This window comes from Hyposmocoma kahamanoa, unplaced genomic scaffold, assembly GCF_003589595.1.
Source record: "Hyposmocoma kahamanoa isolate Upper Pololo Valley unplaced genomic scaffold, ASM358959v1 93, whole genome shotgun sequence".
NCBI lineage: Eukaryota > Metazoa > Arthropoda > Insecta > Lepidoptera > Cosmopterigidae > Hyposmocoma > Hyposmocoma kahamanoa.
Genome location: NW_020654810.1, coordinates 15,157,575 through 15,286,778, shown reverse-complemented (window position 1 = coordinate 15,286,778; position 129,204 = coordinate 15,157,575). Strand labels below are relative to the sequence as shown.

The following is a 129,204-nucleotide window of genomic DNA, read 5'->3' as shown; positions in this document are numbered from 1 at the left end:
TCGTATAATTAGAAACACTACAAACGGTCCTTGACATTATGTAAGAAACTTCACCGCAATCGTTTTTATTTTGAAATCAAACAATAAATAGGACAACAATAGGTTATACTTATAATAGGTTATAATAGGTTCAACGATTTATTATTTATTAGAAAAACTATAAACCCCACTACACAAGTGCAGTTTCAATATTACATTACGGACAAACACTTAAATCAGTTTTAAGGTATAAACAATAATGGACAACTAATTAGAAACAACAACAAAAAAGTGTAAAAAAACAACATTTTTTTTATTATTAACAATTAGTATTTTTATTTATGAACTACTATCCACAGCCTACCAATATTTATAATTAATATTTAGTAGCGTATCCCTTATTTTCAATACCAGCTCTGCAACGACGTGACATTGATTCAATCAATGTCATACATTTTTCTAGGGGGATTGAATTCCATGCTTCAACAAATGCTTCATATAATTCGTTTTGACTGGTGTTACGTTTGTTTGAGACTTTCTTCTTAACAATATACCACAGATTTTCTATCGGGTTTAAATCCGGACTATTTGCTGGCCAGTCTAAAAAGGATATATGCTGTTCGCTAAGGCCGTGTGTTTAGGATCATTGTCATGCTGAAAGATCCAGGTTACAGGCAAATGATCATCCGAGTAGGGAATCATTGTGTCCTCTAAGATATTTTTGTACTGCCATTGATCCATTGTACCGATTTGTACCTTCAATCTTCCGAACGGGACCAACTCTACATCCGGAAAAACACCCCCAAACTTTAATGTTTCCGCCACCGTGCTTGACTAAGCTCCTTGAGTATTTATAATTAAAAGCACTGTTTACAGCTAACATAGCGCTTTCCATCTGAATTTACCATGTTTATTTTCGTTTCATTCAAATGAAACTTTTTCAAAAAAATGAAATTTCAAAAATAAAACTTTTTTCCAGTCTCGTACCGTTCAATTAACATATTTTTTGTAGAGTAAAACATGTATTAACTAAGGCGGAAGCATATTAAATAAATGTAATAAGTGCAGTAATTCCGCATATAAATCGATGTTATCAAACATGGAAGTGACGTGCAAGCGATAACATATAAAACATTATTAGGATTTATCGATTAAGTTGAGTACGACAGTCGTTGGAGTCTATTCTATAGTCACTGCTCCCAGTCGATATGTTGTGATGATAACCTCATTAAATATTTAGTTATTTACTTCATATGTAATTTTCCACTACAAACAAAACGTATTCAATGCAAAAATTTGCCAATTTTACGAGCACCTAGATAACATGACTTCAACTCCAATATAATAGTATTACGCCAAAGTATTGAAAATTGCGAGGACGTACAACAAATTATACGTTACGATTCTTAACAAGTGGTACATCATTATCGCACGGATAAAACCTATATCATACCGACAATCTTCAGCTGTATGCCTGCCTGTTAAACCTATCTTGTTTATTAGGAAAACATTACGGGTTTCTTCTGTATCTAGTGATGGGAATTCTTTATCTAAACAAACTTGACATTCCTCCACGCGCTTGCAAAAACCGTCGCCGGCAGAGATTGATTGATACGAGCTACACTTAGAATTTATTCAATAATTTATAAGCTGTTATATGGTCGAGAAATGTCGTGTTCAGTAGTCGGTTGTTAGCCGCTGACGTATTAGCATAATCGACCTTTATGAGAAGCCGCCGAGCCTGGCGCCTTGTCGCGCCGATCATATTAGATAGAACACGGGAAATTACACAGCTCGTTGAGATACATGCCAATATACAATTATTTCCAACGTAATTATACCTACTGGTTTGCTGTAGGACATTTACAGAACGCATTTTCATAATACCTGGTACGTGCAATAATTTTGTCACTGGTTGTTTCTCTGTGACGCATTCTATTAGACGTATGTTATGTTGCATAAGGATTTAGTACTAGTGGAACTGGAAGGTCCTACCATATTTCTGTTATTGGTGGAACAACTTTAGCAAGGAAATATTGTAAAATCATGAAAAATATGTTTTGTTTTGTAATCTAGACTTAGCAAATGAGAATGCAAAAGGCTCGGTCCACATAATTTATTGTAAAAAGAGGAAAAGAAGATGCTGGACCAAATAAGATGATATAAAGAAATACAATTAATATAAAACACTCCCTATACAGAACTAAACACAATACACAATAGTCAGTCCAAAAGAGCCTGTATCGCACACGAATCCACTAATACTGTCGTAACTCAATGTTGTGGAATTGTGAAAACACGATTTGAAAGCAATAAAAAGAAATAACGAATGAAACCAGTATTTTTTTGTATTTAAAAATGGACATTTAAGTATTATATATTATAAATAAAAATAATCACATTATGCGTAATAAGATCTATTTACTATTTTTTAATTTCAAATTGTGTTTTTTTATATAATATCAAGTGACGGGACGAACAAGTCGTGCGTTTGATAGTAAGCTACACGCCTGTCCATAACAGTTACAGAGCCACTCAGAGCTTTAAATCGCAAAGATTTGAGGGGCACTACCACTGCGCCCGTCACCCTGAGACGTAAATTGACAAGTCTCATGTGCCTGTCTCAATTTCACCATCACCCTTACCCCTCAAAACTGGAACACAGTAATATTGGTATTACTGCTAGGCAGCAGATATAGGTAAGGTGGCAGTACTTCCCTGGAGGAACTCTTTCACGAGGAACTACTACGTGTTTTCTCAATTCCGCAATTTTGAGTTAGGACAGTGTTTGGTTTCATGTGCGATATATCTATATTATTTTGATGGTAAACGACGTGAAGCTTAGGAATACGAACGATTCAAAATTTTTGAAGTAGGTACCAGGAACAAGTAAAGAGGGTGACAAAAATGTGGGATGTCGATGGAGGAGGCAGTTACACAAAAATGTTCGATTGATCGAATATGTTTCTGTAGGCGTTCTATTTAAAAAAAGGCTTTTTTCCTAAAGTAGCTAGTCCGACCTTTTTGTTACGACTGTATAGCTTATTGCAATATATATATATACATAACTAATTCACCCAAACGTTCCATAACTTGACAACATTGAAAAGAACCTACGTAATAGAAATGGCGACATTCTGTACTCCACTCCAACGCTTCTTTTTACATTTTCATACATCGATAAAATTAAATTCTGCAGCAACTTTTAAGTTCTTTGTATTTCCTGCTGCGTATTATGTGTCGTTGTTTTTGTAGTTATTGCTTTTGTTCTGTAGAATACAAGATAAAGGCTAACTTATACTTCATATACAATGTTCAAAACAAGAGGTGGCGATTATCTAAAACTAATTTTAACTAAGAACGGAATTATGTAGAATATCAAAGGTTCCCAGCAAATATAATTTCTTGAACGAGTGATCAATCCGAGTAAAGCTGATTATTATGGTGCGATTATCACTTTATAGTTAATCACATTGGTCGATAATGTCAGATAATGATCTGTGTCGTACAAGCAGGCGTCAAGCGTGGATAGTGAAACCGCAACCTTTGTTTGTGCACAAAGGCTACACACACTGCTATGATCTTAATAACTTCGACTTATAAAAATATTGCAGGGAACCAATTTATTCGTTATGATTTATAAATAAATATTATTATTATTATTATTATCTTGGCTTGTGCAACAAATGTTTTGCTAAGGTACATAATACCTATGGTCGTGGAGAGTGCACTAAGTGACTTAATGCTTAGAAAGAATATTTCTGTGCAGTGCAATACTTGCTTAAGCAAAGTAATACATTCTGAAATTATATTTTTCTTATTCTTTTCTATTCCATTGGATCGTAGCTCCGTATTGTAATTAATATAATCGCAATATAATATAGTTCTGTGAATACTTAGGTCCTGGAAATAAGTTTTTCTTGTTTAATTAATAGAAACTGGTTTACGGGATATGAATATAAAAAGAAATAATGTAGTCTTAAAAAATACGCCTAATTATCGTGCGAGTTACTCACTGTTTTGTATTTGATTTTGTTTACAATACATATGTCTTTAATAATAGATCAATAAACAAATATGTAATAATTTAGTGGCCCAGCTATCGTAACAAATGTGCTTTTGATAAGAAGGGAGACAAAACAAGTATGCCTATTGAAGTGTGTGGTCTTGATATCTAAGTAGCGCATTGCGGACGTTGCATGCAGCGGTTTGTGGCGTTAGCTGGCGGCATCGGCAGGTTGGTGTATGGGAGGCTGCCGTCGGGAACTCGTCGTAGCGGCGGAGTGGCGCACGCGCGGGGCAGAGCGCTCGCGACCGGCGCACCACACCACCGCACCGGACCGGCCACGACTCCGACCATTCGCCACTCAGTGCACGCGCTGCCTTGCCGCCGCCAGTCTGCGCGGCCCTCCGCGATTCCACGCGCCAACACGCCCGATAACCCTCCGATACATGACAACAAACTTTAACATTCCATTAATTAACTCAACTTTTACCAGTTTCCAATGTGCTTTCGCAAATCGTAGGACTTTACTGTAAAGTGCTTGGTTTTGTAACTTAACCATTTTCCAAGTGCATCTAAAAAGTGACGTTAATTTGTTTGTTAGTGCTGGAGATTATTTGCGATCTGAATTTTAAGGTATGTTTGCAATTTTATTTCATGGAAGCTATCCGTATTTCTTTTAACCATATTAACTTAAGTTAGAAAGTTGAACACTAATAAGTACGAGACAAGTTAAAGCTACATAGTTAAACGCACTATGTGATGTTGATGTAACCTCACTATACGTCAACTTAAGTAAATAAAATACAGATTCGTACAGTACATTTGCATGTCTCCACTTAATATAAGTAACTAAAGTAAAAAAATGTGTTTTCCTTATTTAAGTATTTTTTTTATTAACAATGCAAACCGATTTCAATAGATTTTAAGCAAAATCAGTAAAAGAAGACTAATACTAATTTTAGAAATAGCTTACACGCAAGAATTGGTATTTACATTTAAATTCGTAGTACAAATATCGTTGAATGTAAATTACTTTACAGACGGAGGTACCAAAACCAGTAAATGATGTGGTAAGCCTAATACGATATTCATCTACTAAATATACGAGATACCTACCTACGACACAGCATATTGCTTTAATTTCAATCGCATAAATTTAGAAAGTTACAATATATCACACGTATCTATAACTTGATAAAAAAAACTATTACACCTACCTGTTTTTTTATTATATTCAAATAAAAAATAACAAGATTTCATTCAAGACCCTTAAGTTACTTACTTTTACGGTACTTTAATAGGTATATATTATATGGTAAGAAATTTGTATAAATTCTGGTTTACTTATTGTTATTAGATATTAATTTTATTGCGGAGGTACTTATTCAAACATTTGTTCTTTGAAAGAAATATAACTTCACCTATTTGCAATTGATTTCCAGTCTTATACTTAATTATGACCAATGATAAGATACTATGACACTACATTTTTATACAAGCTTTACAATAATATACAAGTCATCCATTATAAGAAATCAAACCATAAAGAACACTAAACAGATTTTATACTTTGTATAAGTAGGTTATTAATATTTTATTGCATAAAGTTTTATGGACTTAATCATTCACAGCGAAATTTATTTTTGGCAGATTTTACCCCGTCCTACTTTGTAGGAAACATTCACAACACGCCTACGCCACAATCTGGAGACATTTTATGTGTTGGTAACACAAACTGTACTATTCCGATGTTTTTAAGTCAATTGTCATGTAAGTCAGTGACCGTCAATCGACGAATGATGAGTTGTGTTTAATCAATTTGACGTTTCAAGTGTAATTTGCTTATTTATAAAAATGAAATAATTTAAATTATTGAATTTTGGAACAACATTAGTATTCCACAAGAAGGGAAACAAAATATACGTTTATAGTCCTGCAAAGCGTTTTAAATTTATATTACCAAAAAAGTTGAAATTTACCATAGTTGCACACCGAGGTTTGTGAACCTTCTTGGTTCACAAACCTCGGCGAAGATGTGAAGTTCCCAACCCGCATGGGGTCAGCGTGACGAACTACGGCCTAAACTAACGCCTGAGAGGAGACCCGCGCCCAACAGTGGGACGCATAAACTATTATACGCGTAAATTTTCTTAATTAATTACAACTTTACACGGCATTACAACTGTTAACTGAAATCCATTAGAAATAATTTCTATATTACAAACAATTTAAATGAAAAAAAAATAGGGTGTACAGGGTATTTATTCTCTGGATTTTAAAGACTATTTTTAATTGATTAGGTAATCAAATATGACATATTGGGTATATCTTAGTCACTATTTTATTTCCTTTTCTTACGCGTAATTAACTGTATTTTATACAAAGTTTCTTCAATAAAATTGCTAATGTTTAGTAAGAGGGAGTCGTAAAATCGTCTACTAGACTCCCGGTGACAGTCTGTTTCATCGTTTTCAGCGAAAGCGCATGAGTCAGAAATCATTCAAGCGGCAGGCGGACACGGCCCTTGCTATACTCACAACCCAATTTATAGCTAAGGGAACTGCGGATGTTTTTAATCTTCTCGGAATTTCCTGCTAGGATTTTGCGACGCATAGTTTACGCCAGTGTCATATCAATGTTCAAATACATGCTGTGTATTCCGCAAATAAGAGTTTCCTATTAAAAATTGTTCAATTAAAATTAAAACCAATAGTTGATATGCGACAGTAGAGCTACATTTACTCATCTACCAGCTTAGTACCTAGCTCGTTTTTTAGTAACTTTTCTTTATAATATCAAGTGACGGGACGAACAAGTCTTGCGCCTTTTGTTAAATGATATGTCTGTCCATAACAGTCCTAGTGCCACTCAGGGCTTTAAATCTTAAAGATCCGAGGGACACTGCCACTACGCTTGTCACATGAGACATAAGTTGACAAGCCCCATAATGTGTCGATCATTTATTTTGAAGGGTAAGCCTTTAAAACCGGAACGCAGTAATGCTCACATTACTGCTTGGCGGCAGAAATAAATAATGTGGCAGTACTATGGTACTTACTAATAGTTACAACCTATTGGAGAGACGGTCAAGCTGAAAAGGTCATACACCTCTGTGACGTTAATGAACAATCCTTATGTGTTTAATTTTCATTATATCTTTTCAACGGTGAGGAGACAGACAGCTTGTTGAATCCCGCCCCTATTGTAGTATAATTCGATTAACCAAAGCTAATTAGTAAACATGGCTGCGTTTATTCGTAAATGTGGCTTGACAACATCAGGTAGAGATATTTAATTAACACTGTGTTAACCTAAGATAACCTTTAAGCTGCGAGATAAAGAGTGGCGAGAACTAAGCAGTAATTTCACTGAAAGTGTGTTTCTCACGGATAACAGTCGGCTAATTAATCGTCGCGCCTGCACAGCGGGCACGGCACTGTTCCCGTCGCGTTCACCGCAATTAGTACTCCTGAGATATATTTACGAGTATTGTATCTTGCAAAAGTCTGCTGATCCTAGTAAACTTAGGAACATTACTTTTGTTCTTAGCTGACTTGCAATTACTTGCGATAATAACCTCAAGAATATCCACGTTATTCATCTACGCAGAGTTCAAATAATAAAAAAACAATTGTTATAGCGTTAATGTAAATATCCTCTTATTTCACAATAAAATGTAACAACTACTAGTCCGTACATGTCAGTGGTGAATAATATCTTTGACGTATGCCTAATGGGTACAAACATTGCGTCATTGACCAACTTCCCACTTTGAGGTATTTTAAGTTTTATGACAATCTGATAATAGATTTTCTATAAACATTTATATAAATAATTTAAATGGGTGAGATTCCGGGTGCTGAAAATTATTTAGCAGCATAACACAGCGAAATACGGATCCAAATCAAAACAAGTATCTATAATAACTGATAAGAGGCCATCGAAGACTGTAAATTAGTCATTGTTAAAATTTAGTTCAAATATCTGTAAGAATGATAACAAATATTGATATCGATCACCGATCTTCCGACTCATCGATTTATGTGTCAAAAGAATGTCTTTGAGACTGAATTACGTCACAATAGTATTGTTACAATGAATTATTGTGCATCATATATCACTAATCTATAAAAAAAAAAATTATCAGATGCTCACGGTAACACGGTGTGGTATAGATTGTTTTTCTTCTATATATCTTAATTACCTTTTGATTATCGCATACCAAGAGTATAACTCATGAACTTCGATGACATCATTTAAGTTAACATTCTTTTGAAAAAAAGTTAGTGATAGATTAGCCTTTCGAGGTACGTTTACATCTATTTACTTTTGTCTTATTTCCGTTCAATTAATCATAATTTTTTCTTATATTCTTCAATACCTATTTTTAATTATAGACTCAACAAGATATGGCTTACTTCGATCACGCTCTGTTTTTATGCATAATTATTAATTAAACATAACTCCTTTCTTTATTATTGCAGGAAAAAACACACAAATTACATTTAATAAAAGGAAAACACAAACAAAAGGTTCTGATTATTTCTAAAAAAAGTTATTTCCTGCATACTTTATTTACAGAACACAATAAGTAAAATGGTCTATATAATAGAAAAACAAAATCATAAATAACGTTAAATTATTATAAAGTATATAAATACTTAGATAAATATGTGTATTTATCTAAGTATTTATTAATTTAAATGTGTTTCATAATATAATAAATATCTGAGATATGGATGGAATAGTGGATAAATAATGCTCCTCAACTCTCATTTTGAAAATAGTTAACGATTTACTTCCGTGAACAGTAATAGGAAGTGCGTTCCAAAGTCTGACCACATGTGACCGAAAAGTGAAGGGGTGAGAATAGAAACTGGAATTGAAGGATGGAACAGATAACTGGGACTTAACAAGATAGCGACGGGGCATATCTTGGAACCTGAGAAAGCTGAAACGCTGTTCAGATCTTATTCCTTTTTTTAAATTTCCGGAATAAGTATTTAAGAAACCATATGAATAATTTATTCGTTCGTTAAACAACTTTTTAATAAATTTATTGTATTGTAAACACATATGATAAAAACTACTACATTGTTTTTTTTTTTCATTGTTTACGACTATATTTGAAATAGGATTATTATTATCTTATGCAATTAAGTTATAAACGTTACTTTGCTAGTTTCTTTGAAATAATCAAGTATATCTAATGGATTAAACAACTTTTGACAAATTTTAGGTACCAAATTTTTTATTTAAGGTCCTACCACATTTGAAGTTGCTCAAATTCACTAAAACTGTCATTCGATCTCAGTAATTAAAATACGTCTAAATTGGAATACGTTTGAATAATTATAGTTCATTCAATTTTGTTTTTTATTTTCTTTTTTATGATACCGATGGACCGGATGAACAAGTTGTACACTTGGTGGTAAGCGACACGCCTGTCCATAATAGTTGCAGTGCCATTCAGAGTTTTTCAATCACAAAGATTTGGGGGCACTGCCCATACGCTCGTCACCCTGAGATATAAGTTGACAAGTCCCGTGTGCTTGTAATTTCACCAGTACACTTGCCTTTCAAAACCGGAACGCAGTAATGCTCTCATTACTGCTTGACTTCCCCAGACGAACTCTTTCCCGAGGAGCTCTTCTGCTACTTAATTAAATTAAGTTTATGATAATAGTACATAACACAACATATAATATATAATACGCGGTGTCCATTTACAATGATCCAAAAACAAGTTTAAATAACAGTAACGGTAGTCATTATCAATTTTGGTTTTTAGTGCACGTGATATTAATATCTAAAGATATGAAACAATGTTGGATTAAGTGTAGACAATTACTGAGGCATACGGTAGTATTTAAGGACGTCAGTAAATTCTGGTAGTAATTTTTTTCATAAGGAATTTTTATAAGAATATTTATTTTCGTGTATGTATTGTTTATTTTGAATAGACCGTTACGATGTCATTTACCTAAAACAAAGTTTTGGACTACGATAAATGGATCATCCTGCATTATATATTACTTTGTATTACATGTACTACGTAATTAACAACTCATCGTTACGAGTATTTACAATTGAAACGTATATACATAGAAAGAAACGAGTTATAATTAATCATTAATAATTAAACGAAGCAAAATGATTCAGTTTATTAAATTAAGATTGAATGAGCTCGTGACCCCTCCTTATCAACCTCAGCTCAATCCGTGTTTTTACTAAGTTGTGCAACAATGCTTACGAAATATTTATTTAAACTAAGCCAAGCTAGCCCTTATTCTTCCAAATCTGCATTGTAAACAAACAATTTGGTACACCTAAGAAGATAATTTAAATCGATTTACCAATGCAGAAGCAACAGAATGCTTTTCTTGTTTATATTTTAAATACTAGATAGATTTCTGGATTTTAAACAGTATAGCAAATTTATACCGCTGATCAAGTTTACGAGTGAATGTCTTATTTTAATATAGAAATTACTTTTTTAAACAAAAATACTAACGTTTTATTTCTTAATTGTAGTAAATAAAACACAGTTAGGACTAAGAATATGGATCCCATGCAGAATTTTTTTACAAAAACCAATAAACAACAGAGAGAAACCACGTATGGAACAAATAAAAATTAATTATTCTCGCTAAACATATAATTTGGCTCTTGTTTTCATATCACACCTTTATCGAACATGTTAAAAATTTTATCAAAACGAGAGAGGTAGGTTTTTTAATGTTTTTTTTTTTTATAATTTTGTTCACATTAATGCAATATTGTGTTCACGTAATTTATAAATTAACGTTTTTTTATAAATAGCTTATAATATAACGATATTAGCTGTATTAGATATTTTTAAATTGATGTTGAAAAAGAATACACAGTAATATGGACACTTTAAGGAAGAAAAGGTGTAAAAGCCTATTTACAAATTTTGCAAAGTCACACATATTATATGTTTTGCTTGATTTTTTACAGCAATTTTTACTTAAAAATTTAGTTTTTCATGAAAAATATTTCCTCGATCAAACAGATGACCGACGATTTGACGACCTCCGTGATCGTGTGGCTTGTACACCGATTTTTATGATGTCGCCATCTCTGAGGTCCCGGGTTCGATCCCCGGTTGAGTCAAGACGAATAAGAAAACTAATTTTTCTACATTGTCTTCGGGTCTGAGTGATTGTGATACCTTACTTGTTTTCGATTTCCATAACATAAGGGCTGTTGGGATCAAAGCAACGTATGTGATGATGAAAAAATGATGGAAAGCTTGAAAATTTAACCTAATCATCAATAACTCGTTGAGATCAAATCGGCTTTTGCGCCTCTTGTACCCCAAAATATCGATATGGTAATATGGCATTTTATTTTGAGGCCATCAACATTAAAAGAACCTTTGTCCTGCGAAAACGTGCTCTTAGGGTAATAACAAACTGGGCGCCAGATTGTCTCTGAGAAATAATTTTAAATGAATTTTAACATTACTACACTAGCGTCACAATACATTTATGAAAATGTAATAGGTTATATTTTTTTTTAATATTAAATACATTACAATTGAGATGAGGATTAAAAATAAACTTGTTCCTGATTTCACAAATTTCATTTTCACAAGCGCTTCTATTATAATATTACGGAAGTTATTCAAAATTTGTTATTTACGTGATTTAAAATTATCGTCAAACAAAAGCTTCGTTACTTATTATACAGCTCCTGCGTACTTGGATGACAAAAATCCATGGTAGTTGCTAGATAAGCTCATTCAAGTTGTTAATATCTGTAATTTTTTAAATAAATATTATAAATGATAAATGTGAATGAGAAATGAGTAAATATTTAATCACTATTGATTAAATATTTACTTATAAAGAGAAACCCTAGAGCTTTTTACTCGTTCTTGGCGTGGAAACTGCCTTACGAATGAAACGTGTGTAATCAATGTAATGACTTCATTTGTAATTTGCTTATCAAATAAAAAAAATATTTAAATTTGAACACATTTTTACAGTCATCTCATAAAATTATAATCAAACAGTATCTGTATATAAAATTTACTAAAAAAATTAATTATATTATATTATTTTCATTGAATATCATGATTGTATTACTACGATATTCATATGTTTTTCTGTAAAAATACTATTATTTTGTTATATTACTGATACAAAGATAGAGGTTCTCAATTCGACTGCATATATATTTTTTGTATGTATATTACGTGATAACTCTGAAAATTTGTGTACCGATTATGATGATTCTTTTATTGTTGGAAAGAAGGTACCTTAGTAGTGGTTCCATTTAACTTTCAAGAAAATATTCCACCTCTCAGGGTGGCAAACTAGGGGATGAATGAGTTTTGGTCGGTTTTTTTAGTACTCTCTACTGAAATTATTGGATATTTTTATCAGTAATATAAATAAGAATGTTATTTCTAAATTACTGAGAATCACCAACTATAAAACTAATTTCAGAGAGGCAGTGAACAGCCTGATATCACAATCCTAGCTTTTTTTTTATGTTACCAAGCGATGGGATGAACGCGTCAAGCAACACGCCTGTCCATAACAATTGCAGTGCCACTCAGAGCCTTAAATTTCCAAGATCTGAGGGGCACCATCACAGCGCCCGTCACCCTGAGACATAAGTTAACAAGTCCCATGCGCCTGTAATTTTATCAGCACCCTTCCAAACCGGAACGCAGTAATAATAGGTAAGGTGGCAGTACTTCCCGAGACGAACGTTTTTACAAGGAGCTCTACGGGTACTAAATTATTATTATAATATTTCATATACTATTGGCGATCAGAATTCATTGTTTGTGAAAATATAATGAGTCCAAGTTATTAGTCTACTTATTTCGAAGCACGTGGTGAAAACTCAGTGGTTAAGAGGAAAGGCGAGACGCATGTGCGCAGTCGGTCGGTTACGAGCGCCATTGGCGACAATCAGGCTGCGTGGGCACTATCGCCGGCAGCGAGGTCGCCACTCGCCCCGCTATCTACTGCTAGAGACAAACTGCTCGAATTTTATCTATACGTTTTAATATATTCAACACTATCCAGTTTATATATTTTAAGTATTATTATGTAAAACCAGGTGAATTATTAAAAGTCAAGGAACAAAGTTGTTGTTTATGATGTTAGTATAGTCTTGCATAGTTGTTAGTAGGTTTTCAAAAATAACCCTGTAGGTACCTATATGAAAATCCCCAACTCTTCTTCCCCAACTCAGATTTATACTTAAATCGAGTCGAGTGCCTGAAAATGCATTTAGTTTTCTACTTCGCAACATTGCCTTTGTTTACCCATTATTGGCTGTTTCCATTTGTATATTTAATTTATATCGCACAACTAGGCGGTTCATTGCTTGTTATCTATTAATAATTCATCGTGTATCATTACCCTTTTGTTCCTAACTACGTCTGTTTCCATGCACCTTGATTTATTGCGTTTTGTGTGCAGTAAGTAGGTAATATTATCATGCGCAATGCTCTGTTTATTTTAATGCTGAATTATTGTATTGTGTTAAATTGTGCCAAATATATCTTTGCATGAATTAGTACATACACAAGTGGCAATGTATCAAAATACGCACTATAGATACCCAATGTGTACATTATGTATGTATCTTATGTTATTACATATTACGAATTTTGCGGTAGCAGTAGAGCTCCTTCTATAAGAGTTCGTCCAGGTAAGTTCTGCCATGCTAATAAAAATGAAAGTAAATTAATTTACTACTCCGCAAACCCAGTGGAGGTTAAAAATCATGCAAAATAGATGCACTTGTGTTAATTTTAATGTTCGTTTTAATTTTAACATGCATGAATAAAAATATTCAACACAAGCGCAGCTATTTTGCATGGCTTAAGCTCCACTGGGTTCGCGGAGTAACAAATTCATTTACTTCCATTTTTATTAAATAATAAATTACCAAAATGTGTGACAAAGTTACCGACTAATATCCACTTGCACTAAACTTAAGGACCTATGTTTTAAACCAATGCTTGCAATGTAAAAGACAGAAATAAATAAATTAATAAGACACTCTAAGCATTGGTTATTACACTAGATTTTTTGTGCATTTGTGGATTTGCCTTGAAATCAAATAAACAACTACTTAAAATGTTTGAATGCAATTTACTTTGACCCAAATGTTTGCGCACCTTACATTTACATTATTTACATAATTATTTTGTTAACGTTGCTAATTGTTTGAACACGAATTGTCTTAAATAATTACTTGAGCAGAAACTCAGGTAAAAGTTGATCGCTGTAGGCGTAGACAGGTGAGTGGGCGTGGCGAGCATTCAACACCCCGCTTCGTCGCTCCCCGCTCCACTTCCACCACCACCCCTTTATTTATTAGCCAATACCTATATTAAGACTTACTTTGCCTTGGACTCCAACGCTTTCGTACTCACTATGTGACATTCCCATTCTATTAAGTTCCTACATCCATGATTTCGTTAAGAAAGAAGGTCTATAATATTAACTTTAGAACTAAGTCCCAACTCATGGTACCACGATTTCTTTTAACTAAGGCAAACAATTATTTTATGGGGAACCGTTTTTACAATAAGATTCCGAAGTATATACATCTTAAGATTTTTATTTCCTGTGCTTAAAAGTTGCGTTGAAAATATTTACATATAATATTTGAATTGAAAAGTCATATTACAAAATTTATGACTTAGGTGCGTATACCTACGTGTTAGACACTATGTGGTCTGTGGTGTTAGATAAAGATTCCACACAAATTTGATTCAAAGTTTATTCCATAGCATTTAAAAAGAGTAACCCCTAGAGTTTCTTGGTCGTTCTTGTCAGAGAAGTGAGCACAGCTTAGAGGATTGGTTTCCATAGTCTAAGGAGCACAGTGAATGAGCTGTAGCTTAGAAAATGACGTTTAACAAGTGTAAATTGATTTTCCCTACGGAATAAATGATTTTTTTACTTTGACTTTACACCAACGTAAATTATACACATATTATTAAACAATAGATATTCTAATTTTCAGCTATTCACGTAAACATTAAACTCTGCCTTTAGTTGGACATAAGTCTAACACTCGTAACTATTTATGAACAAACACAAGCATCGTATTTATGAAAATTCTTCACTAAGATTGAATTGAGTGAAATTTTTACTTAAGTGGACTGGGTGGTGTTTGATATTTTATGAACATTTTTTCGCTCGCTCTTATCCAAGGTCAATCTCAAGTTTCATTTGAGAGGTTATTTGAAGAGATTTTTTTACTTTGAAGCCAGCCAATGACTTGAAGGTAGCCAAAGACAGTATTTGTTTCTTCAACAAATAAAATCGGGAATTTTCACAATTATTTTGTAGTCTGTGGACTTTTATTTGTGACAGTTAGCAAACAATCAATTAATTACCTTTGCTTTTCCTCAGCGAAAAAAATTTGAAAATCATAAAACCGTTATATCTTATTTGTTATTATAACTTTCTGTTATTGATTTTTATATTTGCTTATAAATACTTATTCATTCATTAATATGGCTGAAACGAAAAGATGGTTTATTCAAGTTTTCAGAGAGAAATATTCAAGGAACTTGTCATGAAGAAGAAATACTTTATATTACTTTCCTACTTAATGAGAAGAATTCGCATCAAATTTTCATACCTACCTGTATCGGCTGAAAAACTGTTCATCGTCCAGTACTTCCAAGATATTGCCAGGGTCCCTCAGATACCTTTTAGGTGCTCTTACACCACGGTAATCATCTTCGTTTTTCAGATAATGAGCCATAAAGGTCCCAAACTTGTCCCTTTTTAAAATAGTTTATACTAAAAAATGGTAGGTAAATACGTGATAAAAAATATATCAGAGCAACTCAAGAAAAAACGCAAACAACACAGTGATAAAAATGTTTTCAAGTCAGACTTAAGACATTTTTTATACAAGTGCAACTTAACTCGATACTGAGACCGAGTTAATATTGAGCTAAGACATAAAAATCGTTCATACATACCAATTATTGACTTGAGTCGTACTTGATACTATTTTATGCTTACGTTGGACTTATCTTTGTTCATAAATACGGGTGTAAGACAAATATGTACTAGACACGTAATATCTACGGTGTTGCATAGTTTGCTTACCGTTCGAGCGAAACGGCCGCGGCCAGGCGGTAGGCATCTTTCTCCATGTTTGCGGAGCCTTAATGGACATGTTGTGTCGGGCTGTTAATTTAATTAGCTTGTGCCAGACGGGGCGGCTCGTCAACGGTGCTCATTGTTTTCACGCCACAATGAAATCTTTAATGTTTTCCGTTAGACATAATAAATAAAACATAAGGCGGTCACGAATTGGTATATTTATGCTTTGCATATGACATTACTACATGATTGAGGAGTAATTTTAAAATAATTTATAATAAGAACATATTACTGTGGTAGTTTAATGGTTTGAATTACTGCCTCTCGAGCAGAGGCCCGTAGGTTAGAATCCGGGCTCGCAACTAAGAGTTTTTCGGAATTTATGCGCCAAATTTAACTTTAAATTTACCATAAGCTTTTCGATGAAGGAAAACATCGTGATGAAACCAGCACGTCGAAGAAGGTTCACAACCCTCGGAAAACGTGTAAAGCCCCCAACCCTACTATACATATCGACTCATCCGTATTACAAAGACCTATTCTGTGCAAGACTATTTGTTTTCAGGACATAGTACATTTCGTTCGTTCTTCTTCGCTGTGGATGTCAGATCGATTTTATATTTCCGAAACGAAAAAAGATATACAAATTCTCAAAACACCTTTACATAGGCCTTAATTTGAATATCGAAATTGTTTTCGTAACGTATTTATTCTCTTTTCGCTATATAATCAATCCGACTATTCTTCGGATGAGTATTTATAATAAGAACTTATAATATTGTACCTAGTAGGTACTAGTAACCTACAATATTTTGTATTCATACAGTTACTTAAAAAGGGTTACAACCTTCGGAAAACGTGTGCAGTCTCCAACCCGCATTGGGCCAGCGTGGTGTTCTAAGGCCGAAACACTCACCTGAGAGGAGATCCGTGCCCAGCAGTGGGACGTATATGTATATATGTAGGTTAATGATGTAGGAACATATTAATTTCACATATCAATTTAAAACAATTTACATTGTTATGAGTGTAAATTGAGATGCCTTTCTTAAATATCGGTAATCCAAAAAAGGATAAACCGGTTCGCGCTAAGCACCATCTAAATTTATCTCAGCAAACAAAAGATAATTACAGATTCACCTTCAATATTTGCTGAAGATAAATCGCACCACAATGGCAGACGATATTCGCAACATTTGCTTTTTAACTCTACACGCCGTATACTATAAGAATTGTACATAAATACCTTATATCTTATATTTTATAGGTGTTCCTTACTAAAAAAATACTGTCTGTACTCTTAAAAAATACTGTCTACTTAGGAAAGCCTTGCGGGAAGCCTTAGGGAAGTCTAATTTCGAGAATTGCATTTTTGGTTTTACTATACAAGTTTCTTGGGTCTACTCCTGTTCTCCGGCCGACATCTTTCCGAAACAATTACGGTCAAATAAGTAACACTCGACCAAATTTAAAATGGTCGAGTATTACTTATTTCACAGCAATTTTATTGTTCCGGACGGATGTCGGGCAGAGAACGGTAATGGACCCCCTGCTCATTTGCGGTAATTGCTTAGAAAATACATACAGTAGTGCTTCGTAGATCCTCAATAAGTTGACATGTGACTGGCACGCCTTTCCTTTCAACAGACGTACCCGGTATCTAGCTCCGTACCGATCATCGAAGTTACTAAGAAAAAACCTGATCTTGTTTCGTTCAGAGTACAGTTAGCCGCGGAGCATTAAGTAATCGGAGCTGAGAGCGACGAGATAAAGTTGCGCACGCGTGAAATATATCCGAGCGTTTTTATTGCGACCGCGTTCCACTCCCGGACTAGTATGTGTTGTCTCTGCGACGAAGAAATTCTGTCGACGAGTGGTTTGCCTCACGACGACCTTGCCGCGCACACGCAACCTCCGCGCCCGCCGCCGCGCCGCAACCACTTGCCTCCGCTCCTCTGTTGCTGCCGCGTCGTGAAAGTAAGTAACGCTACACGTTGCGTTGCTGTCCACTTCAGTCTCACTACCAGCTCTTTTCATATTCGTCAAGGAGCCTGTGGATCTATCATTGCTTTAACAGTAAAGTTTTCCAAATTGAAAACAAGTCTAGCTGCGGTAATATAATCAGTAGGTAAAATGCATCAGATTAATTACTTAAATGTAGGTACCTACACTTTCAATCATTGTTTGCTGATCAAGTTTTGCAATACTTAGTATATGTTACAAAAAGTACAAACACATTCAATTCGGACGAATGCTTACCCGGGCTTCCGGGATCTTGAGTGCCACAGTGGCCTCTCGTCTTTTATTCGCGAAACCTGCACATTGCTCATGTTCGGTAGTTGGTGGAATTTGTTGCGATACGGGTCAGTTTTGTTACTCTTGCGGAGGGTTCGGTGGTGTTCAGCATGAAGCAAGTTATTGTAACTTCGTCGAATTTTCTGGTTCGTTTTTATCAAATTAATACTTCTTGATTTTTGCCAAAATTAATTTCAATACCTGGTGAAGTTAGAAATACTGCCCTCCTTATTATAACTAACGCAACCGACATTTTTAACGAAACTGAATTATGAACATATCTGGAGTCAGTGAAACGAGATCTACAACCCCCTCTAATAGGGTTTTTTATTTCTTATTTAGTTTCAATATTATTTATTAGCAAAATTAACGGAGTTTACATTTTTTTGTTAATAATAAAACTAGGTCCCAAAATTTCGAAAATTACCGAAATATGCGTTGAGTTATGACAAGGACTGCAGAATGCCCAGTCTCATATTATTTCATAGAACATATATATTATATACATAATCAATAACGTAGCAGGTGACGAAGATTGTCGTCAGTAACAGTGAATAATTTGCTAATAACATTTTTTGTGTAGTTTTTATATCACCATAGTTTTTGCGGGTGCTATTGTCTGATGGACATTTTCTCGATTAACAACGGGCTGATTGACACGTTAGACAAAAAACAAAACAATACTGGTAGCGGGTGCGGCTACCGTCGGGCGGTGGCCCAGACGCAGGCGCAATTGCGACTCGTATCATGGAGCCTCAATTTTTCCAAACGATTATTTGATTTTTTAACAATAACAAATATGCATCGTGGCATTCCCTGCGTGTTTGTCCCACGATATTCTAATACATGACAAATGGACACCCAATAAATGTGGAAAGCAGTGTTGCGTTTTGTGTTCAACAAAAGGAAGACGTGAAGCAATCCAATTAGGTTTTTAACTAGTACATAGATATCGTTGGTTTTTATAGGATTTTTTACAGTGTACCTAAACAGATGTTTTACTGAGGAGGATCTCAAACCGGAACTAGCATAATTGACAATATCGACAGACGAGTTCGCTGCCGGTGCCCCGTCTCCGTATTAGCGCATTTAATTTGAACCACTTTTTGCTCAACTCGGTTATTATTAATAAATAAATGTTATGTTCGAGTACTGGAGGTCAATGTTCGAAAGGAATGCCGTAGTAAAATGCGTTAAGGACGCCAGTTCGGCATCTATCAACTGTATAAACGGTGTTCTGCTCTGTTCATAGTCTAATTATGCGAAGCTGGTCATAGAATCCTAATTAAATTCGAATCACAGAATATCTATTCTATGATTCATATCACGTAACTAATTCTGTTAAAACTACTGTTTTATAAAAATATATTCAAATAGTTACAATTCACCTAATAGTTTTTTCTAACTACTAATTGTAATGAAGAATAATAAAGAACTGATTATTTGTTCATGTCACAGGCAAATCCACGCCTTTAGTAATAGAAATGTAAGCATTTAGTTGACGAAACTTTCTGTAACAATAATATAAAATTCTATCATGCTCAAAGGTGTTGTTTGTCGCGTGTTGTTCATTTACGAATTTTTTTTATTACTTACTACTCATCGTTGCAACAAAGTTGTTATTATTCGGATAGGATATGAGCATTTCGCTTAGGTAAAGTAGATATGAATTTCGAATGTGTATATACAATAGTCATTAAGCAATTGCAGGTTTTAAGTATTAACTACTCAGTTGCAATGAGATTACTATATTTAAAAGCCGGTGCAAGCGCCTCCACTCAATGCTGTTTAGCATAGAATGACTAGCTGTCATTACGAGACTTGTAGCAGGTGGCACTTCTGACAGAAGTGGCAAAGACAATGTTGTAATCTACAACTAACAACAGCTCACTACAGGCTTGATCTAAGTTAAGACCAAATGTACCTACCTTTTTCTACGTACGTGTTTAGTTTCACTTACTTAACAATGCGTTACTTTATTTTTAGCCATCAAAGGACTTTGGATCTTCATTCGATATCGTTAGTAACACTAATCAAATAATTGCACTTCCTAAATCAGTAGACGGTAACACCAAGATCACGATGAGATATCATCGATTTAATACCTAATTTAAAAAATAAGTACTTCACTTTTAAATATATATCTTTTTAAATGTAATGTACGCTGTCTATAATAATGTGTAGGATACTTAAAGCAGATTTAGTGAAATGACAAAGCAAATTGGATGTAATAAATCTCTAGTATTTAACACATATGGTTATATGATTTAACCATGAAGGTGATATAAGTATGGTTGAGAGGCGTCGCAGTCGCGTGCGCGCTATGCATTTCCCAAAAGACCTGTTATTCTGGCATCCTGCTCTATCGATCACCAGCCTGTATCTGGGTCGGCTCTGCAAAAACTTGCAATAAATATATTACCTACTTATCACTTGATAATTCAGATTCTAACGACTCGCAACGTCACATTCACTCGTAACTCGAATGCTAAGAGATTTTTTGCTCGTCGAAATTGAATAATTAAAGATTTATTATAGATTTGGTATGCAAAATAGGAGTTAGTTTTTTTATAATATCAAGTGATGGGACGAACATGTCGTGCGCCTGATGGTAAGCTACACGCCTGTCCATAACAGTTGCAGTGCCATTCCAAGCTTTAAATCGCAAAGATCTGAGGGGCACTCCCACTGCGTCCGTCACCCTGAGACGTAAGTTGACAAGTCCCATGTGCCTGTAATTTCACCAGCACCCTTCACAACGGAACACAGTAATGCTCACATTACTGCTAGGCGGCAGAAATGAGTAAGGTGGCAGTACTTTCCTGGACAAACTCTTTCACGAGGTGCTCTACTGCTATTTTTTTTTATTTATGCGATACGTGTGAAAGTTTTGAGAGATTCTGAGTTTTCATAATTTACACATAGTGAGTTTTTTGTTAACTGCTAATGAAAGAATATATTTCTTCGAGTAATACAATCACATTAGCAAATTTCGATATTAAACACATGCGTCAAAACATTGGTATCATCTTCAAAACACGAGCAAGAGGGCTGCAGCTGAAAGGGTGGAAAAGTGAAAAAGCCTATCGTACATATATTTATTCACGGCATGTCAGTGTACTCACCGATTTCTCAATTGTGGCCCGATTTTGAAGATTATTTTTTTGTTTGAAAAGGTATACTTTCGAGGTGGTCTTTGATGCCGACGAGGCTGTTACGGGTGCATGTCGAATATCACAAATTATTAATTATTTTCCGCAAATAAGTCGACTTTTTACTTCACATAATATATTGTAATCAACAAATCACCGTCACTATGACAACCAGAAAAAAGTATAAAATGTACAAAGGAGTCCGTAACAGTCCCATTGTCACCAAGAAGCCAGAATCTTATGAGGAGATCCCAGGATAATCGAAAAAAACCGATAAGTACACTTTTGACGTCGGTTTTTTCAATAAAAAAATTACAATTATCTTAAAAACTTTCCGAAGAAGTATTCTCTCTAAGTATTAATTTAATATTATAGTAAGTGATCATGAATAATTTAATCAGTAGAATCTAAACAACGTACATGTTGCTTTTGTTACAGGTGTTGCGCACGTGTGGCGTGGCGCGAGTGTGTGATGCTCGAGACGCGCAGCGGCGGGCGCCGGCGCCGCGAGTAGCCGCGATCATGCGGGGGCCGCGCACCGCGCTCGCCGCCGCCGCTTGCCTCGCATTCATCGTCTTGCTGGCCCAACATTCCTCTGCTTCTTCAGATATCATCAGTGAGTGATCCTGATAAAAAGTTGTAAACGAATATGCAATTTATACCAATTAACTCATATCGCATAGCTGGTCCCTAATTATAATTTTATTAAAGACGTAATATCCACCCAATACACCACCATACTTTTATGAATCAGGCACAGTGCGCGTAAAATATAGCTATGTGACTTTGTAATCTGTTCAAAACGAAAGAGTAAGCTTTACACGCGCGTCTATCTCGATATTTATAATAATAATAATAATTATTAATTTATTTCAGACATTCCCAATTCATAATATTTGTTAGTAAAAGTACTTAAAAACTAATGTCAGAATTGACCTACAAAAATTTATAAAATTCAACAAATATGAAAAATAAATTAAAATAATAAAATCAAAATTCAAAACTATAAAATCATCTGCGTCAAAAAGCATCATTAAATCAAAATTAAAATACAATAAAAAATTTTAAATTTAAAAAACTCTTCTAGTCAGCATAAGAATGGTTACAAAATGAAATTAAAGTATAAAAAAAATTATATTTTAAATTAGTTCTGAATAATTTATAATAATTTTGTTGTACATAATAGGCGAACTAAGGGTATAAGTAGGACATGTTAGGGCGCGTTCTCCTTATGTCGTAACATTTTATTCATCGTTGGACGCCTGACGCGTCTAGTCTATTCCCATATCACGACTAATTGTCGTGACTGTGTCGTGGACGGTTATTTTATCGTTGAACGACAGTCGCGTCTAGCGACAGAATCGTATAAAGTGCGATTATCTGTCGTCACACTTTTATCGTAACCTTTTATTTATCGAACGACGACTGTCGTTCTAGCTTTTCTTATATTATCATGACAGTCCGTCGTTGTAACGTCAAAAAAGTCGTGAACTGCAATTAATCATGTTGTACTATATATGACTATTTGTCGTCGCGACGTAATGGGAACGCGCCCTTAGTTTATGAAGTTTGTTCATTACCTACATTGGACGTGGAAGACATCACTTTCATCCGTGAAGTTCCACGCAGCAAACCAAGCTCCAACCTCGTACCGGTTGCACAAGCTGCGCTTGGCGACAATTCTTCAGTTGCGAAACTGTCCGGGCCAGTTCCCACGTAGATCACTCGCCCGAGTGCGTTCGCGCGGCTCTCGAGAATGCATTGCCCATTAGCATGCGTGTCTAATAATAATATATCTATCCGTATTGCGTATATTTCCATACAGATGTCACGATTTGGTAGAGTTTTGACAATTTTCAGATTTGCTCACATATTTCGGTCTTAGTACCATCAGTAACAACTATTTCCGTCATGTAACACTTAAATTGACTTTAATCATATAATTAGACAAAATTTTAAAAGATTTTAATTAGCAGTAGTTTTTAGTAGCAGTAGAGCTCTTCTAGAGTTCGCCACCTACCTACCTGTGTTCCGGTTTTGAAGGGTAAAGGTGCTGGTGAAATTACAGGCACATGGGAGTTGTCAACTTATGTCTCAGGGTGGCGGGTGCAGTGGCAGTACCCCTCAGATCTTTGCGATTTAAAGCTCTGAGTGGCACTGCAACAGTCATAGACAGGCGTGTAGCTCACCATCAGGCGCACGACTTGTTCGTCCCGTCATTTGAAATTATATACTAAAAAAAATTTGGTTCGTTATTACACTCTCGCATTTAGCGTACCACTACGGTCACTATATTTTATGGACTTATAATTACTATTATAAACCTTGTCGCAATAGAATAGAGAATGTGAAACTACAGTGCTCTTAACTTCAAATGGCTACAACTATAATCTGCTATTAGTATCAAAACAAATCATTACATGGCTACACATGTACGGTGTACTGTACACAAATAAGGAAGCAATTACAAGCCATTAAGAGTTCATAATCATGTGCATAAGGGCACATGTTCCGTCAGTCCTTATGCGCGGTTGAAGCAACTTTCTAAAAATTATCCTCATCTAGTTGGTCATTAATGAAATGACCGATAAACGTAGAGCCAATAACTACTTTGTGGACATTCGCGTTTACCTTTAATACACCAAAATGCCGCAATCAAGTGCGCATATAGTCATAAAGTACCGTATATTTTCGTGAGTTGCGTAATGTCTTGTCATTTACTGAAATAATGTAATTTAGTCGTTAATTATACATTATATTGGCTTTCGACTTGTAGCGAGGCGTGAAGAGGCATCTTGTAGGCATGCAGGGTGGAGGTGGCTAGGGCAGTGATTGTATCAACACTGCACTAGGTTCCTTCGCGTTTGGATTCCATTTTTCATTTCACATCAGATGGAATGGAGTCATCTGCCTGTCATATATATAAAAAAAGAGGGAAAACGTGTCTCATGCAGGGTACAAGTTCTCTGGTCAATGAGATTTATATTAATAGCGGACAATTTTGATACTAATATGTGATTTGAAAACTGTATTATGACTTAAAGGAGCACTTATGGCCCATTACCGCTTGGGGGCAGAAATAGGTAAGGCGGCAGAACTTCCCTTGACGAACTCTTTCATAACGAACTCTACTGCTACTAAAATATCTTTTCTCTAGGTAGACACGCACCCAGAAATGGAACGTATTTGAATTTATTTTTCCATTCAAGATGCGTTGTATAAATAAGAGATGGTAACAAGATAATACCAGTACAGAGTACTGAAAACCTTAAAAGTTCGTGGAATTACATCTAAGTATTTGCCAAGTTTGATTGAACTAGGTTACCGGAAAGTGCGCGAAACCGGATTCATCCCCTACTACCCTTAGAGTTGGAATATTTTCTTCAATTATATGGGACCAATACTGAGATACTCACTTTCTAACAAAAAGGAATCATCAAAATCGGTTCACATACATGCATGCAAAAAAAATCAGCTGCATTGAGAACCTCCTCCTTTTTTTGAAGTCGGTTAAAAGTATCAAATTGATCGCCAGAAGAGAAACTAACTACGTCTGTAATTCAAAAATGTCTTGTTTATTGACTCAAAGTAAAGTTGGTAGGTATCTAATGAAAGAAATAGCAGGACCGGAATTACGAATTAGGTGGATATTGTGAGAAAATGACATGGAGGAAAATGCGCAATGGAATGAGCGGCTTTTGCAAAATCCTTAGACATACAGTGGATTTGTATACAGCCGGATCTATTAATTCCGTAATAAGAAGCTTAATATGATGTTATAAAGACATTTAAAAATAGAGACCGGTCTTCGAAATTCCGCATTAGAATAACTTCTTAACGTTTGTTTGCAAATATAGTACATTTTATTAATAAATAAAGTACCTAGTATAAAGAACATTTCAGTCGGTTCCGTTGTACTTTTTCTATTAATTATAAAGAACGCTTTCTTCTGTACTGCACAATTACTTACCAATCTACTTAAAATATCACCATGAAATCAAAGTATAACAGGCTCCTGATCAGAGTTGCACGGCTGACTGATAAATCAAGGACCATGGGACCTATAAAGGGCCTGAAACGTTGGTTTGTTCGACTAAACAATAGATAGATCCAAAAAAAATAGTTTAATTTCCTACTTGTAACAATCGCGCAAACCTAAGAACTCAAAGAAACTACAAAATAATATTTCTGAAACGAAACAAGTTCAAAGTCAAAAGTTACATTGACATTGGTCAGTTCAAATAGCTTATCTCCAGTGGGTAGGTGTTATCTGCTCTTAATGCAAAAGGTAAAGGCCGGACGTGACAGAACTAACGAACTAATTGCGTGATTTGTTCGTGACACACGTTCCGTCTACTGCTCTGGCTACTATTATATTGAATAATAAGTAAAGTGTGCGCTACCCTGGTGTGTTAATGTCTTTTTATATAGCCTAGCGCATATTGACTGGTATGGTTTTTCTTATTTCAGTTTGTTACTTGGCTGTAAGTAACGACGCCTTTACGCTTAAATGTATTGTGTTGTTTATATTTTCTACCTTTTAATATAGCTAAATAATCTGAAAACTTTGAAAAATAAAGAAAAAATGCTAAAAAAATAAAAAATGAAACAATAAAATATTGAAGAGAAAAATAATGGCAACTGAACAAGGTGCGTTGCGCGACTTACAGCTTATACATTGTTTTCAGAACTGAGTCTAGTCTTTATAAAAAAATTTTGTTATGTCTGAGACCGTTAGTTACTAAACATTTATACTGCAATATTGCGATAGTTATCATAATACCAATATTTTGCTGGAACGCAACGTCGTTTGAAATTAATGTAATTTTTTTTTATAATGTCAAATGACGTGATGAAGAAGTCGTGTGCCTGGTGGTAAGCTATATGCCAGTTCATAACAGTTGCAGTGCCACCTTAAATCGCTAAGATCTGAGCGGCACTGCCACTGCACCTGTCACCCTGAGACATACACACGCCGTAAAGTTACCTGCTTATCGATATTGTACCGGATATATCACGGAGAGTGTGCGAGGGAGTTACACGAATTAATTCCGCCTTCCCCTTTCCATCATAGGGGGACCAGACAGGCTGGGGTGCCACCCTTATGTTGTGGATATTACAAGGATTCGCACCAAGCGTTTCGCTTCCACATTTATATGGCGAACGGCTATGGAGTGGAATTCCCTGCCTGCAGACTTGTTCCCTGAACGTTATAACTTGGACCTTTTCAAGGCGAGAGTTTATTTAGGTTTGCGTGCCCCATCGTCGACTACATGGTCACTTTCCATCAGGTGAGATGGAAGTCAAATGTGCACTTATTTTTTAATAATAAAAAAAAAATTCGTTGACAATGTTCCAATGTTGACAATGTGACAATGTGACAATGTGACCATGTACCTGTAATTTCACCAGCACCCTTACCTTTCAAAACCGGAACGCAGTAATGCTCACATTACTGCTTGGAGACAGAAATAAGTAAGGTATTTCCCTGGAGGAACTCTTTCACAAGGAGCTGTACTGCTACTAAAGCTTTCAGAAATGCATGTCTTATTAAATGACATGTGTAATTTAAAATATATATTTGCCTTATAGTTTTTTATATAAATCCATTTGTTAATAAACACATAATATCTTACGAGCACACGAATATGAAAATTATATAACCAAAAATAAAATAGATGCTTAAAGGTTGATTTATTGGATAATTCTAACAATATAAATTCTCTAATTTAATAATTTAAAATTCCACTTAGGAATTATTTATAAATTCGTTTACCTTGAGGTGCCCGTTGCTATGATGATAAAAGTCGATATAGCAAATTTGGCATGGTTTACATTGAACTGATTGTTGCATTATTGACAAATTCCAAATATAGTAAAATAAATAGCAAGGAATAAATTTTATAGTGTACATGGAGTTAATTAAGAATACTTGTAATTAATCTGACTTTAAGTAAATATACATAAGTATTTAGTTTTATTACTAGGCAAACAGCGTCGAGGAATGTGTTCGTATACGTTTTGGAGAGGAACAAACATTACTTACCAAAATATTTATGATGACGATTAATGCATGGAGTGTTGTTTTGTCAGAATATTTCTAATTTAATTTACGAAACTTAGAACAACAATGTTAACAATTTGGTAGATAATAAAATAAATAATGCGTATTTATCGTAGCACATATCTTTAAAAAGTAACCTGCGTGATGAGTCCAGCTGATCGTAAAAAATACAACAAACGCATGGTGGTAAATGAACTACTAAAATCCATTTGGCGCGTAAAATCGCGTGTCACACGTGTCATCGGAACTGTCTGATCGTAACGTAGCTTACAGAATCAGAATTTATGAGAGTATACGGTTACAAATAATAAAAACATCAAGCAGTTTAAGATTAGTAAGACCGGTACTGCGGCGCCCGTAAAGAATGCGGATATTTGATGTTAAATCAATTTGAACACATTGTTACTTCAAAACGGTATTATTATGTAGGTTTTGTAGGACAGCGCTATGGTTTAATTATTATCTATTTTTATATAAATAAAGGTTAGATTCCCAATAACGAGTAAGTTAAGGATTGTATGAATAGATAATTGACAAAAGTCACAATGCAAGCACCCTCAGTTAGTTCTCAACAGTAACTATTTGTCTTACTGTCATACATGTAATTTATGTGTATCATGTTACATTTAATCGGTATGGTGACAATATGAAAGGAATTAAGAGATTTGGATGGCACACCATCGAACCGCGAAACACATTTTGGCATCAAAATAGAACAAAAAGAATGCGGATTCTCGCCTGGTGTGATCTAGAGCTTACTGTGGCGTAGAAATGAGTAAACAAATAACATCGCGCTGTGTAGAGGACAGTACGACCGGTGCCAGAGTGGTGGCACCCAAAATGTCTGCACAAAAAGAATGCGGATCCGCGCCGCTAAATCAAGGTAAATGATCAGCCCGTGTCGTCTCTGAACTGACCATTTATAACGTAACGTAATCACAATTTATGATTCTAGTATGACGCTGTCCCTTGTATCGTGTATACGTGTTTCGTCACCTTTGTTTTATTATCTTAATATTGTATTCACGGAAAGTCTTCTAAAGGAAAATGTACCTATATATAAATTCGTGGAATTCAGTATTATGTATCTCTAATTTATGGATGGTTTTTCCACAGATCTCATTTGTGTCTATAACTTTTAAATATTCACTTCATACTCAAGAGAATATTTGCAACAATATGCGATATTTTGTTGATAATTTCAAGATTATCAACTGATTATCGATTTAGAGAAGCAGTAGAGCTCCTTGTGAATGAGTTTATCCAGGGAAGTATTGCCACCTTGGATATTTCTACTGCGAAGCAATAATGTGAGCATTACTGCGTTCCAGTTTTAAAGGATAAGGGTGTTGGTGAAATTACGGGTACATGAGACTTGTCAGCTATGACTCAGTGTGACGGGAGCAGTGGCAGCCCCCTTGGATCTTTGTAATCTCAAGCACAGAGTGGCACTGGAGCTGCAATGGAGAGGCGTATCGCTTACCACCAGGCGCATGACTTGTTCGTCGAGTCACTTGGCATAAAATAGATATGAGTGCCGATAATAGACCAACCGGCGGCGGCACGTCGACGAAAAAGTGTCGGCGGTGGCGGCGTTTCGGCGGCGCGAGCGCGACCCTAAAACGAATTTGTATAACGGTATTTGTTTATTGTTACAAAAACCGTTATTCAAATACTTTTTCAAAGGGAAAAATAAAATAATATATTTTCTATAGCAATAAAATGTTTATCAGTTCAATTAGGCGCTCCGATCGTACGCACGCGCACTCGCACGCACGCTTTCATATTGTGTATGCGTAGTGAAAATGGCGACGTCAGAAATTGATAAATTAATTTTTTAAACAAGACATCTTTAAATATAAAGTTACTAACTAACTTTTGTCGCCCATCTATGCCATCTCTTCTGAGGCCGGACGGCACGTTGGACTGGCAGAAGACAAGGCAAATCTTTTTGCCTCACTCTTTGCAAAGAGTTCGCGTCTGGATCTCGTTTTACCTCCAAAAAGAGGTACTTAGAACTCTGCGGAATCTAGACGTTAATAAAGCTAGCGGGCCAGATGGAATTTCAGCACTAGTCCTACGTAACGGTGCGCCTGAGTTGTCTCTTGTTCTCACACGCCTACGCTTGTACCGCGTCTCACTTGAGACTGCTGTAGTTCCCAGGTCGTGGAAGCTTACAAAACGTGCAACCTGTGCCGAAAAAGGGAAGCAGAGCTGAGTCTGTCAACTATAGACCTATCTCAGTCACTTCCATACTCTGCAAGACTATGGAACGTGTGCTCAACAACCGTCTCCTGTCGTATCTTGAAGACAACGACCTCGTCAGTGATCGCCAGTACGTATTCCGACGAGGGCGATCAACTGGGTATATTCTTGAGTATGCCTGTCACATATGGAGCGAGGCTATAGAAAAGTAAGGTGAAGCATTTGCAGTGTCTTTGGATATTTCTAAAGCCTTTGACAGGGTCTGCCACGCAAGCCTTTTAAGTAAGCTTCCCTTTGGGCTTTCAGTGGGAAGCCTTTGCAATTGGATCTGGGATTTCTTGAGCGAACGGTCGATTCGATTGGTCTTAGAAGCCTACTCTTCCGAACATATGGCGATAGATTCCTCAGGGTTCCCTACTGTCTACAACTCTCTTTCTGCTGCATATCAATGATATGTTAATTCCAGGTACCTTCGCGTATGCTGATGACAACACAGTTGTAGAAAGGTACTTGACCAATGCAAGGGTCAGTGGAAAGAAAATCCAGTCTTTATTTATATATTTATTTATTTATTAAGTACTACCACATCATATATATTACAACATTTCAACATTCAACATACGGAATTACATCTGATATATATGACAATTATGGTGTACATAGCATTTATAATAGAAGGGTTACTAAAACAACTTATATTAACTTAATTTAAATTAACGTTATCAATACCTACTGCTCGAATTTGAATAATTTTGAAATTTTATTGACAAAAATATTTATCCTGTCGTGGTACACATCTCGATTTTACTGTTAATCGTATTGTACTCGTTGAAAATCCTAGTCAAAGGGGATTGAAGGCCAAGAATGGTTTCACAAGAGGGAGTATAGAACATTTTTGTTATTGCGTTTCTAGGATATTTATACGGGACACTCAGAGAAATGCATTCGTGTAAATCACAACATTGAACCAGTCCATTAATGAGCCTGTGCAGGAAACACAAGTCCAACAAAAGCCTTCGATCACGCAAAGTAACCATGTTGAATTTTTGTAAACGCTGTTCATACGGTTGCCTGTGAGAGAATCCGCTGGAACAGAAAGCCAAATGTCTGGTGAACGCTCGCTGTATGCTCTCCACGCGTTGCGAGTGCACTGCATAAAATGGACTCCATGTGACACTTGCGTATTCGAGATGGCTGCGTACAAAAGCATTGTATAACAGGATCTTGGTTTGTATTTGTTTAAAACTTAAGGAGTTTCGTTTGAGAAATCCAAGCATCTGGGCAGCCTTAGTTACTACTTTGTCTATATGTGAAGTAAAAGTTAGTTTACTGTCTATTAAAACTCCCAAATCTCGGATTTCCTCAACCTCGCCCAATGCGACGCCACCAATCTCGTACGTAGAAGCAAGCGGTTTTTTCTTTCGGGCATATTTTATGTGGAAGCATTTTTTGACGTTGAGAGTCATGCAATTGGAGTGACACCAGTATACAATTTCATTTAAATCGTTTTCTATTAGAGCAACATCAGCGGACGATTTGACAATGCTGTAGATTTTTAGATAATCTGCGTAAAGAGACTTCCGGCAATGTTTAATGCGAGTAGTAATGTCATTAATAAATATCAAAAACAGGATCGGACCCAAATGGGACCCTTGAGGGACCCCAGACTCATAACCATTGACAACAACACTCTGACGTCGCTCTTGCAGGTAAGATTTGAACCACTGAAGCAGCGAACTCTCAAATCCGTAATTGCTAAGTTTTTGTAAGAGCAGGCTACGGTTGACCTTGTCAAACGCGCTACTAAAGTCTGTATATATGGCCTCGACTTGAGATCCACCATCGACTTCCCCGCATAAGTCTAATATAAATGACACTAGATTCGTCTGTGTAGAGTAACCTTTCCTAAAACCGTGTTGATGGTCTGATATACTATTTTTATTTTGTTATAATAGGATGTAAAACAGCTTGGAATAACTTTGAAAAACTGGAAAGTATCGAAATAGGGCGATAGTTTTTGACATTACTCTGATCCCCTTTTTTATACACGGGTACGATTCGGGAATTCTTCCATACTTCAGGATATTTTCCCTCCCGCAATGAACGATTGAATATCATTGTCAGGGGTTGAGTCAAAACTGAACCACAGCGTTTTACGAATAGTGGTGGAATTGTATATGGACCCGCTCCTTTCAACGGGTCGATTTTTTAAATTTTGTTTAAAACATCACGTTCGTGCAGAGTTACATTATTTATTATATTATATAAGATTGATACTGAAAGTTAGTCACTATCTCCCACGCTTATATCCAACAATTACGCTTTACAAGGACTGTAAAGTTTTAACAGTCCGGCAATTATTTATATTGCATGTCATTTTATTTAAGCATTCTAAACTATTTTTTGATCCTCCTTTTAATAACAAAAGAAGAAAACATACCGTCTGCCCAATAGTGACCTTTCGAACAAAATTCGCTGGTAAATTTTTGTGCTTTCTGGGAAGCTACTTATATAATAAGCTAAATAATGTACTGGCCTTTTACCCTCTTACTAGACATGAGTGTAAGAATAAAATAACAAATTATTTACTCAGTCTCGATTATCAGACTACAGAAGATCTTCTATATTGATTTATAATTTATGTACTCCGCGCGCATGCACACACACACACACACACACACGCACACGCACGCGCACGCACACGCGCACGCGCACGCGCACGCGCACGCGCACGCGCACGCGCACGCGCACGCGCACACGCACACGCACACACACACGCACACACATCCTGGGAGTATGCAATTACATGCACATCTCTGTTTTATTGTTTCATCTTTTAATATTATTATTATTATTCATTTTTCTTTTTTTAAGTGTCATATTAGCTTATTCTTTAATTTTACTGGTTGTACTTACGTCACTAAATTATAAATTATAATCATTTTATTAGTATTATTATATTATCATTTTCTGCAATAGTTACAATGATTGTAAAAATTGATGTTTGTAATTTATTTACATTGCAACTGCTTTTTCAAACACGGTTTTATCAGGTTGGGTGAGAGCCTGGAGATCTGTCACACAGGTTAGTTCCTAGTATAGACTCCAGTCTCTTGCAAAGGTACCCTATTATTTAAGCATTTTCATGTAAATTACATTGTAAAAACTTTGTACCCTTGTAAGAGTAAATAAAGGTTATTATTATTATTATTGATTTACTTGAATGGCAATCAGGGGCAATTTTGTGTCGTATGAGAAGAAAAATCATTACTAAAGACTGAACGAAAGTGTCGAGCAAACAAGTTGGCAATATTTGGACCAGAATTAACAATCACATCGTCCATTTGCATTTTCGCAGGAATCGTCGAGTGCCCACCACGTTTATTTTTTATAAAACTCCAGAATATTTTTGGATTTTTGGGAATATTACATTCTATTTTGTTTTTATATTGACTATAGCATTTATCAGTGAGCTTATGACAACGAGAGCAAAGCATTTGATATTCAATTTCATCGCGAGGGTTTCCGAATTTAAGATACCTTATACGCGTTCTATCCTTTTCCGCTAAGAGTTTAGTAAGAGAGTTACTAAACCAAATAGGGGAATTTGGCTTGGTGGACCTGTATTTCGGCACATACTTACCAATGACAACGTTGAAAACAGTGTATAATTCTGATACCATATCGTCAACATTTTTACAATGAGGTAGTCTTGTGTGCCAGTCCACATTTCTAAGATCTCGTATTATTGAATTATAATCAGCTTTATAATAGTTATTTTTATCATTAATTTTTAGACGGAGATAATTAACATTAGAATACACAATTCGTAGCAGTAGACTTAAATGATTATTATATATTTTGGATAGATTACTTAAAGGAACAGTCACCGATGCTTCTGGCAATCTACAGAGTATTAAGTCAAAAAATCTACCATCACTATTACTGATACAATTAGTTTGATACAAGTTATTAACTGTCAGAAAGTCCACTAGGGAGTACCCCAAAGCTGTATTATAATTAGATGGAACCATGTTGGTACTATTGTTCCAGTTAATGAACCAGAGATTAAAATCACCCAGGATTATAAGGTCATCGGTTTGGTGTATTATACTATCAACACTTTCCAAAAATCGAAACGATGTTTCTAATTTTACTGGAGGTGGTAAGTATACGACGCAGATTGCCAGTTTTCTCTCCGTTTTACCAACAGATATTTGAAGTGTTATCCACAAGGTTTCCACGTCAATTTCCCAGTTCTGTACTCGTACCGAAGGTATGTCCCTTTGAGCTGACTCTGACTTTTCGTGATATATCCATACCGATAGCTGACTGTCTCCAGCTACTTGGAATGGACCTGTCGTCCAGTTTGTACTTCGGCAGATACATTGAATCCATGGCCAAACATGCAGCAAGGAAGCTTGGGATCTTTCCAGGGTGAGGCGTTACTTCACACCGGGACAGTTGCTTCAGCTCTACGAAGTACAAGTCCGGTCGTGCATGGAGTACTGCTGCCACCTTTAGGATGGCTCTGCTACATATAAACTGGCCCCCTTGGATTCAATTGACAACTGTGCCGAGAAGCTTATAGGTGACTCGGAATTAGTGGAGGCGAAGCTGCAGAGCCTTGAACACCGATTACGATTAAATTATACGATTTAATTCCGCTTTCCCCTTTCCATCACCGGGGGTCTAGGCGTAGTCTTGGGTTCCACTTCTATGTTGTGGATATTCCAAAGATTCGCACGAAGCGTTACGCTTCCACATTTATATGGCGAACGGTTATGGAGCGGAATTCCCTGCCTGCAGACTTGGTCCCTAAACTTTATAACTTGGGCCTTTTCAAGGCGAAAGTGAACAGTCATTATTTAGGTGTGCATGCTCCATCGTCGGTCTCATCGTCACTTTCCATCAGGTGACGTGGAGGTCAAATGCGAACTTACATTTTATAAAAAAAACAAGTCTTATCTTAGAAAACTCATTTTCTGGCGTCGCCATTTTCACATACTCAATACGGAAGCGTGCGCGTGCGTACGATCGGAGCGCCTGATCGAATTGAACGGCGCGCCGATTGTATTTATCGGCGGCGCGCCGGGCGGCGCTTGTATCTATCATAAAAATAGTAATAGTTTCGAGAGTTTTACATAATATGCCAATAGAATGCAGTTCAGTGCACCAGGACAGATAGATAGGTCGATATTTTCCCACGCATATTGGCACTAACCGCAAACACCTCCGCGCGGCCAGCGCCTTACAGCTGCGTGCGTGTAGGCACCGAGCGCGTAAAGTAAATTCTCGCCCTTGATCCAAATTCATCTGTCCGTCTTAGTTTCTTTAAATTAAAACTAATAATTCAGATCAAATAACAATAAAAGTAAAGAATAGTGGCATTCAATATTCATGCGACTTGTCCCCGACATTGGACATTAAGTTATTTGCAAGTTAGTTGGAATATTTCCATAAACCTTTACAGTACGTATTACGCTCTAGCTCAAGTTGTACCGTTCAATATGGTAGGGTACAACGGCCTTTCATTAGAGGAAACCCATGTGCAGCGCAGTGACGAAAATGGATGACGCAACACAGGATTGATTTGTATTTAATGGGCATGTTTAAAAGGACAGTTTAGCGAGCACGCTGCGTACAAATGTAGTTTGGCCTTATTTAAGATACTAAAATTAATGTCAATAAACTTTATAGGTACGATGGTGTACATTGTAATTCTACACAAAATTACACTTCTCATAAATACCAATAATCATAAAAATACACTTTTTAATACGTATTAGTGACCAATGAGCCTAGTTAAAATAATCAATTAAATTCAAATATCGAATTATCCAGACCTTATTTATCGAGTTCTTAGGTTTTCGCGATTATTACATATAAGAAATGAAACTACTTTTCCGCATTTAAAACGCGTATATTTGTTTGTTCAAACCAACCAACGTTTCGTTTCGAACTACCGTATTTCTTTGAATGAATTTCAGTAATTTTGCTCGCAAGTACTTCAATGCGAGTAGGTACTATCTCGTATTCTAGGTCGATAGAGACAGCAACAAAATCATATGACACATGTGGCCACGCGGCCTGGTAAATCATACATCTGAAAGTAGTTTTATGAAAATGCTTTTGTATTTGTAACGAATAGAGAGCTTGGTTTCAACTGTACACTATTCCGTAAGTATTCAGCCACGCGTGTTACATTTTCATTGGCGTTACAATGTTACGTTGTCGTTTCAGGCGGGCACCGCGCGCCGTGCTCCAACGAGGGCGAACCGGTCAGTCTTCAGGACGCCAAGCTGGATCAGATCTGGAAAAGCTGCTTCCGCTGTATTTGTAAGGTAAGATAGACGAATAAAGTATGTATAACACACTTATATACTGCGTATATAAGTTTGTTGAATTGAGTACAGTAAGTAAAAAACTTTTGATTGTGAGAAGATATAAAATTGATAACGATGATAATCTATTGAAAGTACAAGTAAGACTAAGATCTTTGCGCGTTAAAGCTCTGAGTGGCACTGTAACTGTTATGTATAGGCGTGTCGCTTACCACCAGGCGCACAACTTGTTCGTTGCGTCACTTAGTGTTTTAAACAATGCTTAAATATTTATTTTAGTCTAACACTGAATAATGGCAAGGTATTTTAATTACATTTAACGTTATTATTATTATTAGAGTGGCTTCTTTCCGGGCATATGCAACCCCTCACTGACTCATCACTGCGACCATCAACTAATCTATCTATTGTGCCACTAATTACAGTTCAAAATCAAGTCCGACATTAAAGAACTGAAGGACTTTCCTGGCTCCGTGAGATTTTTATTGATAATTATTGTAATAATAATAACGCACACATTCAATTTAGCCCCGCACTAGAGAAACCCTGTGTCGCGGATGCCCTGGACACACACATAGACAATCACAAATGACACCCAAACTCACGAGAGAAATAAATGTAGGCCACACTCATATTTCTCCCGGCCCCGGAATCAAACCTGTGACCTCTGCTCTGCTTTGTTATTTATGTACTCTGGTTGTGGTATGTGCCTTTCCAGTATGGATCTTCGTACGCCCATTAGGATCATCATGGATGAGAAGATGAACAGGAGTTTCATCCACCTCATGGCAGAATCTACACACTCTATCCTCTCTCTGCCCAATATTTGACATGACTAAGAGAGCATTCTAATTCTTAATTCTTAAGTCTCTAGTGAGCAGTCTGATGCCATGCTTTTAAGGGACAGATCTTCTCTACTGTGTTTGGCACTGCATGCGGCTATCAGGTCTTTTCAATGCTCAAAACCCTTGCTCTGTAGCCATGCTTCTCCGAAGACGTGAGCACACATGTCTTCCGACTTCTCTTCTTCGTTCACCAGCGTGAGCTTTGCCAGGTTGTATGGGATCCGAACGACCCGCCTGCTTCGTATCCATGGGCGATACCGAAGTCACGTCACACCGTTCGCGTTTGCTGGGCGGGCTACCCATTCCAGCCAATGTTTCCTCCAAGGAGGAAATTGAGGGGGTAACATTGTTTGTACCTTGTTCCGTATCCATGCACGTCTCACGATTAGCAAGGGGAGTAAAAGGCCACAGCGGCAGAGCCTCGCTTGCGCAGGCTCACGATGGCTCGATGGATAGGCTCTCTTCCTATGCAATCCTCCACTCATGGAGGTACGTCGTTGTGACATCCCCACACACATGTCACGTCGCATTTAACGTTAGGAAAATGAGTCTTTCTGTACAACAGACTAGACGTAAGAACTGAGTTTTTTAGAATACTTGCCTAATAAATAAAAGACTTAAAAGTCGAAGTGTGAAATAGTAGATGACGTCCATAATTGTCTCTGGGGTTTTGTATGAGCAACGTTTGTATGCCTACACGGCGCGCACTGTCACCAAATCAATTTATCACGCGCCGAGTTTAGAATAACAATGCTAACTCACACGTGCGCGTGCGCCAAGCTCGCACCTAGACAATAACTGCCGAGTAACTTCATTAGAGGCCACGCTTCCAGGGGTTTCGAAAAACTGGGCATACACTATTTACACGCAGCCTGTGGAGGTGTGAAGATTGTTATCTTGATAACGGTGTCTGCAGCGATTGATATTACAAAAGCATATATTATTTGTGCGTAATAGGCTTTTTTGTACACACTATTGAGCACCTTTGGGTGTTTAGAGCTCACCAAATGGTTATAAATGACGTAAGGTAGAGCGTTAGATGTGCTAATTGTTAGTACCTACAAGTACCTACATACGCAATATCAGCGGGCAAGAAGTAATGTCAGCCCATGTGCATCGGTCTATTCTGTTGTTGAGTAATAAAAGACAAATTGAAATTCTAAGAAAGCTGCCACTACTCAAATGGTTGAATGTCTGCTTTAATTAGTGTTAACGGAACATAATTGACAACTAAGAAAGCACAAAGCGAGCGCCTAGTTTCAAAAACGCAGTGATAATTTCTTTGTCTGCATACCTATAGCAAATTAAAATTGCAAAATTACTGTGGCCGTGCATAGTGCAGGACGGCTAGTCTGTTGTCGTGGTTGCAATGCGTACCGTAGCAGCGATGGAGTGTGCCGGTTTGTGCCGGCGCGCGCGCAGTCGTCGTCGCCTCCGGCAGTAACTGGCGGCGCCCACGTCCTCGCCGCACAAAAACCTCCAATGCGGAACCACTTGGCGACTACAGCCCCAGTAATCCAGCGCAACTGTTCCTAACATTCCATTATTATTCATCTCTGTCCACATTCTTGCCTTGTCATGTAAAAATATTTTATTAGTTCATCAACAATGTATAAATGTGCAGACCAACCTGTTCACTGGTACCGATGTTGTCAAGTTTTTCTAGCAGTAGATATTTTAAAAGGTGTAATAAATTCGTTATCACTGCACGGTTGGCAGAGACACGACATCAGCATGGCCGTAAGTTTGTGCACCTACGTATGTATATGTATGGTATATGCGAGCGGTATTTCCCAGCCGATCTCACCTCGTCGGATGACTTGCGCGGAATTCGAAAGCCCATCGCGAGATTTATTGCTTATTCTGTATTAAAATATACATTTGCTTAGGTAATGGGCTTTTTTGTCGCGTGCCATATAACGACTGTGAGATACCGTCCTTTGGTTGATAGAATTTTTAACTTGTCAATCTTTTCAATGATCAACTAATGCACGGGAGAAGTGAGTTGTATCCGTATGTGATGCATTCGTATTCGATTTGTATCAGGGTTTAATTTACTGAAATGGTGTTAGATTACACGGAGCCAGGTGTGTGGCGTCTACGACGTCGTCAAGAAAAACCCCAGGGTGCCATTAGCCTTTTTATACAATCAAGTAGCCGGTTGATAGCATCTCGCCGCTACTGCGCACCGCTTACTTTAATGAGGCATGTCATTTATCGAAGCGCGGATTACAGCCTCTTGGCACCCGCCCGCGCCCGCGCTGCCACCCGCCGACGCCGCTACCACCGACATCGCCACTAACTGCCCTCCCTCATTTCACTAATACCCATTTTCTGCGTTTCATAAACCTTGCACCACACGAATATAGCTGTGCATTTTACTGCATAGCGTTTTGAAATATAGTGCGCAAAGAAGATAATTTTTTTAAATATTTGTGACTAGTATTAAATAGTAATTAAGTTTTATAGTCACTACTTCCACGAGATATAAAATTCCCTATGTATTCATAGCAGTATTTACTTTGCGGGTAGTATAATTTGTTCTGAACTCGCCCTATACCAAAGTCACGTTCATTTAGAATAATAACTACATGTACAACAATAAAATGCAATTGGAGTTTTGTATAATTGATTTTAACTTGTAATGTAATTCTTTGTAGATTATTTTACGTCTATATTAACGTTAAGTATACTTACAACTAACAGGACATCTTGAATAAAAATACATACTGACATCTAAGTTTGAGATTTCGACTATACTACTTAAGCATTTGGCATTTGGGTATACCTATACTTAAGTAAACTATTACTTGATTTAATGTAGCACTTTAAATTTTACGTTTTACTATTCGCATAAAACACGACTAGAGCACTTAAGTGAATCATCATTATGTTGCAAATTGAAAATTCTGCAATAAAACGCGAATAAATAAATAAAGAGCAAAATGCTGTTCTAGTGTAATAATAGGGCTCGCGGCCCTTCATGACAATTTAATTGAATCATGGCGGGCAATTTCTAACGTGGAACAGTTACGTGTCTGCGCTGGGCCGGCACGACTGTGGGCTGCTGGCGTTCACTGGCCGCTTCTGCAGGCTGATAATTAAGTAATGCTGCACGAGTCGCTATTTTTGTCGTGGCCGTGCACTCTATTAATATCCCATAAATTGTGCTTTATAGTTACAAGTAAATTGCTGAGTCAAGTACCTGTAATGAGCGTGCGCGCGCTACTTGCTCCAAGTCGCTCTACAGACGCGCTAGCACAGAACTTCAATATATTCGATAAGGAGAGATATTTTGGGAATACTGCTCATAAATTCGCTATACTCAGTTTTTTGTGATTCATGATTTATTTTGGTCCAGAACTATGACTAACTTTTAAAGTTTGTTGTTTCAAAGTTTAAGTTGGTCATTAGCGACATAAATATGCAATGATATTGCTTATGGTACAAAGTACAAGAAGCTTTCTGGTAGGTGTCGCGTCAGCAGACTTACGAGTATGTGACAGTATGGCATCCGTAGTAAAATGAAGGTATTACAGTAAAGGGGTGGGCAAAGAAGGAAATCGATAAAAGTATTTTCAAGGAATATACCTCAACAAGTAACATTGAAGTTAAAGTACGTTTTTGATAACATCCTGTTCAATGGAATCCATATTTACTATAATAATTCATGAGAAGACATGTTGAGCAACGACCGGTTGAGACGCCTAGTAATGAATTTTTGAAAAAACTTCGTGCAAGCGTAAGATGTCGTGTAGATAGTGTGCAGTATAAGGGATGGCATTCGGCCGAATGATAATTGTTGATGTAGTATGTGTATGAGATGTTGGGTCCAAATGTGAAAGTGGGTGAGTGGCGAGCGGCGCGGGCGCGGGCGGGCGCGCAGGTGCCGCCGAGGCCTTGCCGCGAGCGCGCGCGCGGTATGCGGTCGCACCGGTTCTTCTAGCACCGCGTATTTTTTACACGCCACACATCATCGACATTGTTGTTGTTTTGCTATGATGCAAAAAATATCAAAATTTTAAGATTCTTTCTAAATTTTAATACAGTATTGGTAATTAGTTTCACCTTGACCCATACTAACCCATTAGTATCCATTTTGAAGTACAAGTTGTGGTATGGGTACCCTGATTTGCACAAACTCCTGTGTAGAATAGTAGACACTTTTAGATTCATTCGACTTATTACAATTTTCAAACTTTTTATTTTTATCTTTCATTTTACATAATTTCCAAATTACACTTCTCGGTAATTTATAGAAAGGTAAGTTTACTTTCTTGACTAGCCTAAACTTGATGCTGTTGCTAATTAAAGTAAAAGAAAAAAATTATGTGTGACGAAGACACAAACGTAGAGTTACGCAAAAAAGGGCGAGTATAGAAGAAGGCGCCAGCGCAGCCGCATTCGGCCTTGCGCGAACACTGCGCCGCGCCGCCGCCGCCCGGGATCGCTTACTCGCCTAGATACAATTACAGTCGGTCTATGCGCATAGTTACTAGCCTTTACACACGTTTTAATTAGATGCTTGCCTTAAGTCGTTCTCAATTTTTACACCTAATACTTAGTACCAATGTGGGTATAGAGTTTTATTAAAATGTTTACCAGACATGATGTGTGATGAAGGATCTATAAACTTTGATATACCTAGGTGTTTTGAAAATACTTAACAATATTTTTTTCACTTGATAAAATCTTATAAAGGTAAATTTTTTAACCATTCTTAATGTTTACCGAAAAGACAAACTTTTTTGAAGTATATTTTCTTACCAAGATATACTAAGAATAAGAATACATGTAATATACAATACATACTAAACACGTATTATGATTAATGAACTTTAAAATTTATTTATGTATTCATGATTTTTGAAGTAATTTATAATAATCGTGCTGCACAATCTACCTACTTAACCTATTTTTATTTTATTTTGTATTTTTTTCCAATTTGACATTAGCAAACGTTAGGACGATAACCTCAGTATCTCCTTAAATAAGTATTGTAAAATCGCAACAAATGACGGTATAACCCACGAGAATAATTGAATTTTATTACCCACTTAGCGTCTGTCACAAAACATAAATTGAATAACAAGAACAAATGCGGTATTTTATTGCGAAGTAACGAAGATATAGGTATGTATCGGAGGACAGAGTGGCGATAGCGAGGAGGTAAAGCGCATAAATTGCGAATGTTCAGATAGAGACAGGTACCGTGCAGTCTGCCGAGACTCCATTATGTAAATTAAGAGATAAACATTTGAAATAAATGTTAGCATTCGAATTTAATGCAACACATCCAGCGTATTTGTGGATTCTTGTTTAGCGTTAATTGGTATTATTGAAGTACTAATTTTGTATCAATTTATACGGTGACGTCACATGTGTTTCCGTCGGCACGGGTGCTATCTAAAATGTCAGTTTCAGGTCATAGTTCCCTAGTACCCTTGACTTAATCTGTCTAAGGTAAATAACCTGCTATCCTATGATCATCAGCTTACATGCATCCACTGTTAAACATAACTCTCTTCTGAGCATATCAACTTTCGCGATCCTTTGCCGTCCGAATCAAGCCTGCCACCTTTCTCAAGTCGTCTATCCATACTCCGTCCATATTGCCGCAGGACAGGACATTTTACGCTACGTTTGCCTTGACGTGGTCACCACTCTAGAACAAGTCTGCTGCTCTCCTGCAAACGTGTCCTACGTATTATCTTATATAAGCACATAGCCGTTACCGATTTCTGCGTACTCTACTTCTTTACTTACACATTTTCGTGCTTTACAGCAATGTGATTAGCTCTATGATTACTTATTTAGATGGACTATGTAAGATCCCATACTGCCGATCCAAGAAAAAAAAACAAAACGAAAAAGTTAATGTTCGTAAATATATCCTGAATATGTTCAAGCACAACGAGTATTAACATTATTAAACAATTTAACTTATATAGCCGCGCCGCCGCCCCGGTGTAAAGATGGTACGCATTGTTGCGCAAGGGAGCAGGAAGTGTCGAGGATATTTTGCTATCAAAACGGGAAGTAGCCTGGCGGTCACCCGAAAACGGCAGCGTGATGCTTTGGGATCAACTTGATGTCCAATATTTGTAACGAATTTATTTTTAAATTGGAAATAAATAATTATTATTTTTTGGCGGTACTCCCAGTCAATGGCACAGTCGGCAGGGGTCAGGGATTCATTTTCAAGAACCGGCGACAATACGCACCGTATCGAGCAGGACCGGTGTCTGTATTAGTATTATTTTATTAACTGCCTCCGTGGCCGAACGGTTACTTTGCCGGACTGCCACGCAAAGGTCCCAGGTTCAATTCCCGGGCCGGGAGAAATATTTGTGTTGCCTATATTATTTCTCTCGTGAGTTTGAGTGTAGTTTGTGGTGAACGGATGCCATGGACATACCTATGTATGTCCGTTCCCTAGTGCGGGCTATGAGCGTGTGTAAAGTAAACTAAAAATAAAAAAATTAAATGCTCAAAATAGAAAACAACATCAACCTGTATATGATTAATTAGCATCAACTTGTCTGACAGCTAGGTGTTCCAATTTGAACCGTACTGCTCTCAAAATAGTGCATAAACAGTTAAATATACAGGCGTATCTGAATGTTATTCCAAAATGACAAACGAGTATATATATATATATATATATACTTTTGGGTTATTTTAAACATACCTTTTACGAAAACATTACAACAACACACAAAAGCTACACATAAAACTTTATAATCTTTTTTTTTGTAAATTATATTTCTTTCATTTTATTTCTCCGAAAACCTCTCGGCGATTATGGAGTAGATTTTGTTTCATTTGTCTGAAGACACGTTGCGAATTCTTCCGTTACATCATCATTTCATGTGTCCCTATTTTGACACATTGACTAGTTATTCGTTTCCTGATTATCTTTTCCCCAATAATCTATATGACTAAAATAACGTATTTAAATTTTGTTTTATCCCAAAAATGACCTGCATTATTCATCGAGACAGAGTTTTCCTAGTGCGTAGCCCCGCACTAGGGAAACCCTGTCTGTTGAGTGTTGAGTGTGTGCGTTGAGTGTGGACGTTATTATTATGTTATCAACTCGATGCGAACATTGAGAATGTGAGGTTAAAAATATGTTCTGATAATATTTTATGAGAAGTCGTGTAATGCTTATGTACACAAATATACAAATTCAAAATAATTTATTTACAAATGAAATTGGGTACGTACGTTACAATTTAAATGACGACAACAGAGAATTTCCTACGATTCATGCACTAAGTAAAACGTAATCATATCGTTCTTATTATGGGCTATGTACAAATGTTTATAGCTCTGGTTTATTAAGCCTAAACAATTTTTCATAAACCAAATCGTCAACTTAGGGATGTAATAGGAGAGGCTTACACAGAAATGTCCAATCTTAATCGTATCACTTCTTTATTGCCATTTCTTTTAATAAAATTGTATACCTTAAGTATTGTAAAATTGTGAAACAAGTGTTAAACTGTTCATAACTATAAGCACAATACTTGTTCTTAATAGGAACAATCACAACTTATTCATTAATACTTAGGTAATTACCGATTCTACTCAAAGTAAACAAACGCGTAAAGGAAAACGTTCGCAAAAAGCTAATTAACCAAGCTAGTAAGTCGGTCAAATCGATATTGTCATCTGTCGCTATTAATTACGCAAGTTAGGTACAACGACGTTTAGCAGTTATATGTTGAAATTAACCAACTAACTTACCTAGTTGATAACCCTCTACATTTTGTGTCAAATGTTAAATCTATCAAGAACATTGTGTAGTACTTTTCCATATTTTTTTTATATCAAGTGACGGAACGAACAAGTTGTGCACCTGGTGATAACTGGTAGGTAAGCGACACATCTGTTAGTAACAGTTGCAGTGCCGCTCAGTGTTGTAAATCTCAGGGTTTTAATTACTACGAAACCAAATTGATTGTCCGATTCTACTAAGCTAAATAAGATTTAGAGTGCCTCATAGATACCTCCGATACCTTATCCAGCACTTTGCCCACATCTTCGAAGAACTAGATTTGTTACGACTACCTATATACAGAATTTGTAACTTATAAATAGTGAATATGTGGACGTACATGCAGTTTGTTTGCTTTTGTTTTAAAAAAACATTAAGATAAGATAAAATAGCATTTTTTTTGTATAGACGTAGGCAGTTATTAGTATTTGTTTCTAATAACATACTTAAGTTAAGTGTTATAAATTCCTTTGCCACTTTTTTTGCATGAGGTGTTTACCTGTAATTAGCTGTGCATTAAACTTAAAACCACAAATTATTGTACCTAGAAAATAAGTCACAATGTAATAGCTGTTGGTAAACCAAATAAATAAATAAAAAATCGCAAAGATATGAGAAGCACTGCCACTGCGCCCATTACCCTGATACATAAGTTGACAAGTTCCATAATAATATGCCTATAATTTCGCTAGAACCCCTACCTTTATAAACAGGAACGCAGTAATGCTCATATTACTGCTTGCCGGCAGTAACACATAAGATGGCAATACTTCCGAGCTCTACTGCTGCCGAAGTCTGTTTAAAAAACACAATATATGGTTTTTATGTTGTTAACAAGGCCACCGAGACTTTTAATCTTGCGATAAAAGCATTGATTTGTAATTAGGCACTAATTTCGTAGAAATAGGCACTAAGTTCCTGATGTACAATCCAAATTTAAAGTGCCGCATAGGTATCCCCGTCACAGAATTAAAGCTCTCTTTTCGACGCCTATTCACAGGACAGTAGCGTAGGTCACAACTCGCGAGTTCCTCGTCTGTGCTTATACAATCATCTTAGCATTGATATAAATAATCTAGATATATTTCACGATTCCTTGTTTAAATTCCGTAGGTCTATCACGTCATCGTGATCTATTTTTCTTTTATTTTAATTTATAGCTTTAGGCGCAGAGTATATTATAGTATACACTTTAGGTTTATTTATTTTCTTTCTTTTTTATTTACTATTGAAATGTGTCCATAAAGACGAGTCGAGTACATATCCATCACGTACTACTTCATTGTGTCCACTAATTTACTTGCATGCTGTTTTCATCTGTAAAAAATTGTGCAATTAGTATAGTACTTCTGCAATAGTAACCACTCATAATGTTGTTGTAACAATTGTTGGCGAACCTTAATAAATAAATAAATAAATAAGCCTCATAAAATCGTAATATAATGTTCCATAATTTAATTAGCTATTAAGCTGTTTTTGTAAGTGAAAAAATAGGTATTGTTAAAGGACTGATAACTAGCACAACCGTGTTTAATAATGAGCATTGATAATCCACATAAACATACAATTAATTTAAGTTTATTAAAGTTCATACGGCTTACCCTAATTCGCATATTGAATGTAGGTATTAATCGGTAATCTGTTCTGTTTTATGCTGCACACAAATTATGCTAAGTAATGGCCAGTCGACAGACTTACACGTATTTTTATCCGACGTCTAACGTAAATATTTCGCTATTCGAGGGTGAGTTCAAAGAGAGCCGCATGTGAAATTCGGCCGAAATATTGAAAAACAATAAACAACAGAGAGTGGGCAACCTCGCGTAGATAATGTGTAAAATATAAAAAAAATGTGTTGTTATCTCATGTGCTTTGTCGATTACTTCTAAGAACCCGTTTTAAGAATTTTCAGAAAATCTTTTTCTCACTAATGGTAGGTGTGTAATGAAATTTTCTCGTAATCTAAAACAATTTGAAGAAAGTAAGTTTCTTGAATTTAAAATCATACGTTTGGTTTATCTCAGTGTTTCTGCACAAAAGCGTTGTCTTGTATTTCTTAGGTAGGTATATCAAAGGGAAATCTGTGAGCACCGGCGTTGAACCCAATAAACTAATAGAATTAGGTTCAATGTTTGGCGTTAAAACGATGATAGTGTACAGATTTGTGCAAATATTAGCTGCCAATATTGATCTGTCTGCCAGTCGACTTGTTAGCAAGTTGCTTGAATTCCTTGGACTGTTAAACATTAAATAACCGTTTCCTTATGTAACAACACTTTACATGATTATCTACTTAGTATCTTGTTCGATACGTACGCAACAGCCCGATAAGTCTAAAAAACTAGTAAAGCAGTTGCTCGTTGCTTAGAAGTTTATCTGGCCATACTTATGCTTAATGCGTAGGTATTAAGAGGTTATGTAGAAATGCTATTAACATTTTCCCCGAGCCCAGCCACGTGCCCAATGCAAATGCGCCTGAGAACAAAGAGCCGTTAAACAGCGCAATAAATAATTATGTGAATGGGTCCTGATCTTATTACAGATGAAAACGCTGCGTATATTGGCCAAGTGCATTTTATCACAACGCTAATTGAGAGTTCAGTTCTTGACGAGGTCAAAGAAAGCTATTATGGTATTAACGACTTTCTTTTGTGATTGGCTCTGGCGGTTTCCTGTTTCATTGCAGTTTCAGTTTTAAAATACTTGCCTGTACTCATTTTTCACTAATTTATTACCTAAAGAAATCGAAGATAGACCTTTTGTTTGCGGTTGGAGGAAACACAATATTGCTACATACTTATCGTTATTTGCGGTACTGACTCTGCAAACGTTGCATTATATTTTCAGTTCATCATTAACAATTACCTAAACATGGTTCACTTGATAACCCTCACCGTAACAAAAGCAAGCTTCATGCGTTGTTTGCAGCTCATGAATGGATAATCATAATATTTTCTTTTATTTCAATATAATGTACTTATGTACGCAATCCTCCTGTGAATGCGCTAGTCTTTTTTATTGTTTCTGAGTAATTTAGTTACTATTCATCGTTAGATGAATCACAATGGTTTTAAAATGACGACGAAAAACTTTGTAGTACAAAAACAGTACAGAGTACTAAGAAACCTACCTCAAAAAACATTAACCATCCAGTTTGCCACCCTTAGAGGTGGAATATTTTCTTCAAATCACTACACCTGAGGTACTCTCTTTCCAACAAAAAAGAATCATCAAAATCAGTTCACAAATGGGATATATATATATACATAACCTCAGTAGTGGTCTCATTTAAATTTGAAGAAAAAATTACACTCTAAGGGTGGCAAACCAGGGGATGAATGACTTTTGAGGTCGGTTTTTTTAGTACTCTGTACTGAGATTATAACTGTTTACCTTCATTATTTGCATCGAGATATTAGGTTTTCGTTATTGTTACACATAAAACTGTCTGAAACATTGCTTTGGTTGAAAAAACACAATTATTCGCGATTAAGATCCGAAAAAACAGTTTCATTTCATTGTTTGCGTTTACGGACTTAAAAATATATTTTCTAGTACTCATTCATTGCTTGGAATATCACACACTTACAGCTTAATATTTAATTGTAATGATACGTCGTATTTTTAGTAACATACCTATGTGATGCATAAATAAATAAAATAAAAGGAATGAGGAAAAAATCCACTATAAACAGTTCCGTAACGCCACAAGCAAAATCACAGCTGCTACGCAACCGCGTACTCGTATGTAATTGGCACATTAAAATATTTTGGGTTTGATATAACTACGTACCAATACACAATAAAAATGTTTTATTTCTTTAAAGTTAGGATTGTGAGAGGGTTTTACTGCCTATTTAACCTGCGATTTCATAGCAATAAACAACCACAGAGTTGACCATATTGTTGCTACTTATTTCGTATGACGAATTTTCTGAATCACGCTCCGACTACTATATCTGCGACTACAAAAAACACTCAAAAGTAAACTTTAAGAGATGGATTCTATCTCCCCTAATATCTTTTCATTTTAGAACGGGTTCGTGGAGTGCCGGAACGGAGGAGAAGAGTGTGGCGATATGAAAGAGTGCGCAGTGGTGATGCCTCGCGAAGGCTGCTGTGCGCGATGTAAAGGGTGCTGGTATAATGGGACTGAACACGCTTCTCATACGGAATGGGCAGACGACGGCAAAGTGCTACGCTGTGAGGCCGGTGTCATCACTATCTCAAGACCAGAGTGCTACTCGCCTTGTGAAAAGCCCAAACACCAGAGGCATACTCACTACAACTGTCCTGTTTGCGATGGTAAGTCAAGCTTCTAATTAATATAAACATTCTATTTTAGTTGATAATATAAGAATATAGTGGCCTAACTCGAGTAAGTTATTTCAAAATTAGTGGTTTGAAAAAGTTTTAATATAGTGTAAAAAAAGTATTTCGTTGAAAAAGTTCATTGTCCATTTCACGCTGCTTTTCCCACCGGGAGTAGGTACTTTATATCCGATGAATATAATTGGTGAGCGGCCCTGGCGCAGCCGTGTCTCGGAGAGCGCCCACCCAGACGTGCGGGCAGCAAAAAACAACGTCCATAATCCCTTACGAAAACAAACACAAGCCGCCACGCGAACTTAATAAAACTAAAACAACCACCAATTTACCTCCGCGCTCAAACCTTAACAACTCTATTAATTCCATATCAAATAATAGTAATTTACAAGATGACGACTCGAAATCGCTTTTGAAAATTGCCGACACATTCCTTTCTATCGTTTTATTGCCTATGTTTATATTTTATTAATTACCGACTAGTTGTTATGCTGGAGACTAGGGATCTCTTTACCACCTCACTGGAATTGCTTCATCACTCAACAGCTGTTATAATGTTTATGTGTTTGTAAGGTATATAATAGGCTCTGTCGTTATTCTGGAGATTAGTAGTCATATTTCATGTCTGACCTAGGAAGAGGGCCTGAGCTAGGTGGCCGCGGCGCGCCCACGCCGTCGTTGACAATGGCATAGCGCACAAGACTCGTTGCGCAGTAGCCTGCCTTCAGACAATGGACCAATAACTCGTCTCGTTTTGCTGCTCCATACTTATATCTATAAGACTATTATTATCGAGCAACAAAATAACATATTTTTCTGTCTAAACAGAACACTCTGCTGAAAATAAATTGGCATATCAATAATGAAAGGCCACAGTCATAAAACTTTGATCTTCAGAGACGAATTGATCTCAGATTCTTGCTTAATAAAACAAAAAACATAAAGCTATAAACAGTATGATGGTGGCGCCAAAACAAAAATTTAATTGCACTCTTGACCAAAGTTTACGTTAATTTAACATATAATGAAAGTGCGAATAAAAAATAGTTTTTATTTGTTTTGTCATGAACCCAAGAGATTATTGTAAAATTGCTTTGCGAGGACCACCGGGATGGATCGCATTTTGCGGACTCCGGAGCGGTTAATTTTCTCGGAGACAAAAGAATTCACTTCTATCTAATACGAAATAAGGCCTTGTTACGTGTTCACAGCGATTCATAATAATTACATATGTTTCGAGGTGGTCGAAGTCTCCTACAGCATTGCGTCTCTATTATTGACCATAAATCAAAAAGTTAACAACGTACTTAAGAGGTTGAGGCGGGTAGGTTTTTGTGCGATGGTCAAAGCAGCCGACGTCAGTGCGGCTGCGGGAACCAGAGGTGAGCCGTGTATTTGTTTGTTTTATGATCCCAACGGTGCATTAAGTTTTTTGCTCCTACTTGGTGTATCTCCACGATTCCGTGGGCCTTACCATCGCAGTAATGTATTTTTTCTTTCGAGTGGAACTTAAATGGGAAACAAGACGCTTCATTCAGGTCTTGTAATTTCATGAGACTTTAAAGCATATATGTTGAATGGTAGGTAGGTAATTAAGTAAAGTTTTTTTTCGTAATTGTAAATGTCAGGGAGGACTTTTTAAAGTCATACAATGAATTTTTGTTACAAAGTAAAGAAAACAAACTTATGTAGTTATTTTTGACGACAACAAAAAAGTGTCTCATTGAAATTCCTGACGAGTTTGTACGATTGTCTTTTTTATTATTAGACATGCTCGCGACGACCAACTTTGAAATTGAAATAATTAGCTTAGCAGCGTATGCTGTGAATGTTTTATAGGTAACTCATGGCTAATACATAACAATTTGTGGGAAACACATACTTAATTCGAATTCTACACTTTTTAAAATTACTATGGAATATAATTTTTCACGCTTACTTAGGTAGTGTTGTAGTGTGAAAACGGGAATCAGTAATTACCATTAAGCATAAATTATTTTACCACCAGGCAGTTAAAAATCGTCGAATATGTACGACTATTTATTAGACTATATTATCTACCTACATCAAACAAAATGGAGGTCGTACGCTTTTTGTTTAAGTTCAAATCGCACTTGACAATTAAGGGTCGGAACACAAAACTGCGACGCAACGTCGCATCGCAGAAATCTACGAGCTCGCACGACGCATCGCAAGAATTTGCGAATGGCTCCGCATCGCGCAATCCTGCGACGTTAATCTTCTTTGCGTTTTTTCCCTATACTGTCTTATCAATATCAGTAGTGCAACACTCTTTTTACGATCCGTGTCGCTACCTAGTTTAAAAAATACGGTTCAGTGCGGTTGGCGATGTTCGAGGGAATGGTTATGGGAACCGTGGCAGTGAGATGCCTTGCCGCACGAAATCGCATCGTAGCAATTTGCGACGCAATTTTCTGCGTTGCGAATTCGCATCGCGCTGATTCGCAGTTTTGTGTTTCGACAGTATTATCTCAAAAATTGCGTTATATTAATAATTTATCTCCAAAATTTCGCTATATTTGTATGTCATTCGTATAAATATTAATAATATAACGTGAAGTAATTTTGAGATGATACTACGTTGTCATGTGCGAAATATTTTTTATTTATTAAGTTTTAGTTAACTTACTGACTTGAAAAAAAAAAAGGAGAACTTAGGAACTATAATATTACTTTGCAGCCAACGAAATTGGGAAAGAGAGTATGTGTGTAGAGTAAGGTTTATGACGCAGCACTTAGTATTTGTATGACTCGTACCATACGGCGCGGACCACCGATGAATGCTGATTGTATTCCCACAAAAGGACAACTTACTTTGTTTGGTCGTCTCTAGTTTTACGACAGACACTTGGCTGTCATTGTCACAATTAATATTATGCGCGGACGTCGCGCGACGATTGCCATTAAGTAAAGCATCGAGTGCTCACTATTCAATATATAAAAGTTTTCTTTATTACTATTCCCATATTATATATAAAGTGACTGAGAGATTTGAAAGGAGTGATTCTAACTATATAAATATAAATACAGTTAACTTTTTCTACGGGGACCTCTCATACTACGGACAACGGCACATCAGACTACACATTTTTGTTCGAAAATCGCCTCCAGTGCAACGGAACAAGATACGTCAATGTGTTGCTTGATGTGCTTGCGTGTGTACCTAGTACATACGTAATTTTTTATTTTAAATTTGTGACATAATTGGAACGAAATGGCGTTTTGTACAATTATAAACTTAACCACGTAAAACTATTTGACAACTGGTGTTGTATTGTAATATTAAGTTATTGATCCCTAAAAGCACAAGTTTATTTATACGTGTTAGCCGCCAAGGTATGGCTACAGGTGATTGGGTGCCCGTCGGCTATGGCGCGGAGGTGGGCTCCGTGTGCGGCCTCCTCATTACGACCCGACTTAGTCCTGATTGATTCATCGTTCGCCCTCACTAATTTATGGACATTGCGTTTTGTCGCAGACAACACGACCCCACCGCCTTTAGTCCCCGAACAATGGCAAGCATTTTTGTTTTAAATTTTATTGCACCCTTCGCGTACCTACCATAAAAGTGAACTAAAAGGTTCCCTCGCTTCTAAATGAAAATGATGCGCCCAAATTAAAATACCTTTAAGGATTTTTTTTAAAACGGCAATAATTCGAGCTGAAAGTTAATAATACATAAAAAAAGATTGTACCTACCTATCGTACCTACTTGTTGTTATAATTTGAAAGTTATTATATCCGTTTCTGTGGTTTCTGATCTAGATTGTTATCCTGCGTATTAGTTAGTTGTGATTCCTGATGGTTTTCCGTTGCGTGCGTTTACGTGAAACGACTTTGCTAATTACACACCGTCAGGCGTTTAGATTTTTCTATAGACAAGGATAATTTTGGAGATTTTTTCGGAGAATACTGTAAGTAGGTATTATTAATAGATGCTACATTTAATTTATTAAAATTTCAGGATGCAGAATCAACGGGCAACTTGTGCGGGAAGGACGAGATGTGCGCATTACAGAGGAACCGTGTCTATCATGTAGATGTGTGCATGGTTCTTTATCGTGTGCTAAGCGCGCCTGTCCTGTGCTTCCTTGTCATGACACTCAGCAGCATACACCGATAGGGGAGTGTTGTCCGCGGTGCAAGTACAACACCATGGATAAAATTATGCCACGTAAGTTGAAGTCTCATCACAACACAACTATTTTACCAAGTATTTCAGCTTGTTGGCAACCAAGTCTAATCATTTGAAATGCAGTTTCAGGAAATAAGTCATGCATAATCGGACAACACTTCAACGCCCATCTCACCACGTTTCGAGTGGACCCGTGCACAGACTGCACATGTATGAACGGCACAGCGGTGTGCATGAGACATACTTGTCCTGTATTGACATGCGGTGCTCGAGCGCTGCCCCCGCCTCCCGGCAAATGTTGCCCAGTCTGCCCTCAAGTCGAAGAAGCTAAGGCTTCCTGTATTATTGGTGGAAAAACTTATCAAGTAGGTACTCCTTAATTTCTGGAAATTATATTATAATATTTATCTGCCTCCGTGGCCAAACGGTTATCATGCCGGACTGCCACGCAGAGGTCCCGGGAGAAATATTTGTATAGCCTATATTTATTTCTCTCGTGAGTTTGGGTGTAATTTGTGGTTGTCTATGTATGTGTCCATGGCACCCGCGACACAGGGTTCCCCTAGTGCGGGGCTATGTTGAGTGTGTGCGTCATTATTATAGTGTGTGCGTTATTATAAATTTTGTATGTATACCTAATTATTATGTTGCAACTATATAGTATTTTTCTAACTGTTACAGGACGGAGATACCTGGCAACTCGACGCATGTAAATCTTGTGAATGCCATGCAGGTGAACCACGCTGCGCCATGGAAAGCTGTCCTACTATGTCTTGCTCTTCGGATCAAGTTTTGCGCCAAATGCCCGGCCAGTGCTGTCCAAAGTGCATCGATATTGACGGAATATGTACGGTCTTTGGCGATCCCCACTACAAAACTTTCGATGGAAAATTCTATAGTTTTCAAGGATCGTGCAAATATCAACTGGTCTCGGATTGCGTTAACAACACATTTTCAATAAGAATATCAAATGACGCAAGAAATACAACGCATTCTTCATGGACACGAACAGCGACGCTTCGCATTGGCGCCACCAAATTCAACATGGGCAAGAAGATGCGCATTAAAGCTAATGGACAGAGAATAACATTGCCGTATGTTATGAACGGTGTCGCTGAAGTAGCTCGCAACAATGGATCAGTTTTGCTGAAAGCTGATATTGGCATACAAATACTTTGGGATGGTGACGGCTTTTTAGAAGTGACGGTATCCAGTGCATATAAAGGAAAACTGTGTGGATTATGCGGTAATTTTAATTCTGTTGCTAGAGATGATATGAAGTCACGAGATGGAAAATTGTTGAGTGATCCATGGAAATTTGGCATGTCGTGGCGCGTGGGTGGAACACGTGCTTGCACTCGTCGTCAAGAGCGACCAATGAACCCGCGTTGTAGGCAGACCAAGATGACGAAGGCTCGAAGACTTTGTCGAGGATTTGACAGAAATGAAGCGTTTGCAGAATGTAGACTCCGGATGAATCCTTATAATTATCGGGAGGCTTGTTATTTGGATGCTTGTAACTGTGTAGGTGTTCGGTGCCACTGTGCAGCGTATAGAGCATATGCAAGGGAATGCACGCGACTTGGGGCAGAACCGGCGAATTGGGCTGAGAGTGTTTGGTGCGAAGGCCGATTGCCACCTTGGCTAGGCCGCGGGCGGAGAGGTCAAGGTCGAGCAATTAAGCAGCAGGATACGTTGCCAACATTAAGCACGCTTCCTATGAAGCCCAGGGGTCGAGCGCGGCCACCACCTCCGATCTTACACTGAAAATTACGTCGGCATCATATCTACTAGTCATATTTGCCGGAGTGGCAAAGTGAGGTAACAATCATTAATATTTTTTCTCGATTCTAAAAAATCTTGTTGATTAGTTGCTGATGTGAATTTTTATTATTTCCAGAGTATTACGAGGGCAGTACTGCACGGTATGTTAGATATACCTACGAGAAAACTTTACAAGGAACGAAGATCTATCTACACAAACAGTATTCAAATAACTACTTATACTTTACATGTATAGTTAGATAAATATGCGTAATATAAATGATGCCCAGGGTTTGGAACCGCTTTAAAAAACCGTTTATTTTCGTCATCACTGGTTAATTTATCGTTTATTGATTTATCGGTTAATCTAACAAATGTTGTGAACTGCACTAACCTACACCAAATAAAATAAATTAGTTTAACTGAAACGATCGCGGCCACCATTAAAAAGAGCAAATAGCCAGGGAGAAAGTAGATGATCGAGACGGTAAAAGGGCGTGTTGCTAAACAGATGGGTGTCTGGGTTGGAGCGGGCGAGGTGCCCCAAATACCACAGGAATGATCATTGCGATCTTGCAACCGGTCGCCATTCGGCACAATGGAGTATACCGGGTTTTTTGGTGAGCAGGAACACCTTTTGTAGGTAGCTATACTATTACTTCTCTACCTACTACTTGACACCAGTCTGCAAAGAATTTGGCTTTGAACCACGCCTCCCTCTGCAACCAGGCGCTTAATACAGTCAACATGGAGTAGGACACCAATCCACAAATATAACAAAATTACCCAGAACGCCTTTTGAACATGGCTATCCCAAACATCAAGCTGAAATATAATTTAAATTTCAAGGTAGTATTTAGGCTTTGCCTGAATGGTGATCGCCGACCATAGTCGAAACCTAACTTTGGGAACGTATCATTCATTTGGCACCAGGCGTAGGTAAAGTTGCTTCATCAATAAAGAATCATGACCAATCGGTCAAGTAGACCGAATATTGCAATTGTTTTGTACAGTGGTTTCCGAACGGGAAAGGACACCCTTTCAACCACAATTCACACAATGTTTATTGACACAGATACATTTATTTCTGAAACAAAAAGCATCCTTGCTATCTGTAATATGAAACCAACTTATATTTGCTGTCTTTGCTTATACCAATTTATATACGCATACCAATGATTTGACGCATACTGTTATGTGCTGGACTCTTTTAAGGAGAGGGCTTATTCTTTGTTTATTAACCTACACAGGCCCACTAGTGTGCATGGAACTCCTTTGAGTATAGTGTTTAAGATTGATTTATCAATCTACATACGTCCACTGATCTGTCCCCCTTGTCATAACTAACGTAATCGATATTTTTATTCAATTTGATTGATTAACATATCTAGGATCACCGAAGCGAGACCTACAACAGCCTCTAATTGGTCTATTATATCTTATTTAGTTTCGGTTTTAGTGTTAAGCATCATCAGCGCGATTGACGTTTTATACTAACAAAAAAGACTTTAGGTGCATTGACCTACCAACAAATGCCAATGCGCTATTTATGACAAGAGGGCAGTGCTGTATACGGGCCATTTACTTAGCAGGCAAGCATTATCCCCACTACGAAATCACTGCTTAGTAACATTTTGAACGTGTCTATTAATTATAGGCATTAGTAACATTACGGACTTGGACGTATCGGCCACATGCAGTTATGTCTTATTGGTCATGGCTGTCCAACTTCCCAAATACATCATGTGTGTCCGTCGTGTCGGGCATGTTCATCATGACTGTCATGTCTGTCATAGCCAACTGCGTCTGTGGCACCTGTTGTACAAGGCCAGATTGCCTTGTGTGTCATGTCCGTCATATGATACAACGAAGACGATCGCAATACAAAAAATGTTGACGATATGAGCGACCTACTTAATCTGTTTATTTTAAGTTTTCAACAACCAAACAACAATAGAAAAATTCCAAATGCAACTGAAGAGAGAAAACAAATTAACCAGTTTATGTTGTTTAGAAATTGATACCGGTTTTCCGAGCCCTGATAATACCTATTACCTTTTAATAGTTAGAAATGCATCATAAGCGCGCTGGTGCCTCGTGGATAGCTATCAGTTTCACTTTATGTATAAAAAGGTATTTGTGAAACGGCTTCATGGATGGATTCGTGTCTTATTGTATTACAACGTATTATTAAGCTATCTGCGTGCACTTAATCATAACAGATTTGTAGATTATAACCTTGTGTAAAATTGTTACAAATAAGCATTTACAATATTCATTCCTATAGTCATCGCTGAAAATAAAGTATGTTGTTTTTGCTATTGTAGATATAATAATTTATTACATTTTTATGCTAAATTTTTTGAGAAAATGTGATAATTAGCTTTGACTACGAATATTTCAGCCCAAATACGGACTTTTAATAAAAAAATAGTTTAAATTGAGATCTCACCTTTAGGTAGTTACAAAACCTTAGATAGTTCTATCTGAAGCCAAGAAGCTAAATAATTTGAAATAATTTTTTGATATGTACATATGATAAATAATTCATTGATCGCTTGTAATAAGTATATTATTGTATAGGAATATTGTTTTGGTCGAAGACAAGGGAAAACTTAGTTTGTAGATATGTTACCAATGAATTCTATTTTTGACTCTTAAGTTAAAAAGAAGATTAGATAATTCTCCCTGCCCAGTCGGGAATGTTTTCTCTTGGCTTAAGGAAAATATATAGTGCCATTACAGAAGGATTTGACAACATAATGTTAATATGACTTAGGTTCTACCACTTTATGGTTCTTCCACTTTGTGTTTTTTTAGGAAGTGTTTTCCTTTTATAACTTTTGATATATAGGGGACGGGAATTTATAAATACAGGGAAATTAAGTGGAAAAGAAAATAAATCAATCATATACAAATACAAATAAAGAAAGTAAATAATGGAGAATAATACAATTCTTTGTCAGTACTTATTGTACTTGTCTTTTTAAAAATAAGTGTCCTCAAGAGAGTTTTGTAAAGTCCTGTATTTGTTCATAGAAAGGTCAAGTTTCTGACCCGGTGTAGACTTCACTAATTTTGATGATCAGTGTAAAAAGTTTCAAAGCTACGTTGATCAAAGACAAATGCTGTACAAACGTTTCATGTAAATTTTACGTCTCTCTTTTTGATATGCTTATTTGTTCGTTTGTTTTTGTATAAATTCTTTCTAGAATTAGTTTTGTACATATAAGTTTGTTTAGTCTCGTTTCTATAACTTATTTTTAATTAACTACTTTTACACAGTCTGTGTAAGTAATTACAAATTGTATACTTATTCTTGTCTGAATACAACTTATTAAGTTCCCTTTTAATTTACTTACTTATTTTGTACTAAGCTGAGTCTACGTTTAAGTAGGCTTTTAAATTATTGACTAAAAGGAGATCAGTCAATTTATAGAAAATCGGGTCGAAACAAAAGTTAATAAAAATACAGGCCGACGAAAAAAACTATTGGTTCATTGAGTAGGACAGTTTGAGCTATTACAATTACATTAGATGTTTTTAAGTTCGAAAAGCGACTACTTTGCAATAGAAAAATATTCAATATTATAAAAAATTTTCATAGGCCCGTAAAACGAAATGAATGTAATGTAATGAAGTTTATTGTTTTATAGAACATTTTCTACTGTTGCTATTATATTACTATATTGATTACAAATCTATTAACACAATCACTTAGAATATGATGATAGAACGGGGTACTCCGTTACTACTACTATATGGATCTCAATAAACCAACTACGGGCTTTACAGTGTGATGCCCAAGTGCTTTCTATGTAGTTGCCGCCTACTGTTTCTTCCTAGAGAAGCATCAACAACGTATCGACAAAATTCAATGATTTACATATATTGAACAAATTTGATATTGAATCAATATAACGACTACCAGAAAGTACTAACATTTTTATGTGCTGTATTATTTAATACTGTCCATGAAAGGGTTCTGTTATATATGTGCACACATAAAGTAGGAGCTATACCTTACTGCCCTTTTCCTAATGATGCGATATGCACTAGTAGTGGTTCATCTCCAAATAGATTGTAGGTTTTGGCCCTGGCCTTGTGCTCTCGCTCTCCGCCCGACATCCGTCCGAAACAATTAGGTACTGTCAAATAAGTAGTATTCGATCAAATTAAAAAACGCATGATGCGAATGAAGTTTCATACTTAACATTATCTCTTAATTTGGTCGAGTATTAAAAAAACAATCAAAAAGTGTTTATTGAAGTACAATCTGCATAACAAAACAGAGGTTGAAACCATCCTATTAAGTAATTGAATACTTGTGTCGGGAGGTCCCGCTCTTCCTTAAACATAGTTTAGCAAAGATGTTGAACAAAAAAACAAAAGATTTGTAATTAATTTTTACCTTACGTTATAATCTGATATGAATGTTATTATTATTTACAGTAATTGCTTCAGATGGAAAACACGAGAGTAGACCCCGTGATGTGGTAGGATTGGATTCGCCATAGGTACGCAAAGATCCCCACCCCGCAATTCTCTTATGCGCCTCCCAAATGTGTGGTAATTGTCCCATTGTGTAGAACATGTTCACCATGGTAACTTCGAGCTTGCTTTGTGTTTGTAAATCTGTCAATGCGGTTTTCTTTCAACCATTATTGTTCAATTTGATTATTTACAAGCAAATTTTCAAATTGATTGATTATATCTATAAATTTGTCCATGCTTGGGATTTCTCGTCGTCAATGCGTTTGCATTATTCAAAATAACAGACCAAAATTAGTAATACAAAAAAAAGTGATGAGCTCTTAAATATTTATTGATTTTCTTCCCGGCCAAATATGAGTGATCTCCTTTTTTGTGTACCTACTTTATTAAATAGTACTTATGTAGATTCTCAGAAATATTTAATTTTTAAAGTTTCATTGAATACATTGAGATGTTTTTGATGATTCTTACAATTTATACCTACAAGCTTTTGACCAAATATTTAATGGATTTTAGTTATAAAGGACCTATTGGTGCGTTTGCCATATTAAAATGTCTGTTTAAATTTTTAAGTAGGTCTTTCATGTTAAAATTAAAATTTGTATGAAATTAAAATGTAAATTGCATTTCGCTTAATGCCTTGAAAGGTCGTTGGCCCCATACATTGATAGTTTGCGATACTATTATTGTGAACGTGAAAACTCTTACACAAACAAAATAATATAATAAATTAAATATGCTACAGTTGTTTTATTTAAATTGTTACGTGTTTTTATTAAGAAAACAGGAGAGCAACTCAAATAGACCCATTAATTGTCCCTGGCTAGCGGCCAATTTTGCTGGATCTCATGTCATCAAAATTATCTAGGACAATTTGGCGGCCGCTTTTAAAATACGATATTCTTTGTGATTATTATTTTTATCTCGGACCCAAATCTTACTAGAACACTACCTGAAATCACGATTTCTGGGAAAAGTTCAAAATAGGCACAAATAACAACTACGAGTAGTAGAGTAAAAGATTTATTAATAAAGTATAAACATTACTCAATCACACACATCAATTAAACAAGAACGATATTATTTGTACAATACATACATAATACTCTTATGTTTTATCAATGATATAGATTCATTTCGTCTTAATGTTAGAGTCATATTGTCCAATGTTTCCAAGACTCGAAAGGTTGAAGTACCAAAGTAGAGATTCCTTAAAATTAGTAGAAGAGTACAAACAGATGTTTATTCTCCGGTCATCATCTCCATGAACTCTGCAATAAACATTGTCCTAATTAGGCGAGGGTTTAATAGACAGTATAAAACATTGACTGTCTCTAAATAGCAAATGTGTCAGGAGTGTGAGTGGCGTTGCCAAATAGCATTCTAATTAAATACATTTTTGCAGCCAAGAATTACTTTAATCATTGCCGTCACCCTCAATCTACACAGCTATAGTAAACAAAATCAAAGTTAGGAAGTTGCGGATTAGTGTTAACTTTTTTTTGCGCCTTTTGATTGCGCCTGATGATAAACTTCACGCCTTCCTTAACTATTCCATTTGTAATTGGTAAAGTATTCGTGTCACTTCAATGTTGTGCTGCCACTTTTAGTGGAGTGCCATGACATATTCCGTGAACGCTTTGAGAAGGCAAGAGTTTTCAAGGCGAGAGTCAGTAGACATTATTTAAGTGAGCATCGTACATTGTCGACCTCATCGTCACTTTCCATCAGGTGAGTTGGAGGTAAAATTCTCACTTATTCTATCATAAGAAAAAGTCGACGAGGCAATTTATATTATATGAAATGGTATACGATAAAGTATTGTGAAGTAAATAATAGCCAAAATTAACATTTGCACGAATAATTGTGAAGAAACGATTCTATCGTGTTTCATGAAGTAATCCTCATCTGAGTTCAAGTAGCTTAGAACTTGGGTGGAATTATGGTTTAGACCGAGGACGTAAATTTACCATCAAAGTCGACGGTACCGCTGCCGTCAGTGTCGATCTCCTGAATTAGGCCGTCGAGCTCTTCTTCGGTGAGCTGCTCATCCAACTCGCGGAGGATTTCACGCAAGCTCGACGTGGGAATGTAACCATTGCCTGTAATTACAAAAATTAGAAGAAATTAGCGTATATTTTTGATGACACCAAGTGATGGGACGAACAAAACGTGCTCCCGGTGGTAAGCGACTCGCCTATTCATAACAGTTGAAGTACCACTCAGAGCTTTAAATCGCAAAGATATGAGTTATTATACTTATGTCACCCTGACTCATAAGTTAACAAGTCAAAATCGAAACACAGTAATGCTCACATTACTGCTTGGCGGCAGAAACAGGTTAGGTGGCAGTACTTCCCTGGACGAACTTTTTCACAAAGAGCTCTACTAGTATACTAAGTATAAATATCTACAACAGTAGGATTTTTTTATACCAAAGACTGAAAGAAAGCAAATAGTAATTCGAAGTTTAAATAGTGTTTCATTTCAAGTTGATTGACGGGAATGTAGATTTTATCAAAATTATACGTACTCATAATTAAAAAAACGTTTCTTACCTTCCTTGTCATACAATCTGAATGCTTCCCTAAGTTCCTTTTGCATGGCTTCCGCATCCTCCTCTACGATGAACTTGGCGGCCAGCGTCACGAATTCAGGGAACTCGAGACGACCAGACTCTGAAATTTCACACAACTTGCTCTTAGCCTGATTATATACAAGTAATTTACATTATATTGCTAGAGTAATACGAATCTAAGAAATGGTGAGTAACTATTTTCTTAAGTCTCTAACAACACGCCGTAACCAAAGATGGGCAAGTGCCTGGGTTTTAGCCCGGCGCTTTGGTAACGCCGGATCTAAATGGGTTAAAATCCATTAATGCCCGAAATCGGAGACAAAACTATTTACATCTAAATATTTGTTGTTAATCGAGTTTTGTTCAAATTTAATGAGATTATTACAAAATGTTTATTGTTTACTGATTTAGATGATTCGATTTGCCATTCTATTAAATCGATTCGCTTGAAAATCGCATTGAAATAAATCGATACAAAAAATCTTTAGATCTAATGCACTTGAATCGATTTTTATAAGAATATAATCGTAAAGCATGTATCCTTAGTAGTGGGAATCCACAGGATTGCAAGGTGGATTGTATGGAGTTTGGAGTTACTTTTTTTCGTCTAAAAAAAAATGTTTTACGTCGAAATTTGTAGTAAGTATGGGATTATACCAAATTCCGTATTCGCCGTTTCCACCTACGATTTTGGGCAGAAATGGGTTAAAACCCAACGATTTGGGTAATAACCCGGTTAAAACCCGGGCGGGTTGTTATGCTTCAACCCACTGCTCATCCCTGGCCGTGGCAAAGATTGGAGACAGCGAATGAAGGTGACAGTAAAAACCACTCATATTTTTTCACATACGTAAGTCTAAAGCAGACAAATTGGTAACATGTGCTAAGCTAAGAATAGATTAGTTTCTGTTCCACCTACACTAAAAACAAAAGTTTCTAAATAGAATATTTCTTTATTTAGAAACCAACCACATGCGTAGGCATTACGCTTACAATTTGTACTAAGGGTTTTGTGAATAAACATTACGTAGTAATTCTCAAAAGAAAACAAACCAATTTAAAAGAATAAACAGCTGTAAAGAATCCATTTTTTGCTATGCGTATTAGTTCCAAAAACATAAAAACTACAAAAACGACCTATTTACTACGCCATATAACGTGTAGTAGTGTACGTAGTGTACCTAGTGTTGTAACACTACTGTTATCTATTACTTACAAAGTTTAATTCTTTTAGGTTTCAGAATATTTTAATTGAACCTGTGTATTGGTACAGACATTGAGCTCTAAGTAATAAGAGTATTAGAGAAAACCTGGGTACAGCAGCGGTAAGTATATACTGAGGTGAGGTCTATTGATATTATATTTTAGTATAAAATATATTACCACTAAGTAAATTAGTTTTCAACAGACTACTATTGTAAAACATAAGATGTCCATACGTTGGTTATGTGACAAAATTTTAAAAGCCAACTGATAAATAATTTACGTGAACACTAATAGGTATAATGGTAATGCAAGTATTGTTTAGGATCTAAAACCTCGTAGGTTTATCTGTGTTTGAAACAAATCAACGTTTCGGACTTTTTACTATTATAGTTTATATCCTTTGATTCTAATGATAATTATAAATATTACGAGCTCAATTATGATTCTTTTGTTCTTGATAAATAATGAATATCCTACACCATTGACCTACACTAAGAAATGTCATATGAAATATCATAGCAATAATTATTTTCCGTTGACTCAAGTAACCAAAACATAGACAAAATAACGATGTATCGATATTTTTATATCACATCTTTTGTTCTTTGTTTTTAGTATTTTCATGTCGTTTATCATAGAAACAAGTTGGAAACAATATACTGCACCTTCGTCTCCGCGCCCCTACCTACAAACGTAAAGCGTGGCCACCTTGTAGCAAGCAACCTATAATAAAATGGTTTTTTTATGATACCAAGACACGAGACGTACAAGTCGTGCGCCTGGTGGTAAGCGACATGCCTAGTAGTTGTAGTGCCACTCAGAGCTTTAAATCGCAAAGATCTGGGGGGCACTGCTACTGCCCACTGACAAGTCGACAAGTCTCATGTGCCTGTAATTTCACCATCACCCTTCAAAACCGGAACGCGGTAATGCTCACGTTACCGCTTGGCAGCAGGAATAGATAAGGTGGCAGTACTTGGACAAACTCTTTCACAAGGAGTTATACTGCTACCAGATGGTTTATGGTGATTATAAGGTAGGCATTAGCTAACTATGCATCTATATACAGTAGCGAATTTATAGGAGCACATGTCTCACTAATCTATTGCTGGAGTGTTGGAGAAAAAACAGTCGTTCGTTATTCAAAAAAGTTGGATTTGAGACTAAAATAGAAAAGTTGTTGACACACATTTAGATGAAATACTTACTATCGGCATCGACTTCCTCAATGAGCTCCTCAAGGATCTTTTTGTTGAAGGGTTGCCCCATCATCCGGAGAATGTCGGCGACGAAGTCGCACGGGATGCTGCCTGAGCGGTTGTGGTCGAAGCCATCAAAGGCTTTGCGGAGCACTGCAACAGACCACAACTCACTTACTTCACGTTATATGTGATACCGGAACATTTCTTATAGGCTACTTCGGCAACGAACACCTTTTAGTACATAAAGTAAGGAATATTAAAGTTTAAAATTGCAACCTACTGTCAATATTAATTTGTGGGTTCATGTCAATATTTCACGAAAAATTTGCGGCGATACGTAATTTGGAGCGATAGTGTGCTGCAATGACAATTTAAGGACTGGCACTGATCGTTCGACGGGGTGCAATGAGATTAGGATAGTTCAATGCACCTAGATGTAGTGCGAATAAGTTGTGCAACGGGGCTATTTCTGACCAGCGTGGTACACTGGCTGCTATATACGCATCGCAACGTGCTACATGTTTAACTGCACAGGGCGTTTGTAATTATCCTATGAACTCCAAACTAGACATAATTATATTGTACTTGTCACTCATATTTAGCTTTTCGCTTCGGAGACCCTGTTTGCGATATTAGTATGACTGCAATCAATGGTTGACACAAAGAAAGATGCTATTATTTGGATCCTTAGTTATTGCCTATAACTGCTTCCGTAACCGTACCATGCTGGACTGCCACACAGAGGTCCCGGGTTCGATTCCCGGAACGGAAAAAATATTTGTATGCTACATTTATTTCTCTTGTGAGTTTGGGTGTCATTTGTGGCTATATACCTATGTGTGCCCATGGCATCTGCTCCCTAGTGCGGGGCTATGCTGAGTGTGTGTAAAATAAAGTAAAAGTCTAGTAGATGAATACTTACAGCTAAATAAAAATTAAACACGTTTATGCAGTAAGATTATAACATTTATATAGAAAAAAATCAGAAAATAACATCAACCTGTATATGATTAATTAGCATCAACCTGTCTGACAGCTAGGTGTTCCAATTTGAACCGTACTGCTCTCAAAATAGTGCAAAAACAGTTAAATATACAGGCGTATCTGAATGTTACTCCAAAATGACAAACGAGTATAAAATAATGTAGTATATAGATACAAATCAGATGATTTTGCTCATAATTAACGGACATATTTTTATTACCTTTTACGAAAACATTAGAATAGCACACAAAAAGCTACACATAAAACTTTATAATCTGTTTTTTTTTTTGTAAATTACATTTCTGGGTTATCACAAAATAGAAACATGATTAACATTTTTTTTTTCCCCGAAATCTTCTCGGCGATTATAGAATAGATTTTGTTTCATTTGTCTGAAGACACATTACGAATTCTTTCGTTACATCATCATTTAATGTGTCCCTATTTTGACACATTGACAAGTTATTCCTTTCCTGATTCTCTTTTCCCTAATATTCTATATGACTAAAATAACGAATTTAAATTGTTTTATCCAAAAAACGACCTGCATCATTGTAGACATTTTTTATTTTACTTCGGCTTTAATATAGTGTGATTCATAGAAATTAAAGATAAACAAAACTTAATCATTGCAAAGCAAGAGAGCATCCGCTCGCTGCGCTCACTCTGCAATTTATTATACTAACTTATCATAACCTAACCAATCTAAATATGTTTGGTTTAATTATTTTTATATCCTTCCGGGGGCGTAGCACTGTTTGGGTACCTAATTTCGGTGGCAATTTTTATTATTTAAATATGCTAGAATATTATCGTGAAGTATTATTTAATATTTGATTGTAGTATCCTGAAATATTATTTACCGTTTCATCAAAATACATAAATAATAAAAATTGCCACTAAAATTAGGTAAAGAAAACTAACCTGAAAATTACACGTTTACATTCTGTCCAATGAACTAATCTTGTTTTCGTTTGTTTGAGGTACGTTAACAGCACATCAAGCTATACGCTATTGCTCGAATATCGCTTCCATAGCCATGGCTTCCGGAACAAGATCCGTCAATGTTGATATGCTGCTTCCGTAAATTTATCAAAAAAGTAATTTTGCTGAAACCGAATATTCAGCAACATAAATTATATGGGAAACAGACGCCAGGATAAACATATAAAAAAAAGAAACTTCTCCAAAAGTGTGTGTAATAATTATTTTATGATAATATTTTCGAATAAACCATACTTATGCCATAAAATATTTCTGTGTTAGAAACTATGCCAAAACATTCACTGCAGTGAAAAAAAATGTCGAACCGTGTTCAGAATAATGAGACTCGGATCCCATTTTCTGGCATTTGAACTTAATTATGTTGTTGTAATTATTAATAGGGGTTAAAGTATGAAATTGCCGATTTGTACTGAAAATCTAAATTGTTTATTTTTTAAATTTTTAACAAATTTATTTAATCAAAACAGTTGCCATTATTATCTATACATTGCTGCCGTCTAATGGGAAGGTTATTAATGCCTTTGCGATAGAACTCCGACGATCTAGACTGCACAAACTGTGTGAAGGCATTTTGTACTGCCTCCTGGGAAGAAAACTTCTTGTCACGTAGATAATTGTCCAAATCACGAAAAAAATGGTAGTCCGTTGGAGCAAGGTCTGGTGAATACGGAGGATGACGAATGGTTTCTAACTGCAGTTCCTGAAGGGTCAAAATGGTTTCTCGTGCTGTGTGAGGTCTCGCGTTGTCGTGGAGCAATAATGGTGAAGATCGATTCATGAGTCGGGGCTGTTTTACTGCTAGTTTTGTCAACATGGTTCGGAGTTCGGCACAATAGACATCTGCCGTTATTGCTTGACCAGATCGGAGAAAACTATAGTGAATAACACCATGCTGAGACCACCAAACAGTTACCATTACCTTTTTATTGGTAAGTTTTGCTTTAGGACACTGTTGTGGCATTTGACCTGGGGTCAGCCATTGCATTTTTATTTTCCGGTTATCATAAAGAATCCACTTTTCATCACATGTTACAATTTGATCCAATATTCCTTCATTTCTGTACCGGTTCAACAAGGCAACACAAGTTTCAACACGCGTTTCTTTCTGCAGATCAGTCAAATCATGAGGCACCCATTTTTCGTATTTTTTTATTTTATTGATTTGACGCAAGTGAGTCAATATTGTGGGTAAGGTAACGTTAAACCATGCCGCTAATTCCTGGGTAGTTTGACTAGGATCGGCTTCCACTATCTCTCTTAATTCATCGTTATTCACCTGTGTCGGCGGGCGGTCTTCCTCGTGGCTCGTTCTTTAAGTCGAAATTTCCATCACGAAAACGTTTAAACCAAAATCGCACGGTGCGTTCATTAGTAGACCCCTCTCCAAACGCAGCATTGATATTGCGGGCTGTTTCTGCCGCGTTAGTTCCGCGTCGGAACTCGTATTCAAAAATCACTCGAATTTTCGCAGTATCCATCTTTCTTGTCTAAATTGAATAACAAAAACAATTGAAAGTCGATATTCAAATGTTTCAAATTTAAAAAAAAAAAAATCACAGAAACCATTTGAAAAAAGTTTCATTCGAAAACCTCAAACCATGAAGATTCTATGAAAATTCAAAGAACCTATTGCAATAAAACGGCAATTTCATACTTTAACCCCTAATATGTTGTTGTTTACGTATACCTACGTGTGACCCACTAAACATAATAATTCACCTCTTTCCACATACAATAAAATTGTGTATTACAATTTTCGGGATCGAGCATATAATAGCGAATAAACAGTACCTACTAATAAGTTTTTATCGTAATCTGTACGAACATTACTTATATCTGGAGCGTACGTCATTATTATAAACACAAAATTATAGTGGGCAACTGAAATAAACCCCTTCGGAGTTTTAATGGCTCGCCTGATAGGTAGACTACAGAACACCATTTTCAAACATTGTAGTTGATCTTTGTACAGATAGCCAAAAAGGTTATGGCTCGATTATGGGACAAATGGCTTGAAGTCGGCACATCCCTATTTTCCGTTTCCGGTCGTTTAATTCAAGCTGCCTCACTGATGCAAATTTTATTATTTCCGCTGACAGTCTACAGTGCGTCACCAAGGACATAGTAGCACACAGAACGTTTCCAGCAATTCGATATGCATCTTGAAAAAATATTTTTCTCTTCTTATCATCGAGCAACAGCCACATTATCGAAATCATCGTAGCTACAACACCGCGCAGCTGTTCAGCGATATTTTGCCAACAAAATTCTTTTAAAAACAAATTTTATTTTCGCGGGTGTCGCGTTGTTAATTTTAATCGTCAAGCTGTCTTGGCAGTTGTCTCAAAGCCCGTGCGTTTTATTGCTTTTTTCTAGATTTTAGCTGCTTATTAATTACCCGCCCACACAGGCCCCTCTATGTGTTACAGACGAGACGGGGCGCAATATCCACATAAGTTATAGGCCATTGCAACAGCAACTCTTTCGGAGTAAATATTCAATCAAACAATCGATCTTATGATCAAACGCAAAGTTACACATTTCTTTAGATACCGACTTAGATGCATCATATTTTAAATAAAATTATATACATGGGGTAATCATACGCATAGCAAAGCTTAAAACTGACATAAAACATATGACTGAACATTGCTGAAGTAAAATAAGTAACAGCAAATCATTTCTTGTGATGTGTCCGCTGGAAGAATGCGTTAGGCTGCAATTTAATTTGTGTTTTTGGCTTGCATTCTTAACTGTCCTGCTGGACTAACGTAAATTTATAGCACTTGGCACATATTGGCGCGATATACTTAACACATTCTGCAAGGAACTTTATTGTTGCTTCCCGAAATTTTAATATTAAACTGGAGTAGGTGGCGATGTGACAAATTCCGAGCGAGACGCTATCCCATTTCATACCATTGCAATACTTTAGGTGTGGGTGTATTGTATTTTGTTTTAGTATTACCCGCACATCCATGCAAATATATTCCAAGTAGTCTTCTGTTGTACAATTTTCGAGTTTATTTCTTGAATTACATGCACAGATGAAATCTTTAGAAAAATTCAAAACTATTTTGTAGCATTTGTAACTGTTTGCTACGACTACATTGTACGCTGAATACAAACCGTAGTAATATGAGTCATCGTGTTACATTATAATCGGCTATGCAAATGTTGTGTACTGGTGTGGTTAATTGTATACGTTAATCCGTGTTCAAGGAATCGCGAGAATCTGTAGGTACCTAACAATGCCGGCGAATTTCCACGGTAGATTGGCGTTCTTCCAACCATGTTGCCACGCCTGCACATCGCGGTACATTTACTCAATTAATTATTAACGTTTGGAAGATTCTAAAAAGTAGGATTTCTCCTTTGTTAAATTATTTCTAGTAAGTTGCGCAAGAAGAGTGATAAAACGATATCAAAAGTAAGTTTAGTCGATTATAGTATTTTCAGGATCTCAACTTCAATGCGTTTTACTAGTGTACTAAGTATATACCTACCTTAGTTCAATTATCCCACTACCTACACGTATATAAATAATTACATAAATAAAATAGGAGGGTCTGTCTATGATTCTAGAATCTCATCGGAACGTGCCTGTACAGGACATGACAGGAGGAAATGACTTCGCTAAGCCCAAAATCTAAAAACAGTCCATAAAAGTCTATAAAATATCTATCCATTTATAAATAGATTTAGATTTTGTAACCACTTTAAAAAAACCTGCTTAAAATATGCTCTAAGTTTCATCTCGATATTTTAAAGGATTTCGAAGTTACAGGATGTTAGTTTATTTTTATTTTTAATTTATTTTATTTTATACGGTACAACAACTGATAACAGTCTTCTAATAACACTTACAGTTACGTGTTGTTTTTGAAATTTATAATATTGCGTGTTATGTAATACGCAACATTATAAATCTGATATCCAATTATAATGGTCCATTTTGTGAAGCATTGTTTTTTGTGAGAGGTAAATTAAACAATTGTGGAATACGCTTAGACCGAGTAGATATCCTAAAATACCGGTGTTCAATCAGCTGAGAATCTAGGCTACAATTAACAATTTTGTGCAAAGTACACAGGTTACACTTGCGTACAATCCTCGAGACTGATGTTGAATTTGTGCAAGCGAATACGTTGGTACGAGAAGCGGAATATCAAGAAATTATCTTGAAACTTGTTGTGACCATCTTCAAAGTAAACAATAAAAGACGTAATATTTTCTTTTGCAGAACTACCCCTAAATATATTGTACAATCGTGTATATATTAGTACGGAATCATGTATAGGGTAGTTGGTGTAAGATGGCGCGGGCGATAAGTTGGCGCATTAGTTATTGAGTGATTCTGGAGTGAGGTTCGCGTCTAATGCCAGTCGTAGTTTCTTGAGTTTATATACGACACGTGTTCGCAAATAAATATTCAATTTCGATACAAAACGCTGGTCGCAGATAAGTTCAAAGATTTTAACTGCTTTTGATCTAATTTTATCGTAATTTCAAATTAATGCCGTTCAAAATATTTCCAGATATTCAGTGTTTCGACTTGATTATAGATCAAAAAAGTCTTTCACATTGGCTTCAAAAAAAAAAATCCGACTTTTTACTAAAGCAAAATTTGTAACTTGGCGCACTGAGTGGGTGTACAAGACGGCGCGCGCCAACTTACCAAAACCTTATTTGAGTGTTTGGGAATTTGGACTTCTTTGTAGAGATTTTATTTTATTCAATTGCAGACGGTCAAGGCGCGAAAGGAAGAGTGATAATCAATCATGGACACCTTCTGTTAGAGCAGAAGTGCGCAAGATCCTCAACCAAGGAAAAAGTAAAAGATCTGTGACAAAATCTTTAGGAATGCCAGATCAGAATCAACGTTGAGAAAAAAAAGTAACCAACACCCAAAATACCTAAAAAATCTTTCAAAGCTCTAAAGAAAAGTAAAACAAAGACGTTTTGGACACGTGCTTAGTGTCAAGAAATATACCTATCGGAGAAGACTAGATTGAATGCTCTAATTGTCAGGAATGGAGACACGAGAAGTATACGGGACATCTTAGATTTGGCTGTATTTAAATGTGTCATTTATTACCAATTAGTCAAAGCTCAAAAATAAATACAGTTGATTGTGATACTGTTCATTTTAATTTTTTTATGGCTAGTTGTTTCAAAAGTGCGCCATCTTACACCAACCTACCCTACATACTAAGTATAAAATCTGTGTAAAAGCAAATAATGTCCATATTTTTGAAAGTTCCGGTAAAACGAGTAAAATGGAATTCTATATTTTATATGTAAATATCTCTCTTGTGTGAATGCTTTTGAAATGAATTAATGAAAAATATTTTTTAGTTTTGGAAACTCTTAGCAAGTTTAAGGTTTTAAGCGGTTTAAGGTTTTAACCATCATGTGAAATTGCTTTCTTAGGTTTTTATATTTAAACTTCGTATGAAATTTATACAAAGCAAATTATGAAACATTTTTTTTGTTTTTGAAGACATCCAAAAAGATGGAGGGATCTATAAGCTTAACAACACAATGACAAATTAGTGTAAAGAATTAAATGGATTTTTCTCTGTGTGATTCTGTGCTAATGTTTAATAGAACTAGTAAAGTTCTACTATGCTTACCAATTCTACGTGAACTAAGTTGTAGGCATCTAGGAATAACTAATGTGCCATTGTCATTTAAGTTATAGGTTACAATAGTTATAATGCTAAATATATAAAATAATTGAAAAGTTTGGGACATTTAATCACAGCGAAACAACGACACCAGCTGTTCGTGAAAGAAAACATTGCTTTCTGACAGGTGTTCGGTTGTCACTCGCTTGTCACCGCCTCGTCACGGCGGCGGCGCAGCAGTCCCGTCTGTTTACGCATCTAATCCTTTCGATTTTTGTACGCGACAGTCGCAAAAAGCTAGTTTACAAGAAAACGAATTCATTATCATATGTACGGTATGGCATGTAACATTAGTTACTTCTGAATTTGATTGATTAAATGGTGTTCAATTTATCATCTGAGGATGTACTATCTCCTTGTGAAATTCTGGAATAATGCCTGACTCAGGGTTCGGAAGTAGGTAAATAAAGTAAAGAAACAGTAATCTGTATGAGCTTAAAAAAGAAATGTTTACTAAACCCTCATGGGTTGAGTCATCTCAAGCGTTACGTGTTATGAAACAGCTATACGAAAAATATTTTACTTTTTGAAATCAGAGTAAAAATCAAACAATTTATTTTTATATCTGGTTAGTTACTTAGCATGTGTGTTCGAAAATAGCAATCCGTGTTTTTATAGGGAAGCCACGCCCTCTGCGGTTGATTTAAGGTCTATTTTGGGAAGATTAATTAGGCCCACACGCGATTTTTAGAGACGGTATTTATTATCACGGTTCGCATCTGTTTTTGTTACGTCAGCGTTCATTGTGTCTCTGGCCCGGTGTCAATTTCGACGTTGCAATTTTTCACCCTAATTCTAAGTTCCACATTATACCATTATTAATTATAGAGTCGTCTTAAAAGTGTCGTGGTAATTAATTTGTAACAAGCTCTCTTTGTTTCTAGAAATGTCTTAAAAATAAATGGTTTTAGATCTGTATAATATTGTGGATAATAGTCAGTTTCCAGCTCATACCTGTACATGTACATGGCTAAGTATGGCATAAGTGGCTTTGTGGTTAGAACTTTTGAAGTACCTAATTTTTCAACCCAGAAAACAATTTTGTTATAAACGTGTACCGGAAAAAAAGAAAATACTTGTACTAACAGGAAGCATTCACTTTGCGAACTTTCGTTAGTTAGCATTCGTATGTATTGTATATCTTTCGCGAGCTTAGGGAAACGTGTAGTATTGGGAGCCCGCGGGTATGAGAAGATATGAGAGCGGTGTTAAACTGGACTTTCCCAATGCTCGTATTTGTGCAAACGGCACTCCTATGTCTTCGTTAACGTTCGACAAGGTTCGAGTCCCGTGGGCGCCCCCGTAGAACCGCGCGTCGTATGAGATGATTGTGTGTTTTTCGCTCCGCACTTATAAAATTTGCTAAATTTCATCATCCCAGGTAAGCATTAAAATGCATAGATACTACATTGTATTTACACTAGCTACGTCACCATATCTATCAAGTTTTAAAAGTTTCCAGCATTACTATTAAGCACAAGAAAAATAGAAATGTTTTTACAGTTTTATTCCTTTTTCAATTCGATGATACACGGGTAATGATTTGGCTCTCCTTATCCCATTGCAATATTCACTGGATATTCCTTTAACGCTTTCTTGTTTATTTTCATTACTTTTAAACTTATATATTTCATTACTTTAATTTTTTTTTTCAGACTGATTATATGTAATAGCTCCCATTTGACATACGGGATTCTTACCGGCTCCCATTTCCCGAACTATGGGGTAATGAGAGCGAACGACATGTTTTAGTTTTTTCTGTTTTAACCAAATATTTTATTTTAGTTTCATATTTTTTCTGTGATTATTTAGTACCCAGATGTGTGAAGCGTACGTTCATAACTAATAAAAATTTAAATTGCATAAATTATGACTTTTATTGTCAATTTTCCTTAGTAGGTACCTATTACCCCACGCTCCCCTACACATTTGGAGCGGTTGTCGAAACGATCATCGCGCGCTCTTTATTATTATCGAGATTGTAAATATGTAACTTCCCGAATATTAAGTGCTGGGAAAGAGCAATATTTTCACGACTAACGATAATTAACTAGAAACGAATTGTTCGAGACGAGCACGCGAGGGAATGCTTGACTCCCGAGAGAACGTGCTCGCGATCTGAACGCTCGATCTTTGTATACACTCAAGTCAAATTTCGCCCAACGAATGCACCTGATGAGTAACATCCTCTATAAGCAAAATACAAAACTATGATAAAAATGAAGAGTAGAGCAGTTTATAAATCAATTTCATTTGATTTTTGTAACATACACTGTCTAACGCTGGAGCATTTTGAGGCAAAACAGAAAAAAATGTACATACCGGCCATTTGCTCTGGTGGCAGCTCATCAGCCTGAAAAAGAGAGTAATATACTTTAAATTTCTGTTGTTTATTGGCTCTTCAGACGACTCTCGTATCTCGCGGAGAAATTGATACCTGACAACGTTCTATACGTAAACATTTTTTTTTATTTCTTTTGTTTTAAAGAAACATGAGAAAGTCTTCGTCGGATTAAACGAAATACAAGTATACCACAGTGTTTAATTCTCAGCGAAAAAAAAAACAATTTCAGTGTACAAGTAATTCGAGTAGGCATTCTTAAACTCTCCGTAGAGTTACGTGCGTAAAACGTGGACTGTAAATTTATTTTATGTGCAATTGAAACGAAAATAGATTCATTGGTCTGTATCGCTCTGGAACGGTTATGGTGTAACGTATGTAATATTAAGGCGTGTAAGGTGTTTGTTAAATTGAAAGTTTCTTTAGATTTCTCGTTAATTCTTTAACATAATGGTAAGGAGCAAATGATTTAAAAAATATATGAAATGACTGTTAGAGAGAAGAGTGAGGTAACCTATAGTTCTATGTACCGCAAGTAGATACACACAACAGATAATTACTGCAAATGATAAATGAATTTACTGTTTTAATTTTGTCATTAAATTTCATCATCATTCACAACGTCCAAGACTAAAATGTATGTTGACGCTCGTTTAGTTAATTGTTATTTATTATATACTAATTCAGTATCTCCTGCTATGCTTGACGATACAGATATGAAATTAAAAATTAAAACCGACTGTACAGTTTTAGTATAAAATCCTTTTAAGCGTGAGTTTCTTTGAGTATTGATTTTTATTCAAAGTGCTATGTTATAGTTAGTATTCTGTAATAAGATAGACTAAAAAAGACGTCAAATCGTACGGTTTACTACCGTGGTCACAGCTTTCTTTAATATTTTCTCAATCGAAGTCAATAAACGCTGATAACACTACGTTACGTAGAGTATGACAAGAATTCAATGAAACCAAAGTTGAGCAACAATTTTCGGAACATCATGTTACAGAAAATTAGTTTTATAAATTATTTTTGTTTTAATTCTTGTTTGAAGACACCTACCCAGTCTTCTGTAACCATGATTGCTGTCACTTGTTAACACTGTGAGACGCACAACACGACTGAAAGTTTTCTGTTTCCCGCGTTCAGGGTTATTTCTGCTGGTTTTACGAGAGTCGGTCGATTCGGCTTTTGGCGGCGTGCGGGGGAGGGGTCGGCGGCCTCTTTGCCGGGCGCTGTGTCCTCCCGGTTTCCTGCGCCCGCGCCGACCAATCGCGTGAGCCTCAAACGGCAGGATGCTACGTATTTTTAGCCGGAAGCGTGGTCAGGAAAAACGTAAACAAGCCGCGTTAAAGTTTATGTTGCGAGCGTCCGCTTCTCCTGACCTCGTTGCCCGCCCTACGCTATCCTACTCTACGCGGTGTCACAATCGTGATGTAAATCACTCCAGTTGATGGTTCTCTCGAAATATTAATTGCTGTATATTGTTTTGTTTGGATTTCACTTTTACATGCTGCTACATATATCTGTAACGGCAGTCTAGTGTATAAAACTAGACTGCCGTTACAGATATATGTCATATTATGTCAGTAACGGCATCAGTTGAAAATTTTAGTGTTTTTAAAATATACCCATGGGAAATTGAATACGTCCTAACTCCATTCAGAAGTGTTCACATACCATGAATATTCTATAATTAGGTTGTAAAAATATTACTAAAGAAAAGATTAGTTTCTGATCAAAATAAAAAAAAAGAAAATCAAATATAAATAATACCGTAGTGAAGTAGAAAAATTGATAAATATTTCCTAACCATCACCAGTGTTTTATAATTTTTCTTGAATTTAATAGCGCTATTCTTTTTGTATAAAACAAAATTGTCACAAACTTCAGTAGCGGTATAAGATCGAATGATAAAAAAATCCACTAGAAATTTTGAATACCATTAAGTTTTATATATAGGTACTACATCCTTAGATGAGACAGCCAGAAAATTATTTCATGAGGTGAGAATGATTGAAAGCTTTATATTTCTGTGAAGCGAAAAACTTAAGGAAATTCGTAGTGATGTTGTCCACACGCATATAAAAAAAAGACATAACTATTTTAGTTTAATTGCGTAGGCTCACACAAGACAGTGTTTTATTAAGCTTATACTTTGGCAGTACTAGCATGTTTGTAGTACAAATACAACAATAAACATACCCACCTTATGTATCAACAAGACGTTAACAAGGTTCCATTACGATGATATACGAGTTTTTTCCACAGAAATTACATTATTTTACACTTGATTGACGTTTAACACCGCCATAAAATTTGGTATTTTTCATTAGTAAAGTGTAAATAGACTTGTAACTGGACCGTTGTTGTTTACAATAAGTATTAGTGACAGTTTTGTTCACGCTTGTTGTAAAAATTGTGAAAGCCGTTAACATACATACATAGATACTTTTTCCCACAGCCACGCCCTTTTACCACAGCCTTCGACTTGCTACGATCCTCACACACGTCTGAAAGTCATTAAAAAGAAAATATAACGAATAAGCGTCAGGCACGGTATGCTGAAAGCGCTGGTTCTTTTTTATTAATTGAATAATTATAACAAACTAGTGGAGTAATTTCACAAATAATAGAATACATGGCAGCATAACACCGTGATATTCATTAAAAAACTTAATGTTACAATAACTTAATATTTCCAAAAGAAGTTTATTGTGACCAAAAATACCTTAAGTAATTTTTATTTACAAAATCTAAAAATAATTGAATTTTTCAACATGTCATGCGATGATTTTAGTCGATACGGCCATAATTTCGAGGAAAATATGTTTATTTAAAAATGTTGTTATTTGAGACAAATAAGAAGAAAATTTTAGTGCATTCATTATAATAAAAATAACACAAAATAAATGGTGATGGGCTGAAGTCCGAATGGGGCTTCTTATTCTCAGTACTGAAAGAGCGAGTGTCGCATTAATTTGTCATCGTACCGTAAATATTTTGCGCCGCTGAATTGCTGATGGAAAAATTGGCACAGATTTCTGATTACAATAACGTCCTTTTGAATATAGTTCAGTCACCCCTTTAGACGAGTGTGTTTGTAAACAACAACACCCATTATTATGACTAGTCAAATGTAACTGCACATGTATAATAAAATCGGTATTTTTATTTATATCACTTTAACCGTATTAGTTATATTGACTCAAAAATTATCTAAAAAGGTACGGTAGGTCACACGTGGACTTATACAAACTGATATATTCTTATACGAGTAGCATTGAAATTTGCTCTTAAAAAATTACCACTTTCTATAACTTCATGTACTGCCACTCATAAAATGTAGTATGCCTAAATCTTAAGGGTACCTACATTTTCTTGATCGCGATGCCGCAATAGGCATTTCGAAGATTGACCGTTAAAATAATATTGTAGATGTATGATAACTTTTTTTAATATTAGACAACATCACACACGTTGCGCTGATCCCAAAGTAAGTAACTTGAGCATTTGTGTTATGGAAATCGGAAATAACGACGGTACTACACACACCCAGACCCGCGACAATATAGAAAAGTTAGTTTTTCTACATTCACCCGGCCGAGGATCTAATTCGGGACTTCGGAGATGGCAACATTATGAAAACCGGTGTGCAAGCCATACCACGGGCCACGGAGATCGTCAATAACAGATACATTTTTCTTAGGGCTGTTATTTTCAAAATGAATGCAAAATGTGTGCTTTAAAAATTGCTTTAAGTTAAGGCCCGGGGGTTAAAAATTATGAGCTTTTGAATCCGTGTCATTTTGAAACTAAATAGGTCTAGTTCGCAAGTACTGAACTTCACTGGACTTTATTAGTTATATCTAAAACATGATTTAATGCAACAAATATTTTTAACAATAAAATTAGGGATACCGAAATACCATATTTAAGTAAGTACATAAAAACATGTAATCAAATAAATGTTTATTATCACAATTTGAGAGCACAAAGCGTAAAGTGATAAAATAAACCTAGTCTTCCTGTCATAATATCATAGATGTGGACTTTCCTTCTGAATTATCTGAATGCGGCTTTGGGTCATGTTGAGTGGCTGCACATAATCTTATTAAATAAACTTTATAATAAAATAGTTTGTAAATTGTGTGATGCGGCAATACTGATGAAAAAGAAGTGTGTAAAGGATAGGAAAAAGAGATTCTTGTGTGGGTGGAATGTCCATGCAAGAGAAGCTCACCTGGACGCCAGGCCTAACTTCCAAGTATGGACGCTTCATGGTCGGCCCAGGTCGGAATTCGCTTACGACCGTGTTTGCGAGACCCGTAGAGTGTACAAACTAAAACGTGCCAAAACAATCAGGAGCAACTAAAAAAGGACGTTATTGCTGTTACTGCAAAAGGCTGATAAACATTTTAATACATTTTGGATAAATATGGGTAAGCTGAATGTCCGACCTGACTTCCCGGCGAGTGTGGGTGGTAGAAGTGACCCAGGGGAGATAGTAAACTTGTTGAGCAGAGGTAAATCTCCCGGGCACGATGGGATATCGAACATCTAAAGTATGCAGTACTGCATTTGTCAAGGGTCTTGTCTTTGTTTTTCGTTAGGTACCTATATGTATTACTCACATTGACTTACAATTATACGGACGTCGGGTCCGCGCTAAAAAGTGTCCGCACTTGTAAGGCGCTAAAATAGTATACAGAGCGCGACACTCCGCTTTAGTCTTCCTTTGTTCTACTGACAGCGCGATACTGCGATGACATTACAATTTAAATTTCGAATAGGTTGACTTGGGACATTTTTTTCGTGGTTTTTGTATTAGACCCGTCGTCCATTTATTTGTAAGTCAATGATTACTCATTATTTCTTACCAGATGATTTAATGAAAAACAACGAGTATTAGCATGGGTTAGTAAAAATAGATTCACTATAACTGCCACCGTGGCCGAACGGTTACCATGCCGGACTGCCACGCAGAGGTCCCAGGTTCGATTCCCGAGCCGAGATAAATATTTGTATGGCCTACATTTATTTCTCTCGTGAGTTTGGGTGTAATTTGCGGTTGTCTATGTGTATCCATGGCACCCGCGACATAGGATGTCCGTAGTACGGGGCAATGTTGAGTGTATGCGTTATTATTATTATTACTAAGTATGGAGTGAAGAACAAGACAGGAGACATTTTAGACACGAATAATCGTCCAATTTCTCTCGCGGCCACGATAGCTAAAGTCTTGGGTAGTATATTTGGGTCATAAATAAAAAAATGGAGCCTGGAATCTCAACCGAAAGCGATTCTGGCTCTCAAGCATACAGACCAATATTATGGTGAACTCAAGACACCGGTGTGCGTTTGTTTTCTGGATCTCTTCAAAGCCTTCGACTCGTTTTGTATGATGTGCTTTGGAGGAAGAGGGAGATAGGGGTATGCCGGCTGAAACTTCAGCTACGCGGACGACATGGTGCTGCTGGGTCCGACAGCGAGGTCTATTAGGGAGATGTTGGTAGTCTACGCCGCATCCCACGGACTGATCTGTAACATAAAAAATGTAAGTTCATGGTCTTCAAGGCTCCCGGTAGGTGTTCAGAGACCTTTCCATTGATTATACTAACGGCATGAGTATAAAACAGGGGTCTCGATTTAAATACCTCGGACATATTTTCGCCAGCGCCTTTAAAGATGATGATGACGACGTCGAGAGGGAGCAGGCGTTGGCGACTCGCGGGAATATGCTTGCCCGCAGGTTTGCCCGCTATACGGATCAGGTCAAAATGGCGCTTTTCAAAGCGTATTGTCAGGGTCTGTACTTGGGCGGTTTGTGGTTTTGGAGCTCCCGGGCGGTCCAATATAATGCAGCGCCTATGTTTGCTTTGGCCCATACGAATTGCTTTCATACAGTTTTGCGGAAAAAAGTAGCATCGGTGGTTAGAATGCTCCAGAGGAGTAACAACAGCATCTTGAAGGTCATGGCAGATGACCACAGAGCGCCTGTACTGAGGCACGCACGCGTACGCACAATGATTCTGCACGAGATACCCCGGAAGTACATGACGTTTTAGATCTTAAACAATATGTTCTATATATCGAGCTCTTAGGTTTTCGCGATTATTACCCATAGGAAATGAAACTATATTTCCGGATTTAAATCGCGTACATTTGTTTTTAAACAAACCAACGTTTGGGTCCTTTACAGGTCCCATGGTCACGTTTCGTCAAACTTGGGGCCTGGGGCCTGTAAAAGGCCCGAAACGTTGGTTTGTTTGAAAAAAAAATACGCGATTTAAATCCGGAAAACAGTTTCATTTCCAATATGTTCTATAATTTCCTACTTATATAGGTTATAAGTTTTATTTTCTATTTTACTAACACTAATCGATCCTGTTGTCGGAAAATAAATATTTTGATTATTAATACAAAAATCTTAAAAAAAAAATCCTTCGATGCGGCAGGATTCGAACGAACGTCTGTTTGTTGTAAGACGTTCGTAACTCATGGAGTTAGTGTGCATATACGCTATCATGCAAAGTTTCATAAGGGATATAATGAAATAACTGAATTCCTATTACAAATTTCATTGTATCGCAGCTTGATTTTCTTCAATTTCTTTCCCTTGTATTGTAATGTATATTAAATATGAATTAAGTAAGGAAAAACCTACAACTAATGAAGCGCGTCTGTTTGTTGTAAGACGTTCGTAATTCATGGAGTTAGTGTGCATATACACTACCATACAAAAGTTTCATAAATAATATAATAAAATAACTTAATTCCTATTATAAATTTCATTGTATCGCAGCTTCATTTTCTTCAATTTCTTTGCCTTTGTATTGTAATGTATATTAAATATGAATTAAGTAAAAAAAAAACCTACAACTAATGAAGCGCGTCTGTTTGTTGTAGGACGTTCGTAATTCATGGAGTTAGTGTGCATATACGCTACCATACAAAAGTTTCATAAAGGATATAATAAAATAACTGAATTCCTATTAGAAATTTCATTGTATCGCAGCTTCATTTTCTTCAATTTCTTTGCCTTTGTATTGTAATGTATATTAAATATGAATTCAGTAAGAAAAAACCTACAACTAATGAAGCGAAAGTAGTCGGTGGCAATTTTTTAATTATTATGTACCTACCTATTATTGTGTTGTTTCCTCGTTATCCAAGTTAGAAGTAGAGTCTTTGTCGTAAAACCCGTTTAACACTTGAACTAAAAATATTTAATGGATTGTTTTACAGTGTTCAATAAACAAACGGCTAACTGAAATATACAGCTCTCACCTTGGTGCGGTATATCCACTGTGGATAGGTGGGTATATCGAATCAACTCAGTTCTTAACATCAATGTGAATGTGAAGTAACATCAGTTTTTCTCCAAAAGTGGCAAACACGCTATGATTGCGTACACATTCAGTTTACTGGGAAATAAAATAAAAATATTTTGAGATGTGTCGAGACGATAATTACAATAGGCATCAAGCATTTTAGAAACAATGGTTAGTGCCAATAAAAATGTATAGATCATAAATCACATTTTTATGAGCAACCAAATGAAGACTGACTGGCTATTTTCAGCAATGAACTCAACAGTTCATAAAAATATTTGAATTATGGACGACCGTAAACTAACAGTTTCCTTGTGTAAGAATTTCGTATTTACCATACCATCATCACCAAATAACGTAAGACAAAAGATGTTACTATCCATAACGTATCGATATAGAGACAATTTGCGATCACGTCATACAATTTTTATTAATGCATTCCTATTACAGAAAGCTACTGTAATTACTCATTTTGACATATAGTTATTGGGTATGTACACCATGTAATTTTATTTGTCAAATATTTTCGAAATGCTTTTAGATGCGCCGTTAGAGTATTAGAAACAATATTCGAGTTAGTCAATCCCTAATGTACATATTCGCCCACGCTCTGTCCCGTTTATTTACTGAACTGTGCACGGCCCGCGGAATAATATGTTTTAACGTGAAATAATGCTCTCATCCGGAGCTATAGCTATAGTTATATCTGCCGGCTTTATTGTACAGCGATTCGGTTTATCTCATCGTACAGCTGGTTGCCGGATAATCGGGTATAAATAGATGCCAGATAACGAGGGGCAGTTAATGAACAACGGCAGCTAATATTAGGGACGCGATAGAAATAGTTGTAATGTGCTCATTTGATATATCTAATCGCGTATCATTCGAGTTTTGTAGTAAGTTTATGGCCAGTTCATTCCTTATTTATTTTGTTCTACTTCTACTAGGTTTCATAGAGTTTTACCAGCTTCAAGACACGATACGTGTCTAGGTATTAAACATTACCTACCTATGTACTTTGATTGCTAATATTATTTCAGTTATCAAATTGAATTTGCTATGAATTAATGTACGATAGACTAGACAGAAATCTGTTGAATAATCTGTTGAAATGGTTTGTAGAAAATTGTATCATTTTTAGATTGTAGTTTAAAATATTGTTAACAACTTGTATTTAGCTGAGTACACCTACCAACTAAGCTAATAGTTAAGAAGATATACTACTGTATCCATTTCTGTTTTTAAAATGTTCAATACCATTTATAGAATTATATTTAAACACCTTATGTTTTCTTACGTACGATCTACTGCAACTCCTGCTTGAAGAGTAGATAGCTGTATCAATTTATAGTATTAAGCTAAGTAATTTTCAAAACTTTTTTTGAGAATGAAAATATCACGGTATAAAAGGAAGTATAACTTTAAAAGTTTTCAGTAACTTCTTTGCGCCATTGGATTGCTGGCGTAACTTATTATTGAAGCATTCTATTGTCTTCCTATTTATAGAGCTAGAGAGATATAGATGTCACAATTCGTTGATAGGAGAAAAATTACAAACTTGAATTGAAGCTTCAATAGGACATATTTTTTTACCGCACACACTCATGGCCTCGCACTAGGGAAGCCCTGGTTCGTGGGTACAATGGACACACACATAGACAACCTCAAATTACACTCAAATAATAATAAATGTAGGCCATACAAATATTTCACCCGGCCTGGGAATCAAACCCGGGAATCTGTTCGCTCACTGAGACAATTTTTTGCATATGAAACATATTGGATAGACAGAAAATACTAACCGAAATAGTTTTATAGTCAAGATTTATGTACATGTAATACTAAAGAGACTAATAAAATGTTCAAAAAACTTTTGCACTAAATTATATATACATTGTACACACAGATTCATTTCTCCGTAAATAGCGCATAACGTAAATACTCTTTTCGCATAACGGATGGATGATGGTGTGGATTGTTCACTAATAAAGTCGTTAAAATATACATTAAACGTAAGTGCGTGATAGAATAAATATCGGACACGTTAAAAATGCTGAGCATAGAATGATTTGGTTATGTATGTAAGTACATACCTACGCATATCTAAATAGGCATCTAATAAGAGGGCTGTACACCCTGGAAATGCTTTTAAATTTTTAATTGTTTGGCATTCTTTCAATTACCATCACGAAGATAAGAATATTCCATTGACTTACAAATAGAAGATTCTGTAAGTCAATGATTCTATCAAAAAAATTTCAACTTCTAACGCTCTATTCTCAGACTATTGAACTACGCTACGCTCTAATATAGCACTTAGCCAAGCCTAAGCACGTATGTACAAAAAGAAACTGTCAAACAAATGTTATGTTATTATTATTATTTATTTTTTGAGCATTGGCTATAGAGCCTTCAGCGTGAAGAAGCAACAAAGGATTATGAAACTTAAAAAACGTAATAATACCATATACTATGGAAACCAATTTTTTCCATCCTAGAATAATACATAAAATTAAAAATTAATTTGTGAAAAAACTACCTTTTTTTTCTATTCAAACAAATGTTTTTTATTTTATATTTCTGCGCTAAACGTAATGTGCAGCATGACTAAAACAAGTATAAACTAAACTAAAATATCACAGAAATCTAAATAAATAGGCAATATTTAGATTTCTGTGTAAACTATAGATTTTTTCATCCTCGAAGACTAAAATTCACGTACATACTTTCACATCACAGCTTTTGCTTCTTTTAACTAGTCAAAAAAGCGCATTTAGACCAAGGTATGTTTTGGTTTCATTCGTACAATCTTCGCTCTATAAAATTAATGACTTTGGGGAATTTTAACGTCTTAACTAAATATTTAATTAATTTTACAATGCTAGTTTTTCTGATAAGCTTTAAACAAAATGGATAGCTACATCGTGTTATCGTTTATTGGCGAAGGATCATTTGGACGAGTGTTCAAAGCTAAGCACAAGAAAACTAATGAAGTTGTCGCACTAAAAGTCATTAGAAAGGTAAGTTTTGCTTTACAATCGTTTACATACACATAGCACTGTTTATTATAACCATATATTATTAAAGCACTGCCCGCCCCAAAGTAGTCACTATCGCCAAACCGTGAAAGGCAACCTTAGTCAAGCTGTTTTCTTTAAATAACAGTTATTAATATGCACACTTACAGAAAGGCCGTTCCTCCAAAGACTTGAGGAACTTGCGGCAAGAATGCGACATACAGAGGCAGTTGAATCATCCAAACATCATCCGAATGATAGATAGTTTTGATACAGAAACTGAATTGGTGGTGGTCACAGAATATGCTGAGAAGGAACTACATAGTATACTAGCAAAGGAAGGTTGTCTAAATGAGGAGCAGGTCAAGAAAATCACCTGGGACTTGGTCTCAGCTTTGTATTATCTTCATTCGCACAGAGTGCTGCATAGGTAACATTTATATTAACTTTTAGGCACAGGTTTTCTAGTGATGATGAAATGAGTATTATTGGGTCTGTTTCAAAAATCATTTGGATAATTTTGAAAATTTATGAATTATTTGGTTCAGAAAAGTAATAAATATAGTATAATAAAGTTTCTAGATTGTCTGTCAAATGGGATTAATAACAATATAAACTAAAAAGCACAAAAAGAAAAATATTTGCTTATACACCTACATTATTACTTGCACACAAAATCTTGGATAGGAAGTCTGTTCTTCAAGGATGCCACCAGTTATAGTAAATTCAATTATCAAGGCACAAAAAACATGTGTCAGAAGAATTTGTTGTTGAATTAAAACTATATTTTTCATTTTGTATGTGGGCTACATTATTACAACCTTCTTCCAACGTCGATAGCGTGATGCTATATATATATAATGCTTATCCTAGTGGTATGGGATGGGATTTGCCAATGAACAATTGGTGCACACACAACAGTGTAGTATTATGTTAAAAAACATGTTATGTTTAGTTTCATATACTGATTATTCAACTTTACTTGTTTAGACAATATTTATCTCCAATATAGTATATATCCAATATATTTGTATAGAAAATGTTTGACTGGGCACCGTTAAACTGTCCTTATTTTGATATTGTTAACTTATATACCTACAACCTTTCAACTTCAATGATGTTGTTATCATTATCATTATATTTATTAGTTGTTATACTGATCTATGTTGATGTTTAAATGCTGTAATATATATTATGTGGTAGTACTTAATAAATAAACAAATAAACCTCAATTAAACAAAGGAATTATGATAATCAAGTGTTCGACGTTATTACATAAGTACAACGCAATCTAACTTGTCTTTTTTGTCATAATATTCCAGAGACCTGAAGCCTCAAAACGTGTTACTAGATAGTACTGGTTGTGCCAAACTATGTGACTTTGGTTTAGCAAGAATAATGACCAATGCTACGCACATTCTGACTTCCATCAAAGGAACTCCGTTGTATATGGCTCCAGAACTGATTGACGAAAAACCGTATGATCATCAGGTACCTTACGATTTGTAGAAACTGAAAAGGTTTTAAAAAAAAAGTCATTACATTTTTTCAAACTGTGAAACATACTATTGATTTCTTGTCTCTACTGACGTTTTTTGTTATATTTTGTTGGCTACTCTCCTCAGAGGTCTCCCCATCACAGATATTTTTGATTAATTTTATTCATTGTTTTATGTGTTTTATTCATTTTTGTATGTACTATTTTATTTTTAACCTTGAAATTCTAAATTACAGGCAGATCTCTGGTCTCTTGGATGCATAGTTTATGAGTTGATGGCTGGACAACCGCCATTCTGTACTATGTCCATCTTGCAACTGGTTCGCATGATCCGACACAAGCCTGTCCAGTGGCCTAGTTTCATCAGTATGGAAGCTCGCTCCTTTTTACAGGTATGTGTCTATTTATTTGTTAATTGTCCATTGTTAGTCAAGAGTCTCATGTAGTCAAATAGGCTAGACACAGGCAGTATTTATAAGTGTCTAATATACCACCACCACAATGTGTTAAACAAATGCTTTTACTCAAAGTCATCTATCAATCTGTTTCTTTTTCTAGGGCTTATTACACAAAGACCCATTGAAAAGAATGACATGGCCTGAAATACTTGAGCATCCCTTTGTCCATGGTCATGTATTAATCCTACCAGAGGATGTGCAGAGCGAGTCACCATTCACCAAACCCTTGACTTTTAGTCAGCAGGAAGCCAAGCAGCTTCAGAAGGACAAGATTAGCAACAGTGCTAGGTAGTAAACGTAGTATTATTGGATATTTTTTATTGCTGACAGGAATCTCTGGCAAGTTATCATGTAATAAAACATATATATTATTTTTCAGAATCATGAAACTTGAAGGCGAGTCTATTAAATCAGAAACACGGGAACACGATTTACGAAATGTTCGCGGAGTAATGCAAGCTATGGAGTGTGTTCCATTGTCTGACGACGACAGTGTGCGAGCTACTAGTGCGTTTAGCGTTAGAGACAGCCTCAAGACAGATGATGAGGACCAGTCACAGCCCATCACTGCCGCCAACGCAAAACTTCTGCGCCACGAGTACAACGTCATGAACAATTCTAACTTAGTTGTGTGCAATTTAGAAAACAACATGGCCCAACTTATGGCTGTAAGCAAGAAACAAATTGATACAAACGTCGATAAAATGGACAAGATTATTGAAGAGAAACACATTGATAAATCTGCAGAAAAATCTGAAAAAACTCTTGAAGAAACAAAATCAATCGATATGCATGAGGTTGTTGAAGTTAAACAGAAGACTAGATCTGTTGACACAGCTTCGCATAGTTTGGAAAATCCTAAAAGTTCTACTAAATGTAGTAGTGAAGTAAGCTCCGGCCTTAGCAAGAGCGTACCGCCGTCCTATAAACAAAAGATATTACAGTTTTCGAGAGATAAACTCCGTTTTGGGAGTGGTGGCAATAGACTGACGAGGAGCATTAAAAGGTCGTTTCACTTTAGCAGGAGTTGGGACAAGAATAAACCTGAGAATCAGCGACGCATTAGTGAGCCTGCTATCGAGGTTTCTAGCATTGTTGATGATGATAAAGGTAAATGTTCTAAGGAAGAAAAAGATGAAGACATAGAGAAATGCGAGGTGATCGAAGAGACATCAGACGATAAAGAAATCGCTAATAATGACCGACTTGTGAAGACTGAGGAGAAACATGAAGGTCATAAGCAATGGCATAATACTCAACAATTGTATAACTGTCTGTTAATTGCAGTGTATTAATGGTAATCATTGTTTTTTACAGTAAAAGAACCATCTACAATAGAACTCGAAGAATGGGAGGCATTCCTCAACTCTAACATTAGTGAAGTTATGAATGGTGATGTTGAATCTTTGACTCAACTCAATATGGTATGTAAAAATTTTGTTACGTGTTCAAGGAGATTCTCGTATAAACTATCTTAAACGGAAATATTTCTTAGGTGAGCATGGTGGTGAGCGTAGTGGGCAGCGCGGCACGTGCGGGCGCTGCGGTTGGGGGCGGCGGAGGCCGTGTGTGTGGCGCCGTAGCCGCGTTGCTGGCGCTGCCTGCGCTTGCGCATTCTCTTCCGCGACACACATTGCTTAATATTCAGGATGTTAGTATTGTTTTATACTTATCTCACATGAAACCAAATACTATGTAACTCAAGAATGATGGAATTGAGAAAATCACCCATTGGAACTTTATTTGTAAGTCAATGAATGGAACCAATAAATTTATATCATCGTTTATTGGATAACTAATTATGTTATGTATAAATTAAAAAATCCCATTATTCGCAATAATAATAGATTTTTTTTTTCAAATCGTATTTTCTCAATTCCATCAGTTTTGAGTTACGAATTTACACAACGAAATTGTGTAGATTGTCTATATAATATATATGTATGATTGGCGATACATTAAAGAAACATGGTCGCAAAAGAGTAAAGCAATTTGTCGATAGCGATGCAAATGAATGTCATTCAAGTTATTACTTGTAATATGAAACTAATTTCAGGTGTACCTGGAAGCTAAAGTAGTGTATAACTTCGTAGCTGCCATTAACACATTGATGAAAAACAGCAGCGACTCAGAGGATGGTGCTGAAGATCGGTTAGTTCCCTAATATGTTTTTAGTTTTGCTCATTATTTTCATTAGCCAGAAAGAAGTTCACCGTGAAAGGCTTTCCAAGTAAATGTTACTTTCAACCATCGAGTATATAACCAGAAATACAGACGAAATGTCATTTAATTTGTTTGAAAACTATTCTGCCAAATCATTGGTGACAACTGCGCTCCCATTGGCCACCTCGAATTCGAAACAATTGACGGGTGTCGTCAATTTCGTCTCTATTTTTGGTTATAGACTCGATGCGTTAAAAAAAGTGTGAAAAATGTTAGAACAGGAATTCACTTGAATTATACGTGACGACTTCGGTGGTCCAACGGTTTGTATTGTAGGCGCTGGATGCGGAGGTCCCGGCTTCGATTCCCGGTAGAACCAATTTGGGAAATGAACTTTCTGTATTTGTACTGGTTTCCTCCATTGCTCGTTATTGTCCGTTGCCTTGGTACTCATAGTACAGGGCATTCCCCAGTTTGAGACCAGGCAATTGGTGTGGTTGTTTGGCACATTATTATTACTTAGGTAAAACTCACTATATTCGTACTTATTTTGGGGAAATTACAGGCACATGGAACTTGTCAATTTATGTCTCAGGGTGACGGGCGCAGTGGCAGTGCCCCTTAGATTTTTGCGATTTGAAGCTCTGAGTGGCACTGCAACTGTTATGGACAGGCATGTAGCTTACAATCACGCGCACTACTTGTTCGTCCCGTCACATGATATTATAAAAAAAGAAATAAAAACTTTGAATAGCGAGGATAATGGCGCCGCACGGACCTCACATTATAATTTTAATGTACGATTTATAAGGTACAATTAAAATTAAAATATAATAAATATAAACTAAATATCGTGGGCGCCATGAAAGCCCGACCCATAGTTTTTAGTTTAGCAGCAGTAGACCTCCTTGTGAAAGAGTTCGTCTATGGAAGTACATCCACCTTACTTATTTCCGCCGCCAAGCCTTAATACCATTACTGCGTTCCGGTTTGGAAGGGTAAGGGTGCCGGTGAAATTACAGACACATGGGACTTGTCAACTTACGTCTCAAGGTGACGGGTACAGTGGCAGTGCCCCTCAGATCTTTGCGATTTAAAGCTCTGAGTGGCACTGCAACAGTTATGGATAGGCGCACTGTGTTTCGAAATGCCTTCAGATCGGACGTTTCGAGTGAAACATAGCAAGGAATACTTGTTAATATTCTAAACGCAGGACGAAAATTCCCGTGTGCCAATTTTGTATAGTTTTCGAGAAAACTTAGTTCAAAGTTCTTCGATTTTTATTATACTTAGAAATTACAAAAATGGTTATAACTCAAAAAATAAAAATGCCACTAAATACTTAAAAACACGATTTTAACAGGAATATCAAGCACTATTCAAGTACCTTGTAACCTTGCCGCTTTTCCAAAATATAACCGTAAGTTACGAAAATTGAGAATTTCCTAAAAACGGTTTTTTTTTTCTTTGTTATTTCGCTTCAGTCGTATCCAGAAATTATAAAAATAAATAGTTAACCTTGCTTACTATTCTCCCAAAAAAGCAGATGCTAATGCCTTGAGACATTGGAGATATGCGTGTCTAAAGATTTTTAAATTCAGAACGCCTGAAATTTTGTTGGAAGCAAAATTTTTAGAGATAGTTTGCTATATAATTATTATTATTTGTTTGAATTAACTATGTTATTATTTTGGTCTTTACAGTTCAGTTCTGGCAAAAATAATATCAAAAACCATATCACTTGTGGCGTATCAAAACAGCGTCGTGAATTTTACAGATAATTTCTTAATTGACTTTAACTGGTGTCACTGCAGTACTAGTATGGTATTAGTTAGTAGTAACATAATGTAATTGAGTTCTCTACATTTTCTGCTTGAAAATCTTAACAAGGAATTAATCCCATGAACGGTTTGCAGTAAATTATACGGTATTATGTATTCGTGTTTATAATGCATATATTTTCGGTAATGTAAAATTTTTGGGATATTTCGGCCAGTGTCGAGTAGAACTAGCAAATGTCCAATTTCAATGATATTCATCTTAATAAACGTAACACCTTACTACTAAACCAAATATACATATTCTCCAAATATTAACCAAATATAAACCAAATATATAGGCACTAACATCTGTTATTTTTGTGAGAATAGTATGCATGGTTAACTATTTATTTTTATAATTGCTGGATGCGACACGCGAAATAACACATCAAAAAAATATAATCGTTTTAAGGAAATTCTTGATTTTCGTAACTTACGGTTATATTTTGGAAAAGCGGCAAAGTTACTGGAATAGTGTTTGAAATTCCTGTTAAAATCGTGTTTATAAATATTTATTGGCATTTTATATTTTTTGAGTTATAACCATTTTTGTAATTTCTTAAGTATAAAAATCGAGGAACTTTGAACTAAGTTTTCTCCAAAACTATACAAAATTGGCACACGGGAGTTTTCGCCCTGCGTTTAGAATATTAACACGTGTTCCTTGCTAAACTTCACTCAAAATGTCCTATCTGAAGTCATTTCGAAACACAGTGAGGCGTGTCGTTTACCATCAGGCGCACGACTTGTTCGTCCCGTCACTTGATATTATAAAAAAAGTTACTAATATTTTTAACCGACTTCAAAAAAGGAATAGGTTCTCAATTCGACTGTATGTTTTTTATTTATGTTACGTGATAACTCGTCATTTATGAACCGATTTTGATGCTTCTTTTTTTGTTGGAAAGAGGGTACCTCGGAAGTGGTCCCATTTAAATTTCATGAAAATATTTCACTTCTGAGGGTGGCAAACTAGGGGATGAATGAGTTTTGAGGTTGGTTTTTTAGTACTCTGTACTGAGATTATTGAATAGTCTTAAAAAATATTAGTAACAGATATTGATTTTTTTTTAAATTGTTGCTATAGTGTAAAAGTATGTTAACTTGTCTCAGAGTGGTGGGCGTGAGTCGCATGGTTGAAGTGTGCGCGTGGCTGTGCGTGCGATCATGCCGTGGCGTACGCCAATTCGCTACCGCGCTGCTGGCCAACCACGCTTATACCGTCTTCACACGCCTGCTCGCCAACTGTACGTACACAAATGACGTCATAAAATCTTACTTTTTCAAACTCGTATCTTAAAGCACAAAGTTACTGAAATGCAAAAAATGGATTGTATATACAAATTTTGCAGGCTGATTTCACATCACATTTCCTTCATATTTACACACCAGCTTTTACCTATTCTTAAAGTAATGCATCCAAATTAACATCCTTGATAAGAAATATAAAATAAATAGAAAGTTTTACCACATCCTGAATAATCACTCTTTATAAGATACGAGTTTGAGAAAGTACGGCATGCATTTATAATTCTGCTCATCTCAAACGGAATTATCACTGGTAAATGACTGACGGGACCGTTATTTTTTTTTTGTTTATTATATTGTTATTTATTAAATGAAGGGAAATAATAGATTAAATTATGACGAAATGAGGCTTACTATGCCCCGTTAAAATGAGCTATTGAAAAACAACAGTAGTCATATTTAATGAATAAATGAGCGGAGAGCTCATTTTTAGTTTACTTTTCGGAGCTATTGTAACATTTCCCTTTTAATGAGAAATGACAGTCACACATGTACAAAATACTAATTATTATGCAGTTAAGTTCATTGACCCTTGACTTTAAGTCTTGTCGTGTATTTGTATTTACTTAGTATCGTTCAAATCATTTTTATGATACGTGTTATCTTCTGTATATTTATGTTTTGTATTATTATTTATTGTCTTTATGTGATAATTATATTTTGTCATAATTTTCCAACATTTTTGTTGAATGTTATTTCGTTCACTTTGCTCATGTATCAAGATCTATTACAAATTTTCCTTGTTACAGATACGAAAACACCTCGGATAACATTAAACATTGTTGGACTGTTGATCACGGTCCTGCAGGATCTCCCCGAACACGCTGACGTGGTTGAAAAGATACTCTTTGACGACGACTCGTTCAACTTTATGTGTTTGCTAGAACAACCTAGTGATGCGCTTAGAATGAGACTTTGTATACTCATTAGCCTTTTATGTACTTTTTCTTGTACTGCTTTTTCAGTAGCAATGGATTCTAAATGGAGGAAAAACGAGAGTGACTGTTTGGAAGCTCTACACTCTCATTGCAATGTTACTTTGAACAGGGCGGCTAGGTTGGCTACCAAGGAATTGAGCAATATGCCGTTCTATGTCTCATAAGTGAGACATAGAAGGACATATAGAAGAACATATAGACATAATTTTGTATTAGCATTTTCGACTAAAGTATTTTTAAATATTTATTTTGATTAGATATCATGATGTTTTTACTACCATGATATTCATCTATTTTTTGTGAAAATTCTCCACAATGTTGTTATTATTAATGATACAAAGATTGAATAAACACAAAGAAAAATACCTTCGAGCCGCTGTACACGAACCAGATTTTGTTGCCTCTACTTGGCTACCTGTACAGTCGCATCGAAGGATTTTCTCTTTGTTTGTTGGGTCTTTGATGGTATCAATAATAATAAAGTATTTTTAGATATTCTAATTCAGAGTGAGTATTTTCGAAAAATACTTGTTTTTCATTCTTTGCTATTGTAATTTGCTACTAACAGTACTGTAATAGTGGCATATTATTGCACATAGGGTATTTGACAAAAAAAAATATTAGCTTGATAAATTGGAAATTCATTGATGGACAAATGTGAAAACGGAATTGAAATTCGTTAATAAAACTAATAATACATAGTTGAAATAGATTCTGTGATTGAGAAATATGGAAACGGCAAAGCGGCTTGTGACATCACGATACAAGCTACTATGTATACTAATGATCGTTTTGCTAAAAACGTATCCCGCATTGACTTTATCGACTAGTGATAGTTGAGATATCGAAAAACTAATGTTTGATTCATTTTTGGCAGTTTCACGTGAGTTGGTTAAAGCAATAACAATTTATGAATTAACTACCGTGTTTGGTCAGTTGTTGCATAACAACGATACGTAAACAGGCATTAAAATTCGTGCTACTATTACGTAGTAAACTCTACAGTGTTTATTTATTTATCTAATAAGAAGATCCGCAGCTTAAAACTAAAATAATAATATCAACTGAAAGCCAATTAAAGATCCTCACATATATTTAGGTAACCTATTACGTAAAAAGACAACCGCAATTGTAAGCCTCATCATGAGCCAATAAAGAATATGAAAGATGAAAACAAAAAAGCGAATATTCATAGAAAATGAAATTATTTAACCGGATTAAAATCGCGTATATTTGGTTTTTCAAAGGTTTGTTTTGTGCAATAATCGCGAAAACCTAAGAACTCCACGGAACGAATATTGTGAAAAAAGAATAAAGAAACCAAAAAACAAAATAAAAACAGAACAGCGCCCTGATTTCGATTCAAATCGTAATCTATCCGATCGGGTAATCTCGAAATCAGATTAAACGAGAAGATGCAACCTGATCCCTACTATATCTTTCTAATTTGTGAGTGAAATCAACTATTAGAAATGTCAAAGTTTCCGACCGGCTAGTTGTGAATCGCAATTATGCGCCTCGACTCGGAAAAGACGCAGCTTCCGATCGGGAGAGGCAATCAAAATCAAACTGCAGGTCCAAAAATTAAGTTGGCGTAATGTTCATTCGAGGTATCGATATGAATATGAACCAAAGAAGTGCCCACTCAGTGCTCTCCTTAACCGAAATCATACTCGTATTAAAAAAATCCAGATCACAAGTATTACCTGGAATGTTAAAATTATTGCTAGCACGCCATATAAATTTGATTAACTTGTAATTAGTACGGGACGGAGGCAGCACCAAAACGGCATTGTATCACAAAGACTTAGAGGGAACTCTCAGTGATATTTGAGATAGCAATTCGGAACAGCCAATTGAGCCTGATGCAATTTTTATAAAAAAATAATTAGGTCACTAATATCACAACTAGTGTTGTAACTTGAAAAAAAAACCAATGTTTTTTCACTTTTTTGAGAACACAGCGCCATGATTTTTTTCTAAATTAGGTTTTTTTTTAGAAAATGTAAAATGTAGAAAGTAAAATCCCTTGTATAGCTACATTTACATAGAATTATTAGCAAGCCGCTTATATAAAATTATTCGGTACGATTTGAATGAAGGAAACGAAGACATAGAAAATTTTGGTGACATTACAAGTGTGAGTAACACCTGGAACAGTAGTAACATTAGTAACACCATAAATGAAGATTAAATTTTTGTTATAATTATCATGGTAATTGATTTTAAAAAAACATGTTATACATATATATATTCTTAAAACAAAAGTTAGTGTCTTATTTTATTTCAGTTATTCCATTTTGCTTTTTCTGAAAAAAAGCCTAATTTAGAAAAAAACATGGCGCTGTGTTTTTTTTTCAAAAATGTGAAAAAATACATTGGTTTTATTTTCAAGTTACAACACTAGTCGTGGTAGTTTTATGGAATTAAGGAAATTCTCATAAGAAGCTATTCTTATAAGTACAAATTCAACACTGTGATTATTTCTTTGACTCAAAAGACTGAAATTTAAAAAAGACGAAGTTATAAATCGCAGCTTTTCAGGTTTTAGACGTAGTGTAATTTATCGAAGTACGTGTTACATATGAAAAATAATTTTAAGATTAAGTAGTTGTCTTTCTTAACATTTTTCCAATTATAATGATTATTAGTACTAGCACTTTTATTTAGTGTGTAAATTTTCAATTTTTACAATCTACTTATATTTGAAATTGGTGCCATAAAGTTTACAGTATTTTTTTTTATATATCCTTGACTTTTATTTAACATTTATCCTTTATTGACAACAGCAAGCCATTTACTGCCTCCGTGGCCGAACATTTACCATGCTGGTCTGCCACGCAGAGGTCCCGGGTTCGATTTCTGGGCTGGGAGAAATAAATATTTATGTATGGCTTACATTTATTTTCCTCATTAGTTTGGGTATAATTTGTGGTTATCTATGTATACGTCCATGGCACACAGACTTTCCCTAGTCCGGGGCCTCAAAAAAAAAAGAAGAAAGAAAAGGTATTCGTATAATCTCTCGGTCGTTTTCTTCCGTGGTCGTGATCATCTACTAAGTAGATCAAATAATGAAGTTTTACTTGTAAGCTGATGACGTCAGTGGCCCAACGGTTTGCATTGTTGGCACTGGGTGAGGAGATCTCGGGTTTGATTTTCAGTAAGCCCAATTTGGGAAATGAACGTCAATAAATTGGTTCTAGGTCTGGGTGGGAACTGCCCCTAAGTGAATTCCGTTGCTCTGGTACTTTAATACAGGAAATTCCGTAGTTTGAGACCAGACAATTGGTGTGGTTATAGGGCACATTATTTTTATTGAGTATTAAAATTCCATAATTCCATTATTATCGTTGTTATTGTACGCCTTTTGACGACTTTATCTGCGTGCAATCGGATCCAAGCTAGGGGCTGTGGTTCCCGGAATAAAAAGGTGCCGCCGGAATAAGATTATTCCAACTTATAACTTTGAAACGGTGTAAAGACAAAATCTAGTTTCTTACGACTAAAACCGACTACAGCACGACTTTTTCTGTGTACCTAATCAGATCTAAGATAGTTGCTGTGATTCTCGAGTTTAGAGAAATAATGCCTCTGGAATAAGCTTTTGAACGATAGACCGACTAAATCTAATTATTTGCGACTAGACCGACCAAACGGAGACTTTTTACCTGATTAGATAAATTTCAAAAACTCGATCATGGTCACGCTAGAATAAGGCACGCCTTTTCGTATTGTGGTTACTGTTGATCGTAGAGTGTTGAGATGCAGTTCGTTGGCCATTTGAATGCAGTAAGCATCGAGTATATAACCAGAAATAGAGACGAAATAAGGGCCATCCACCCCTGGCAACTCCTCAGTCAAGTGGTATTTATATCACTTTTAAATATCAACTCTCGTTTGCGCTGAAATCACAAATTAGAAAACTGAAATAGTACAGCGCCAACAACTGACCTGTGTATGTGTATGTACGTCTCCGTATATTCCAAAAATATTCTGTAATTAAATATGTACTATATAATTTTTCAATTTTCGTCCATAATAGCAAAGCTATTAAACTGGTCAATTTGAAGTGAAACAATGAAGACACTCGTCAAATGTTTTAAATTCGGGCTGGCCAATCGGAGCGCAGTTGTCACCGTAATGATATGACAGAATAGTTTTTATAGTAGATCAAATTAAATGACACTTCGTCTCTATTTCTGGTTATACACATGACAGTAGGCAACACTATACAAATGTGTCAACTGCTAGTGGAGCTGGCATGGAGTTGTCGTGTCAACAGCTGAAACGCAGCTCGTTTTGACTTATTTGTCCTACAACTTATGAAAATTGGATGTTCATACCAAATATAGAGATATATTGACGTATGTTAATTGTCTAATGAAAGTAATTGAATGTTACAACTAGATTTAATTTTCACTTATTTTGACAATACAGTAGACAATTCTTCATTTCACACGTGTTGCATTGATTACACGTGTCTCTAGGTCATAGAACCTCTTGAATGAAGTTATCTTTCATTATCGTTTAAATTATCATATGTTAATTACCCACTACTCACGTTAAGTATCATTCGTACCTGGAACAAACAAACGTAGATAAACAAGTTAGAGCATCTTTTAACTACCTCTTATGTTTTATAATTTAGCTAGGCCATTAGATAATAAGTTTTATTGACATGTGTTCCGAGAGTATTGCTCCATTACATAACGTGCAGAGTGAGCGGCCGGCCTTGCCCGGGCGCAAGCTTTGTGCATCCAAATATGCACTTATACCAGTATGCGTTTTTATAGCTAGGATTTATTTTTTTAATTTTTGATATATTCGAACACATTTTGAAATTGATTTAGTTACTTTTGGTTGTCCAATTGTAGTATGTATATTTTTAACCGATTTTAAAAAGGAGGAGGTTATAGGTTCGGCTTTTTGTTCGGCGTTATGTTTTTAGATTTCTCCGTCAATTGTAGACCGTATTTGAAAATTCTTTTTTTGTTTGAAACGGTGCACTCTCATTGTGGTCCCATTGTCACCAAGCCAGAATCTGATGAGGGGATCCATGGAAATCGAGGAAAATTCTCAAATTTTAAAGCATGTACACTGACATACCGATTTCTTCATGAATTGTGGACCGATTTTGAAAATTATTTTTTTGTTTGAAATGGTGTACTCTCGAGATGGGGATGGGATTTCGGCTATCACAAATTAAAAAAATATTTTCCGCAAATAAAATTCGACTTTTCACTTGACACAATACATGTAACAAATCACCGTCACCATGACAACCAGAAAAAAGCATAAAATGTACAAAGGAGTCCGCAACAGTCCCATTGTCACTAAGAAGTCAGAATCACATGAGGCGATGAGGCGATCTTACGGAAATCGGAAAAAGCCGATAAGCAAACTTTTGAGATCGGTTTTGTTTTTCAACGAAAAAGTTACAATTATTGTAAATAGAAAATATTTAGGCATATACTTAGTGCACGAACGGAACCTCCCCACACGACGTACACCATTCCTTTCTTGTAAACCTGACGCATCCTGGGCAACAATCGGCGAGTATCCTATGCCGATTGGCAAATCCTTTCACTACGAGAGTGTATGCCATTGATAAGATAAGAAGAAAAAGAAGGCATTGAGGCACACACATACCTAGTTTCATTTAGTTTATTGAAGTATTTAAAAATATCGTGGCCGGATAGTGTCCAATGAAAGAGTATTGCAGATGGTGAATAAGAAATTAGAGGTCTTGAGTACTGTCAAAAAACGCAAACTACAGTACTTTGGTCATATAATGCATAATGATAAATACGACCAACTACGACTAATAATGCAAGAGAAGATACAGGGAAAGCGACCACCTGTAAGAAGGCGTACTTCGTGGCTTAAGAATCTCCGGACATGGTTCAATCTGAGCATAAGATCCTTGTTCCGTGTAGCTATGTCTAAAATACAGATAGCCCTTTGATTGATTGCTGACCTCCGGTAGGAGATGGCACCTCAAAAAGAAGAAAAAGTATTTTAGTCTAGTATACCTAGGTACTGGAGTGATTAAGTATTTTAAAAAGAATTAAGTTTTTATTGAATGTCAGGATGTTTCTCCACCATGAACCATTTAAAATTACTTCTTAGATTGTCAACATACAAATGCTAGATTTTATGTTTCAATAGAATACGAATAAATTTTTTACAATATGCAATTGACCCGCAGCCGGATGGCCTCTTAATCAAATGATTTATTTCAACAGATAACTGACGTCAACCGCCTAAGTTTTGCTTAAAAACAAGCTCATTAACCGCATTAAAACTTCCACTCAGTCGTATTACTCAACATCGCCATTGGAAAAATTGTGAAAAGGATAATATAGTGGAAAATTTGAAGTGCAGATGTGTTGGAAAATACAGTGTCCTTATCAGGGTATTAGAATCCGCATAAATTACTCATAGTTGTTGAATTATCTCGACAATCGAGTGTTATTAATGCAATGCACTTGTTTGGTTTATCGACCCCGCCGTAAATACGTCAAAAACCATCACTCATGAGTCGCGGAATTGTAAGTACCCGTATTATATACAGAAATGCCATATCTGAAATTCTTACGAATCATATCCTTAATTGATCTACCTAGCAAAACCTCACGTGTTTAACACTACACCAGATTTGTTAAAATTTAATAGATACATAATTTGTCTTGAATACTTTGTCCGCATGATTACAAATATTAATAAAATGCCATTCCACGTGATAGAAAAGTGTACCAACGAAAACATCTGCTTTTATATAATTATCTTATACCTGCAATAATCGTAACTATAGGTATATGTACCTATATAATATAAATACAACATTTCCGTAACTATTAGTCCTATGAAATAGCACATTATATATAACATATTATATTTTCTTGTATTAGCATTATTATCTTCATAAATTAACACATTATTGATTATTGGACACGTACCTTCTTACACATGGCCGTCATAAGTAGGTCTCATACATATAAAAATCCGTTTTTAGTAAGTCAGTACGTGTTATATGTTATTAAACTATAAATAATAAATAACGCACACACTCATAGCCCCTCACTAAAGAAACCCTGAGTCGCTGGTGTCATGGACACACACATAAACAATTCCACAAATTTCACCCAAACTCACGAAAGGAAAAAATGAAGGCCGCGGAATCGAATCCGGTACCCTTGCTTAGCAGACCAGCGTTGTAACCGTTCGGCCACTGAGGCAGTTATACTGTTACTTAGTTAAAAGACACGTTTCTTACATTTCCATTTTTTTTTGTTGCAAATATTTTAGGGCAGTACTGCCACCGTACCTGTCTGGTGCAGAGCAGTGATGTGAGCATTACTTACTGCAAGTGAAATTACAAACACAAAAGGCTTGTCAACATATATCCCAGGGCCACGGGCACAGTGGCAGTATCCCTCAGATCTTTGCGATTTAAAGCTCTGAGTGACACTGCAACTGTTCGACTTGTTCGTCCCAGTATTATATTAAAAAAAATAGTAAAAGCTACTCCTACGATGTATACGACATACGAAAATCATCATTTTTTTTGTTCTAATCGTGTTATTATTCATTATTTCATAGACAAATACTTTTTCACCTCACTAGCTTCTTTTTCAAATGAGAAGTTAACATTACATTGACAAAGATAAGTAATTTTGTCGCTACGCTCAGGATTCTGTTTTTGAACCACGAGCGAAACAAGTAAGCAATCCGAGGCTTCTTGCTTGCTCAGGTTTCAATACAAGTACACGCGTCAAACAACAACTTTGCAGCCATGCATAACAAATAACTATTCTAATGTTATTGTTATTCTAGATCATCTCCAGAGGTGTGCCCTGATAAAACTAGCTAAAACATAAATAAATAAGAATACTTAGTAATATATGTCACACAATAAATAGTACTTGCCTTTGTAGGTACTAGTAAGTTTCCTATCGTATCCACGTAGACCCACTTATTCGAAGAGCGCTCTTAACATACAAGTGTTAAACACTTCACACGTTGAGTACTTGCATAAATACGCTACGGACCCATCAGTCATATGTTTTACATATTATTATTTTACGTAGGTAAAGGTTTTGACATGGGAATAATTTAGAGGTTTTTAAGAATTAAATTTTTTTGCCACAAGTTGATACAATCAGCATCAAAATAATCCAAACGATTAATCTATATTTCAGTTAATATGACAATATATCTGCCACATAACAACAAGCAGATGTCAATGAATTCATTCAACGTGTACGGTTCAATATCATTTTCATTTGCCACTCTTACACCAGTCCGTACTCTATCTTATAATCTTAATAAGAAATTTTGTGAAATGCGTATGATTTTAAACGTGTACTCTGAACATGTGGATAAAATTGAGTAGTTGTGTACCTACATACCAAAAATGTGTAACCAACTATTACCTTGTTATAATTATTCTAGATACAATGATCGAACACTTAGAAAACATTCCTTCTATCCGGCTGGATTCGAACCGTCGTCTTCTAGCAAACCGTGCCAGACGCTATGCCAACTAAACCACGGAACGGATCAACGGACCTCTCAAATTTCTCCATGTGTTTGTTGCTGATCTTTGTTTTTGGTGTTTAGGTAACGTACTTTCGCTATCAGTTTGAAGGTTTTCGATATCTCATAAATTTACAGAATAATCAATCACCTGGGCACACTTAACGATTACAACCTGTATGTGTGTGACACTTATTTATTAATTAATTTCATTATTTATAATTTACCACATTGCTTTATACAAGTTTTTGTACATAATCTTGTCCTTATTGAACAGTTGATCACGCAGGCTAAATATGTTTTATTGAAGCTGAATATTTTTACACACATGTGTTGGCGAGACGCATAAATAGAAAGAAAAAGGCGAAAGAATTAAAAATCCTTTTGAATCTTATGGAACGTATTTTATCCAGCTATTTGACATGAAAACCGAGATTAAAAACAAACGTCAAAAAGAATTTAAATATAAAAAAAAATATTAAAAAACTATATCGAAAAGTATGTTCTCGCGCGCACCATATTATCTACATCAATTTCCATGTTTCATTGTACAGAAATTAATTATTGTACAAAAATTGCAATGCAATGATTAAGTTCTTGACTGGCCCATGGTGTTGTGTTTCTTTTTGTAATGGGAAAATGTAAATATATCATATATTCCTAAACCTAAATTTTAGATTAATATTTTATATCGTTGCAGCAAATAAGATTCCGATTATAATTATAAATATTCAATGTATAAATTTGTTTACATTCTTGTGTTGCACCCTCTCAAAATCCGAACGCAGTAATACTCACATACTGCTTGGCAGCAGAAAAGGTATGGTGGTAGTACGGGAAGTACTCTGCTGCTACAGAGCTCTGCTACTACTCAATGGTCCGTTATCTACCGACTCGAGAGATAGGGTTTTCCGGAGAACCTACGCCCTGTAAGTTGGAAGCTATGTCCGGACATTATCGCAGGACACTGCGATAATGTCATGTAATGTCGATAATGACATCTCCGGCCCTAGCCCGGAGACCTAGTAAAGGATAAGATAGATATCCTCAGGTCCCTCCAGCCGCTTAGGTTATTGGAAACTGGAGAGACGTCGTTTTTCGGCGTCGGGAAGTGAGCGTGCCTTACAGCTCCGCCACCAATGAGGAGATTTGATAGGACTCAGAGTCGACGACTTAGCGGTGGCCACCGCTAGTTGTGCAATGCGCAACGGGAAGTGGGCGTGCCTACAATTCCGGTACTTATAATATCTGGATAATAGGGAGGGCACTGTACGCGCACTCGGGGCGGCTCACCCGAGGCACTAGCCTCTCGAAGAACCGGATGAAATCAAATGACAGAGGTCTGTGACAACCCTGTACACTGCCTGATCTAGGGTCAGAACCTGAATTTATAAAATTTCTGTTTGCGCACAGGTTATAGTGTCCTTCTCGTATACCCTAAGGATCTGTAGAGAGAATCACTATAATCAAAACTAATGTGGAAAGATATGGGGCTTCTACTCAATAGAATATGCAATGAGTCCGTTTTTTAAAATTGCATCCAATGCTCCTGTTATATTTGTGATAGAACTTATATTTTGATGTAAGATCGGTTAACCTCGAGTGTGTATAGCCGAAAAACAGCAGTAGTGTGTTGCTGCTGTACAGTGCTGCTGTCACGTGAATTAATAGATTTGATTTTACATTGTTTCTGGTATCTATTAGTGGTCATCTTTAGTTAGTTTTTAAATCGTCGTGAATTATGTTTTAGGTTTTGCTATTTTCGTAGCGGTGATCTCTTCTACTTCATATTCGTCATTTATTGTTAATCCAAATAAGTTCCATTAACTTGTAGAAGTCTGTTTTCGATGGTAGAGCTATTTTAACTGGATATTTCCTTATGTATTTCACAACACTGGCTAATCTAGTAACAAATTGAAATATTATGCAACTTTTTGTTAACTTTAAAATGTTTATATAATTCAAAATAGTAAATATTAACGGAACGGTTAAATTGATAGTTAGCCATACCAACGCCACCTCACGGATATAAAGAGACCCGCTACAAAAAATACATGTTTTACATGTCAGTGGTCAGCTTTCATAGTCTTTAAAGTAATTAGAAGCTTTATCTACCAGCTAGTATTTGTAGCTGTTATGATTGAGATGGGCTAGTATTATAAAATAATGAATCATTGTTACTTTATTTTAATCGGTATACGTAACCGTTGTCTGTCGTATACATATATGGTTTTATGCATATTTAATTTGGTTTCGCATTACACGTAATGAGTTTTGTGCAAATTTGTTTGTTTATAGTACTTTTTCATGTGTTTACAATTTCAAAGTTTGACCTCCATCTCACCTGATGGAAAGTGACGATGAGATCAACGATGTCGCATGCACACCGCATACCTACATAATGCCTTTTGACTCTCGCCTTGATGAGGCCCAAGGTATAGCGTTCAGGGAACTTCTATAACAATCTCTGTCTATATATATCCCTTATTTATTACACACTCTATAAATGTGTTATTTGTTGTTAATATAATATATTTCGTTCTCATTCTCACGGTCTACAACTACATTATTTACAATTATATTAAGTAAACAAAGAGCAGTGTCTTCTTTTGTATTCGAAGGCAGTGACTCATCTCATTGAATTATAAATTTTTCGTAATAACAAACTATTGTAACTGTATCCATTATTATCGGTCAAAATCAATTACCCTATATGATAAAGTTGATTAGATAGATCCCGAATTTAGAAGTATTGATAACGTATGGGTTACGGTATTCTCTAGATAGCGATTGTCAATTCGATAAAACTGCCGAACATGTCGGTATTTTGCACGGCCGGTGTGGGTTCATCGACCGCCGCATTCACTGTACCATTGGGTCATCATGAGTATTTTGACAACGCAGCGCGGAAATTATTTAATCGGCACACGGCCGCGAGGACACGGATGAGTTCAACGACTCCGGACCGTTTGTCGCAACTCTTGGGCTGGTTCGATGAAAGTGAAATGTGAAATGGACGTGAGAGTGGGCGGTACCAATTTGACCGAATTTGTATGCCATTGCTATCGGACCAACAGCTGTTTTTTATATAAGATGTTTGCAATGCTAAATACTTAATAAATATATTTAGGAACGAGTAAGTATTCATTATATGATACTGGTATTATCCACCAATAAACCTTCCACAGCTTGGTATGGGTCTACTGTAAAGTGAAGGTTATATAGGCCACAGTCCCCCAGTCTGGTCCAATTCGGATTGATGACTTCACAAGTATTCGAAGTCGAACTATTCTCCATATAATTCGAAGAATGCTGAGTTAAAATTACTAGTCCTCCCAGTAAGGTTGAACTCGGGACCTTCTTTATAAGCGGTAAGTATTGCAACATTCGTGTACATACATAACTTAGGTATATAAATATATGATTGTAGTAGAGATCTAGAGATCGTTGACCACTGTGGTAATGCCACCTTAGCACATGGACCTCTAATCAGGCGGATCTCGTGTTCATTGATCACATTTAAAGCCGATAAACTCATTAAGAAATTATTAGTATTATCATCAATCGCGGGCAGTGACCCTTCGATTTTTATATCGATACAATTACGAAAAAATGTCACATTTCTACTATTGTTATCGAATCAAAACGACTTCTAAGTAAATTGAAAGTTTTTCATCGATCTTAACGAGTCATATTGACGAGAAATCAATTTCTGTTGACATTAATATTCAATAATCGTTATTTGTAAATAGGCCTGAGGTAATTGCCGGTCACTGATCTTTCAATTCCTAATTAAGAAATTTTACAACCCATTATTGTGCAACATTAATAAAAATATCTTGAAATTACACTTTAAACGCGGAAGTGAGGTAACTTTAAAGTTATTGGTCTCGTCGGATTATTAACCAGATTACACCTGCCATCAGTTTCAATTTTGTTAAATTTATCGTTTTTCCCACTTTTATGTACATACAAAAGGAAGAAAATAAGAAACCTTAATTCAGAATATGTAGATATATACGTATGTACAATAATGCTGGTACGTAACATAAGAAAAAACACATAGCATGTTATGTTCTGTATTTCGAAAACCATGATCAAGAGACGTTACTCATAATATCTCAGTAATATTATGTCACAACCTCGCAAATATAAGCACGTAAGTGCACGCTTAAGTACGCAAAAGCTGAGCTGTCAATGTATTGACGACCGTCCTTGCGAGAACATCGAACCCGGAACATCTATAAAGCTGATAAAGGTCATTGAACTGTTATCTAACGATTAGCTTATGTCACTATTGATACCTAGTGCGTGGGATGACCTTCGCGGTCATTGCCCTTTTATATTAGTTTGCTATTGCGTAATATACTGCCGCCGTTAGTTGTAAGGACGCATGTGACATTAAAAAAAAATATTTATACTACCGCGATCAGAAAAAAATGGCGATCTGTCACTATTTTTATTTTTCTTAAGTGGATAAGTTATGAAGTTGCCGCAAGAGAAAAGTAGATGTTTTTTTTATTTAATTTGTTAAAACATTATTTCTTTCTGGGTTTTGAGTTTTATCACAAGCGCCTTCAACTAACGGCGACAGTATATATGTGCGCATATATATATCCATTTAGATTTGCTTTTACCAGAAGATTTTTTTTAATTGTAGAACTTTGCGTTTTGTTACATCTTTGACAACGATGTCAAGAATATAGAGTCTATACATATAAGTTTTACTGATGTCAGCCAAAAAAATATTAAAGGTTAAATTAGGTTAATTTTACAGTATGTAAGTAACTCATTTCTAATTTTCCGATAATGGTGATGTGGAAAATGTTATTATTTAAAATTACGAAATTTAGTATACGATAAATAAATGTTTATCTCTGTCCAACAAATAAAAAACAGAATATTTCATTATCCTGTTTATACGAATTTAATATTGTGAGTAATGGCAGCGTTCCTTGATTTGCCATAAATGTAACATATCAGAACACGTTCGCTATTATTATAGAGAACAAATGAATAAGCAAATACGAAAAACCCTGAAATCACTTTTCTTACACTTTTTTGGTTCTGTTCACTACCAATTATACTATAATGTTTAAAATTATAATATTCATTCTACCTACTATATTTGTAATATTAGGTATATAAAACCTAATAGGACTGTAAATATCTACACCTAAGTGTTCTTTTGGCAAATCCAAAAAAAATCTGTGGTACATTACAGATTTTTTTGGATATATATATAATATATAGTTAGCTAAGACTGTTTTTAAGAATTTGTAATAATAAAATAAAGAATGCTTTTGTCCCATTGAAGTTACTATTGAAAATCAAAGACAAGGTGCTTAGGTTTTCGCGATTACACATAGGAAATGATGACTTTGTTTTTGATGACGCAGAGGTCCCGGGTTCGATTCCCGAGCCATGAGAAATATTTATATGGCTTATATTTATTTCTATCATGAGTTGGAATGTAATTTGGGTATCATGTGTGTGTCCATGGCACCCGCGATATAGGGTTTCTCTAGTGCGGGGCTATGAGTGAGTGTGTTAAAAAAACAAACCAACGTTTTGTTTGAAAAAAAAACAAATATACATGATTTAGATCCAAAGGAAAAAATAGTTTCATCTCAAAGACAATGTATAGTATAGACAAAGTACATTGCACCTGGTTCGAAAATCGCCCAAAACCCAAGAAGTTAAAAACTGATTATCCATGCACCACTCAGTAATTGCTAAGTTGCTAGCACAGTGAGTGAAAGTTGCAGATTTTTTATTTAAATTTACATAACTTTACTTTCTGCTTTTACAAAAAAAAATCAGATCTCACAGAAATCTTTTGTGATTCCTTAAAAACTATTCAATAAAAATTGTTCGCCTTTTCACGTAGGGTGACTGTAAAGGTAAAACCTATCTTGAAATTACCGTATAGGGCCACGTTGCACTGCAGTATTTTTCTATGGTATTTTCAGTTTATTTTGTAATGTTTTATAGAACGGTAACGGTTTATTGGTCGATGATGATAGTGTTATTGTAATTGTATTAAATAATATTTCAGGTATCATAATACACTACACTCGAATATTAAATAATACTTTATCGTTGTGACGGTTGTCTTTAAGTATGTTCATTATTTATATAAGAAAGGAGTTTAGATTTTATTGAATGCCACCATCTTGCTTTTTTGACGATTGTCCTTCAAATCAAACAATAATTATTCCAAACCGTCGCAAAAAAGGATACCCGTACATTGTGTATAGACCTTGACGGCGCACTGAATTGATTGCATAACTAAATGCCCATCTTTGATATAAACTAGTTGCTATTATGCGAGCGGCCTTGATTACACGTTCAAAAGGCAAGGGAGAACCTATTCAATGTCATTTAAACGAAATGACCTATACCGCAAGTTGAAGGTTTTAAGGGTAGATTTATAAAAACTCCAAATTATTTCCTAGCATTTGATATTTTCGCTCCTTCATTGGCTCATTAATCAGCTGAGTGATTTAGATAATTAATTCCTAAAATTTATTACTATTTCAGAGCTTTGACGAAAAGTAAAACTTGGAGCCTGTATTTTTGTTTCACGCTATAATGCCTCCGAATGGACGTTATGGATGGATGGTGAGTTAATAAATTTTGTTGTTTAGTTTTTATGTTACTTTTTTATGATTATGTGAATAATTTTTTAAGTCCATTTAAATTGACCTTGTGGCTAAAGCTTCTAATATTTTATTTGAGCTTAACTTAGTGTGCGTATATAGGTATTTGTTTATACAAAAAAACGTAAGTATCCCCTTAAGTTTCCACGTGTAAGCGGGTATTGTGCGCATATCGCCAAGGCTGAAGGGGTGGATATGCACATGGATAGAACATTGCGCCTGCGCATGATTGACGGTTATTTAAATTGACCTTGATTATATAACATTTGCCCATAATATTGTATAGTAATATGTATTGTGTGATAAGGTGCTTGACAAGAATCATTTTAATTTTATCAATAACTCTTTACAGATTACAATGTCTTAAATTTCGTTTTCGGAAATACTACCTAAGCAAATAAAACCTCTGTAGGAATGTATTCCCATTAAAAATTGAAATTTAATTATTTTCGTTATTGAAATAAAAAATATGTCTCATTAATAAGTTATATAAAATATATAGATCTTCCGAGGTCATATACGACAAATGCTTGTTACGAAAGCGTGCAAAGTTAAATGATGGTAGTGACCTTACGCACCGCAATCGTTTCGCAAGGGCCGGCGTGCCGTTACGCAACTGATCAAGAGTTTTTCGTTGTCCGCCTATTGTAATTCGGCAGTTTCAGTCTAGCATTCATATTCAATCGAAGTACCATCTACGTGGTGCGGCAGCGCTTTACGCTTTTGCCGCTATTTGGTACATAATTTTGTGAAACACTATTTCGTAACATCTTAGATAAATTGTTATAATTATTAATACATACATCGAACACAAAGAACAATCCTTTCGATCTGACAGGACTTCAACCTGCTTCTGTATTTCAAAGTAGGGCCACCATTCTACCAACTGAAATACAGATCTAGTCAGCAGTCGTTACGAATTTATCTACACGTGTTTGTTCTTTTTCTTCTCAGTGTGCAGCTTCTCCTCATTTATGAAGCTGCCGTAAGAAAGAAGGAACGTGTGCTAAGATTGAATTAGTCTCTCAGATTCTTTAACCACTAGGTTTTCCTTCTACCACGACTACGTTTTCCTTGGAATTTCCCCTGCATTAGTTACGCAAGAGAACTGCCTCCCTGACGTGGCGTGCGCGTGACAGATTCAACAGCCTCATGCTGTTGGTCTGGGAGTATCAGATCTGTGATACATTTAAGCACTGGAACTACACATACATTGGATCCAGAGGCATAGTGTATAACCTAATGTAATTTTATTTATTTTTCCTGTGACAATTTATTTTACTCACATAGGCTATAAGTTCTCTGTAACTAACATTTTATGGACAAAATCTGAACCAATTTTTGTTATTTCATTTGATTAGTCGAAGAACCCGGTATCTATTGTCCCTGGCCATTGCGCCCGTCAACCTGAGACATAAGTTGAAAAGTCTCATGTGCCTGTAATTTCATCATCATACTGACCTTTCAAATCGGTAGATAGATAACGTGGCAGTTATTGGTTTTACTGCTACTATTTCATATTATTTTACAGATCTTTTGTATTGGGTTTTTTCGGCTTTTGACTAGGACCACAAACAGAAAAATTCGGAAGACCTGTTCACTTGACTGTAACTCAGTCAGTAGAGCGGTGACCCTAGTTTGGTATACCGACGCAGGTACAAATTTATCACATCGAAGGAATTTCTTATTGTGTTCGATCTTTGTATTAATAATTACAACAAACTAGTGAACTAATTCCACAAAAAAAGAATAAAATAAATAAATAAATAGCAGTAAATCTTGACAGTAAAACATATTCAATGAAATCAACATCTTACAAAAAAAAATTAACATAAAAAATACTTCTTATACACGTTCGTAATTCTATATTAATTTCATTGATGTAACTTAAACAATTCACTTTCATCCTTAGAGTAAATAGATAACCTTTGACTAAATCTTTATACTCGTTGTATAACCTATATGTTCTGAACTGTGTCGGTAAGGAATCTTCTAGAACACCCGTCATCTAATGCTAATTATCTAGTGCACTTATGTGGGCGTCATAAATTGCAGACGATGTCATGACCATGGTCACGAGGAAGGTCCATATATTCTATGTATCGCCTAACGTAATCACATCACTCTTCTCTACGATGTATTCCGATTTAATTCCACAATAAACATTGACAATAAAGCTTAGACTCTAAGCTTAATATTTTTTCATTAAAATGTTATTATTATTTAAAAATACTTCGAAATAAATCCGTAAGTTTTTTCAGTGTCATGAACTACGAACAAAGATATAGAAGTTATAAAGCTCCTTGTGAAAAAGCCATTTTATCCATTTCTGCCGTCAAGCAGTAATGTGAGCATTACTACGTTTCGGTTTTGAAGGGTGCCACAGAAATTGTACATGGTACTTTTTCACTTTTGTCTCGGGGTGACGGGCGCAGTGGCAGTGTCCGTGTCAGATCTTTGTGATGTAAATCTCTTATGTCGCTTACCACCAGGCGCATGACTTATTTATCTCGTCAATTTGTATCATAAAAAAAGTTTACAAAACTCAATTACTTCAAATTATATCCTACGATAAAGTCAAATAATTTTTAATAAAACACACTTAATAATAAATTACACTAGATTTTTTTTATTTTGTAAATTGTAAAATTGACTTGTCCAGATTATTTATATTTGGAGTATTAATGTTACATATATCTGTCAATATTTTTCATAAAATACTATTATTCTTTTTAACATAAATTCCATTTTCATAAATTTACTGTGACACTAGTGTAATTCTTTTAACTAATTTCCATAGATTAGGTACATATAGTGTAAAAATGTGCATACAGTGTAAAAATGTTTTAGAGGTTGTTCAATGTTTTCGCTTCTTGGCACTCGACATTAAAACATTTTAGTAAACTGTTTAATTATTTTTATATTTTATAGCTTATCAGAAAACCTAAAAAAATCATAACATTACAGAGTCCAGGGATATTTTTAATTTTGTTACAAATTCTATTGACCCTTGTGAATAAACATTATTTCAGCCTTCATCGTGTAATAATTTATGATAAATATAAATGATAATAAGTCAATCATCGTAATTTTTATAAACAACTGATAATATTATCTGCCACACAAAAACTTCAAGATTGCTTGGTGCGTAGCAAAAAAAAAACCATAAAGTTTATGATGCTAAGTACAATATCGTTACAAAATTCGCTTCCATTCCGTCCCGCCGCAATATAAATTGAACCTAAAACGCAGCGCAAAAACTACATATTTAGAGAACCGATTACTTACAAATGATAAAACCTGTAGCTGTTATGTCACTAAGTGTTATAAAAAAACCTAATAATTTGGCTAAAAAATCAAAGATGCCACGAAGTCACTTTAACACTTGACCGATTTTTCTTTCATTGGTGCATTACAATGTTTCTAGTTTCCAATCTTAATGCAGATCATATCAATTAGGACTTTCCCAGCATATTGTTTCGAATACTTGTAATGTAATTAGATAATAAATTGTTGACCACGGCATTGAGATAGGTATCGATAAGGAAAACGATGCATTTACTACGGCCAATTACATCATTGATACACCACTGATATTCTAAAGTCTTGTTTATAATTCACGTGACTTAATTTGATCCCGTGATCATGAGATGTCTGTGTAAGGATGTTTGTCAAGAAAGTATAAATAAAAATGTAAAATAAATAAATAAAAAAATACATAATTTAAATAAAATTGTATTCGAAATACTAATAAAAATTGTCATAGCTCTATTTTATATGATTTTACTTAATTGTTGCTTTTGATTGAAACTTATCACTCACTAAGAAAAAAACTTTATTCTTCAACACCACAAAGATACATAAAAAACTTAAAATAGTGGCTTAAAATAAATGGCTACGTTGAAGAAAAGGCAACAGCTTCAGCAATCTGCTGGTTTATGCTATATAGCAGAAAGTGTAAAAAGCCTTTTAACTACATATATAGGATAGAACAGGCAGAGAATGAAATTTAATTGAATAATATTAATTCTAATTATATTTTTATATATTATATTAACCTACCTGAACCTACTTTACCTTCAACCAACGGCACGAAGTCTTTGAAACTTCTTAACAATATACAGAATCTATCTACTTTATTTTTCATATTATACCAGTAAATGATTCAGCCGAAGATATTTCCATTCAGGCAGTATCCCTAGAGCCTTCACCTCAAGCCTCCGATGCGCTTAACCATAGAAGATATAATTCCATTGTTTATGTACGTACCTACAATGGGGTCATTGCTGTATATTTAACATTGAAAATCCTCGTGTCCGACCCCTTTCAGGGTTTCATCTATTCAAAGCAAGAGCAAGACTGTCGCTTAGCTTATCAACCATTATCCAAGTAAATTCCTCCAATACTCACAGTTGGTACGGGTATTAGCGTACAATAAATACATATGAATATTGTATTGCAAGGTATAATGCATGTATAATCCTAAACGATATGAGAACATTTTTCCCAAAAGCAAACACCCTTTGAAAGTTTATATAATAGTCTTCGTTAGCGACGTAAGACAGTAATGTACCTACCTGAGTTAGGAAACTTTTAATCTGGGCTAAAAGCAGTTCTGCCTCTATGTGGCTTGGTTTGTCTTTAGTAAAACTCGACGCGGGGAGAAAAGAAAACTAGAGCCATGTTTGAGTAAAAAAGCTGCTGAAGCCTACATTTCTAAAATAAACGTGTACTGGAAAGAAACTATCTGCATAAACCCCTATGTTAACTACTACTACAACGCATTCTTGTAATTTGCAGGTGAAGTCGACTGAGCCTGTACAGGACAGAGTGTAGTTCGTCCTAATGATCCGTATTGCTGGATTACTTCTATATACATAAATTAAGTTTGTATTGAATTGATTTTCAATTATTTTTTTGTGAAATTACACCACTAGTTTGTTGTAATTATTAATACAAACATAGAACACTTAGAAAAAATTTCCTTCGATCCGGCCGGATTGGAACCGACGTCTTCTAGCAAACCCTGCCAGACGCTGTGCCAACTACCATTGAATGAACCAGCGGACCTCACGAATTTCTGTCGTCGTATCTTTGTATTTTGGTTTTCAACTATTTAGCCGTAGCTCCATCTACGACAAATCTATGAAAATAAAAAAAATCTAAAGAAATATGTATATTCTATATACAGTGTTTATTTAGTAATTAGCAAGGACAGTTTGTTATTAGCGTTGCTTATTTGGATGCCTTAATTACGGATCTGGTTTCAAACATTGCGCAGCACATTCCTACTCGAGTAAATACTGCAAATTTAATTTTAATTATTAGAGATGGCGTAAACTATGATGTAGTTTTGCTGGTGAAGATACAGGCACATGAGACTTGTCAACTTATGTCACAGGGCGACGGGCGCAGTGGTAGTGCCCTTAACATCCTTGCGGTTTTAAGCTCTGAGTGGCACTGCAACTGTTACGGACAGGCGCACAACTTATTCGTCCTGTCACTTAATATTATAAAAAAAGCTAATGCTAATCATTCGGAATACTGCCTGTTTAAAGTTGTTCTACATTCGTTTGTACTAGACAAGTAGAAACAACGGATGACAGCTGATACCTATCCCATGTACTATAAACACACACGCCACCTCTACTGGTTTCTATGAAGTTCATTCGAAGTAACGCGACACTGTCAACATAAAAAAATCATTAATTCAAGACAATATAACTAATAACATAGCTCATTGATCTGTCAACTAGATAATTGTTTTGCAGTACAGCGTTACGCAATAAATGATGTCACATCACAGGCAAGGATAATAGCGACACCTTGACCTTTGTCTATGCCAGACGCGCGCCCTGCGCACCGCGCCTCCGCATTTCCCCGATGTCGTCCACGCGCAGGCGCATGTTATGTTACGCAGATTCCTACGCGACTGTACATTATATTACACAATTTATTTTAATTTCCAAAAAATTCTTACATTTGCCATTCGAAGTTGAAAGTAGCTACTAAATGCTTGATCTTAGTGCCATTTTCCACTAAGCGACTAGCCGCGGGCGCTCGCGACTCTGGTTTATTTCAGAGTCGCGGTCGCGTCAATGGGTATGGTATAATGACATATTTGAATAAATAAGTGTTTAGACTAGCCGCTTAGTGAAAAATGCGTGTAAATCTTTAATTTTATGATTAATCTTATTTACACAGTCTAATTAAATTGTTAGAGCCTATGACTTTCATCATAAAAGTTAAATTTATGTAGTCCAATTTGAGCATTACCCCGCTCTCTACATCTACTTCAGTATTGCTCGTGTCATAGATATAATACATAGAATATAAAGTAACAAAAAGTTAATGTATAATGTGTGTCTGCCTATTTATCAAGAACATCCAGAGACGTAAATATAGATTTTACCCGAGTGGAAATTTTTCTATGATTATCTTTCATTTTTTTATCTTAGTGCTAAAGAAAATAACAACAACGCGATAATCTATTTATTGGAACATATACAAACGGGTAATTTTCATGATAATTATCTTTACCTAATTTCGGTGGCAATATCTATTATTTAAATATTTTAGAATATTATCCTGAAGTATTACGTAATATTCAACTGTAGTTACCTGTAATAGTATTTAACATTTCACGATATTTACACGAATATTTAAATAATAAAAATTGCCATCGAAAGTAGGTAGAGAAAACTAACATGAAAATTATCCAAACATGAAAAATCTACTGTTAGACTTGATTAAAACAAATTGTAGGAGTACGTTTCTTTAGTTACAAAACAATATCAAACAATTGACTATAAAATATCCATAGTACATTGTCAGACCTTGCATATACATGTATAACAACAAGGAAGTCTAAAAGACCATAAATTATCTCCTATTTCACAGCGTCTGTCGACAGTCCTCGATTATGCGATGTGTATACTTACAGCGTCTACGAAAATATTGCCTATCTAGGTATTTGTTACATACGGAGGACAATTCATTGACGTATAATTTTGAAATTTAATTTAAAAAACCAATTGTTTACATTTTACATTCAGTTATGCCCATCGAGTGGTCCTGAAAATTATAAATCAAAAATTTAATTTGTATAATTATGAATACAAAGGTCGAACACTCAGAAAAAATTCCTTCGATCCGGCCGGATTCGAACCGACGTCTTTTAGCATACCGTGCTAGACACCATCCAACAAAGCCACGGAACGAACAAGCGGACCACTCGAATTCTTCTATGTGCATGTTGTTGGATCTTTGTATTTGGTATTCAACGACTTTTTAGCCATAGCGCCATCTAAGAGAAATCTATGAAAGTATTTCGTCACCCAGTTAGATACCTTTACAGTTTACTTTTTATAATTACTTTTAATAATTATTATTTCCAAAATCCTAATCTAATGATCATAAAGCTGTTGTGACAGAAATCAGTAAGATACACATGCAATTTCAGTACGCCATTCACTGCTCGCTGGATTACAGTCCATCCCACTACATTAAGGCAAAGATTTATATATAACAAAGTTTAAGTAAGAAACTAAATTAAAGATTGAGTTTACTTCGTAATTTCTTGCTTAAAGTTAGGCAAAGTTTGTTTTGTAAATACGAAAAGTTGTTTAGCACGCCATTTTTGCTAAATCAAAGCCCAAGAGCCGTCCAACCTTAAAGAAATAGCTCAGCGAGCAGTTCTGTATTTGGGCCCCAAGACTGCAAATTTTATTGAAACCACTGGTCATTGTATATTCCATTGAGACTCCACTGAGGTTACATTGCAATTACGATAATATTTCGCGGGCTTATTTCAAGAAGTCATTAATTGCCATATAATTAGTTTTTTTTCTTAAATCTAGTTGCAATGGCAGTAGAGTCTCAAGAGGTGTCAGTGGAATAGTAGTGACAGCATTCATTCATTCAATTACTAACGATGGGTGTTACCTTACTAAAAACTGCCATGGAAATTACTATGCATATCTTAATTTTTATCTTGTTTAATCAGCAATAAAATACCTGTGTTTGTCCAATAGTAAAAAAGACGGCATAGAAAGAAACGTCAAATAAATTACTAGACTACGCCATCGACTCGCAATTACAGAGCTGAATACCAAAAAATTGCAATGGCCTTACGAATAGTAGCTCGATGGCTAGTCACTGACAAACAGACTCTTAACTTTTAGCAGATTACCCAACGTACAAAATCCTGCCATTGACACTATCGACCACACAACTGAAAGGTTTTAAAATTAGCAAGCAAACTCTTTCGCCATAGACTGCACAAGAGTTTGAGGTGAATAAGGAAAGATATATACCTTGCGGTGGAATAATAATAATCAAGGAAAAAATGTTTAACATTGCCACCTACACAGTGTCATATGTACAATATATATCAAATACTCCTCCTACAAACTTGTTATTATGTAATAGGTGTGGCAGTTAGTTTTTATTAGCGATTAAAGTAAACAATTTTTTGTGCTAACTTTTTATCTAAGGCTTGTTATTTAGAAAGCAAAAATTTCCGATCAAATATTTTATATGTTTATGACAAACAACAAATACCTTAAGTTGGTAAAAAACCTAATTTACTTTGTTTTCGTTTAAGGAATAGGAAATTCTGCGAATTTTGAGATAGCCATGTTGTTGTCCTTTTGTATTTTATGGAATGGATTTTTATCCTTCATTTTATTTGTTTGTTTACTGGTTCAGAGAGATAAACAAGTGATTCATTTTTAGTTGCTAAAAAAGGTACTCGTATGGAATAATGATCATTCCGCTGTAAATTGTTCTTCAAAAATTTCTCCTAAATCTAAAAACCATAGAAGCATTACACGGACAAAAGCACGTTAAGCTCCATTCAATACTTAACATTTAAATTCGACTTTATAACGCTGCGATAAGAATCCAAAGTCCAAATGTCATGCTTGATGCGCTCATGATATTTATAAAAAGATGACAAAGAACAAAAAATATGCAATAAGCATTATTCAGTGTATTGCTTATTCATTGTTTCACATTGTTTGTAGTATAGATCAATATATGGTTGTTATTTACAATATTCAGTATACTACGTAACGTAGAGACGTTAAAAGAAATATCAATGTTTTCGCATATGAAATAAAGTTTTAATTATTTTTTTCATAGATTATATATTATATATCATGATTAAATTATTCACACGATATGGTGAAATATGTAACTTCGTCTGCACAATACAATGGCTTCATTTTATAGATGGACCACGTATATACATCATAATATAATATATACATTATAACATGTAATGTAATATAACTGCACATGTATAGACATGTTTTTTTCCATATTTGTTTTATCACCTGTAATAAAAAGATATTGCAGGTGATAAAATAAATAAGGAATAGTGACTTGTTATGAAAGGCTGCAAAGTTGTTGTTTCGAGTGGTTGTATTGAAACCTGAGCAAGCGAAAGGACCTAAGATTGAATCACGAGCGAAGCTAGTGGTTCAAAAATAGAATCCTGAGCGTAGCGAGGGGTTGAAGGCACGAGACGCAAAACAACTTTGCTGCCGAGTCAAACACACAACTTTTAACTATAGCGAGGAAAATGGTAGATGAAAGAAAAGCAGTTGAATTATAACAAATCAGTTTTTTATTCAAAAGAAAAAGTTTATCTTCGGATGCATACTGAATTTGCAGCTCATCAATTTTTACTCTTCCTTGTAATTTTGTGTGATTATTGAAATTATTTTAGTTCTTCGACGAATTAAATGAGTTATCGTTGTCAATTTAACGTCAACAATAATAAGAATAAAATATACCAACGTATTTATATTACATAAATAATGTACGACAAATCGCATAGTTGAACGTGTCGTTATGTTTTTTTTTTCATTGAAAGAAAAAGTTAGGTGCACCACAGTCCATCGTCAAGTTCGAAATTCAAAAACCTTTTCCACGCTAGCGTGGATTTCTAACGAGAAAGAAAACCTTTCCGAGCTAGTGTGGTGAAAAAATATATTTCACCCATCAGCAAATTAATTTTGTCTAGTCTCCTTCGGCATAAGCAAGTAAGTTTTTGTACAAGAATTATTTGTATTACATAATTTTAGTAAAAACGCTTAAAACGCTATAAAGGAATTTGCTCCGTCTGCAGAAAAAATCTTCTCAGCGGTCGGTCTCGTATTGGTAAAAAAGAATCGCTATAATTAGCACAAAATGTAGGCAAGCTAACGAGTGCATAACATATATACATAGCGTATTGATTTTGTTGTTGTACATCTGAAACATAATTACGTTCGCGCATTTCGATTTTTACTCGTTTACTGCGATATTTTTACTTTTCTCGATATTTTTCCCGTTTGTCATCTTAAATGTGAAGGTTTCTACAGACTATGGCTGCATACATTGTACTTGAGAGCTGATTGGCGAAAGCTTTTACTTTTAGTGTCATAACAGGTTTGGCAGCAATCTGGCGGGTCAAGGTCGCTTCGAACCATAAGAAGCGGTTTTACGCCGCAAGCACATTCTCCACTACGCATCCAACTTAACCGATTTCATCTGCGCCATTATTATAATAATTATTTCAATGGAGAGAGAACGCCTGTTGTTAATAAAAAGTTAACGGGCTACTTACTATACCGCCCACTTAAGACATTTATGTAAATTATGTCTGGATTTCCGATATATCAGAGGCGAGTGACTACATTGACATTCTAATGCGATTATCTTTAATAGTCACATCTTATTCTGCTAAAAATTTAAATTGCGTATTACATTTCCATAATAATGGCCTCTAAGTTACACTGTTACGTAACACGCAAAAGTTTCGAACATACGACATAACGACAAATAAGTTTTAGTGTCGAATTAAGTATGTACTCATCCAAAATAAGGGGATATAAATTTGAATTGCATATGTACACGTGTTGGTAATTTTTATTGCCAAAAATGAGGGCGGCGCCTATCAACCCTTGACCCTTACATATCGCATTGTGTAACGCACTCCCGCACACGGTCTGAAGGTTCTCACTGGTCCTGTCAAGGTTGGCGGTTGGCCCGTCTTAGTTTTATCCTTACCATACTTATTGCTTTTTAATTTATTTACATAGCATTGACGTATATTTGTAGAGGGTCAGTATGCTGTATTTTTTAAATAATAAAGTAAATCACACTATATGCTGTTTAATGGAGTATAGGAAAACTTGTTTGTTACGGCGAAAATATTGTTTTTGTTATTTTATTAGCGTTAAGCATACTTCATTATGTAAGTAAACAGACGATAATTGGGTGATTACGGTGTCCGCCGAGTAGTGGAACTGTGTTTACCCAGCTCATAATTTACCCATTGAATGGATGACACTACACGAGGCGACTGTTCCAACTGGGTGTTAGGTACTTACGGCAAATTCTTTCGATTCCTCGCCGATGACATCATCACAGGGTTTTTGACTTCATAGGTGATAAGGTAAATTTGCTTTACAAACCGTGACGCAGTGTTATGAACATTGACGTAGCATTTCTCTTCAATCTAACACCCGGCCGGCCGTTTCGGTTTTGAGAAACTTTCGTACTCGCTAAAAGTGGTAGGTATGTAATAATAGATTAATAATAATGTACTTAGTTATAAAATATAACGTATATTGAAATGATAAATGATTTTCTAAATCATTACTTTATACCAAGCCAAAATACTGAAGTATAGCCTACAAATTTGTGTACATTAAATAGAGATTAGCGCGTAGCATTTCAACCGCAATCTTATCGATTGTTCTAGCTTAGGTTTTGCTGAATTTCCAATTATTTTGTGTGTTAGAATTGATGTTTTTAGAATCAAAGTAAACATTACTCTTAATTTCTAAAACCGCTATACAATTGAGTAGATAATAAAGTGTAAATTATGCCTTCGAGTCCAATTTGTCTCAACATCCTGCTCTCATGAAACGATATTGTGTCCGAGAGCATATCAATTATTGGAGACCTTGGACAAATACATAGTTGCGTAACAAGATGACTTCTGTTCCGCATTGATGACTCTGTTTACAATTTATTGCCGGGTTCAAGCACCGACCCTGAGCTGATGCCCAAAAAGTATCATACATGTGACTTATTATTCACACATTATTCTATAACCAGCTATTTATAATGCAGATTTGATTTATATAATTTCCGCATTATAAATAAATAATTTTGGGAATATTCCCAATCATACTTGTTATTATTCACTTTGTTAAATTATATTTAGCATGAATATTGTACTTTTGAAAAAGTCTTAGTGTCAGCATGTATACATAGGCATTAGGCTTATAAAGTTTTATATCTTCACGGAATCCAGGAGTGTGCAGAATTACTTTTCAAACTTCGTTTCACATAATAGACTCGCCGCATCGCACTTTAAAAAGTGAATGTGGTCGTACTGGAAACCCTCGCTATTGTGGGACACATTCATTCAGTTCGTCATTAACTCATCTCATTTCGATAAAATACCCAAATGTAAGCGAAATAAGTGTATCGATGATGATTTCGGCTACTTCACTAGAAAATTGATAAAATTAAGACGTAAATTTAAAGTAAATCCGCACTGCAGTTACAATTCTTGTTACTGCAACCAACACCGGGCCATCGCCATCATGAATCACCCTCGCTACAAAGGACTGCAGCCTCGGCTGCCTGACAGCGAATTTCTGATCCCTCTGGCTATGCTTTAAAACCAACGTGCAAGACGTATGCAACGGCAAATTTATTAACTGTAGAATCGAAGAATGCAAGTCAAATTTTGAGTCAGATTTTCACTTATCAATATCTCCTTCATAAGAAACACTATGTAATACTTATGTATTTTGGGTATTATCCAGAGTGTAATTAGAGGAAGAGTATTTTTAAACATTTTATATGCAAAAAATGGATGCTGCAAATATTACTGTGTTGGAATTTAGACAAACATTTTATGGACTAAACCACTACTGAAGAGTACGGCAATGACTTTCAGAAGGGTCTTACGATGCGTTTGAATGACATGGCTACTTTCCGTCTTTTTTACATAATTGGAAATGAAAGTATCTGATTCCGGGGAACTGCAAGCGAATAAAAACACCAATACGCAATCCTGAGATTCGAGCGTCCCCGATGAAAAACCAAGTTAAATGTGACAAGGGTACTGAAAATAAACAAATACTGACCTCTGATCACGATACTTTTGTTCAGATAATAAAAAAACTGGAGCTTCTTACACCTTAGGAGACATAAAATACATGAACTTGATTTAACACCGGTTTTTTGTTGTATTAGAAGTAAAAATAGGAACTGCAACAATTTGGTGGGAACTGTAAAATCAGAAAAAAACTCCTGTACCGTACTCAGAAGCCTGGCGAGCCACCTATCCGGTTCTTTAATCTCCAGAACTACCCCCGATAGTGAGAGGCCGGTCTTGCAGTCAGTTCTGTCTCTGAGACAGATAAAGATAATATGAGCCAACACAACAGCTCCAAAACATTATGGCATCATCCGCACATACGTCAAAGATATTAGACACGGTAAAACCTGCTGGTCATCGTTTTCGTTTTCACGAGCAGTTGTTTACGATCACAAATAATCCAGTTAATTCATTACTTTCGTGGATTACAGGTTACGAAATTATTCTTTTAAGTCTTGTTGTTAAAAAAATTGTACCTGCAGAACCTAAGTACTTCTACTCCGTACAGGTTATCTTCAGACAATCCATAGTAGACCTTATAGCTATGCGACCAATTTATTTATGTCAATCATGTGAAAACCAATACATTTCTGGATTTTTTCATGTCCTTCAACCAAACGGTAAACAACGTTTTATTTGTATATATTTAATTTAAAACAACTGAATAAGTTCATAGAGACAGAAAATTTTTTCACATTCACCTGGTTTTACTAATAATAAGGGAATAATTACATTCATTTTCTATATCTGTTTTCACTTCCGACAATGTTTTATCTAGGAGTATGTATATTATTGTTCCATTATAAAGTATTTTTTGCACTTCCATTATCATCCTCTTGAGTGCTTTCCCAACGAAATGGCATGCGTCATGAATTGTACTTCTGACGTAAATAGGCGGTTCACCCTTGACTTTCAAGTTTCAAGGTAAACTAAAATGAGTCACAGTAAACCACGTGGCATTCCAGAGAGTATTGCTGAACTAGTAATACACTTACCACCACGAGAATAGTTTCGGTGTGGCCCCGCTATCTCTCTCGGTTAAATTATTTATAACATGTCACAGAAGTCTTGCTTACAATAACCGATAATATACGCGTAAAAGCATGTATTTGACACGTAATATGTAACATTTAAGAATACATTCACTACGGTTTCTTATGAATGCCTTTACCTATACCAAGTCAAGAAAATTTCCACGAACAAAATGACGCCGACGAATTTGATGTGGTTTTTTTTGTTGCTAACAAACTACTTACTACTAAGGCGTTGCGTCGATTCGATACGAGTTTATTATTGTGTAGTATCGTTGTTACAACTCCGATTATTGACTCTTTTTTTACGATGCTAAGTGATAGATCGAACAAATCGTGCATCTGTGGATAAGCGACACGTCTGTCCATAGTAGTTGCAGTGTCACTCAGAGCTTTAAATCGCAAAGGTCTAACACAACGCAATGGTCACCCTGGGACATAAATTGGCAATTCTCATGTGCCTGTAATTTCACCAGCACCCTTACCCTTCAAACCTCACATTACTGCTTGGCGGCAGAAATTGCTAAGGTGGCAGTACTTCCTTGGACGAACTTTTAAACAAGGAGCTCTACTACTACTAAGCATTGCTGTCTATATACATTGTAGCTTAAATTTCGTCTATACTTTTGTCAAAACGTGAAATATCGTTAATTTTACAAGCTTAAGCTAAAAATAAGCGTTACTGTCACACACTGAACAGTGGCTATTATTAACAAAACACACGATTACGATGGAATCGCTATAGAAACTCCACGGCTTCTGACGTGCTGAATATATCGATCGAGTGATGCGTGACGGAACTATCTGTTCAAATAACATTTTGAAGATAACACCAGTGTGTGCTGGTAAGGCGACCCTGAACTCTTTGAACTGCGTCCTCATTTTTGCATCCATAATAATCAATGTCGGTGCTACTATGACCTTCCGGAATACGAAATTCTTTGATTATGGAGGATAGTAGAAACGGAGAAACTATTGGAACAATATTCGCATCGCTGCAAAAATCTTCCATGGCTTTTATGATCACGAGACACGGTTCAAAGCATCATTCGAAATAATTATCTTTGCTCTGCGTAGCCAACGCCAAGACGCTCCTCAACCATTGTTTATTATAAGGGTTAACTGTTAGTCGACGTATAACATTTTTTTTAACGGCACAACATTTTTACTTATTTGACGAACAAGTCGTTCAGTAGTAAATAATTAGTATCAAATGAGAAATATTTATTGGACTTAAGTTACTTAAATGAATGAAGTTGTATACTGTTCCCTTCCTTGTGAGAAAATCCAAATTATAAATACAAAAGAGTTCAATGAACTAAGAGCAGTAAATAAATGTATAGTATCTAATTACACTGAAACAAATTGCTAAGTCAATAAAGGCAATCAGGTTTCAGGGCGGCACGACTAGAAAGCAACGTGCGATACTCATAGACTCTAGATTCAAAGGAACGGAGACTTCATATTTTTCATACATAAACAAGGGTCTTACTACATAAGTTGCGGAGCAGTAATAAGTGGTCGACGATAATCCCTTCGCCAGCGTAAAACAAGCCGGCGGTCATTGAATCATATCCTGTGGTGCCAACGATAAACAAGGTACTTCGTTACCTCCTACACACATTATAAGCAGTAAGCAAAACAATTCTAAGAATTTTTATAAACACATGAAAACTCATACGATGATTCAATCATCTTGGCGTAGTCATAATGTTAAGAAATGAACCTAACTAAAAGAAGGTAATGCTTACATGTCTATTTCTTAAAAATCAGTAAAAAAATATATTCGCGTATGAAATCAATGACAATACACGTTATATAAAATTATCTTTTATATAATACAGGGTAACAAAAATTCCATCTACTTCGCAGCTGACATACCTATAACAAAAAACTACATTAACATAAGCATAATCTGAATTCGAAATGGTTCCATACCAACTGTCATAGACCGCACAGAATTTGTATAACGATTCAATTTATTTTTGTCAATTTAATATTGCCAAGTTTTTTGTTATGTGCAAAATGTGGTCGGACATTTTTTGTTGCATTCTGCATACAGATATATATAGGGTGCAGATACCTGTAACACGATATCTTTGCACAAATGCCAGGACGCATATTTTTTAACGTTATATTTGAAAAAGTGGCATCATCTCGTTTCGGAGTTCGGGAAACATTTTGGGTCGCATCGCAGAAATGCATGTACATATAGTACATGCTATGTAACATTTAAAGAAAAATATACTATTTGTATTTTGTGTATGCTCATTTCTATATGTATATGCATATTATAAATAAAACCCGACCGTTAAAGGTCCGAAATTTTGGTTTGTTTTCAAAAAGAAATATATACACAATTTATACGCCATAAAAATTATTTTATTTCCAATGCATTTTTATGCAAAAACCTAAGAACTTGATATCTACCTATATGCATGTTTACAATCTGGGGATCCTAAATAAAATAAGTGTAGGAACTTTGTGACAAAATGCACAAAAATATTTTGGCCTTGCGCCATTAGGATCCGATGGTGTCATAGTTATATCAATAACTTTTGATATTTACCAAATTTGTAAAATACTTAATTATTCACATGTATTTTTTTATGTGATACCAAGTAGCGGGACAAACAATTGGTATAAGTAAATACTTACTATTTATGTGAAATTAGAGTTGCAATAGTATAGAAGTTAGTATTTAATATATGTATGTATTTAGATTTTTATGCAGCATAGTAAAGTAGAGGTAGGTGACAACAATTTAAATGATCGTCATACACACTGCATGGCTAGGGTGTTCTTAGTGGGAACCAAGTTTCTCATAACTTATAACACCAAGTGACGGGACGAACGAGTCGTACCATCAGGCGGCAAGCGACACGCCTGTCCGTAACAGCTGCAGTGCCACTCAGAGGCACTGCCATTACGCGTGTCATCCTGAGACATAAGTTATGTATTTCTAGTAATATAATAAGTAAATAATAGTATCAAGATAAAGGTCAGAGGTGTTATGGATTATCTACATCATTTGAATGTAGCTACCTTTTTTGATCATTAGTACAATATAACGGTTTTATACTTTAAAATATTATTTCCGACAAAAGTGACTTACATATTTCAATAACGCTTCATTGCTATTTTACATTAGCTTAAACAAAATAAACTGGTTTTGTTAAAGTTCATCTGTAACCTTTGAAATCCAGTGAAAAATATTTTTAAGTTATATTTACTACTGTTCTAAACAATAGTAGTAACATTTTTCGTCCTGCGGGACTGGTTCAGGCATCGAATTGTCTATACTACCATATCTTAGATTGTAATTTTTCTTTAATAGTTTAATTTCTGCCATTTTTGCGGGAAATAGTTATACGTTAGCCATTTAGAATCTCTCCTGTTCCAAGCAATAATTTATTATTTTCAGTTGTCCTGAGGTTCTGGCACCCGAGAGCACGAAATGGATGCCAAAAACCATTTTCACACAACAAGAAACCACCATCACCAAGACCCAGTAGGTACGTTACTTGAAAAAGTATATTAAAATAAATATTCTTGAGATGCTTACAATTTTTGTTTATTTTTTTATTTATTTATTAGGTTCATCAACAAACAGATTTTACATCAAATAACATATTCAAGTTGCATTGTTATGAGTATTATGGCAAGATGCACAACTAGTGACAGATGAAACACAACTTGCATTGAGCAATATTTAAGTGCTATGAAATCGAATACAATTACACAAGAAACAGTAAACAATGTAGATAATAAATATGTAAAAAACAAGAAAATCAATAAACTTATAGTGCGCACTATGTAGTACATAGTAGATTATGTACTACTGTGACTTAGTGATAAAAAGCCATTTCCTTTGTCTCATTTTTAATTTGGGTGCTTTTGGTACGTACTTATTTCAAATAAACATTAAAATTATTTTTATACAAAAAAGCTATTACACCAGTAGTGAAATCGCACTAAGAGAATCTAAAATTAAGGTTGAATACTTATCCAGACTGTGCGGTATTTTTTGTCGTTGCCATGTTGCCACGAGAACCATATTTCTGGAGTATACATTTCCCTACGCACTTCGAAATTTACTGTTTTTAGAAACAAATATATGAATAATATTAAGTTTTATTAAATATCATGATGTTTTACTAGCACGAATTAATTTTTTGTGTAAAATGGCTCCACTACTGAATAAAATGTGCATATTATTACAAACGAGAATTGTATGACATTAAGTTATCGGGTTTGTATTTAGTCCAAATGAAAATTTTATTAAGTAAGCGTTATATCTATTAAAGTTGGTTTATTTAATTTTCGAACGAATGAGTCGCACTTCACTAGTTTATTATAATTATTAACACAAAGATTGAACACAAAGAGAAATTACTACGGAACGAACCAGTGGACTATATACATTTTTCTATGTGCTGTGTATGTTGCAATTTTAGTTTTTAACGCTTTTTTGCCGTAGCGCCATCTGTGAGAACGCTAATATAGAAATATTTATGGGATAATGCTCGGATAAATAATACTATCTATATAATCGGATAATGTACACAAATTTAATAAATAATAGATAATGTACACAAATTTTATATATTGTAGTAGTAGAAAAAATTGAATTTAATTTGTTTTTTGTTAACTTGCAATGCAACTTTATTGATAGTATTAAAAAACCTGATTCATAAGACCGGGGATTATTGAGGTCTTATGTTATCGTGTACCTATTTATTTCTCATCATATAAAATATTCCTAACAGTTAAAATTAATGAACTTTGATTCTAATTAAAATTGATGCTTTTCCTTAACTACAAAGTCTGTATTATTTGTTTGTTCGATCATTTCAAATCCTTCTTATAAAAGATCATTCCTACGCAAAACATGAAATGGTAGGTAATGGTACTCAAAAGAGCCTCCATTTTCGTTGTCCAGAAGCAAAAAGCCTGCCATAAAAATACTCTTTTGTAAGCGAAAGTTTAAATCTAATTGGGTAAACAAATTAGTATTTAAAATATAATTACTATATATATTTAAGTAAGTATAACGTAAAATAAAGCGTCGTACAAAATAACGAACAGCTGAAATATATTCTACTGGTATGTAGAATAAATTTTCACACTATCCGTAAAACATTTAAATTTAAAAAATTTGTACACTATCCGTAACTTATTTTCTAGTCTAATTAGTTTTTTGTATAATATTTCCATGTAGCAGATAGAAAAGACAAAAGACAATAAAAAAGCATTTGATACGCTTATTTATAGCAGATTTTTAGTGTTATCAGGAACTTTACGTAGTGATTCCACTGATGAGTCATTAAAAAGAGTGACGTACACCCACATCCCTAGAGAGGCAATTTTCTGGGGTAGTCTTCTCAATCACTTTCATAACAATAGTAAAGTAGCTGTGTACAAGGGTAATTGTACTATTTTAAATTGAATAATTTGCCAAAATTGATTATTTTTAGTTGTTTCTTATTCCATTGTAAAGGATAGCGGGGTTTTTAATGCCAATAAACCATGTCACAATTTTAATTCAGGAAAATCATGCAGTTCATATCTCAAAGAATTTATAAATATTCTACATCTTAACTATCGTATAAGAGCACGAGAACAAAGAACTTATTAGTATATTTTTTCGTGTTGTTTCGCATGTTTCCGATTAACATTATAACACAAACAAAATTTTATAGGATTTTTAGGAAAATTGGACAAGTCAATTAAGAATATTACATAAGAATATTTATATGTCAGTTGCTATTTATTACTAATGTGATTTAAAGTCAAATAAAAGCTTATACAAAAATAAATACTCTTGTGCTTTTTTACTTCTCTGCAACTGCTTGTTGAGTCGCCATGAAATGAATTTGAAATTCATTCTCATATTGGATATTGTATTTATTCGTAATAAATTAATGTTTTACGTACTCATTTTTCGTGTTGTAATTCAAATCAATTAAACCAGCGTTTCTCCAAGAAATTTTCGTAAACCACAAATGAATTGTCCAATTAATATTTAGCATCTTTATCGATACACAATTCAAAACCTTGCGTATGTGTAATTCTCCGCTGTAGGTACGATTTTATCTCAAACTATTAAGTAGTAAGAAATAGTAATATACAACACACATACTGTTATTGCAAGTTTTTAGTAAGTGTAAATGGATTTAAATTCGTCGATAAATCAAGGTGACCAGTGCAATCAGCAAGTAAGCCTATCTTAATTGCTGATTCAGGTCAAAATGCCGTTGAGGTAATATTGAAGTGATTTTTATTATCAATTTAAGTCTCGTAGACACTGGTGCTTTTACATTACTGCCTATATTAGATTTTTTTCTAATTATGACTTGGTTTAACAGTAAAGGAAAAATGGTGACGAAATATCGTAAATGTATTAAATAACATATAACTTGTCGACAACAACGTGTTGTTATAAATCTAACGTCATCATACGTCTCGTTTTGAGCGGGACAGTCCCGCTTTTAAGCTTCCTGTCCCGCTGTCCCCATAATATTGAAAAATGGAACATTTTTGGCTTTGACAAGACAGGACACGCGTGACAATAAAAAATGACCCGAAAAAGAAAAATATATAAAACCAACCCCCACACAACAACACAAGATTAGTCCTTTTTAAAATTTTTGATCATTGCAATGATCAAAAAGTTACATTTCATTAAACAGACTTAAACTTACACAAAATTAAACATTTAA

General features: G+C 35.5%; 3 protein-coding genes and 2 long non-coding RNA genes across 6 annotated transcripts; 3 read left to right on the top strand and 2 right to left on the bottom strand.

Annotated features, from left to right (window-relative positions):
- Window positions 1-4,115: 4,115 nt before the first annotated feature.
- Window positions 4,116-5,688, top strand: LOC113237187. The gene is made up of 3 exons (XR_003311017.1): window positions 4,116-4,618; window positions 5,026-5,055; window positions 5,636-5,688. It is a non-coding gene; the product is annotated as an uncharacterized LOC113237187 (long non-coding RNA).
- Window positions 5,689-17,946: 12,258 nt separating this feature from the next.
- Window positions 17,947-60,216, top strand: LOC113237069 (BMP-binding endothelial regulator protein). The gene is made up of 8 exons (XM_026473327.1): window positions 17,947-18,087; window positions 21,996-22,173; window positions 36,070-36,170; window positions 48,833-49,103; window positions 53,110-53,319; window positions 53,404-53,645; window positions 53,962-55,101; window positions 55,181-60,216. Exons 1-7 carry the CDS (start codon window positions 17,947-17,949, stop codon window positions 55,045-55,047), a joined length of 2,229 nt encoding a protein of 742 aa, XP_026329112.1. The 3' UTR covers window positions 55,048-55,101; window positions 55,181-60,216.
- A 331-nt stretch (window positions 60,217-60,547) lies between these two features.
- LOC113237167 (troponin C-like) lies at window positions 60,548-75,636 on the bottom strand. Of its 2 annotated transcripts, XM_026473479.1 has the most exons (6): window positions 75,604-75,636; window positions 74,526-74,556; window positions 64,531-64,674; window positions 62,097-62,216; window positions 61,509-61,640; window positions 60,548-60,809 (listed from the first exon to the last, which is right to left on the bottom strand). In XM_026473479.1, the coding sequence occupies exons 1-6, from the start codon at window positions 75,619-75,621 to the stop codon at window positions 60,781-60,783; spliced, it is 474 nt and encodes a 157-aa protein (XP_026329264.1). In that variant the 5' UTR covers window positions 75,622-75,636; the 3' UTR covers window positions 60,548-60,780. The 2 variants fall into 2 exon arrangements, with proteins under 2 accessions (XP_026329264.1, XP_026329265.1); XM_026473480.1 differs by lacking the exons at window positions 74,526-74,556; window positions 75,604-75,636 and adding an exon at window positions 64,805-64,952.
- Window positions 75,637-79,961: 4,325 nt separating this feature from the next.
- LOC113237170 lies at window positions 79,962-81,863 on the bottom strand. The gene is made up of 3 exons (XR_003311015.1): window positions 81,832-81,863; window positions 81,687-81,760; window positions 79,962-80,082 (listed from the first exon to the last, which is right to left on the bottom strand). It is a non-coding gene; the product is annotated as an uncharacterized LOC113237170 (long non-coding RNA).
- A 2,866-nt stretch (window positions 81,864-84,729) lies between these two features.
- LOC113237169 (serine/threonine-protein kinase fused) lies at window positions 84,730-93,720 on the top strand. Its single transcript, XM_026473481.1, has 11 exons — window positions 84,730-84,895; window positions 85,063-85,322; window positions 86,215-86,383; window positions 86,627-86,782; window positions 86,949-87,136; window positions 87,228-88,081; window positions 88,166-88,272; window positions 88,344-88,499; window positions 88,905-88,999; window positions 91,945-92,078; window positions 92,889-93,720. The coding sequence occupies exons 1-11, from the start codon at window positions 84,785-84,787 to the stop codon at window positions 93,239-93,241; spliced, it is 2,583 nt and encodes an 860-aa protein (XP_026329266.1). The 5' UTR covers window positions 84,730-84,784; the 3' UTR covers window positions 93,242-93,720.
- The last annotated feature ends 35,484 nt before the right edge of the window (window positions 93,721-129,204 follow it).

What these genes read in the sequence shown, in the direction of transcription:
- LOC113237167 (XM_026473479.1), bottom strand. An exon ending in GCCACCAGAGCAAATGGCCG is followed by an intron (nt 64,675 to 74,525) that starts GTATGTACATTT and finishes GGTCTGTTGCAG; the next exon opens with TGCTCCGCAAAGCCTTTGAT. An exon ending in CAGATTGTATGACAAGGAAG is followed by an intron (nt 61,641 to 62,096) that starts GTAAGAAACGTT and finishes TTGTAATTACAG; the next exon opens with GCAATGGTTACATTCCCACG.
- LOC113237069 (XM_026473327.1), top strand. Translation starts at nt 17,947, where the DNA reads ATGTGTTGTCTCTGCGACGAAGAAATTCTGTCGACGAGTGGTTTGCCT. An exon ending in TGCTTCTTCAGATATCATCA is followed by an intron (nt 22,174 to 36,069) that starts GTGAGTGATCCT and finishes TTGTCGTTTCAG; the next exon opens with GCGGGCACCGCGCGCCGTGC. An exon ending in CAACTGTCCTGTTTGCGATG is followed by an intron (nt 49,104 to 53,109) that starts GTAAGTCAAGCT and finishes TTAAAATTTCAG; the next exon opens with GATGCAGAATCAACGGGCAA.
- LOC113237169 (XM_026473481.1), top strand. Translation starts at nt 84,785, where the DNA reads ATGGATAGCTACATCGTGTTATCGTTTATTGGCGAAGGATCATTTGGA. An exon ending in AAGATTAGCAACAGTGCTAG is followed by an intron (nt 87,137 to 87,227) that starts GTAGTAAACGTA and finishes ATTATTTTTCAG; the next exon opens with AATCATGAAACTTGAAGGCG. An exon ending in GAGGATGGTGCTGAAGATCG is followed by an intron (nt 89,000 to 91,944) that starts GTTAGTTCCCTA and finishes AACTTGTCTCAG; the next exon opens with AGTGGTGGGCGTGAGTCGCA.